The sequence below is a fragment of the Thamnophis sirtalis genome, unplaced genomic scaffold, assembly GCF_051295495.1.
Source record: "Thamnophis sirtalis isolate CommonGarterSnake01/CBP01778 unplaced genomic scaffold, rThaSir2_p1.2 scaffold_1, whole genome shotgun sequence".
NCBI classification, from domain to species: domain Eukaryota; kingdom Metazoa; phylum Chordata; class Lepidosauria; order Squamata; family Natricidae; genus Thamnophis; species Thamnophis sirtalis.
Window position 1 is genome coordinate 96243759 of NW_028261381.1, and position 144179 is coordinate 96387937.

Below are 144179 nucleotides of genomic sequence, written 5' to 3' on the forward strand. Positions count from 1 at the left end.
TCACATTCTTGCACCCTAACTAGTGCCTAGCATATATTCCCTTAGTACAATCTATAATCGCTACTTAGCAAGCAGCAGTAGCAACAAGCATCCTGTTTGTGAACTCAGTAAAAGTTTATTTTCCCAAAGGGCAAAAGTTAAGGGGGAAAATGCTTTGTTTATGAGTAATAAAACTATTACCCCAAAGCTAACTACATTTATTCAAAAAAGGTCCACTTTGCTTCTCACATTCCACTTTTCTACAGATACATATGAATTGTCAGTCCTTTTTGGAATTCTTCTTTGACACTTGATTGGCTACATTATCTGTGCATTCACCAATGTGAACAAATTTACCCAAAGGTAACTTTCTAAGGCTCCCGCTTTAACTGTAGCTATTTGTAAGTAACTGATGCAGCCAAACCTTGTTCACTCTGTAACACATTAACCGGTTGAGTAGTTTCTCCTCCTTGCCCTTCTCCAAATGGCTAAACTCAAGTTCTCAGAAAGTGTGGTTCCCCTCATAGAGATGTCCAAGTTTCTTTTCCCCACCCACTTCCTTTGCACTCCCCACGGATAGAGCTTTCAAAGTATTTCTAGCAGGATCACTAAATTCTGTAACAGCTTTGTTCCCTATGCCATCTGTCTGGTAAACTCGCAATATTTTTTTCTTGCCATGTAAATGTATACATCCGAGCTAGACTGTGTTCTCTGTGTCATATTATATGGATACATATATGTGTCATATATGTAATCTACATATATATAAAATCCAACTACCACTCACTCATCAAGAAAACTCCAGAATGGTAAAGCCTACAAATTTGAAACTTGGCACATGTTCCTCTTGGCTTCTAGGTGCTTGCTAAGAAAGGATTTTTCAAAATGACCATCAGATCATTAGTATTTCTTATACCATAATTAGCATGTTCTGATGCTAAGTTCTACTCCCCCTCCCCACTGGAAAAGAACTCTGTTCCAAATGCCAGTTGCCTCAGATTCCGTTAAATCAGTTCAAACTGGCAAACGTTCCACTGCTTCGCTCTGGAGCGGTCTGGGGCTCCTAACAGTACTAAACGTCGGTACCTCACCAAAATATCTATGCCTTCCAACTATGGAATGGCTTCTGGACTCAAGGCAGCAGGAGCAATGTTCCCTTATGTGTTTCAATCATTGAGCCAATGAATTGTGAACCGAATTTCTCCTGCTTAGCCCAATCACATAGTTTTGTCACGAAGCATGGCTATCCAACAAGTGTTATATATATGCTGGTCTTGTTGTATTCGGGTGTTTTCCCATGCAAGATTGTTACATGGGAAAAGATCCAAATACAACAAGACCAGCATACCTACACCCATGAAAATCTACATTATATATATATATATATATATATATGTATGTATGTATGTATGTATGTATGTATGTATGTATGTATGTATGTATCTATCTATCTATCTATCTATCTATCTATCTATCTATCTATCTGATAGTGAATCTTTTGCAATATATATATATTGCAGATGGTGAATCTTTTGAGAGCTATACGCAATTAAATTTTAATGTATTAGTGTACATTCAAAGTGACAAAGTTTTTCTAAATCTAAGCTATTCCCCTTAGAATTGGCAACGGTGCTTTTTTTAAAGAGGCAACTCGGATTTTTCCCCTTTGAAGCCGTTTCGCTTCTCATCCAAGAAACTTCTTCAGCTCTGATTGGATGGTGGGGAAATAATTGGCAAGAGGCCAAGAGTCAAACCTCCAAGGGCAGCTCACGATAAGGATTCCTTTGGGACCGTTGAAGAGGGAGGGGGGAAGGAAGGAAGGGGAAACGTGGCCTTTCAATTAGTACTGCACACGTGTTGTTTATTTAGGAGAGGGACCTCCGTGTTTGACGGACCTACTTCCCAGCTATGCCCACAGGGGGCTATTGTTTTCTCTTGTCCCTCAGAGCGAGCGAGAGACCGCGGCCAGCTTCGTCTTGCAGCTCTTAGAAGGAGACACGAGCTTGCCGCCAGTGCCCTAAAACCAACCGCCGTCCCCCCAAAGCTAGTCTGGCTTCGCTGAGGGAGGAGGGAGAGTAACCTCCCCTTCGCCTTCCAGGGCGAGACGAAGGCCCCGCCGCGCTGCATTGTGGTCCACGCCGTTGTATCTTGAAGCCGCAGAGGCTGTCGGGAAGCACGGGAGGCGGCGGCCAAACTCCGAGCGGCGGCCGAGGGCCCGGCTGGAAACAAGGCAGTCCCATCGCCTCCTGGAGCTTCTCAAGCCTTCGTTGCAGTGCTCTCCCGGGCCCAGTTCGCCGCCTCCGCTGCCGCCGCCCACCGTTGGGGACTCGGAAGAGCCTTTGGGAGTATCTCCGAATTTAGCTACCTCGGATGGGGATGTGGAGGCAGGAGGCGGAGCTACCTGGGCAGAGAAGGCCGAAGTTGAGAGCGAGAAGCGGAGCGCAAAACTCCTCTCTGGCGCGGCGGGTCCCCTGAGGCCTCCGAAAAGCAGCCTTCGGTACCCAGGAAAGTCTTCCCGGTGAGGGGTGTGTGTGTGGGGGGACGGGGACGAAACTCCGAAGAGGTTCCCTCGGGCTCTTCACCCCGGTCCCCGCAACTTTTTTCTCCGCTTTCTGTGCTCGTTTAACTCTTCCTGCCCCGTGAAAGGTGGCGGTGCGGAGAGCTCCTGCCTCCCCGTGGAAGAACGGAAGGATCATGGTTGGCACCCGCATCCCAAGGACGGTCTTTAGATCTTGGTTCTGCTTTTGAAGCTTTTTCGCAGCAACGTCCCATCCCCACCCCCCAAAAAGAGGAATTATAAATGCACGGGAGAAGACACGGAAACTTAAGAGGCGGAAGAGTGGAGGGTCTTCTAGTGCCTCCGTGAGACCTGTAACAGCTTCTTTTTTTTTTTGGGTTGAAGTAAATGCCTTTGTGACCTAAAGTAAGATTTCTACATCATGCACAATTTGCCGGCCCAAAGACGTTGAGAAAACATTCGGTCTTTTATTCCCCGCACATAACACCTCGCCTTTGCGGGGCGCGGAAAGACTTGTGGACCAGTCTTCGAATAAGGGAGCTTAGTATAACATACCTTGTTTTAACCTTTTGCTTACTGCGGAAAACTAGATGAATTGATCCTCCTGTTGGCTTATCTTTTGTTAGGAAGATTACTTACTGCCTTGTGTGACTACCCAAGGTGGGGATTATTTAATGAATGAACATTGTAGTGAGGGTGGATGGCTGTTCTACCATTTCATATGCTTTTGGAAATCGTTATGCAAACTTGCTGAAAAAAGCTGATATCGTTGGGAAAAATTGATCTCTTTTGACAAATCTCTTTTATCAAACAAGGTAAGTGGATCAATTAAAGCTTGCTTAGTAAACACTTTATGAGATGTGAGGGATAACTAGAATGAAATAACATGTTAGGTCAGTGCTGGTTACATTGTTTGGTTTTAAATGATTAAACTCATTCTCATTTTATTATATAGCTTTTAAAATATGAGAACTCAAATTGGAATGGAGAAAATTGTTTACATTTAGCTCAATAATTACAAACTGTAAAGGGTAAAAAACTTTGAAACAAATTTGGTGGCCTTTAATAAATAGGAGCTGTTTCCCTTTTTTAATAATTCACTTCAGGAAATTCATTAAGGCTTTTTCTAATGATGTACCAAAGAGTTTAAATTTCCATATATCTTAATTCAAGCTTTGAAAATTATAGAATCACAGAAAAGCTTATAACTTATTAATAGCATCCAACATTCGCTTGGGATGCAAGGATTCAGGTTCAAAACTCTTAGTTCAGGGTTTAATGATTTATTTGTGATAACACTTATTTTTTCTTTTGAACTTTTTAAATACAGTATTTCTTAAAAAGTTTCTTCTTATTAATTTATAGCATTCAGTTGCAAAAGGGAACCTATACTGTTTCCGTATTGATATATTTCTTTAAAAGAAATTGTGTGACAATCTCCCCCCCCACCAAAAAGCTCAGAGAAATGGAAGTAGGTAGTAAAAGCTTAAAAATTAATTAAAGCAATTATAAGACTATGATGGTTGATTAATAGTCACATGGACAAACAAGTTTGCTTTATTCCTGTTATGTCTTTTGCTGAATGCATTTTTTTCACATCTATCTGCAATAATGCTACTGATGCATTTTCTGTACTAGCAATTATTAATGCAGATTAGAATGTCTGTACTTACCCATAAACATGCTGGAATCAGATAAAGCTCTATCCTCTTATACTTTTCTTTAGCACTTACTAAGGTAAGTTAGAATTTTAAACAATTATTCATGTCAAGTGAATTTTAGCATGATAAATTATAGGGAAGTTTTATCAAGTTATATGTTGCGCACAGATGTCTGATACTATAAATTTGTACTAAAATTGTGACAGATTCAGATAAATATAATTGGATGCTTGTAGCTAGATAACATTGTAGCATCTTAGTTATGCTAATTAATTTGAATTGGTATTTTTATGGTTTCATAATTAATCTTAACATTAATTTCAAGATGATGTGTGAAGTGATGCCAACCATCAGTGAGGCAGAGATTCCCTCAGGGGGAAGTGGAAACCGTGGTTCAGGTTCTCCCCTTCAGTCGGATGCTGATTCCCATTTTGAGCAATTAATGGTATCCATGTTGGAAGAGCGTGACCGCCTCTTGGACACATTGCGAGAAACTCAAGAGACACTTGCATTGACCCAGGGTAAACTACATGAAGTTGGTCATGAGAGGGATTCTCTACAACGACAGCTTAATACTGCACTTCCTCAGGTATTTATTTAAATGAAACCTTTTAAAAAAAATTTAAAAAATATTAAAATCAATATTTTAGTTTAAATTTTTTCCCCAAACAATTATTGGCAGGAAATAATAAACCACCAAGGAGATTGTGTTCTTCAACAATTAACTTAGAAAAATAAGTGTTCTAGAGAGATTAGTTCTTCTTTTAATGGGATTTCTAGGAATGATGAAGCAAAATATTTAATACGAGTGACAGAGTTTGAAAGGTTGTTTTATTGTCATTCATTACCCATACAATTTAAAAATTCTAGATTTTTTTATTCTGAAGTTGTTGGCAACTAAATCATAAGAGTTATTAAACTGAGACATTTGTTGGGTAATACTGTAGTGAAGAGAAAAAATTACTTGCCATGCAGGAAGATGTAATAAAAATATATAATGATCATGTTTATAACGGTGGGTTTTGTTACAGAGAACCAAACATTAAACCAATGTTTGACAAGAATTGTAGCTTTTTAAAAAGTATAGTAGAATGACAATTCTGGCTAGAAGAAAAATAAAAAGTATTTACATGATTAGCAGGTGTAGCATCCTGCTTTCTGACTGTAGTAGTGCTTTGTCATCATAATATATCCCTTTATAAGGAAAGACATGATATTTCAACTTTAACTTACAATTGTGGATCTAAAAACTAAAAATATGCAGCATATTGTGACTTAGCCACTATAGTCTTGGCTTTTCTCTCTGAAATTTCATGTAAACAGCTTCAATATATTATTTTACTAGTCTGGCTGATTAAAAACTCTGAATAGTAGTGCATACGGTATTTTCTAAGGAAAATGTATACCTCTTAATTAATTAAGGCATCAACCGGTTTTATTTGTATATCCGGTGTAGCATCTTTTTCCATATCATTCTTCTAGCCTCTTATTTTTAAATTCATTTTCAAATCAGCAGTGTCTTGACTGGTAAAACTTGTTCTTCAGCCGTAACATCTTAGTCTATCTATAATGACAGACACTTTTAAAATTAAATCTGGGTCCATTCTTCACAAATATATTTACATGTACCCACTTAAAATATTTTGCTCCATTCTATTGCATTAGTGAAATTTAAGTGTTTTTCTTCTTTAATTGTAATCTTTAGTTTCTTCTAGTTCTTCCTGGTAATCAACTTTCAAAATCCTTTCCTCTCTTCTTTTTAAAGAATTCAAAACAACATCATTTTCTCACTGGAAGAATTTTTATAATTATTTTCAAAATCTTATTTTGAATCCTATCTGGATCTTAATCCTTTTGTAACTTTCCAGAATCAACATACTAATCATCCATTTGCTGTTTATTCAAAAGGGCGAAAAATGAGATCCCTGCATTTAAAACATTTGCTAAAAATTGAAGGAAATTCACCCAGTGCCCTAAAACTTGTTACTGCAAAGATTCCTAATACTTGAAAGCAGTTAAAGCAATTTCCAAAAGTGATTAAGAAATGGGGCTTGGCAAACCTTAGATCCATAAAGGCTGCATTATGGCTGTGAGCTGCTTGAAATCCTCTGCTCCCAGACCCTCAACTCACAAGTTCACCACAAAAACCTCAGTTTCTGCAGTCTGTTCATGAGAAACAGCTGTCTAGGGAACAAGTGGTTGATTTCATGATCTCTGCTTTTTCTGGATAGATTTTTGCTGTCTAGCCACTGATACATGTTGCAATTCTGTCCCAGCTCCTTCAGGGATTTATAGTTCATTACGAATCCTCACCAGAAGTCACCGCAAGATTTTTTTAAAAATAATAATAATTGCAAATTAGTGTCTGGGTTTTGGTTTTTGACTCTGGGTATTGTCCGCTAAAGAAACCCTAAGATCCAAACATAACCTTTGTGAACGTTCCTTGGTGGTTTTGAAGTAAATTTGCAGACAAAAATATTTCTTCTGAGATTAGTATTAGATGAAGTTCAGACCTTAGATAAATAGATTTAGAGTATCTTGTACTTAAGGGTTCCACCCCTCCCCTTCCAAAGAGCATGTTTGTATTTCTTTGTTTTAATGCCAACTACTAGGAAAATGAAGGAATTTGTTTACCCTTCATTCATTCTGGATTTTGTTTTGTAAGAAAATACATACTTCATAATGAAATTACCACTGAGAAAAACATGTAAAATATCTTAAAGGGTGGATTTAGGGGAGGTGTAGTTAAAAATTAATAAAATACTGCTCAGTCACATTCATAAAAATGAAGAATACTTTTAGAGAAACACTTAATAATAGCTTATTTTGAATGCAAACCTAGTTAAGCATATTGGTTTGATAATGTAGTTAATTTGTATTTGAAACACATCCAATTAAAAACTGTCTTGTGAAAATTGAAATTAAGAGATGAATATAGACTTGAGTCATTTTATTTTGGAGTTAGACTTAGAAGACTTAGAAGAAAGAATGCATTTAATCTTGCTATGTCAAGCGAATATTGAAGGCAAGCTAGATACATAGCTACACCAAAGCAAAGGGCAGAATGGACCTAGTAAATGTGGTCAGAAACTGTTTAAGAGACAATATTTGATAATCTAGATTAAATTTGCAGCATTTATTTAAAAGGTAGATACAGTTTTTGAATGTCTAAAAGCATAATGGATATATTGGTAACCAAATCCAAATTAAATTTTAACTTTAAGAGAATAAGAAATATAAACTGCAAGGTTGATGGTTTGATGCTTTTTAAAGGTATAAGTAACTTGTTGTGCTTAGGCACACATTTGAAAGGAGGCAATAGATTCTTTCAGAATGGCTGCCATGATGCATATGACCAAGCCACCTGTTTTTCAGAAGAAAATTACATATTGTTACATATTGCTTTTGCCTATAATTTCTTATGTTATAAGTCTGCTTCAAGTGAGATACCATGGTACATTTGTTCTAATTACTGAGTTCATGGTTTAATCCATATCCAAATAAATTGAATTATGTGAGATTTGGCCATAAAAAAGATTTGTAAGGTTTTCATGATAGCTTAAAATGTTAAGTCATAATATGGCTTGCTAAATTTTAATTTAGGCTGTGGCATGTAGCCACCAAACTAGTTTTTTCAAACCTACCACAAACCTAGTTGAAGAGATCAGAACTTAATGAACCAAATTCAGTTAACCTACATTGTATATTGGAGTTAAAAAAGATACAATGAGTATCTTTACTAGGAAAGATGGTCTTGGAAATGGCATGAAGGGTACTGTTGCAATCTTAAACAGAGCAGAAACTTAATCTAGTAACTTATTGAATATTCATGATATCTATTTGGCTTGCTTTATTAGATGTCTATTCCTTTGTGACTGTCATTTAATAGAAAATGCAAAACAAAACAAACTTTAGAAATCAAATTGCAATTTAATTTCTGCCACTGACATTAAATTTTACAACAGTTGCAAAAATACCAATAGACATGTTTTTAAGAATGATTGGAGGAGCTAATTTACTCAATAGTGCTATTGAGTCTTGTGGTCTAAATGGATAGGAGTGTGTGTTTGTGAGCATAGAACTGGAGATAGCTTGGTCACAGTATTTTCTGTCCTGATAATTTCTTCTTTTGATTACTGTTTATGGGGCTTCCCTTGAAAATAACTTGTAATCTTTCACTAACTCAGAATGCTATAATGATAATTGTAATTTAAACAGCCAAGAAGAAGCATACTATCAATTATTACAACAATTCTGAACAAACTGTTCTATCTGCTCACTTGCCTCTGGGCACTATTTAGTGTCTAGCTTTATATCCTGTAATGATTTAGGATGATAAGTATTTGACAGAGTGCTTCTGCAAGAGCCATTTTTCCTATATCACAGAATTTCTTCTTCTTGGGATCTTTCTGTGGAAAGAACTGTATATTGATTCATGTTGTAGAAGCTTTGTGTTTAGACCAGTGGTTTTCAAGCTTCTTAATGCCGTGACCCTTTAATACAGTTCTTCATATTGTGGTGACCCACAACTATAAAATTATTTTATGTTTTCCGTATGTTTTTTCCAATGGCCTTAGACGACCCTTGTGAAAGGGTCATTTGACCCCAAAGGGGTCCCGACCCTCAGGTTGAGAACCACTGGTTTAGACCTAATACAATGTGCTACACATGCAATTGACCTTGAAGCTTTTGAGAAGCTTCAACTAACATACCCAAAAAACACTCTTAAGTTTCCAACAAGGTTTAGGCAAACCTGATCTATATTCCATTTTTCTCCATAATTTGCACAGATTGTCCTTTCATTTTTGAATTCTTAAATCAAGCAAGAAAGAATAAGTGGTGATTTAGAGCAGCAGTTCTCAACCTTTGCAGCTTGGCAGCCTGACGGGAGGGAGGGGAGGGGAAGTGGGCATGAGCCTCGGGCTGGTGTATGCATGTACATTTGCAACTTGAGTTGTGCGAGCGGGGGGGGGAGTACACATGCATGTGAGTGCAACTCAACTTGCAAGTTGAGTTGCATGTGCACTGGCCCGCCACTCGCTCAAGTCGAGCTGCACGTGCTTGCACACTGGCTTGCTGCTCACACAGCCTGGATCCAAATAGGCCACGCCCCATGGCCCATTAGTGGGCTATGGTCCATGGGTTGGGAACCCCTATTTAGAATCCAATGAATCCAGGACTATTGTAGCGCGGGCCAGGAGAACCTTTATATACCTATAGTCTATAGGTAATATATCTATCACCTGATCCTGTGCTACTATAATTTACTGTACATAGGACTGCTTTAAAGATTATTCGAGAGCACCAGCTAATCCAAGTTGTTGTTACTTTTGCAGGAACCAGGTTTATTAGGTATGGCTACATAATATTGGTTATTAGGGGAGATCGAGTAGACTCAGCCTTTAAGATCTTTGGAATATGTCTAATTTGTGATGCAGTTGAAGGGTGATGTTTTGTAGGCAGTTACTTAGCTGTGGCATTTTTAGCTTGAGTGCCCTTGCTATGGAATGCTTTTAGCATCTTCATCATTGAAAAGTTGTCCCTGTGGTTTCGTTGGTTTGGTGTCTTACTCTTTATAAGATTAGTGGTGTATAAAACCAGTTAATTTAATTGTGCCCTGATTGTTCAACACCCTTTTCAAAGAGTAGAGATTTCTGATGCTTTTTGGCACATGTCAAAATCCGTAAGCTGTCCTAAGTTTTTTATAGCGATTTATCTCAATCTGATTGCTGAGAGTTGTCTCATTTTTATAGTTTCTACTGTTTGTCTTTATTTTCTTGTTTGCAAAAAAAGAAAAAAATGTACATGAAGAGTCATCTTTTAGAAAATTCAATTTATCTTCAATTCAGATCATTATATAATGTATTTAAAATTTTTATATATATTTTTTCATTTACCAAATTATAAAAAGAGAAATGAAAAATTAAGCAGATAATTTAGTAGTTTGAAAACTAAAGACTGCTCCAATCAAGATTGTGGTAGAATGCTTATTCAAATATGAAAAGAGATAATTGCTCAGAAACTTGTATAATTGATAGGTAGAGAATTGATATATAAGTAGAATATTCAGATATTTAACTAATCAATTTTAATTCATTGGTGGAAATGAAACTTATGAAGATACTTCGATGCCGTCCTGAAATTCTTACCGTGTTTCCCCGAAAATAAGAGAGAGTCTTATTTATTTTTTTGACCCACAAAATATGGCCTTGGGCTTATTATAGGGGAGGGCTTATTATTTTCTTGGGCAAGCGAGAAGCAAGGCACATGTTTTATCTTTCCAGCTCCGTCGTGCTCCTCGCCACTGTGTCCAGAGAAGCCGCTAGTTAAAAAAAAAACCTTCTCGTGAGTTCTATCAAACTTCTTGAAGTCGCGAGAAGGGTTTCTTTTTTTTTTTTACCAGGGGCTTTCCTGGACACAATGGCGAGGAACATGACGGACCTGGAAAGGTAAGAGGCGCGCCTTGCGGCCCAACACCAGCCACCTTGCCCCAATGGTAAAGGCAGCCTGCCTGATTCCCTTCCCCGCCACCCCTTAAGTGAGGGGTGGCAGATGGGTGGGGAGAAGCGAGACGTGCCTCTTACCTGTTCAGCCCCGCCATCATTATTGGGGCTTGGTGGGAGGTGTTCTTTTTGCGTGAGAGGGAATGGGGTGCGAAGTGTGTTGCTGGCCTGCCACCTCCCACCCCTCCCCCAATGTAACAGCTGCCTGGCTTCTTCTCTTCCTCGACGTTCCTTTAGCGAGGGGTGGTGTGGGGAGAAGCGAGATGCGTGCGTCCTAGCATGGAATGGGACTGTTCTCGTCCTGCCCTTCGCCCACCTATTTTGCCCCCAGAGTTTCTCCCCCAGTCATCCACCTCTTATCACTTTGCCTCCGCTGTGAGGCACCTGGCTGTTCATCCTTCTCTTCCGTCCCCAGCCCTTCCTCATCACCCTGGCCTTTTGGGCTCAAGAGACAGTCTTGGGCAAGCGAGAGAGGCACGGGGGGGGGGGGAAGTGTTTTGTGTTGAGTTTCCAGTTGCCTCAGGTCCGAGCTAGAAAATCTAATAAATCCTTTGCAATCGGCCACCCCAAAATGTTGGGGAATAGCTAATAAATCCTTTGCAATCCCCCCACCCCAAAATGCTGGGCAAGATTTCTTTCTCCTGAGAGGGCCTATTTCCTATCTTTTATCTTTGCACAGGCTTAAATGTGTATTAAGAGTTCACCATTGTTCTGTGATAAGATTCCCCAACACGTGTCAACCATAGGTATACTTCACATTTTGAAAACACATTCAGGTTCCCTCAAATTGGTATCCTAATTATTCTAAATTACGATAGTCATGTAATCTAACTACATTGTAAAACTCAGGCATATATCCTAACTTAGATTTACATCCTTCCTGACAGTGTTTATGTTGTTTTGTTACCTTTTCCCTTCTGTGTTTGCTTAATTTCCCATTTGGTCCCCTTATTAACAGCACAAAAGGTGTGAGGATTGCCCTGGTATTTGAGATAGAGCATGGTTATGTGCTGATTCCTGGAGGAGATAGGGGTGCCATATAAAGGATTTAGACCTTATCCTAGGAAGAGTGCAAGTGATTGTTAGCATATATTTTTACAGACGCTTAACAATTAAATTATTGCTTTTTATTTATTATTATTCCCTTCAAATGCTATATCTATTGATGGAATAATTTTCTTAGTTTAGCTTTGTTTGGAAGGGAAAAGGGTTATTTCTGTTGAAAAGAAATGAATTTGGGAAATTTGACTAGTTCCTGTGCCTAATAATTGCTTTAACAAGATGGTAATTATTCAGTATTTTGTTACTCTTTCTGATTAGCTCCCTGGGACTATCAGTTCTTGAAATGAGTCAGACAAGTCTATTGTTTTAGGATTATTAGCTATTCCCCAGCATTTTGGGTTGGGGGGAATGCAAAGGATTTATTAGATTTTCTAGCTCGGACCTGAGGCAACTGGAAACTCAACACAAAACACTTTCTCCCTCTGTGCCTCTCTTTTTCTCCCTTCCCTTCCTCCAATTGTCTGGCGGCTAACTGTCTCTTGAGCCCAAAAGGCCGAGGTGAAGAGTATCTCTCCCAAAGGCCCATGAGGAAGGGCTGGGGACGGAAGAGAAGGACGCGAACAGCCAGGTGCCTCACAGCGGGGGCGAAGTGATAAGAGGTGGATGACTGGGGGAGAAACTCTGGGGGCGAAATAGGCGGGTGACGGGCAGGAGAACAGTCCCATTCCATGCTAGGATGCTTCTCCCCCCACCCCTCGCTAAAGGGACGTCGAGGAATGGAAGAAGCCAGGCAGCTGTTACATTGGGGGTGGGGTGGGAGGTGGCAGGCCAGCAACGCACCTCACACCCCATTCCCTCTCACGCAAAAACAACACCTCCCACCAAGCCCCAAAGATAACGGCAGGCCTGGCTGCTTCCTTTCCCCGATGTCCCTTTAGTAAGGGGTAGTAGTGGGGGGAGAAGCGAGACACGTGTCCTAGTTCTACAGGAGACTGACAGCTCTGCTGTGTTCCTTGCCCTTTCATCCTTGTAAAAAAAAAGTCGCGAGTTGAACTCATGAGGGTTTTTTTTACAAGGGGCTTCACTGGATGAATGGGCGAGGAACGCAGCGGGGCTGAACAGGTAAGAGGTGCGCCTTCTTTTCCCCCCCACCTGCCACCCCTCACTAAAGGGGTGGCGGGGAAGTGAACCAGGCAGGCTGACTTTACCATTGGGGCGAGGTGGGCAGTGTTGGGCCGCGAGGCGCGTCTCTTACCTTTCCAGGTTGTTGTGTTCCTCGCTCTTTTGTCCAGTGAATCCCCTTGTAAAAAAACCCTCATGAGTTCAACTTGCGAGGTTTTTTTTTTACAAGGTGCTTTAATGGACGGAAGGGTGAGGAATGCAGCGGACCGGTCAGTCTGGTAGCACTAGGACACACGCCTCGCTTCTCCCCCCCACACACCTGCCACTCCTCGCCAAAGGGGCGGCGGGGAAGGGAACCAGGCAGGCTGCCTTTAACACTGGGGTGGGGTGGGCAGTGTTTTTTTGCGCGAGAGGGAACAGGCAGGAGGGGGTGATTGTATTGCTGGCCTGCCGCTCTTTTTGCGGCGGGCTCTTTGCACGAGAGGGAGCGGGGCGTGAAGCACTTTGCTTGGCCTGCAGTTCTTTTTGCCCTGCAAACTGTACTGATAGGTGGTACAGTGGTAATGGTGGGGACCAGTTGCGCATGGGTTAAATAGTTGGAGGCGGGCTTATTTTCAGGGGAGGGCTTATTATGGCGCATGCTCTGAAAAGCCCGTTTGGGCTTATTAGCAGGGTGTGTCTTATTTTCGGGGGAAACAGTAAATTAGAGGTTTATGTGTTTTTTAGAATTATGAATTGAATATTTAAAATTCAGTAAAATAGGCAGGAAATTTGTTAATTTCTAACACTTAAAACTCCAACTTGTTAACATTTTGAATTCAGTAGAAATCTTTAAAAAACTGCTGTGTCATAGTCTGACCTTTATATCGATTGATTGATTTTTAAAAAATAAGTGTAGAAATATGCAGTCTTAAATAGATTTTGTGTGGTGTGATTCTTGGACTACATGCAGTTTATTAAATCTCAGCACATGGTAAAAATAATTTCTGCTTCAAATGTAGGAAAATTTAATATTTGCACAATGAAATCTGCAATATAGTTTCATAGAAATAAAATCCTATTTTGCCTAATGGAATGTTGTAGTTGAAGAATCAGACATTTTTTCATTGTAATTATGATACATAGTTTGATGTATTCTGATGTGCTTTGGGTACATAATAGTTTAACTATGATATAGTGTCATTCATATGTTTTACATCACACAGGTTGTCTTTGCTTAGCAACTGCCTCATTCAGCATCCGTTGAGTTATGACAGGGCTGAAAAAATAACTTAATGACCAATGCCCTCAATTATAACCTTCATAGCATTCCTCAGTCACACGATTGCCATTACAGTCAGTATGCATATTCTTTACCTGACCTTTTTTTTCCTGCTTTGCAGAACAGAGAGAAGATTGGGAAGGGATTTCAAGAGAATAAGTGGGTACACAATGTGGAATAGACCAAGCTCTTTGTGTAGTGTGCTTGTGACAGCCAACACCACAACATTTCTTTCGATGTGTATTCCCCATTGTGTGCTGACTTACTCTTGTAATTCCTTCCTCTCCAATGTAAATAAAAACATTAATTCCTTCCTTGCTAATTATAACAAGGGAGAATGCATTCCAAACTGTGGGGGAATCATTAGGAGGAAGTAAAACTGGAAGGTGTGAAATTAATTCATTTTGTTACTTTCATACCTGCTATCCCAGTCTCTCAGCTTTCCAAAGTGGGGAAAGTGTGGTAATGTGTTTTCCCACCTAGTGGCCACTTCAGTTATTGGTACAGCTGCTGGTTCCAAGTGTGGTTGCTAAATGAGGACTACCTATAACTTATACACTTCATTTGTGTGCTAGTAGGCTGATAGAAATTGAAATTCAAAACATTTGAAGATACTGTGCTGCTTAGTCTTATATAAAATTTGAATCCTTTTACATATGCAGCAGGATTTATTTGGTTCTCCTCACTCCTTCATCTTGATTGTGCAATACTTCTGGCATCACCTGCTGATCTTGTCTGGCTATAGAAATTAAGTTGGCCTGAATTTATTTGGTCCTTGACTAGAGGACCAGCAAAGGATAACAGGATTGTATGTTACACTAAGACATCTGAAAATATCCCTGAATGAAGCAAAGGTAAGCTACTTCTATACTGTTGCCAAGAATTTTGTCTTATTGTAATCACCACAAATCAGGCTTTTTTTTACCATTATATATTTGCTCTGGAGGTTCCTCTGATATGTAGAGCACAGTTCAGGAGATGGCTAGGGAAAAAGATGCAATTGTTTTACTGGTTGATCTATCTCTTAAACTTTTAATATTAAACATTTTAGAAATAGTAAACTAACATTTGGATTGTAGTATTTGAAATTGTGGCCTTTACATTGCATCATGTAGATGATATTTTGGGGGGGATTACACAGTGAGAAGCGTATGCAAATACTGAGTAAGTTATTAAAAGTTATAATTGGAATTGCATGGTGAATTATAGCTATTTAGTTTGTGAAGAGTGGAATGCATTCTGCAAGGAAGAACATTAAAATAGTAAAATTGTATTCTCAAAATTCCTTCATGTTAAACATAAAACAGGCAGTAGTTTGGCCAATTAGTTGTTCTGCTTTACAATATATTATGTTGTATAATATTGAAAGGAGAGTATAGTAGAAACAGGCAAAATTAAAAATATAGTATAAACATTTTTAGCAACTGATTTGTTTCCAGGGTGTTGGATTTAATATTCTGAATTTTGCTGCGAATTTTAGTTGCTAAAGAGAAAAAAAGAAAATTAAATCATTTTAAATATTAATGTTCATTTTGTATTGGCATACAACATTTAAATGTTTAATTTTCTTTATTTCTGCTTACCCATGTTCTGATGTGCATGACCCCCCTGCGCTCCCCCCCTTATGGCACGTGAGCCAAAAAAGATTCGCCATCGCTGATGTAGGCAATAGAAAACATAAAAGAATAAAAGTCTTCAAGAGTTATTTTTTGAATAAAAAATAATGGAATGCTATTTCAAATATATTTCTAATTTGGCTTTTTAGCAGTAGCAGAATCAAGAAACACATTTAACAACAAAAATCAAAAGGTTATAGAGTAATGCAACTAAGCTCTTTTCTGCTTACTTGGGTCATCATATTGGAATGCAAGGAGACAGAACTGTTAGACTTGACTTAAGAGGCTTTAAGAATTTACTGAAGTGTAGAGGATATAAAATATGGTGTGAAGAGCTCTTTATTTTAATCAGGATATGAAAGAATAGTAAAACGTAAACAGTGATACATACCATCAGTTAAGCATCACAAAAATAATTTCTTATCTTTTTATCCATGCAAAATTAGTTCCAAAGTGACAATATAATAATGTTCATTAGTATGCAGACCATTTGTCAAAATAAGAATTTAGTTCTTACTCTAAGATTCTGATAGTTGTCATTGTTCAGCAATATTTTCATTAATTTACAATATCTTTTATCTTTTAATGTGAGCTGTTAGCAAAATGAGAATTTTAATTTTATAAGAATACAATATCTAAAAGTGTTCTAAAAAGCAATTAATGTTTTTAAGAGTTATTGAAAAAAATTCTTTTTCTCATGTTATAAACTTGTTAAACTAGAATTACTGGATTATTCAATTATTTTAAAACGTTTTTTTCTATTGTGTTTCTCCAAAAATACAACCTGTCCTGAAACTAAAGCCTTGTCACATTTTTCGCGTGGGTAAAAATATAAGCCCACCCACGAAAATAAGCCCCCTGGACAATCCCCCCCCCCTCTGGCCAGGCAGAGCATTGCTAGTGGTATCCTGAAGGCACCAAGCCGCGAGAACAAGGTGGGGGTAAAGGCACTCGCATTGCTTGGTGCTTTTGGGGTACCGTTAGGTTGGACAGCAGTGCTGTGCCCAGCTGAAGAGGGGGGGGTTGCCGGGCAGCTACTCTCTTGCAAGCGGACTCTCGAAGAGCCGGGCACAGCCTCAGGGTCGAATGGCTGTGTTATGCTGTCGCAGCAGCAACACTCACAGGCTCACGATGCCCTTGGCTAACTCTGCAGAGCCAGGGCATCTCCGCTGCTGGCGCCGCCCGCCACTTGGTTTTTTTTTTCCGGCTTTCAAAGCATGGACAGATGCCGCTTTGGGAGCACACTCTATGTTTGTGGGCTGTAGAGCGTACAACCATAGAGCATACTCCCAGAGCGGCATCCATCCTCCGTTGTGGCTTTCAAAGCATGGAGGATGGATGCCACTCTGGGAGTACGCTCTATGGTTGTACGCTACCATAGTGCGTACTTCCAGAGCGGCATCTGTCCTCCGTGCTTTGAAAGGTGAAAAAAAAACCTCAAGCGGCGGGTAGTGCCATCAGCGGAGATGCCCTGGCTCTGCAGAGTTAGCCAAGGGCATCGTGAGTCTGGGAGTTGTGCGAGCAGGGAGCGAAAAAGCTGCTTGTGCAACCCCCTCTCCAGCCATGCAGAGCCCCATTCACTCACCTAGGGGCATTCTGAAGGCACTGAGCCGCGGGAGGCGGAGGGTGGCGAGCAGCCGCTTGTGTTGCTTGGTGCCTTCCAGGTACCGCTAGATCGGTCAGTGGTGCTGTGCCTGGCTGGAAAGGGGGGTTGCCAGGCGGCTGCTCGCGAGCATGGCCACTTCATGGCTGCTTTGTTGCTGCTGCGACAGCACAACACAGCCATTCGACCCTGAGGCTGTGCCCGGTTCTTCGGGAGCCTGGTCACAAGGGAGCAGCTGCCCAGCAATCAAAAAACAATAAGCCCTCCTCTTTAATAAGCCCAACGCCATATTTCGTGGGTCAAAAAAATATAAGACCCTGTCGTATTTTCAGGGAAACACGGTACTTTGCATTACGCATTTTTAAAAAAGGTGATTTAGAGAAATGCTTTTCCTCTTCCTCCTCAAATACTGCAGATAAATGCCTTTTAAAAAGGTAACAGAATATTACACTACTATTGCCAACTTTAAATGCACAAGAACTTTCATATAAAATACTGCTAAATTTTCTTTTTAGATAAATTAGCCTAGGAGGGATGCATTAGAAAAAATAGTAATTGCAGTTGCTGAAAAAGAAGCTATTGCCATATACTGCTTTTAGACATTATTGCATATGGAGACAAAATCCATAAAGGCATTCATTATAAAGTTACACAGCACCATAACAAGTTTGATACTCTAATTCTTGGTTTAAAAAGGGAAATCAAGCTTTCCCTTAATTTAAAGTGGCAGTTACCCATGACTGTCAAAAGATACATGTATCCTTCTCTTGATCAGCTGGTTATCCCCCCCCCTTTTAGTCAAATAGTCAAGTATTTTATAGATATAAATATGATGACAGCAAAATCACCATACATAAGTATAATATTTACAAGATTATAAAAATATTAACTGCTATCCAGGCAATCTGTTTGTTCAGAATTTTTAATCATTACATAAAACACTTAAAATAATAATGAACTTATTATATTTGTATTCTAAACTGTATTAAAACAAACTCTCTTGGGTTTCCCACACATGGTATAAGTAGATTAGTGTATTTCATTCCTAAATAAGGATTAGAGCTTGAATTTCTGGAGGGAGCAGCAGACAGAAAGGAGCTAAACCATTTGTAATCACCTGTTTCTGTATTCCCAGAAAGAGGTGAACATGGAATTGTAATCTATTTTATTTTCCTAGCAATAAAATGTTTTTAAATTTTGACTGGGAACTTCTCACATGTGACAGAATTCATGAACTTAATAAAATTCTCAGGTGTTTGAAGGACTGAAAGGGAAATAGTAAAAAACTGATCTTTCACACGTCCCTAAAATGTTTTCTCTATATTTTTTTCTCAATTGCTCATTGTGGATAATACCTAGGCATGAAAAATTACATGTCATAAGGAAGAAAAATTTACATTGAACCTTACATGGAGGGATAAGAGTGAGCCTTTTGATCCTCACTATCACCTGCTTTACTCAGGTCATGAAACAAACCAAGCAGTGCCGTGTGGATGTTTGTGTGCATGGGCACATATTCATTCTATCATAACGAAACTAATGAAGTCTTATTTATCCATGTTGAAGAAACCGTAAATGTAATAGGCAATTTCTGGCCATTCAGGGAGAGGTGTTGTAGAACAATGATACTACATTAGTTTCACTTGGGTCCAATGTACTAAGAGAAAAGTAAGATTGTTCAGCAAAAATATCTCTATCCTATGCTGCTGTCAGAAACTATGATGTGTCAGAAACTTCAATATTAGATTTTCTGGAATTGGGAGATGGGATTGACTATTTTGAAAATATCTAAAATGGAAATAATTGTTACTGTATAAATCATAGTTGGATTTCCCTTGACAGCTTATTAATTGATTTATTTTGCTCAATTCACCTGACTCCAGATGATCCATAAAGTAAAGAACATAAAAGCAACTGGTAAAAAAAGAATACAGTAAAGTCAATCCAAGAAGAATTACATTAATGAATACTTTCAGTGCCAGTGTCTTTAAAAATACTGTAGTGAAATATTTTGGGCATAATACTATGATAGTGAAGGAATGCAGACTGAAAAGTGACACAAAAATTTGTAAGCATAGAATATAAAGTGTGTGGCTGGAAAATGTGGGAAAGATTGTTTGAACATATAATATTTTCTGGAATTATCCAAACTATATTTAATATTCTGATCAATAGCATTATTTGCTACCCCTTTCTAAATCCCTGAATATGTATATATAGACACTTACAAGCTGTATTCCTATATTCTGAGAATAGTTTGAGATGTGTTTATTTTTGTCTCTAAGGGTAAAGTCAGTTTAATTGAAGAAAAATATGTAAAGCATCTGCAAGTTGTAGACATGCATCTGGTGTAAATCTAAGTAGTACTCTCAGACAGATTACTGTCTCCAATATGGCGTCACAAGACAGTGGGAAGTTTATTTAAACTCATTCATGTAGAAGTAGTATAGTTTTCCAGTAATTTATACCAAGTTTTTGTATTGGGATAATATTTGGATCAGGTACTTCATTTGAGCTTCACAGTGAACCGATGTCTTGCTGACTTTTGCTGGCTAGCAAGACAGCTTTTGTAAGGGGAATTGTGACTGGATACTGGATCCAAGCTGGTGTAATTCTCTGTAACAAAGGAGAATTCCTTGAGATCATGTGACTCCAGATAGCTGCTCCTTGTGAGTAGACTGCAGAAACTGCCTTCACAATCAGCTTATATTTAGAGTGGCTGGAGACAGGTTTACATCAAGCTCATGTTTGCAAAGCAACCTTTACATTAATTTCAACCATGTCTTATATTTTAATCAAATCTTTGATTCTCTTTTAATTTTTTGTATATTGGAGAGATTTAAGGTCCTTCAAACTGGCAAAATTTTACTATGTTCATCGGGTGAGTTTCTACCTCCTTAAAAGATGATGGAGTAAATTTGAGTTAAATATAAATTTTAATTTTAAATTTAAAAATATATGATTGCTTGGACTAGGCAGCAAAATGGTGCTACAAAATGATATGTGGATTTTGGAAAGTTGATAGCAGATTAAGGAGGCTGGGATTTGGAATTATAGTTTTGAATTATTTGGAAGATATTTTTCTAATGGGAAAAAGGAGATTACTCTGATTTGATTTTGTTTTTTATAATGAGATCTTAAACTAGACACTAGAGCCAAAAACTCAGGAAAGGTTTCTAAGATTGACTTGTTTGACCAGAATTAAAAAGATCTGATTGTCCTAATTAGATTTCGGCTGACAAATATTTATTGATGCAGACTTGGTTTTCTTTACCTAAGAAATGAGGTGAAGGGAGAAGTTTTCTTTAGAAATAATGATATACTGCTAAAATAGTTTTTATCTGCTGGTGATAGAGGAAGTTACTTTTTTGCTCTCGCTTTTCTTGTTTCCTTTCTTTTTCCCACTCCCTTTTCTTCCTTTTTCTTGCAGTTTTCTTTACATTTTGTAGTTTGTATTTATTTTTATTCTGTTCATATATAATGCTTAATAAAAGTTATTTTAATAAAGGGAAAATATTTTATCTTGAAAGACTCCTACTTTTTGGAGGAACTTACTGAAATATCAGTAGTTCTAAATTCATTTGTTAAAAGCATTAATGACATGTTTTATGTAGATTTCATAAATGTTAGATACTAGGTTCACTTTTTGCTAAAATTAGCTCTGTAATTACATTTTAATATACTTGCCTAAGTTCATTCTATACATTCTAAGCAAATATTTAGAAGAATATTATCTTACATCATAAATATATTTTATTAGGAAATACTTGTATTTACAGATCTCTTTATTTGTATAAGCATAGCTATTATATTTCGCAGAAAAAATCTGCAGTTACAGTACTTCAAAGTTAAACATCTCAGTTTAAACTGAAAATATGTAAATAGACTTGCATGTATGTTACAGTACTCTGATGACAACCATGGAACTAAAATTACATAATAATAAATGTGAAGTTTATAGACACCTTTGCTTAAGAATGAAAATAGATTGTTATTTTTGTCATCATGAGGATTATGGCTGTTTGGATAAATTGAATATGCATTTTGGGTAGAAGAAAAATTGTATGTTATGCAATACTGTTGCATCTTACTGGATATTGTGACAGTCAAATGAATTACCGGTATGTTTTAGTTAATGTTATTTCTTGTTTAGGTGGTGGCAGTTTAAACTTCTATTTATGCAAAACTAGAATTCATTGAGCCAGATAGATTACTTTCAAAAGTAATTAATAAATTAATTTTACTCAAATATTGTAGAAAACTAGATAAGAGGCTTGTTTCTCTGAAGCTGTTTTTATTCTAAATGTTTTACCCATTTTAAGCCATAAAGCTGGACTTAGTCATAAACCACTCTGTAGTTCTACACAGCGAAAGTAGTAACTAATGATTTAGTTAATATCAAAAAGGTAGCAGGCTAAAAGCATGCAATATTTTGGGGAGAATCTCCTATAAGAGATATCAAGTTTAGTTTTGCTAACTATTTCACAAATGGATTGTTCTGCCTGAGTTCATTTATCATCAAATGTATTTTATCTTGGCTTCAACCATTCATTGGATGAGTGTGATCCAATGAACGGTTGTATCTGATTTTTTTATGGGAAAATTTTCTCATTGACATACAGTTCCTGTTTCCTCTTCAATTTGTGTGAGAAGATGTGTAATTTCTATTTACTAACTTTGTAATTTCTGGCACAATTTGTTCAGAAATCATACCCTGTTTTAAAACAGAAAACGAGCTGAGTCTTGTACAGTAGATAGAACAAGTAATTAAGTTCGAAGATGTAATAAAATTCAAAGTTGTAATATTTGTGTATGCCAGAATGATCCAACATCATATAATAGAATTCAGTTTACATATTTAGAATAATAATATTAGCATTACTATTCTTTATTCTTTAAAAATATAAACCTGTCCTTGAGTTGAGATGGTCTCCAGGTAATAACATAAACAGAACTATGTTGTTTTCTTGACATTTATCAGAAGTGTCTACCTTACTTACTTTCAACTAGGGGATTCCCTGGTGATTTTCATTCAAATATTAGAAATAGAAAGCTTGGATGAAATAGAATGGCTAGGGTTGAATACTGCTCTATAAAGAATAATCATGATTGCTAGAAGTGATATTAAGATATCCTGCATAGTATTTTATTTTAGTATAACTTCAGTCAGTTATCTATAATATATTGCTGTATATAATGCACATTGCAGTAAATGTTTATAATTATTTGCTTATATTTTTCAGGAGTTTGCAGCACTTACTAAAGAGCTTAACATATGCAGAGAGCAACTCCTTGAAAGGGAAGAGGAAATTGCAGAACTGAAAGCAGAAAGAAACAATACAAGAGTCAGTTGATCTTCTGGTATCATTTGTTCGTATTTTGTGCTAGGAATTTATATTGAAATGGAACCTTACATGTAGTTTTTTTTCATAAGTGAATAAAATTATTAGTTTTATTTCTGCTTTAATTTCGGTAACTTCCACCTAGTAAGAAAAACATTTCATGTATCAAGACTGTGTATTTTATCTTGCATAATATTTCTGTAGGATAATTTGTTCCCTTGTTATTAAATATACTTTTCATACATCAAAACTATCTAACTGCAGATTATTAACATAGTCTCTCGGCGATCCTTTAACTGAGGTTTTTTTAAGAGACTCAAAGTTGATCCTTGCAGTCATTATCCTAACCTATTAATCCAGACTTTTGTTACACAATACATATATGAGAAAGGTAAACTCAACTGGCTGTCATTAATTTATACTTCATTGGGTGGATCACTATTTAATGAATGCAAAATCATTCAAAGCAGAGATTAGCAATCCATGTTTTACATGCACTGCCTGATACTCTTGTGAAACCTGAAATCTGTCAAGCACAAAATTTGGTGATAAATCTTTTCAGAACAATTTTTTATCTAAAGGAATTAGAGTTAGAGATATATTTTTGAAAGAAAAGTGTTCAAGATGGTGTATATATAGTCAGATTTTATAACCAATATTTAAATGTCACTGTTTCCTTCTTTTGAAATGGCCCATTTTTAAAAAGAATGTAGGTGAACAAGCTACTTCAGTTTAAAACAATGAGAATGTAGATGTGTACATGATTATAAGTTTCCCTAACAGAGTTTCAATGCGTTTTTGTAAGTTAGTTTTGTAGTAATTTAACCTTTAAATTCCTCCTCCTCAAATATCACTCACTTTAAAGTGATGCAACAAAGTTCTTTTGTTACAAGTAAAGTTTCTGATATGGAGAAATGTCTGCTGTATTTATATGCTCTGTAGAATATTAAAAAATTATGTAGATGTTATTGATACTTTATAAGTATATAAAACCAAATAATGTTTATATTATTATACTTACATTGTTATTGCGTATTTTAATGTGATTTTCCTTCCTAGTTTAAGGTAATTTACAGGTAGCCCCTGGCTTACATCCATGAAGGGCACCCGCAACTTCGGTCATAAGTTGTGATGGTCATAAAGTGGGTCGCCATATGACCAAACCCAATTTTATAACTTTTTTTGTGATCTTTAAGCAACTGCCACAGTCATTAAGCAGACGCCGCAATCATTAAGTTGCTATGGGGTGGGTTTTGTCAGAAATTGGCAATAACATTGCAAATGACCATAAAAACAGGGCAGTTGCTGAGAACCCAAAATGTAATCACATATTGTGTGGACATCAGAACTTCAAAACCATTTCATAAATGCCTTTGGGGTCTGTCAGAACTTTGAACAGTTGCTAAGGGACCAGTCATAAGTCATGGATTACCTGGATAACTTCAGCAACTAAAGTAGAAGCATTCAACATTATCATGTTTTCCATTACATTGATCAAGAAGATAAACATAAACATATTATTATTATTTTCTTTGCATTGCTGAGGTTCAGTGTTAGATGAGCATTTTTATGTACTTTTTTTGCCTTTAAACATCAATAAGAATTAAGGACTGGATAGGATGATACTTGCTTTTTAAAAAATAGAAGAAAATTTGAAAGCTTAGATAGTTTTGAATAATGAATAGAACATTGTGTATATTATGAAAGTGCATTTTTTCTGTAAGTTATGTTCAGCTTCAAAAATGATTAATATATAATAACTGAATGTAACTTGCATAGCTTTACAGAGAAGCAGAAACAAAGTGATAGTTGTGTCTCATTGATAGTGAAATACGTTTGAATATTATTTTCTTCAGTTCAATATATACTGCTTTTTTCTCATGTAATTGCATTCGATTTTCAGTTACTACTAGAACATTTGGAATGCCTTGTCTCCCGGCATGAAAGGTCTTTAAGAATGACCGTAGTAAAAAGACAAGCTCAATCTCCAGCTGGTGTTTCTAGTGAAGTTGAAGTTCTCAAAGCACTAAAGTCTCTATTTGAACATCACAAAGCCCTTGATGAAAAGGTAGAAGATTACCGATGTTTTTTTCTTCATGAAAATATTTATTTATTTTATGGGATTCATTAAGGCTGCCTTGCTCCAAGAAAACTCTAGGCGGTGTACAGTAACTCCCAATATATATGTTAAAAACATACTGTAACTATTATTTTATTAGTGTAAAAATTAATTCTTTCATTTTTTTCATTTAAGAGCAGTCTGGTATTTTATTTTATTTTTAAATGGAGATATAGACTAAACATCTATTGCTTATGTAATTTGTTTTGTTTGTATACAGACCAAAATTCAAAATGGGTGTTGTAAGTTGGTCTAAATCATAAAATGAAGCAAAAATAAATGTTGCCCTTCCATTTCTATTCAGGCAAAAATGATTATTAATGTTGCCTCAGTTCTGGTACATGACATAAATCACAACTAATATAGCAGCATTGGCTTTAATTGAAATTTCTGCTCTCCATGGATGGATTACGGCTTTCATAATACCTCATAATCATTTTCATAATTATTGGCCAGATGACTAGTCTAAAAGGGTACCATATAATCTACCTCATTGTGCCTTTCTGCTGCAGAAACATATTGCCATCAAAAGTAATAGAAAATGCATAATGGCTTATTATTAGGTTTGCTTAATCACTTGATGGCTCCAGTCACAAAAAATGTATTGATAATTTGCGTTGCTTTTCAAATTTATCCCTACTCACCAACATTACTGTTATCAGTTTATTCTTGATAGTTACTGAATAGTTCGGCATCTAATGCTAGCAGAATTGTTTGGTGTTTATATCTTAACTTTAATCTCCTAGGTAAGGGAAAGATTACGAGTAGCACTTGAACGATGCAGCTTGTTGGAGGAAGAACTAGGTACTACACACAAAGAGGTAAGTTATTTCCAGTAAACTACAAATGGATAAAAAAAACTTGTCAGGTTTGCATAAGACCTATCAAGGGAAGCGAAAGGTTACTTGTAACCAGGGGCTGTTTGGCAATTTCTTTGACCTTGAGAAATTTGGCTAGTGATATCATAATGTAGTTTGAAATGGGTGGGACCAAAACTGGGGGTCTTTGGGAAGAGTGTGAGAGAGATTTAATGAGTAAAATTAATACCTTGCTGGAAAATCAAATTCGATAGTAGATATACTCAGTCAGGTGAGCAAAGTCACAGTGAAATAAAAAAGATTTCACTTGTTTATGGAATTAACATTGCAATAACAATACAGTTAGAACTAATAAAAGGAGGATATTCCACAGATTGGGCTTTCTGTGTTGTTCATGTAGCTTGCAAAAAGAAGATACTTTCAGCAGGTCCTTCTAGAATCTAGGTGACCAGACTGGAATGGCATGCCCTGATACTTTCCTGTTTGCAGCTTATGGACTACCAATTATTTTCTCCATTTTACAAAATCTGCAAGCTCCCACTACTACTTTCTTGAACTTTTTCAGAATTCTAAAAATCATTTTTCCAGGTTCATAACTGTGTAGCTATTAATTTTTTATGGAATCTTTTTTCACCAAGAATTGAGTTTTCACTAGCAGATACTTGAAATGTTTTAGCTTACCTTAAAAATCAATTGATCAATCTTGTTTACTAATTAAGTATATGAAAATGGCTGAGTTATTGTTAGTTTTTTTTTGTATCATGTTTTAAAGGTAGGCTTGTTGCTTGATAAATATTTTCTGAAAAGTTTATAGGAATTGATCATAATTCTTTAAAATCAAGGTCATTAATATATCTATCATTGTTATCCATTCATGAATATATTTTGTGAATATTATCACTGCAAATAATATTGGTTAAATGTTCCTTTTTCTATTCGAAATATAGAATGTCAATTAATATAGTATTTTATTTTTTTATTCCAGTTAATGATTTTGAAAGAACAAAACAATCAAAAAAGAACACAAGCTGATGGAATGCCTGATATTAATCATGATCAGGAAAACATACCTAGCACTAATGGGAAGGTATGATAAAAGAATCTTTTCCTTAGCCTTTTTACTCAACTTTTTTGAGAGGATAAAATCTGTTTATGATGCAGCAATTAACTTAATTCTCCAAATCATTCCAATAAAAAAAAAGAGCAAGTAAGCTATTTTAATGTGTTATTTTCTTGATCATTTGATCCAGTATACAATACCATTCTTTGATAGATAATGTTCAAGTAATAAGAGCAATATCATTTTCAGGCAAAAAAAATGTTTTGGGTTGGTTCTTAAATTTCTGAGTGAGAACCAGAACAACACAGTGGAAAAAAAATCCTGAAAAGTAATACGAATTCTTTTGTTCCCATTGGAATCACTGGTTTAGTACAGAGATCCCCAACCCCTGGGCTGTGGCTCAGGCCAGTTCAGAACTAGGCCACACGAGTGGCATGTGAGCATGCATGCGCATGCAGCTCCACTTGTGCAAGCAGCGGGCACTAGTGCAGGCAACTCTGATCACGTGAGTGGCAGGCACTTGGGCACACACTCCACTCACACAAGTGGACCTTCATAAGTGACCGCCGCTTGCATGAATGGAGCTGTGCATGTGAATGCGTATGAGTGTGTGCAGTTCCACTTGTGCGAGTGGAGCTACACAAGCACCTGCAGCTCGTGCAAGTGGAGCTGCAAGTGGCAAGATGGAGCTCTATCACTTGCACGGAACTATCCCCCCTCCCCCTCATGCCAGGCCACCAAGCTGGAAAGGTTGGGGACCTCTGGTTCAGTATGAAAAAATTATATTGCACATGTTTATGCTTTCAGGGTGTTAAAAGTTTTTTTTTTAATTAGCAGTGGCTTTTTCTTCTTCTAAATAGAGATCTTCTAATGGCTCTTTGACTCATGATGAAGATCTTGCTAAAGTAATTGAACTTCAAGATATCATAGAAAAGCAAACTAAAGAACAGTCGCAAATGAAAGAGAGAATCACTGCCCTTTCTAACAGAGTAGCAGAACTGGAAGAAGATCTTGATACAGCTAGAAAAGATCTAATCAAATCTGAAGAAATGAACACAAAATTGCAAAGAGATGTACGAGAGGTAAGAATAGGACTTTAATATGATTTAAATTAATTAATTCACTATTCTGTGTACTTGTTCTTCCCATGAGTTAAACCATGTCTTATAATCTGATGTAAGTACTAGGTTTAGGATATTTCCATCAACTATATCAATAAGTTACCAACCTGAGAACAATTGCTTTTATAGTTGTTGTTTTTATTAAAAACCCTATTGTTCTCGATCTACATGCCATGTGAATCAGTATGATGATCCCACAGAACAATACTAATTCAGCATATTCATATCTAGTGGTATTATTATGTCTTCTAAAATTGGCCAGCTCAGTAATGTTAATTATTGAAGGATTCTAAAAAAAAATGACCTATTATGCTTCCTCTTAAGCAGAATAAGAATGTTGGTACTTGGCAGTGACGTGCGGTGAGGTTTATGGCTGGAGAGGCACAACTCTCCCCCGACACCCCACTGACTAAAGCACTTTCTTTTGCCCGCCTGTGCTCCTGGCAGAGCTCAGGTGGGCTGCCGCGAGCTCAGGCGGGCGAAAGAAAGCTCTTTAGTCAGTGGGGTGTTGGAGGAGAGGAGAGAATGCCTGAGCATTGCATTTATTAAAGAAAAAAGAAAAAAAGGAAATTTGAAGGAAAAGAGGGAATGTGGGGTGGGGGTGGGGACATCAGAAATGGAGAAAGAGAGGAGGAAGAGTGAGCGTGACGCTGCAGCTTTAAACAGAATGACAGAGTTGAAGCCTCTAAAAATGCGCCCTCTACTATGAGGCAGGAGAACTGCGTGCCTCAACTACCTCGGGATTTTTTTAGGCTTTTAATCCTCGCTTAACTCTGCTCAAGTGCCTAAAAAGTCAGACTAGATGAAGTATGCAGTTCTCCTGCCTCGTAGTAGAGGGCGCTTTTTAAGAGGCTTTTTAAAACAGGCAGTCATTCATGGTGTGGCAGCAACTAGCTAGCCTAACCTCAGCACTCGTCTTTTCCTGTTTACATTTTTTTCCTTTTCATGATTGACAGTGGTGAGGCTGTGCTTCCCCTGACTGCACGTCACTGGTACTTGGTACATATGCAAAGTTTAAAATAATATTTTGGGGCTAAAAAAGTCCCCGCATGGAATTTCTGGAGGTTTTCTTTAAATAGCTTATTTCTATTTCTAAATGCAATTATTTTCATTTTTTCCCCTCAAATATCAAAAGTAAATTATATATTTGGAATGTTTGCACTTTTAATGGTGAACGTTTTGAGTATCATTAGCAGTTTGCAGTCTCTTTAAGATATGTAAGATTAAAGAAAGCTGCAGTTCTTACAAATTGACCCCCCCCCCCCAATGGTTCTTTGGATATTCTCTTGGGTTTCTATAATAAAAGCTATTAATTTTTTTAAGACAACCTGTTATACACACAATGGAGGGAGAATATATTTCTGTAATTTTCTGACAATCTTAATTTAGGCAATGGCTCAGAAGGAAGATATGGAAGAAAGAATTACAACTCTTGAAAAACGCTACCTCGCTGCACAACGTGAAGCTACATCTGTGCATGATCTTAATGATAAACTTGAAAATGAAATTGCTAACAAAGATTCATTGCATCGACAGGTAAACTTATTTTTTAAATAACGCTTTAAGCTTTCCATAAATTAATACTAAAAGTTCTGGATCGTGGGCAGGGGAGCTTTCTAATAATTCAAGCTAATTTGATTTGGATAAAATTTATGCATATTTGTTACCAATTTTTAAAGGTTTTGTAGTTATAAGAAGGTTTCATCCTTTCCATGTTTTATATTTTTCCTTCAACAAAAATGCCTCTTCTTCGGTAGTTTTGAGGAGATCTTCAAGGAATGGCTATTCTTGGTGTTTTCAAAATGGAATTAGCAGGCCTTTTAAGCTTGAAAAAGGAAAAAAAAGGTGGTTGCTTGCCATTAGTTGCTGTCACAATCTTAGATGGTTTTGGGATAAAGGAGATAAAGCACCCTCATGGGGAGCAAAATCAGAGCTGGATAACATAGAAGATAATTACAAAGGTTAGGATTTATATGCAGTGAGTGCATTCAATTTAGTGTTTGTCTTTTTATTATGAAATCTGTGTGATATTTTTAGTTAGGATTTGTCTTGTACTCAAGTTTTTATGTCTCTTTTTGCCTAAGTCTGCATTTAGTACAAAAATGTTTTGTTACCGACTATGCTTTCCATAATAGCACTTTCATGTTCATGAAAGGAATTTAAATATTTTGCAGTGGCATCCATAGAACTTTTGCAAAAGTTCAGTTTTACCCAATAAAATTGAATCCCAGTATTCAATTAGGACAGACAAAATGAAGGGTTTTTAAACATAATTTTTAATAAAATAATGTACATTTTGTAATGGTCATATATAAATGTGCTTTTGAATGTTGTGTTGTATATAATTTCGGTGATTAAACAGGACTGTATGATCTCATACATCAATTTGCTCACTTTTTTTGCTAATGGAGAAACTATCAAAATGTCACATAGAATAATGTCTGCAGCTGTTGCTATAAGCAACTTTATTTTTGCTTCTAGAGTGAAGACAAGAATAGGCAGTTACAAGAACGATTGGAACTGGCTGAACAAAAATTGCAGCAAACTCTGAGAAAAGCTGAAACTCTGCCAGAAGTAGAGGCTGAATTGGCTCAGAGAGTAGCTGCACTTACTAAGGTAGGTTGAGTTTTATGATACATATATTTAGAAGAAACAGTTGGTTCTTGATCATTTGGGGTTTCTTGCATTTCATTTTTAACCAGATAATTCAAATTGACTGATCTAGTCTCTATGTTTCTTGCTTTCTAACCCTTTGTATAGCAGTTCATTGTTTTTAATTGCTTTGAAGATGTTGAAATACCCTTTTGTGCCTGATTTGAATACTGTTTTAGAAACTTTTTCCAGTTCTTAGTAGGATAAATTAAGTACTCCAGCAATTTTGTACCCAATATTTAAAAGTAAATTCTTGATGTCACTTCATTTCCTTTTTTTCTTGCTACTATTTTATTCCTTATTTTTATAGCTTGACTGTTTACCTTCTCGGAATTCTTCAACTAAAGATGTTAATCTGTTCGAATATACTTCCCAGTCTAGGAAGGTAGAATTTACACAAAGGACTTAAGTCCTTATTTCTGCTTGCTACTGCTTGTTGTTTTTTTTTAAAAAAAAAAAAACTTCACACATTAAAATGAATGTGAGGAAGATAATAGATTTTTTTTCTGAGATGCATAATGCAAAGGTATCTCTTTTGTCAAGACTTCCTGTTGCTTCAATCATCATAGCAAGATGTTATGGGGTGAGAGAATAAATTGCTCATTTGATGCATGAATTCATCCACTGTGTTTTGCCAGCCTTGGCAGTAATATATCTTGAACATCTTGCAGTGTGTGAACAAAAATAGCAGTCTCATACAGCATGATATGCTTGTTTGCTAATATTTTTCTTCTGATGGATTCTTAGATTTTAATTACCAGTATTATTTAAAATGGCAGGCTGAAGAAAGACACGGAAACATTGAAGAACGATTGAGACAAATGGAAACACAGCTAGAAGAGAAAAATCAAGAACTACTAAGGGTATGTCATTACAATGATGAGATTGTCTCTCTTTTCTCTGACATAAAAAATCAATGATGAATTTCAGGTTGGCAGAGGAAAGCATAATTTACTTATCTACATGAAGTTAAAATAAGGCGGATAAAACTTGTCTAGGAGTATATATGAAATACCAGTAGAAAACAAATTAGGTAGCACTAAAGGGTTAAGTAGGAAAAGAATCAACTGCCTGTAATTAAATATTAATATTAAAATCACACAATAGTTGAACAAATGCCTATTATTTCCAATAATCTGTTATTTCATGTGGATTTTCAAAAGAGTTAACTTAGATGGTAATGATATAAAATTTGCTAGGTATCATGTTTGGAAAAACAAAGAAAAATCCTAGTAGAGAATAATAAAAATCCAGAGTTGAGACAGGTTTATACATTAAGTATGCAAAAGATAATGGTTCTTATTCTTGTTATTTATTTTTTACTGTCCTTTCCTTCTATTCCTCTTATTTAGGCTCGACAAAGAGAGAAGATGAATGAAGAACATAATAAACGTTTATCTGATACAGTTGATAAACTTTTATCTGAATCTAATGAGAGACTTCAGCTTCACCTTAAAGAAAGAATGGCAGCTCTGGAAGATAAAGTAATTTTAAATATGAATGAATATTGCTTCAAGTGCAGTGGATACTTGATAAATTGATAAAACTTTTGTAAAAACTATAAACATATAAAGTTCTGTCTATATCCATCCATGCATCCATCTATTCCCAGCTGTTAATAAATAAAAGTGATGACAATCTAGTGCTACAATCTCTCCTTTCTCATTGGCAACAAAAAGCAATTATATCTACTTACACAATGCACTGAATTAACTGTTGTGCATCTTCCTATCCTGAAACTTAGGATCCGGGGATCAAGAAATAAATAATAATCTATATCATTTTTAAATTAGTAAAAAGCATAGGACCTTGTTTAGCAGAAAGGGTGCAAAGAATATGTATATCAGCTAAAACAAATAGCAGAATTAAGTATTTTGTGATCATAAAAGTAAAATAGAAAAAAAGTATTTTTTAAAAAAAAATACAGACTCAAATCTTAACAGCTCTTTGTATTAACGATCTTTTGCATTGAATTTAATACCAGAATTCCCTTCTCCGTGAAATTGAAAGTACCAAGAAACAAGTGGAGGAGCTTCAAAATGAAAAGGTAAAAATGAAAATAAAAATGTTGTCTTAAGTTGTAATGAAAACAAAAATAAAAATGAGACACTTGTGAAGTTTAATATATTATGCCTTTTTGTTGCAGTCATTTTTGCACTAGCAATAATATTTCACTTTCTATAGTTTTAATCTTTTCGTGCCAAGGATAATTATTTATTTATTAGTTATGTATGCCGCCCACTCTCGGAAGACTCAGGGCGGCTTACAATAAAAAGGGAGGGGGGATATAAAAATAAAACAATTTAAAATTGCAACAACATTCATAACTTAGAATGGAGCTGGATAACAGCCAGGTCTTGGTCGCTTTACGGAAGGCCGGAAGGGGTAGTAAGGGTCCGTATCTCGACGGGGAGATCGTTCCAGAGGGCCGGAGCAGCTACAGAGAAGGACCTCCCCCGGGGGGGTCACCAGCTGACATTGACCGGCAAATAATATAATAATATTATATTATAATATAATAATATAGTAGCCCAAACATAATAGTCCATTAAAATTATGTACAAAATGTGAATTGTTTTGGTTTGTAATTGTAAGTTTTTTAAAAAAAATATATCAAAACTGTAGCTGATTATGGATCTTAACTGATTTGCTTCTCTATTCTTTTTTCAAAACCTATGTTTGATGAACCAGTAAATTATTCATAGTTATACTAGCAATAATGAAAGAATGAAGAGTACTTGGGTGATAACACAATATATTTTAATTTTAATTCAAAAGGCATTCAAATTTAAATTTTAGAATTATCTAAAATATTTAGACATGTTTAAAAAAGTATGCACCTATAACATTAAGTTATGTGAATAATCTTTTTTTTCCTACAGGATCAGTTGGTAGTAAATATTGAAACTATAAGGGCTGAAAATGACCAATTGAGGATCAGACCCCCTGTTCTTCATCATAGGTATAATTATTAGTGAAAATAGTTCTGCATTCAAGATGTGCTAAATTAATTCATTTCACTGTCAACGACTAACTTTAGGACAGTAATTATTAATGCATCTGTTTTCATTTCAGAGGGCCACATTTAGGTAGCGTACCAGATTTTAGATATCCACTGGCACCTTCAGTTATAGCAGACAATCAGACAGATTCCTACAGCACCTCAGTTCTAAGACGTCCACAGAAAGGACGCTTAGCAGCTCTGCGAGATGAGCCTTCAAGGGTAAGTTGGAATTTAAGCAATTAATTTTGAAAATAGTTTAAGCTAGTGTACCATTTTAAATATACTTATTTATTAATTTAACTTCAAGTCACTCTTGTCCCCTATCAACTACATGGAGAAATCTATGCAGTTTTCCAGGTAATGTTTTCAAAAGTAATTTGCCTTTGTTGTCTTCCTAGGGCTAAGAGACTGGCTCAGAATCACTCATTTGGTTTCTTTGCCTGAAGCAGGACTAGGTTTCCCTGCTCCTAGTCTATTGCATTAACCATTAGACTAAACTGGTTCAGTTTATTGAGCCGAAGTGGCATAGTGGTTAGAGTGCAGTACTGCAGGCTATTTCAGCTGACTGTTAGCTACAGTGCGGCAGTTCAAATCTCACCGGCTCAAGGTTGACTCAGCCTTCCATCCTTCCGAGGTGGTTAAATGAGGACCCAGATTGTTGGGGGCCATATGCTGACTCTGTAAACCACTTAGAGAGAGTTATAAAAGCACTATGGAGCAATATATAAGTGCTATTGCTATTGCTATATAAGTCTTCAAAGATTTGCCTGCTTTTTATCTGGTCTAAAACTGTGCTAATACCATTATGTATAGGTGGCTTGGGCTGTGCTATTGTTGCGTTTATTGTTTTATATTGGGGAAGGGTGTTTACCCTGAAATATCTTTATTTTAAAGTAAGCAACATTCCATGTAGCTTGTTTTGCTACATGATTGAGAACTATGTATTTCAGGTTCTGTATTTAAATACCTGCATTTGAAGCAGCTGTTATAAGCAAGTCTTGATGCAGGAGGCAGATAGGAATATGAATTGCAAAATATAACCTTAGCAAAAGGACAGTTGTGCAGAGTTCAATGCATGTATATGTTTATATTCATACATTGATTCATGAACTAAATAAGGCTATTCATTACTTACAATACTTCAGTAACTCAGAATGCATTGTACTAAGTATGCAAAATTAATCTTCATTCAGTCCACCTACAGAAGTAAGATTTATGTGGAATGTTTCCTGTACCCAGCCCCCAGAGTTGGGCAGCTGGTTTTAAATACTTGAATTGGCACTTTGTATGTAGCATTAAACAGATAAGACAGTTGATTTCAGCATTGCTTACTGGGAAACTAGAAACAGAGATATTTTAGTTTACGATGGTTCTCCTCTATCTGCTATTTTGTTTCTTTCATTTATATCCTGCTTTTTCTCCAGGAGCTCAAGGCAGCTTACATAGCACTCTCTCCTACTGTTATTCCACAAGAACAGCCCGGTATGATAGGTTGGGCTGAGACATATAGTGATTGGCCCAAAATCACCCAGTGAGCTTCCATGACTGTGGGTAGAATTGAATCTGATCTCCCAGGTACTAGTCCAACAGCTTCACCAGTGCATCAAAAAGTATTTGCATAGAGAATGGATCTAGACTTACTATTTCACAAGTTAAAACTATTTCCCTTTGTGGAATAGAGTCAGACCCAGCCTTGCTCCTGCTAGATGATAGAAAAGGGTTGGTACTTGCAAATTCCCCATTCCCTCCACAGCACCTCCCACATTGTTTTGAAAAACCAGGCTATTTTTAAGTCTCATAGAATTGGAAGAATTACTAAAATTATCCCCCATTTCTGTTGCTCTTAAGTGAAATTTGATTAGGGAAATCTGGATCCAGCCTGTATGCTGTGTTCACATAAACTGGGATTCTAATGGATCCTGGTTTATTAAGACCAAGTTGTATGTGTAGTTTATTGAGTAAATCATCTAATTCTACTTGGTTCCTTTCTTTATAGCCTGGTTATAAACTAAAGCTTGTGTTGTCTTATGAATTCTGCCTGATAAAGGGGAAAAAACCAGGATTGGGGCAATAGTTGACACACTAGGTGTTTCTTAGCAGGATTAACCAAACGGGAATCAAAGGACAGTTTCCACTGGTATATGATTTATTTTCAGTTAAAGAAAGATACTCTAGAATCCTTTGCTATTAGTCTGTATAGATTTACGACATATACAGAAGTTTTTAAATAAGTCTTATTTATTGTTATTTTGTAATGTTGAAATTATATATTTAATTTCTTGGGTTTTGATCATAAAGTATGTCCAATGAATATAATCTAATAATGTTTGTTTTGCTTTTACTGCATTCTAAATACTGCTGTTGTGATTGATTTCTGCAGCATGTAAGTGAAGTTATACAATCTTTTTTTTTTTTTTAATGGAAGAGATACTTAATATTACAGCTGTAATCATATATATTAAACAGGTTCAGACTCTTAATGAGCAAGATTGGGAACGTGCACAACAAGCAAGTGTGCTGGCAAATGTTGCGCAAGCTTTTGAGAGTGATGCTGATATCTCAGATGGCGAAGAGGACAGAGAAACTATATTCAGCTCAGTTGATCTCTTATCACCTAGTGGTCAGGCAGATGCCCAGACCTTAGCCATGATGCTTCAGGAACAATTGGATGCCATCAATAAAGAAATTAGGTACAGGATTTATTTTTGTCATTGTTTTTCAGTGTTACATTTAAAGTTTACTAATGGCCTTTTATTCACATAAAAGTAGAAGTCTAGCTTCTCTTCATTGGTTTGACCTGTAGGTGCAACTAAAAATATTAAACCCCATTCTATTGAGGGGAGGGGGATTCCAGAAGAGAGTTGCTGTGTGAAAGAAGGCTTGTCTCCTGGGACTTGCCAAATGTAATTCACTGATAAGACATAACTACAGTGTGCCCTCTTTGCCAGATCTGATGGGGTGGGCAGATGTAATTTTTTTTTTTGGGGGGGGGCGCTCAGGTAACCCAGCCCACACCATGAATTTTATTAGAAATATACGAACTAAATTAATATTTTATGGGTTGAAATTGATGAGATGAGTTTTAGCTATCAGTAATTTTTTTTGTGTGTTTTTGCTTACCAATTCATTATACCTAGCATACTGAAAAAAACAGGAAGCTCAAGGCAGTGATCTTTGCAAAGAAACTTATTTTCTGTTGGATAGAATTAGCAAGAAAAGTTTTTAACATGTTTTTCATATCCCCCCAAATAAGGTTGGGGTTTGAGTAATCCTAACTGGTCTTATTGTAAGAATCTGAATCTGAATAAGCCTTTTTAAAGTGATGTGTTATTAAGAAATGGGATATTAGTTGGTTAGGTTTCATTATGATTTGTAATATAGCATATATAAAGAGATACTACAACTTATTTATCCCAACTAATTCTAATTGTCAGTGAATCTTTAAGAAAAGTACTTGCTAAGGTGTATTTTTACTAAGTCAATTTAATTATAAATTATTTTTGATATTAATTGATAAATTTATTTATTTATTTATTTATTTAAATGTATTGGCCGTCTAACTCCAATGGACTAGAGTTTATACAGAATGGAATAATTTCAGTGGTCTTTATTTGAAATTTATGTTTCTATTTTATTCCTACAACTATGTCAAGCAATTCTGCACAGATCCTAAGATTAATCCTGTAATTCAATAATTTCATATTACATGAAAGTATTACTTAACGTAATATAAGAGATATTGATAAATAAATTCAGCATGTAGATTGTAGTTATTTACTTTTGTTTTGTCTCGAGTTTAAATTTGTGTCCTTTCCCAAATTTGCCATTGGGATATAGATACATTTCTTTATATGCCAACTGTTGTACTTGCTGGTTGCAGTGTTGCTTTGGTTAAATGAATTGCATCATTTCTTAATTCTTTAGATTGATCCAAGAAGAAAAGGAAAACACTGAGCAAAGAGCAGAGGAGATAGAAAGTCGTGTTGATAGTGGAAGTTTAGACAATCCTGGTCGATTTCGATCAATGAACTCTATCCCGCATCCCTTTCCTAGTGGAAACCTTTCTGGCTCCTCTCCACCAGGTAGTGGGATTTCTACTCCTCGAAGAATGCCACACAGTCCTGCTCGAGAAGTGGACAGACTAGGAATTATGACATTAGTAAGTATTACCTGTTTCATCTTTTCTCTTTCCTCCCCACTGTAAGAAAATACATCTCTAGTATTTTCCCCATTTTACATGGTGATTATGGCACTGTTCATGAATGGAACTCCTTGGGTTCCCATAGCGATAAATAAAAAACAGCAAACCCCTAGCCATGATTTCCTGTGTTACAAGAAAGTAGTTATGAAGCACTTTTTAAATCATATTTTATGAAAAAGAGCAAAGAAATTATGTGCTTAAATTAAAACCTGATTGTACATACTCGGAGATATATATATATATATCAGTTTATAAGTCAGGTTATGGCCATCTGAACTGCCTTTGTGTCTTGATTATGAAAGGCAAATATTTTTTCATTATGAAATATTAATAGGACTTTAACCTAAGATTTAGCTTATGTTTAGAACTGGTAGCAAATTATATCTAATGAAATGTAATTTATTTTCTTTGACATTACTAGCAGTTTTTCTACAATATATTTGGGTTGGGTTTTTTTTTAATTAAATCTTTTAAGAATTGAGTTCTACAGGTAGGGAGTGATGGAATTTAGCAACTTGAATGGCCACATTAAGTTTTGAATTATAGATTTAGCTATGTTTTGTAAAATGCAATTTGTCCTAAATCCTTTTTCCCTCTTGACAGGGCATGGAAGCTAAGTTAGGTTGAACCTAGTTAGTATAAACAACCCTCGATTTAACCACCACAATTAAGCCTAAGAGTTCAGTTGGTAAGCGAAACAGTTGTTAAGTTAGTTTTGCCCAATTTTACAATCTTTCTGGCCACAGTTTTTGAGTGAATCACTGCCGTTTTAAGTTACTAACACAGTTAAGTGAATTTGGCATTCCCAGTTGACTTTGCTTTTTAAAAGATCTCAAAAGGTAAATCACATGAACCTGGGGCCTACAGCAGTCATAAATATGAGTCGGTTGCCAAGCATCTGAATTTTGATTGCATGACCATGGGGATGCATCAAAGGTTGTAAGTGTGAAAAATGGTGATAAGTCACTTTTTTCAGTGCTGTAATTTTGAATGTTCACTAAATAAACTGTTATAACTGGAGGTCTACCTGTGCTTATATGGAAGGCCTCCAGAATAACAGGAAAGCAATCTCGGGAAGCAATAGGAACCATTTCTTCCTTCTATTTGAAGGAAGTTACATAAAGGTTTCTATGAAGTTACCAAGAGTTAAGCTTGATTTAATGGAAACTTTATAGCTGTTGATTGTCTTGTAAGCAAACTCATAACTTTTCTTGGTTTCTGTATATATGAACTAGAACAGTATCTTTGCTTCAGTTTTTATTCTTACAAGATCCCCAAGAATCCTCATACTTATAAAAATGTATTTTCATTGAAATGTTTAGTTATTAAGGATCTAAGTGTTTTTATGATAAAAATATACTTGTCCTCCTCTAGTTAAAGAATTCTTTCTATTATTTATGAAGATTATCAAGATTGATTATATTTATACTAGTCGGTAACGGAAAAAAACCCCCTACAAATTATAGGCATGCTTTTTAGGACTCGGGCATTTTATGGTTATTATAAATATTTAATCAAAAAACTAAGTACATATTTTACTTCACTTTAATGGTAGAATAATGGTAATGGTAGTATGTTATGCTAATTCTTTTTAAATTACAATTATCTACCAATTTGCTTTATTTTACTTTCTCTTCTTTGCATGCATCTGTCAGCCTAGTGATTTAAGGAAACACCATAGAAAGGTAAACCTTCAACAGCAGACTTATGTTGAATCTAGTATTATACAATTGTTTACATGCAGTGTGTGTATGTGTGAAATACCTTGATCAATATGACCACTGTAGGAATATTATGTGAATTATTTCTATATGTCCATCTTTGCTGTTTGCTTATTCTCCAGATACATACATTCCACTAAGCTTTTCTTCATTCAAAAGCAGAGAGAGAAACTGGATAGTGTACTTATATGCTCTTCAGAGAACAAAATAATTTAAAAGGCACTGTGTAGGCTGAAACCTTAACTGTAGAGTAAGGATTTTCGTACATTCCATTTCTCTGCTTTAGATTCCTTTAAAAGAGCAATGGCAGCATCATGTTATCTAACCTCTGAATCAAAACCAAATCTGAAACCAAATCAGATTTTAGTAAGTATTACTAAAATGAAATGGAATCACTTTGACCTTTACATATAGCTATGTTTGAATTCAATCTAGAGAATGATTGGGTAGTTGAAAGTCTGCATTTCAGATTATAGTACAGTGGTGGCAAACCTCTTTAGCACAGAGTGCCCTAACTGGAAAGTGCGTGCCAGAGCACCGGAAGCCCGATGACCAGCTGGCCAATGCGCCTGCGCGCTTTGCAAACCCAACAACCAGCTGGCTGAGCTGGGGCGACGATGCACATTTCCACAGAGAAGGCTCGTCCTGCCAACTCTGACACACGTGCCATAGGTTTGCCATCAGAGTTATAGTACATTTCACTTTAACTCTTCTTTTTCTGATTTCTTTGGGCTGGCTGTAGAAACATGGTATCTAATTTTGTATCCCTTCTTATTGTATACTCCGTTGAAAATATCTTGTTTTTTAGCTTCAGAAACCTTCAGATCACTTGAATTCCTGAAAGATTAAAAATAAATGTAATAGTGATGCACTCAATGGTGACTGGGAAAAAATCAGTATACACATTTCAACATTATTTCCTTAAAAAGGTCTTACTTCAAATCTCTAAATTTCTGTTTTATGGAAAGTTTTAAGAAAAAGAAATGTGGTAAAACACTCTTTTGAATTCTACCTATTAATTTCAGGAAGTCACTTCAGCTCTTCCAAAAGCAATTTCAAATTTATATAGTTCAATTGCAAGATAGATTGTTCCTTGTACATTATCATGCCTACTTATGATAAAAAAATATAAACACGTCTTATTTGTATAGCTTTGTTGAGTCAGATAATTTATCTAATCACCTATGGAAAGAGCAACTTCTGAAGCAAAGAAATTTGTAATAGTTAAAATTTGCTACTGGTCTGTTTTCACATCTTAATTTAAGATACAAGACATACTTAAGTTGCATTCTTTCTTAGTCTCCAGTTTCTAGAGAAGAAATTAGAGACGACAAGGCTACAATAAAATGTGAGACCTCACCACCATCTTCACCTCGATCACTGCATTTGGATAAATCTTATAAAGGAGCTTTGCATACAATGAGCCAGGAAGATATAAGAGATGTTCGAAAGTAAGTGTTTTGAATAAAGATAGAGATCTGTATCAGAAACAACTTTGTATGAATATATCATTGGTTTCTTTGGCCTCCAACGACCAGTTTACATTGCTGCCTGTATTCTAAATGTTCTCTTTATCACTGGTCTTTTTTTAAAATCTCTTTTGCCCATTTGTGCAAGCTTTTACTTTTGTTGGCAGTTTGTCTTCTAGAATACGCGAGATATTTTTTGAGGCATTGTACCCTCTCGCTCCCAGTATCACTGCTCTTCCCTTTTCTGTATTAACATAATACTTTGTTCTCACATTCTTTGATAAGATAGAAAACATGTGTTTTTTATTTGTGGCAAGTTTCATAATTTCCATGACTTTCAGATATCAAACTAATGCTAAGCACAGTAGTAGGGGGGAACTCCCGTTCAATTGAGCGCTGACTTGGAGCGTTTCTGTTTATTTAAAATTAATCGTAAGATCTAAATTAGTGGTGGGATATGACCTGCTGGAGCACCAGGTACTATTCTGGTACGGTGCTCCTGAGGGCCCTCCCTCCCTCCTTACCTGTATTTGAGCTGATCGGGGATTCCGCGCACGCACACAGAGCGTACGGCCCCTGCGTGACGCTCCGCCCAGCAGCTGTAAGTACAGCTGCTTGGTAAGTACATGCATGCATGTGGTGGACGCCCAGCCCCACTGCACCGTACCAGTTGCAACGGGATCCAGAACCCACCACTGATCTAAATTGATTCTTAATAAAACATTTAAATTTAAGCAGCTTTGGGAACGAATAATTGCAGCATTGCATCCTTTTGTGTTAACTTCCCATTTTGATGGCTTTACCAGTTCAAAAACAGAAGAGGATAATTGTAGAATCATATCTGGAAGTTTTTTGACTATGGAATTTACATCTGAAAGTGGTTATAGTAGTCTTGCTTTGCTAGTAGTCTTATTCCATCTAATTTTCAGTTTTGCTTGATTCACATATTGAAGTTGACACTTTGCAGCTTCGCTGGGGTTTTTTGTGTTAACATAATTCTACTTAATAGCAGTTTAGTAAATAGATTGGGTTTGATTATATTATAAATTAATTAGGGGTCTTTGTTAGCACCAAAACAGTCTAAAAATGTTTTAATAATGACAGTAGCAAACTGCAGAGGAATAGCAAAATATATTTCATAATTTCCCATAGCTATTTAAAATACAATTAACTGGAAGAATCCACAGTAGTAATTATAGTTATTTATATCAATTGATTCTCTCTCTCTCTCTCTCTCTCTCTCTCTCTCTCTCTCTCTCTCTCTCTCTCTCTCTCTCTCTCTCTCTCTCTCTCTCTCTCTCTCTCTCTCTCTCTCTCTCTCTCTCTCTCTCTCTCTCTCTATATATATATATATATATATATATATATATATATATATATATTAGATTTTTAAAATGTTAAAAATGGTAGACATTCAGGCAATGTTATAACCAATTGCTTTCAAATTTATGTGGAAATTTTCTTTTAAAAATCCTATTTTGTTTTTAATAAACATCAAATCAATTTATTTTTAAATTAGTTAAATTAATTAAAAACATATGGTCTTCATTTATACTTCCTTTGCACTCAAACCATTAAATGACTGTGTCATTTAAATATATTTGTATTTATTACTTATTAGCTGAATGATCCTGGAGCAGAGTAGGCATGGGTAATGAATACTTTAGAATTGGCTTAACAATTTCTGTCCTACAGTTCCACAGGCTCTCAAGATGGACAAGTAAGCAATCCCAGTAGCAGTAATAGCAGTCAAGATTCCCTCCACAAAGCCCCTAAAAAGAAGGGGATCAAATCCTCAATTGGCCGCCTGTTTGGTAAGAAAGAAAAAGGTCGATCTGGACAGATGAATAAGGAGCTCTTGGGACAAGGTTGGTATATTACTAACCCAAAATATAAAGTTGAATAAATGCTAGGATTACTATTATACAAAGTACCTATTTGTAATATGTGAAGTAAATAATAATAATCAATTTCTCGCAAAAGACAGTTGTTTTGTAGAGTCTACATTATTCAAATTAGCAGAACCTAATAATAAATAATTATTAGCTATAAATAATACAGTTAACTCTCCTACTGATACTGATAATTATAAAGGCTATTTCTTAGATATGTACCAAAGTCATGGTTCACAGGCAGTTAATAACCATATGATTTTATATGAAAGTACTAATTTTTGTGATATTAGTTTGGGTACAGATCTTTTATGGTCTGAATGTTCCATAACATTTTATACTTGAGCTGCTCTAATTCAAGGGTCCTCTCATATATGCAATACTCACAGCAAAGCTGTCTCCTATATTTGAACATATTTGTACATATTAGGGAAGACTCTTCAAGTGGCCCTGCCAGATCTTTAGGAGGGTACAGTTACTTTAGGTTAAAGGGCTACATTTCATTGAGTGTTCCTAAAATGAAGTATGTATTTGAATTTATTTATTTGAATGCTCCCCAACAATATAGGTAGCATTAATAGTCAACATATGAATTAAATTCATTAATAATATGAATTTTAAAGTCATTAAATAATTAGGATAGCAGTGCATTGATTGCTGGGCAGCAGACATAATGATAGAGATGTGCCATTCCCCTTTGTATGTATATCTAACACTAATTCAGAAACATTAATTCAGAAACATTGGAGAAAATATTTCTCACTGCAATTCTTGTTTCTTACAGTTAGTGCATTAGAAGCAGAAAGTTCAACTCAGGATGGTTTGGGGCTTGGAAAACTTGGAGGACAAGCAGAAAAGAATAGAAAACTGCAGAAAAAGTAAGTTCCAATATATTAAGGAAACTTAGGTTGGAAACTTGTCCTTCATGACTTATTTGACTTTTAAAGGAACAGATGTTACAGTTCTACTCAACTCAGGTAATTTGCAGCTTCCAATGATGTCTAATAAATTTAAGAAGAAGAATGAAAGAAGAAAGATTATAGAGGGCAACAGTGAAGCAAATATATTAATGTATGTTGCTCATTTTCTTAGGCATGAACTTCTTGAAGAAGCTCGGAGGCAGGGTCTGCCTTTTGCTCAGTGGGATGGCCCCACGGTGGTTGTCTGGCTAGAGGTAAGAAATGTTTTCAATTCAACATAATAATGCCTTTAATTTGCAACGTTAAAGTAATTATGTACCTTATTGCAATTTTGTATTTATTTTTCAGTTGTGGGTTGGGATGCCTGCTTGGTATGTGGCTGCTTGCCGTGCAAATGTGAAAAGTGGTGCTATAATGTCAGCCTTGTCTGATACTGAAATACAGCGTGAAATTGGAATCAGTAATCCTTTACATAGGTTAAAACTGAGACTTGCCATACAAGAAATTATGTCACTAACAAGTCCATCGGCTCCTCCTACATCAAGAACGGTAAGAGAACTTGAACATTGCCATAAAGAGATTTATCAGACTTTCTATACATTCACGTTTGTTATTGGGCATAAGCTATTCTCTTGAATAAGAAGATGCTCTTGAGAGAAAAAATAGAGGAGTTATGAGAACATTAAGAAGAAAATGATAAGAAATAAACTTTTTAAATAAATCTGTAATAACTTGTTAGTTTTTCATAAGCTACTTATAATTTAAAAGCTGACATACAATTTCTCTGGTGAACAAGGCCATTGAAGTACTTTGAAAGTGAAGTAGCAGGCAGTCCTCCAACTTAGTTCTAAAGAAAGGATTGCAACCTGGTTTGTCTTTGTAGTAAAAAACATTGTAGTAATGTTTAGGGTATGTTGCAGGGGAGAGAGGTTTGTTTTAAAAACAGTCCTCTGGGATTGGGCGGCCTATAAATTCAATAAATGAAATGAAATGATAATACAGTGAAGGAGTGAAGCTTACTTTTGGCTACTGAGACCAACCAGTGGTTATGGAACTTAGCTTTAAATTTCTACTGACCTGAATCCAGAAGAGTCTGGATTCAGTGGAACTGTGCCTACTGTAGTTTTTCTGTCATGTGTTCACCTTCTTTGCCACAAATCTGTTCCTGAAGATCAATAGGTTTTCTACAATGATGCAGGATGAGATAGGCAGGACAAAAAAAAGTGAGAGAAATTTAACAGAAATTTTAATTTCTCAGGAAATTAAAAGTCTCTTTTCTGCTCATGCAAGACATGTGGATTAGCCAAAATCACCTAGATGCTAAATATTTACATATCAGTACTTTGATAAAGCAATCGGTCCTTTGATAAAGCAATCGATACTTTGATAAAGTTACAGTTCTGTCCAAGTAATATTCTAGTAAGCAAGGGCCACCATTGGTAAATTTCAATTAGATACATTTCATAGTACATTTAGTCTAGTATATTTTGCCCAGTACATTTTAATTTCATTTTATTTGTAATGATCACTGTGTGATTAGCATCAGCAAATTCAATTGGAACTAGATGAAAACTGTAATGTGGATATGCATCCAGATCTGAATTGGAATTTATTCTGGCTGCATATATGCATCTCCCTTCTAGCAATTAAGGGCTAGCATAGCTTTCCCTAATCATATTTCTTCCAAAACTGTTGGACTACAATTTCCTCATTTCCCAGCTAACATTGCTAATAGTTAGACTAACTTGATATTTTGAGAACTGTAATTTGGATGATAGGATTTAAGATGACTGTTCCTCTTATGAAAATAACTATGGATAATGACTGATTTGAAAGAAAATTGGAAAACAATCAATTAAAGAATAATTGGATCTTAAAAGCCAACTTCTCAATTGTAAAGTGATTAATGTAAAATGTCAAATAATGGCTTATTGGTACATAATTAAATCTTGAACTTGCATGTTATACTTACTTTTTGATTTGTAATAAAATATGTTATGTTTGTGTTCTACTACCAGTAATAAAATGTGGTTTGTATTTGTTCTTAAATCCAGGATTACAAATCACAATTTTGTTGTTAGAGTATTATTATAAGATAGAAAATATGGGATGAATGTGCACAAGAAGGCTTGCTAAAGTACTATATCTTATTTTTCCGGATGAGAAAATAGATGTTTGTGGCAAATAACTTAAAAGCAACCGAAGCACTCTCCAAAATCTAATTGAAATACTCAGTGTAAATATCATGTCTGGAAGTCTAATGTAGCAATTGTATTTATTACAATTATATTTAAATATAATTTCGTATGTAATAGAGATAAATGTATTACCTGTGGGGCTTGCTTTTCACATGAGCTTATATTTAATAGTCTTGAAACTTGCTTTTGCCCATGCCTGCTCCTTAAACACACCTGTTGCTTATATATTCTGCAACCTTTCCTCTTTGTTACTGCTTTCCTTTCATTGGATGTGATTGGTTCACTATGGGGTCATTTTAGACTACAGGAAATGTCTGGGTAACGCATGAAGAAATGGAAAATCTTACATCTACACCACAAACGGTTAGTTGTGGAAGTGCTCCTACTTCTTGATTGCTTGAATCATGTACATCTGGAAAAATAGAAATATTAATATAACTAGATTCTTAATTATGATTGATTTTAATAACTAACCCACTTATCAGCCATGCTGTAAAATGTTTTTCCACCAAGGTCATTGTGTAGGTGAGGGGAGAATAGAACATTTGCCTCTGTATATTGTTATTTCAAAGAAGATCAATGCATTAATTTTATATGAGATGCCACTACTTAAAATTTTCTTTGAGTTTTTATATAGAGGCTACTTCTTGTGTGGAAAAATAAAGCAGTATGTGGTTTATCAGTTTTCCTGAAGGTATAAATATATTAAGAGAGATGCATATATGCACAATTTGAGATGCATGGTTCTTTTTATCTTGAAATAGCATGTTGCTTTTTTCATTACTGAAATATGACCACAATCCAGGAGAATAATTTTACACTCAAAAATATTTACTCTTTGGGGATATATAAGTACATGCAGCGATAAATTGTCTATTGAGAATAATTTTATATTCATTTACATGGTTATTTAGTTCCTTTATGCCCTGGATTGTGGTCATTACCTTGTGTTTACTTAACTTACTAAACTTATAAATACTAACATCTGTATGTCCTTTTACTTTTTCTAATTACCTAACGTCAGGAAGATGAGGAAGGAAGCTGGGCTCAGGTTGGAGACTTTTCTTTTACATGTTTAAACTTTAGCTAAAATTTATTAAATCATAAAATCTAATTTTCAGTGCTTATTTATATATTTAACAGAAACACATCTATCAGTTTTTCTTCAGAATAATTCTTACTTAAATATATTCAAAATAATTTTTGAAATTTTGACTTCAGAAATTGACCTTTATTTATTAAATTTGCTTGTTGCCCATCTCGCTGCAAAGTGATTCTGGTTGGCTAACCATATTAAAAACAATAAATTTAAATGTTTATATATGTAAGGTTTATGGGTTTATTGTTTAATGTTGTAAGCCATCCAGAATTGCCTCACATTGAGACATTCTGCCTCCTGATGTTTAACTGACAGGTGTTGATTTTTTTAAAAAAATCTGCAAAAGTTATAAAATTGAATTGAATTGTAAGCTGCCCAGAGTCATTGACTGAGATGGGTGGCTATAGAAATTGAATAAATAAATCAACCAACATGTATTCTTAAGATTGGGAGTTGAGATTATATAAATAGTTAGAATTTTCAGACTCAGAAGACGTTAGGCTTCTTTTAATAATAGCTTCTACTTATTTTTTAATAATATGTACATGTGAGTGGTCCTATACTGTCTACTGTGGCAAATATATGAAATATGAAAAGCTAATGCATATTTCTAGGTAGGAATAGATGCATATTAGAGAATTACTCCTGTTTGATATGATCTCAAAGGATATGGATGAAGATTATATATATTCATCTCCCATGTATACTTCACCTGTTTTTTTAGTGAACACCAGATAAATAAAAAAGATATAAATTTTAAGGTGTGTATTTTGCCATGAATGCAACTTTCTGTGTTGACTTTTGGTAAATGCAGTAAAACTCTTTTGTAAATACAATACAATAGCAGAGTTGGAAGGGACCTTGGAGGTCTTCTAGTCCAACCCCCTGCCTAGGCAGGAAACCCTATACCATTCCAGAAAAATGGCTATCCAACATCTTCTTAAAGACTTGCAGTGTTGGGGCATTCACAACTTCTGGAGGCAAGCTGTTCCACTTATTAATTGTTCTAACTGTCAGGAAATTTCTCCTCAGTTCTAAGTTGCTTCTCTCCTTGATTAGTTTCCACCCATTGCTTCTTGTTCTACCCTCAGGTGCCTTGAAGAATAGTTTGACTCCCTCTTCTTTGTGGCAACTCCTGAGATATTGGAACACTGCTATCATGTCTCCCCTAGTTCTTCTTTTCATTAAACTAGACATACCCAGTTCCTGCAATTGTTCTTCTTATGTTTTAGTCTCCAGTCCCCTAATCATCTTTGTTGCTCTTCTCTGCACTCTTTCTAGAGTCTCCACATCTTTTCTACATCGTGGTGACCAAAACTGAATATATTTCTGATCTGTTGAAGCGTCTAGGTGAACAGAGGAGAAGCAGTCTTTTTCAGTTTTTCCCTCCACTCCCATGAATCATCTAAAATATGCTTTGGAGATTGCTTCCTTAACTACTAGTATGCTAGGAGGTATAGGGGATTAAAAACTAGAACCGTTAACATATTTTATCCTGTTAGAAAAACAAGACTCTGCTTAGAGCAGTTTTTATCAATAGAAAAAAATTCTGGATTCAGCCCCCAATTTATGTATAAAAGCTCCTTATTTCAAATAACCCTTTGCTTTATTTTTTATAGACTTTAGCCTATGGTGATATGAACCACGAATGGATTGGCAATGAATGGCTTCCTAGTTTGGGGCTTCCTCAGTATCGCAGTTATTTTATGGAATGTCTTGTTGATGCTAGAATGCTGGACCATTTAACTAAAAAAGATCTTCGTGGTCAACTTAAAATGGTAGACAGTTTTCACAGGTAAATATATTTAAAATAGTAATTACTAATAAACATTTCAATTGCCGTGCTTAATCTCTCTTTTTTTTAAAATACTTTTAAAGAAATAGCTTCCAGTGTGGCATTATGTGTCTCCGAAGATTAAATTATGATCGGAAAGAACTTGAAAGAAGAAGAGAAGGAAGCCTGAATGAAATTAAAGGTAGACTTTTGCTTTTCTGGCTTTGATACTGTTAATAATTTATTAAATGTTCAAACTTTAGAGCCAAACCACTTTAGCATAACAGTTAAGACGCTTCCCTAGAGAACAGGTGATTGAATTCTGATCTTCTCTTAGGCATAGTAATTGGTTGAGTGACCCTGGACTAATCCTTGTTTTAGTGCCCAACTATTTTCACAGGATGATTGTTTTGGGGGAAGCACTATGTAGAGTATGCTGTCCAGAGTCATAGGAAATAAATCAGAGGTGGTATTCAGCCAGTTCTCTCCAGTTTGGTCGAACTGGTAGCGATGGCTGTGGGGGGCTCTGCCCACTTGCCCCGATGTAATGCGCGAGCAGTGCGCATGCACAGAAGGTAGTGTGCAGATGCGATGTGAGTGAAGTGAGCACGTGCTCACATTTGCGAACCGGTAGGAAAGGTAAGTGAATCCCACCGCTGAAATAAATGTGATAAATATAATAATACAGTTACCTTAATTCAATTGTTTTCCATTGACTAAAAGACTGCATAGTTGTAAATATTCTCAAAGATACTTCTTAGATTTTACGTAGAATTAACATAAGATGCCTACCTTCTTATTGATCTTATGTTCAATTTTTTTAACCAAGCAATAGCATTATATAATTTCTTTGTTCTTAAGATGTTTATATTAAGCAGATTGACAGACAATAAACTAAAAAGTAATTCAGGCATATTAATGGTGTCTAATACATCCTGAACAATGAAACTTGTCTTCCTCAGCTTACCAGTTTTCAGAAAGCTTTTTATGTAGCAATCAGTGCAGCTCAGGTGTAGAGTCAGAAAGAGGATTAATACATCCATGGAGTTCCTATATTTTAAATAACCTTGCCTTCCCTTATGCTTTATTTAGTGGCTTCATTCATCTAGTCTACAAAGCTAGGATTTTATTCCTGCACATAATAATAATCCACAATAGCTGGCTTCACACATTATGCTAAGCTCAAACAAGGCTTAGCATGATTGATGAACCATGATTTAATATATGTAAAATGAGCACAAGCTGAACCCTTTAAAAAATTAGTCTACAAAAACTATTAGCAGTACTGTAGTGCAGTTAATAAAACTTGGAGAATGTATCAGTTATAACTGTTTTTGTCATCTTATTAAAATGCAAGTAAGTCTATAAGAAATACTGGTAAAACATTAAAATAACTATAATGTACTAACACCAAAACATTTAAGTGAATTCATTCCTTAAGTATTTTTACTCCTATTTGAACTACAAATTCTGTAAAATAAATTATATACCTTATGAGCAGAAAGTCCAAATGTATAAAACTATTTTTTCTGAGCTTTGATATTCAGTAGAACAATAACCCATCTATCCATTTAGCCATTCTCCCTCCCACCTCTCCCTGTAAACGTTGGGCTTTCATTCACATTACTGGTAAAACCTATTAAGATTGTTCCACTGGAAGAAAGAAAAGAGCTAGTTTTGCCATCTCTTCCCTCTATAACTTCATGTGGTTCTGCAAATTTGCTTTGGGGGTTCAGGAAAGTTTATGCAACAATGTGGGAGTACCAGAAGGGGAAATCAGTGAAGACAGCTGGAGATTCCACTGAATCTTGTATCATTGAATAGTATAGAAAGCTGAATCCATCCATTAATCTTTGGCAAGTACAAATGATCAATTATTTTATGACTTAAATATTTATTTATTTTTATATAGATGTCCTTGTTTGGAGCAATGAGAGGATGATTCACTGGGTGGTATCAATTGGCCTTAAAGAATATGCAAATAACCTTATAGAAAGTGGAGTTCATGGTGCACTTCTGGCCTTAGATGAAACTTTTGATCACAATGCATTAGCTCTTTCTTTACAAATACCCACTCAGAATACGCAGGTAATTATAATAATATCACTTGATATGTTTTTATTCATAAGGCATTTTGGAACTTTATAAGATTTAATGTGAAGCAATGAGAATTTTTTTGATTAACTATTTAACTTTTCATACTATAATATGACATGCCTGAACTTTACTTTTATTATTAGAAGATTATTAGAAGAGCTGAGGTGGCGCAGTTAAATGCAGCACTGCAGGCTACTTCAGCTGACTGCAGTTCTGCAGTTTGGCTGTTCAAATCTCAGGGTTGACTCAGCCTTCCATCCTTCCGAGGTGGGTAAAATGAGGACCCAGATTGTTGTTGGGGGCAATGAAGCGGTATATAAGTCTAACTGCTATTGCTATTGCTACTGTGTTTTATCTGAAAGCTGTGACAGTCAGAAAGCAAAGCAGATTCACTGATGGTAACAATTTTAAATCATAAAACTATTTAAATATGTAAATAGTTGTAAATCGTAGAATTGCAAACAGACATTTTGGTTATCATGGTCAATACCTGCTCAATGCAGAAACCCCAACTAAATAATCTAATTACATATCTGGTTAATTTCTGCTTCTATCCAGTGAAGGGAAGTTTACTAACTTTTGGCTAATTGGTTGCACTTGTCAACAGTAATTGTTAGATATTTTTCCAGTTTGCAATTTAAACCCATTTTGAGTTTGGCATTCTGAAAAGAGAGAAAACAAGTCTTGACTTTTTATATTCTTTCTTTTATATACTTTGAAGTATTTTAAAAACGATGAAAATCCAGGAAAATGCTATTTTGTTTGGACATTAAATCATATACATTTTGTAAATCTAAATTCTGAAAGTGTAGCTCAAATGTTTGAAATATTTTTAAGTTTTGTAATTATTTTTAATTTAGGCTCGTGCTGTCTTGGAGAGGGAATTTAATAATCTTCTTGTGATGGGTACGGACAGAAAGTTTGAAGAGGTAAGATTAATTTTATGAGTCTATCCAGCCTATTATTATTTATATGGGCAGCCAAAATAATCTGCATCAAATCCTTCTTTACAGAAAGATTTTGAAGTATGTGACACCCTATTCACTGCAGAAAGACATACTACCGGTAATAAAGTTTTCATATAACTAATGGTCCATTTTTGTTCTTTCTGCTATTATAGCGCCCAAAATTAATGCTACATACAAATTGCAGGCAAAATGACTCATTGTGATCAAACATAACTTGTTTCCTTTATTTTAAAGAAGTTTTTATATAATATCCTTTCTTCACTACATGTTCAATATCACTTTATCTTCAAGATTTTCCATTGTTCTGTTATTTCTATAAATACATTCAAATTTTCATTTCATTAGCTACAAACAGATTTCAATTCTGAGCAAATTTTTTGAGAGAAGAAAAGAAGCAGCAGTAGTTCCTCAAGATTTCATACTGTCTATCTCATGCTGCTTTGACTAAACACCAATTTATCAAACTCTGGGGTCATGCTTTTGATTCAGCCATAAAACTGTATCAGTTCTATAATCTAAGAAAGTGAGGCTACTGGAAAAATGTCACACAAGTGGTATAAAATAGAAATTGATATGAAGATCCAAGTAAAACTCTTCTTCAAACTTAATCTATGACAATCCTGGTAGCAACATTTACTTTGTATTTTTTTTACCACCCTAATGTCCACATCTTCCGTAGTTGAGCTACTTACAAAGGTTGAGGAATGAGTAGAAATCTCAAATAATAGCAGTAACCAGTTTTGCAGATAAAATCAGTCACAATATCATGATTGTTGATCCCATAATTTTTAAAAGAAGCAAAGGCAGAACACTTCATTATCCCATCTGTGAGATTGTAAGTGCTGGTATGCCACCCATAGAGATCAAGTTTGGTAGCAAAAAACAGAAAACTGATTTAGCATACGATCTGGTAATTCTATTTTTGGTTACTGTTTATGAGACTAGATAAGAAAATAATGGTTCACTTAAGTACTAAGATATAGAGCAATAAATCACAGATCTGCGACTAAAAAGCTGTTTGATTATTTTCATCTAATTTCCATGTATTTTGGTGTGCTGAAAATAAGTAAAATATTGAAAAAACTCCTAAACATCATGATTTGCGACAACATGCAAAAGTGCCTTCAAATTTATCATTTTTTAAAAAAAAATTGGTATTTTTTTATATTATGGGTTTTTAATCAAATTTAAAGTCCAGATTACTATTAATTAATTAACATGTGCATTTAAGATATAAAATGCCAAAAAAACCTTAAAGGGTTTGTCTGAGTTATGTAAAAAAATATAGCGCTGTAAATCTCATGGTCAGCAACATATACATAAGCTAAGCAAGTTTTAAGTCTGTACTTCTAACGATAGAAGGGGTTAATCTTTCCAGAAGAATCCAGTGGGAGGGAGACACAGGGCAGATAGCAGCATCTCCGGTCAATGCAGGGGGCGTGGCCAGCACTGTGACGTCTTGTGTACAGACACAGAGCTGCTCTCTCCAGCATGCCACAGTTGTGCACGAATCATCAGGTTCTTGGTTCTAGGCTGTTCACACTTTTTCATCGCAATTCATGTTAGCTCGTCATTCTTCAACCGTTATGTTATGGCTCCACGAAAGTGTATTAATACGCCAGACAGTTTCTGTTTCATCTGTGGTGAATATACAGTGTTGAAGCAACAGCAGAATATTACAGACTTTGTGAAAAAAGTATACTTTGCATACTTTGGACTAAAAATTGGAGATCAAGATAAAGTTTGGGTGCCTCATAAAGTGTGCAAACGGTGTGTTGAGGACCTCCGAAACTGGTTCAAGGGTAAGAAAAAATCTTTCCATTACGGGATTCCTATGGTATGGCGAGAGCAAAAGAGCCATAATGATGACTGTTACTTTTGTTCACCTGATGTGAAAGGATTTAATTCCAAATGGAAGCATTCCATTTCATACCCCAATCTTCACTCAGCAATTCGTCCCATCCCCCATGACACAGATATACCAGTACCAAAGCCCCTTGCTACCTTGGAAGAGATACCTACTCCCGATGAAGGTGAAGTCATACCTGAACCAGATGACGAATCAAGTTCTGACTTTGAAGATGATTCAAGACCAAAATTGTTTTCTCAGGAGGAGATGAATGATTTGGTAAGAGACTTGAATCTTCCCAAAGATGCCACTGAGTTACTCACATCAAGGTTGAAAAGCAGGAATTTATTGTTGTCAGGAGTGTCATCTTCATGGTTCAGACATCGTGAAAAGGAGTTCGTTCCTTACTTCACCCAGGAAGACGTTTGTTTATTACATTGATGTTGAAGGTCTGATGGGTCAATTTAAAATCCAATATGATTCAGAACAAGGGCGTCTTTTTATACATTCTTCAAAAAGAAGTCTCAAAGCAGTTTTACTCCACAACGCTTTTTCCGCTTTCATACCTGTAGGTCATTCCGTACACTTGAAGGAAACCTACGAAAACTTGGAATTGGTTCTTCGTAAACTTAAATAGGAAGACCATGGTTGGCAAGTGTGTGGGGTCTTGAAGGTCTTATGCATGCTGCTTGGGCAACAAGCTGGGTATACTAAATATCCTTGTTTTCTGTGTCTATGGGACAGTCGAGACCGACAAAATCACTGGATCAAGAAGAATTGGCAGCCGAGAGTGCTAACAGTCAGTGAAAAAAATGTCCTCCAAGAAATTTTGGTACCTTCCCATAAAGTTCTTCTACCACCTCTCCACATAAAATTGGGATTGATGAAGCAACCTCACTTCCAAGAGATGGAGAATGCTTCAAATACTTGGTCACCAAGTTTCCATGCCTGTTGGAGGCAAAATTGAAGGAAGGTGTGTTCGTTGGACCAGACATTAGAAGGCTTATAGTTGATCAAGAGTTTGTCAATACCATGAGGGATCCTCAAAAAGAAGGGTGGATTGCATTTAAAGAAGTCAAACAGAAATTTTTAGGCAATAACAAAGATCCTCACTACAAAAAGATCGTTGGAAGAATGCTGAAAGCATTTCAAGCTTTAGGTTGCCTGATGAGTTTGAAAGTGCATTTCCTCCAGTCCCACCTTGACTACTTTCCTGAAAATTTGGGAGCTGTGAGTGAGGAATAAGGTGAACGATTCCACCAAGACATTAAAGAGATGGAAAGGAGGTACCAGGGAAAATGGAGCATTACAATGATGGCAGACTCCTGTTGGATGCTTCAGAGAGACATTACAGATGCTACTCACAAGCGTAAATGCACCAAGAGGAGCCTCACAAGGAAGAAGAATCGAGTTTAGTGTGTGTAGATGAGCTCATTTCAGTTCAAAAAAGGATTTTCATGAAAAAATTGTAATAAAACTTTAATTTTATAAGTCTATTTCCATTTATTTTGAGGTTGTCAGGAAACGTGATGTCCTATGACAAAATGGAGGTCATTTTCGGATTCAGTGCACCAAAAAACATAAAGTACGTGGAATAACCAAAACAGCTCTCAATTTTTTTTTGCAGACCTGTGTTATTATCTTTATAAAAAGAAAGAGGAATATTATTAGGATTTTGGGGCGGGGGGGAATCTGACTGTAAATTCTTGTAAAAAGGTCAGTAAAATGTAAATGTATATTTCAAGGATATAGCTATGGTACCTGTCATAATCACCTGTATTGTATTGCAGAAATTTTGTAGTGTCATGCTCATTTTCTAGTATGATTTTTTTCATCCTGCTTGTTAATTTGACAGGATGATGATAAAAGCTTTAGACGTGCACCTTCATGGAGAAAGAAGTTCAGACCAAAGGATATAAGGGGTTTAGCTGCTGGATCAGCAGAGACCCTCCCTGCAAATTTTAGAGTTACCACTTCAATGTCTTCACCTTCTATGCAACCAAAGAAGATGCAGATGGATGGTAAAATATTAATTATTTAAGCATGTTTTCTATTTCTGAATTAATTTGTAAGGGAACTGAAAAGCATTTGTTTTGTGTAGAAAACTCACTCTGCATGACTTACTGGATTGCTTTAATTTCTCAGTGAATGATTGTGGTATTTGTATTTTGTGCTCCATTAGTATTAATAACTGGCTATCCATGTATTCTGTTTAATGAAATCTTCTATTATTTAAAAATCCCTTTTACAAAATAAAAAGTTAAAAAAATCAAAATGTTTATCAGCTTACTGCTGCATTCAGATAACTTCAATGTATCTTTTCAGGGAAATGCTAAAATATAATTTGGTATTTATTTATTGAAAGTATTTATAGTCCATCATTATTCAAAATACCTTGTGTCATTTATTAAAGAGAAAGATAATATGGTACAGGCAGTCCTTGAATTATGACCTCAGTTGGCACTGGAATTTTGATAGCTAAGTGATGTGCTTGTCAAGATAATCATCACATGATCAGATCCAATTATACAACCATTTTATGATTAAGTGGATCATTGTTGTCATTAAGCAAATCGCACAGTTGTTAAGTGAATTCAGCTTCGCCAATTGATTTTGAAGCTGGCTGGGAAGGTTGCAAATCACGATCTTGTGATCCCAAGATACTGCAACTGTTGTAAATGTGATCTGGTTGTTAAGCACCAAATTGTGATCACATGACCGGGGAGGTGGTACGACAGTCATAATTTCATGGATGGGTTGTAACTCACTTTTTCTCCTGTGCGCTGCTTGGAGAGTCCAAGCATGGGTTAAATTCAGTCTATTCGCCCAAAGACTGAGTTGAAATTCTTAGCTAAGTCTCCTCTCCTCATTGAGGTCCAGTTCAAAAACTCAGTCCAGCCCAGTTGGACACATTTTGGGGAGCTCCTGAGTACTTGTGCGAATAGATTGGGACTCTCCATTAGTTAGCTTATCTTTTTATTTTTGTCATTTCCTGAGAAGTAATGTTAGGAAAATCTTCGCGCCGTTTTAAAAAAAAATCGCTGATGAGGCTTTCGGATTTCCAGGCTCCTCATCGCTGCAGAGCCTGCGATCGTCGGGGCGTTTGTCCAGTGGCTGCTGGCGAACGCTGGGGAAGGTAGGAGGCTTCCTTTTCCCCCAGCTCTCTTAACTAACTGCGGCTGCCGAAGTCCTCGGCAGAGGCTCTAGTTTATGCCTGACAGCTTCCTGAGCGTCCGAGAAGCGTGGTGGCCATTTTGAAAGCGCTTTTCATGTGCTGAAGAGCCAAGGTGGCGCAGTGGTTAAATGCAGCACTGCAGGCTACTGCTAGATCAGCAGGTCAGCGGTTCAAATCTCACCGGCTCAGGGTTGACTCAGCCTTCCATCCTTCCGAGGTGGGTAAAATGAGGACCCAGATTGTTGGGGGCAATATGCTGACTCTCTGTAAACCACTTAGAGAGGCCTGAAAGGCCTATGAAGCGGTATATAAGTCTACTGCTATTGCTATTGCTATTGCTTTTTGCTGCAGGCCGTTTGGAATTGCCGCGCTTTTCCTCCCAGCCTGCAGATTGCCACAAGGGAGTTTCTGGCCTTCATTTGGGGCTCTGGCAAGGCCTCCTCCCTCTGGAACATCTCTATTGTGGCCTAGAAGAGTTTTGGCCACCTGGTCATGCTCCTGTCCCATGGACATATCTGTGCAGCGCACAGCAGCTCCCAGCTCGCGCCAGTGCCAGTCTACTGCCTGCAGAGTCTCCCTGAAGGGCTGTGAGAGTCTGTCTTCATTCCGGTTGAAGATCATCATGGCTGAAAGCGGCAAGACGGCGCCAGAGAAACATCCTGCCTCCTCGCCAAAATGCAGTAAGCCAGACCCTCCTGTGGTGGAACCGGGCAGTAAGGGTACCAAGGGAAAGGGGATCTCTAATCCCAGAGGTGGCAAGGCCTTATCCAAAGCTGAGGCCCGCAGACATAAAGCCCTAGAGAAGATTTTTGAAATGGCCCAAAGGCTATCCTTATCTTCTGGGCAACCTTCCCGTGATCCAAGTCCCTTACCTCAGGAGCAGGATCCTCCATCCCAGCCCCCTCCACCAAGGGCCATATCCCCTTCATTGGAGGATGAGGAATCCCAGGCTCCCTCTCCTGCAGCCTCTCTGGGTTATCCGGATTCTTCCTCAATGATTGAGGAATACTGTACCTTTGAGTCTGCCATGGTGGAGGAAGACCCTGATCCCTTAGACAGGGCGAGGGCAAGTAGGCTCCAGCGTCCTGAAGACCAGGGACCCAATCTGTCTGTTGAAATGCAGAGGGTTATTGAGCAGGCCTTGAGAGGGGCATTGCTTCTGGAATGACTAGAAAGAAGCAGGCTGCCAGAAGCTCTTCTGCCAAGTCTATTCCCAAGCCTGGCCAGAGTGGACAAACTCAGGGACCTCTTTCCTAAGGCACCCCCATTGCCACAGAGGAGTCTGTATTAGAGGAGGATAACATTGGGGAACAGGAGTTCTTAGAAGATGAGACTCCTAACCCTAATAAACCTGCTTTCACTGGATTATTCAGGCCTTCCCTCTTTAAAGCAATATTGCACAAGGCGGAGGCCTCCACTCAGGAATGTACCCCTGTTCAGGGAACTCCATCCCCCTCTGGGACCCAGGATCATAAACAGGGACTCTTCAAAGAGACTACTCCTGTGCAGGACTTGGTTCCTGTGCCTGAGCTGTTCGTGAATGTGATCCAGCGCCAGTGGGCACAGCCTGGATCACTAATCAACCCTAGTGGGGCTACAAACACCTCTATTCTGTAGAGAATAATTTGGAAGATATCTTGAAGCTTCCACAGGTGAGGGTTCCAGTTATATATCTCGCTTCCAATTCCGTCCTTCCGGATATCCTCCTTGAGAGGCTCAAGGCCGAAGACAAAAAGGTTGAGAAAGCATGTCACAAGATCCACCAGGCGGTCGCCTGGTCCATTAAGGCTTCTACAGCGGTTTTGTTTTTTACTAGAGCCTCACTGCTTTGGCTGAGGCAGTTGAGAGTGAACCCCCCTCAGAGGATTCCAGATGGATGCATGACCTTAACAAAATTATAGCAGCTATGGAGTATTCAGCTGATGCTTCACTCAATGCTGCAAAATTTGCATTCCAGGCTCTAGCTGCAAATATAACTTCACGACGTCTGTTGTGGCTTCATCACTGGCAGGCGGATATGAAGTCAAAATGGAAGCTTGCTTCTGCTCCCTTTAAGGGAGGACAATTGTTTGGTGACACATTAGACAAATTCCTAATTGAGACCAAGGATAAATGGAAGGTGCTTCCATCTACTCCCCGGAAGGCTGACAGGAAGAGCAATTCCTTTTTTCGGAACAGTCCTTTCAGTGGAATGACAACTCGGGTGCAGGTCCCTCCTATAAGAGATCCTACCCCCAGGGCAATGAGCATAGCCATGACAGGTCATCTTTCAAAGATAAGGGTTGACAGCAGCAGTCTTTCCAACGCCCCTTTCATGGCAGTTCAAACAACCGCTCCTACTGTAGGTCCAAGTGACCACTAATGGGATCCTCCCATAGGTGGCTGTTTCCAACTTTATGCCACCTAGTGGGAGTTGATCACAATGGGCGCCTGGGTTTTCAACACGATCCGGCAGGACCTGACCTTGGAATTCCTATCCCGTCCCCTGCAAACCTTCATCTGCTGTCCAGTTCCCTCCTCCCTCCCCAAAAGACAATGCATGCAGGTGGAGATCTTACATATCCTCCAGATAAATGCCATAGAGCCAGTTCCCGTAGAGCAGGAAAAAAGGGGATTCTACTCCATTGTTTTCCTTGTCCCCAAAAGCTCCAAGGGGGTGGGGGGCCATTTTGGACCTCAAAAATCTAAATCGGGATCTAGCCTACAAGCGTTTCAAGATGCAATCCTTACAGACCATCCTGAGTTGCATCAGGTGAGGGAACAGGTTGACCTCCATCGACCTGAAGGAGGCTTATCTGCACATTCCAATATGCAGATCCCACAGGAAGTTTCTCAGGTTCCATTACGATGGCAAGCACTACCAATACAGAGCTCAGATTTTCATCAGCACTGAGACTTTCATGAAGATATTGGCAGTTGTAGCAGCCCATCTTCGCTCACGCCCAATACGTCTCCTCTGTTACCTGGACGACATCTTGATTCAATCAGCGTCCACCAACCAAGTGCTCAGAGACATTCAAGTCACATCTCCACCTTACAGAAACACGGGTTCTCAGTGAACTGAGAAAAGAGTCAGCTGACTCCTACGCTCTGCATCCTACATCTAGGAGCACTCATAGACTCCGACCATTGTCAAGTGTTCCTGTCACCGGACCACAGACGAAACATCATCAGCCGTGCACGGGAAGCGAGAGTGAACCAGTTTGCATCCATTGTGTCCCTATCACAACTCCTGGGACTCATGATCTCATGCATAAACATCATTCCCTGGGCACGGCTTCATGCGAGAGAGCTGCAATGGTTCCTCCTGCCCATCAAACGAGCAAAAACCAGCAACTCTCCCAGACGGGTCAGACTGCTTCCAAAGGTCAGACAGTCCCTCCGGTGGTGGGAATCTAGTGCAGTGATGAGAGGTTGCCTCTTCCAGGAGCCAAAATGTTTGGTATTTACAACAGACGCAAAACTACAGGGATGGGGCACCCACTTCCAGGAGCAGGTGACTCAGGGCAAGTGGTCACTCAGAGAGGCAGCCCACAGCACAAACTGGCTAGAATTAAGGGCTGTCTGACTAGCCTTGTGCCACTTTCGAAGGGACATTGTGGGTTGCCATGTTTTAGTGCTCACCGACAATATAGCAACCAAAGCCCACATCAACTGCCAGGGGGGCGGGCACCAAGTCCAGGGCCCTGATGGCAGAGGCGGAGGCCTTGGGACGGTGGGCGGAACACCATCTGACCTCCCTGCAGGCAGACCACATCTCGGGAGTGGACAATGTGAGAGCGGACTGGATAAGTTGGACGACCATCGAAAATGCAGAGTGGCATCTTCACACAGCGATCTTCCATCAACTGACCATCAAGTTCGGACTGCCGGTGTCTATCTGTTCGCCAGTCCAGCCAACTCATAACTCCCGAGATTTTTGTCAATATATGCCACCCAGCAAGCGGAGGGAACAAACGCTTTGAGATGCCACTGGCCCAGAGGCCTTTTGTACGTTTTCCCGCCACTGCCCCTCATCCCATAGCTGGTTCAGAAAATCTTGTTGGAGGAAGCAGAGGTTCTCCTGATAGCACCTCACTGGCCCAGGAGATCGTGGTATGCGGACCTTGTCAGTCTCTCCATTCACAGACCATGGAAGATACCTCAGGAGCTATTCTCCCTCACCCAGGGTGCCATAGCACATCTGGATCTCATCTGGCACTTGAGGGGGACCTCCTGAGGAAAGACAATCTATCTGACAAAGTCATTTGTACCATCCAGGCATCCCGATGTCCATCTACTACTTGGATTTATGACGCCACATGGGCGGCATTTGATGCCTGGTGTAGGACACTAGGTATAGTACCCACTTCGGCATCCATACCACAACTGCTGGACTACTTGCAGGCAGGATTGGATAACAGCCTGTCTCCCAACACCCTCCACCGACAAGTGGCAGCACTTTCTACCATTCTTGCTAGACATTCAGCTGTTTCCTTAGGGCAGCACCCTCAGGTCAGGAGTTTCCTCAAGGGGTCCTCCAATTTGTGCCCTCCTAAGGTACACAGGTTCCCCACCTGGGACCTCCTGCTTGTTCTGAGGGCCCTGACCAAGACACAATTTGAACCTATACGTTCCATCAGTCTTTGTCACCTAACTCTGAAGACAGCCTTTCTTATAGCAATTACATCAGCAAGGAGGGTGTTAGAGTTATCTGCTCTTTTCATCCGGGAGGACTTATGTGTTTTACACGCCAACCGGGTCACCCTCCGGCTAGATCTGGCTTTTTTTGCCAAAGATTAACTCTATTCCATAGATCGCAGGAAGTTGTACTTCCCAACTTCTGCCCTCAGCATCCCAAGGAATGAACTTGGCACAAGCTTGACGTTCGGAGAACGGTTCGCTGCTACATCAAGAGAACAAAGGAGTTTCGTCGCTCCGAATCCCTTCTCTTTTCAACCGGGTTCCATGGGACACAAGGTGTCACCGTCCACCATCGGTCAGTTGTTGAGGGCTTGTATCAAACTGGCCTACCAGCACCAGGGCAAGACAGTACCACCTAGACTCATCGTTCATTCCACATGGAGTGCGGCCACCACAGCTGCGTGGGCGAAACAAGCTCCTGTGGAAGAAATCTGCAGAGCGGTTACCGGGTCGTCTCCGACTCTGTTCATTAAGCATTACTGTATTGACCCCTACGCTGCAGCAGAGGCGTCCTTTGGGAGGAGAGTGTTGCAGAGGGTAGTTGTTACTCCGCGCACCCTGGACGATCATGTTGCCCTCCCTGGGACTTCATAGCTTGGGTATGTCCCATGCTTGGACTCTCCAAGCAGCGCACAGGAGGATGACTGTTGACTTACCTGAACAGTCATTCTTTGGGTATGGTGGGAGAGTCCAACCCCACCCTGGGGTTTTCTTCATCCCTCATTTATCAGGCGTCTCAGGCTGCTCGGAGCGTGTGGGCTATGGAGACGTCCAAAGACGTCAAGATCACAATCCATCATAGACTATGCCTTCGTTTTTGAACTGAACCTCAATGAGGAGAGGAGGCGTGGCTAAGAATTTCAACTGAGTCCTTGGGTGAATAGACTGAATTTAACCCATGCTTGGAATCTCCTGCAGCGCCCAGAGAACGACTGTTCAGGTAAGCCAACGGTCATTACAAGTCCATCATAACTTTGAACCATCATTAAACTTTCCTAAATGGAGGATTATTGTACAAAGAAGTAATTTTAAAAAAAATATTACTACTGGCATGGTCAGTCTGTGGGCACTATATCTTCAATGAGGAAGTAAAAATGTCATCTGACACTGAAAGATAGATATCAGTGTCCAGAGGTAGGGTTGTTCAGCCATGACAGACAAAAGTCCTTCTAGCACAACACTCTTCATACCCTTGAGATGCTGAGGACAGGCCTCAAAATTTGGACAAGTACATAGTCCTTCAGGTATCAGTCTAAATTATGAAGGGCCTTAACATTACAGCAACCTTGAACTCCAGCCAATAAAATAAAAGTACTCAGTGCAATTCTTTTAAGACCAGTATTATATGACCTCTTCTGGATAACAGCCTTGTTATACTGTCCTCTATATTAACTGCAGCTTTTGAATTATAAAGCAAGGACAGACCAACAGAGAGCAGATTGTAATAATGCAAATGGGAGAAAAGTATGGGCCATTTGTTTCTAGCATTCAGCAGCATGTTAAAATGTTATTTTAAAATTCCAATCTATAGTTTTCCTCTTAGTGCTAGCCCTATTTTGTTCATCTTTATTTTACTTCTATTATCTTGCTTTTTGATTCCCATCTTGATAATTTACAGTTTTCATTCCCCCCCCAACTACCTGAGGTTATTTAGCTTCAAATTAAAAAGTTGTACCTTTCAGTCAGTCATTAACTTTTAAAGAGTGAAAATTTCAAAATATATTTAATTATTTTCTATAGATCCTGATGTCCAGTTCATTAGGGCAAAGCATTAAAAAAAAGATTATACACACACATTGATATTGTTCTCAAGTTCAAGTTTTCTAATACTAAAGAAATCAAAGAATTCTGAAGACATAAAAAGTCTATATGAAATAAAAATGAATAGTAAATGATTTAAAACCTCTAATACATATCTTATTCAATGTGTTGTTAACATTCCAGAGACTGCTTTTTACTGGCAGTAATTAAATGTTTATTGGTTGATGTGGGGCTACAAAATGTGCCTGGTAATTTGAACATTTTAAGTATTTATCTCCAGCATTTGTCTACTAGGATCAGAACTGTAAGCTTTATTTTTTACATATAAAAATATTTTATATATAAAAATAAATACTGTAGTGTCTTGTACTAGAACTATAAGATTTCAAAAAGGAGTATTTCCCAGCCTGGAGATTTCTAGGATCATACTCAAAACCATGTGTTATGCCTTTTAGCTTTTGTTTTTTACACTATGATGAGAAATTAAGTTATTTTAGCCTGCTCAGATGAATGGGGATGATATATAAATCAGTCAGTAAAAACTCATTTAATAATCATGTATTCAGTATGTTTAAAACTTACCTGCTATATTATGAAGTGATTTCAAATATATACCGAAGCTTGGAAAAGCAAAAACATAACCAGGAATGCTTCATTCTGTGTAGTTAACCTTTTGTAACTTTCTTGTGTAATACTAACCGCATGCTATATTCTGCATGTTTTCTTGATTGTTGTTGAAATAGGCAATGTATCAGCAACACAAAGATTGGATTCTGCTACAATAAGAACTTATTCATGTTAAAGACTTTCATTGGTAAGTAGAAGTGACACACTGATGAACAATATGCATTTATTTTATTCGAAATTTTATTCCAATGACATATTGAAGATTAGTGCAACTGATATTCATTGTGTAATATCCCAAGTTATGAATTTATAAACCAGTTTGCAGATTACATGAACCAGTAATCCTGACATAGAATCATAAGATTGAAAAGGACCTTGGCAGTCCATCTCACAAAAATGGCTGTCCAATCTTTTCTTGAAAACCTCAGTGCTAGAGACTCATGACTAAGGAGGCAAGCCATTCCATAACTTAATAGCTCTCACAGGAGCTATTAAGGATATGCCTCCTTATTTCAAGGTTGAATCAATCTCTCTAAAGTTTCCATCCTCCTTGGTTCTTGTTTTACCCTCTGGTGCTACAGAAAATAAATCCAAACCCTCTACCTCATCACATCCCTTTTTGCCCAGCCTTGCCTATGGAAATTAAATATTTTGCTTACTCATATTTTTTGCAACATAATCAGCTTATGTTGTGCTTAATATAACTGCAAAATTTAGCTCTTGAAAAAGAAAAGGTAAGGTGGTGGCTCTATCAACTTCTTTCCCAAAGTATTCTAAATAAATACTCCAGTGAAGGAGTTAGGAGACCTGCAGCAGAAAGAAGGGAAAAGAATAGAAATTATTGCTCTGAGCTCTTCAGAGGAAGCTTCTCGTGCTCCATGAGTAGAAGTGGTTTTATTCTCAGAGCAAACCTGATTCATTATATTTATATGTAAATTACAACAAATATATATGGGCTATAAATTGTATTGTTTATTAAAAATTCTGTGTTAGAGAAATATTATTAACAAGTAGATCAGTAATAAAACATCTTTTTGGTGCAGCTAAATATACTTGCTACTTCTAAATATATTTGGTAGAGGTAGCAAGTATAGGAAGGTAGCCTTATACATAGTTTTATTGTGTATGCTTTTGTTATGAAGATATTCTAATCCAAGCAATGAATTGTCAAATTTCCATGGAATATTCTCCGATCATCCTAAACTTAAAAGAATATAATGTATAACCATTCCTGTAGCTTGTAAGTGTTATCAGATCTAAGTAAAACCTTTCATATTGCTAGTTATCATGGGAATGGATATGGGATTAAATTTGGCAAATAATCAGATTGTGGGAGTTTTTTACTCTTCTCTTGATTGAAATATGGTAGATGAAGGTTATTATTTTCTTTCATACTTGCTCTTCCTTGTTGCATTATGACAGTTTCTAATGTTCTGAAATTAATGTTTATTTTACTTTCAGTTTATCCCCACTATTTCTACAGATGAGCTGAACCATTTTGAACTCAATGACCATATTTTGGAAACAGCTGAAATCTTTAATCTGTTAATACTTGTTAAATGAACACTTTGAAATATTTTATTACAGGGTTTTTAATTAGCGAGTGAATTTGTGAGTACTATAAAAAGTATTTTAGATTAAATGTTTCTTATACCTATGTGGGTGTATGTGTGTCCCATTACTTAATTTTCTATTAGAATTGTCTGTCAATCAAGTTATTACTTTATGTTAATTTTAGTATTTTCATCTGAATGTACTGTAATGCTTGTATGTATCTGTCCCTATAAGAAAAATAGGGCTTTATTGTAAATTATAGAGTTATTGTAATTACCAGTAATGAGTTTAATAAAGTGAAGGTGAAAATTTTTTACAATCTTTGTAAAGACATCATGACACCAAGCAGTATATATATATTGCTGTTTGAAAAATGCTAGCTAACTCTAAAAATTGAAATAATTCCTTTTTTTCAGAGAGGCATATGTTTATTAACAAAACAGGCATGGTACCTGATTCCATTTCCGTTAGAAGCCGTACCTTTTAAACTTAACATTTGATTATTTAGTGTGTATTCTTATTTAAGGCTTTTGTTTAGTATAATTTGCTTTACATTCATAAATGTGGGAATTTCTAGAACATTATGAAACATATGAGACCTAACAAGGTCATTTGTAACTACTTTTTGTGGCTGTATTTGTACAGTCTATGTTCATTGATTGAGCATAAGTAAGCCATAAATGGAAATATTTTCTGTTAAGCAAGAATAGCTACTAAGAGTACTTGACAGGCAACACAGAGTGCTCCCTTCCTGTGTTTTGATGTGAAAATGTTTGTGAAAAGATATTGATGCAGTTCTTTTAATGGACCAATCATTATGCACTGCTGCCAAATGACAAAGATGCTAAGAGCATAATACACGGAGGCATGTAGTAGTGCAACTATTAAAAAGGCCTTACTTTTCTTATGTCATCTTTTGGATATATTTATAAGCTTGTTTTAAAATCCAGACAAACTTTTTAGTTGTTAATAGTTTTAGTCATTGCAAACAGTATAAGTAGAAAATGCATCATTCATTTTTAAATAGTATCTTACAAAGCCAGCAAGGAGGAGATTCAGATCATGGTGCATTATTTATTATGCAATAATATACATGGCATGTCTTTTTTTTTCTGTTTTTGGTTTGGCTCTTTTTAAATTGTACAACTTGAATTCATTGTTACTATTTTTTCTATTAACCTTATATGTACTTTGAATAATGTAACAAATTATGTACAGTCTAAGTACTTTGAACTATTTTTATCACAGTATTATTTATTGCTTTCTTTCAATAAATTTCTGAAGCATTTTTTCCACTGCCAATAAAATGCTATTATCTTGTGATGATTATATGCATTAATTCTACCAGATCTGGGCTCCACAAATCCAAATAACTATCAGATAACAGCAATGAAATGCAGAAGACTCTTTTTTTTTTTACTGCTCAATACTTGTACCTGATATGCATGCATTTTTAATCTGAATTTTAGATATTAAGACTAAGGAATTTAATCTTCGGCATGATCATGCTGAAGCTACCGAATTTTTTAGAGTATAAGACGCACCTTTTTTCCTCAAAAAAGGGGCTGAAAATCTGGGTCCGTCTTACACACTAAATACATCATTTTTTCCCTCCCGAAGCTCTGTCCCCCTTCACCAAAATGGCCGTGCATACCCTTAGGAAGTCTTTCAGAGAACTCCTGGGGGCTGGGAAGGGCAGAAATGAGCAGAAAATGGGCCATTTTATGCCCCCTCCCAGCAGCACGCTGTAAGCGTACATAAGGCTATGCATGCATATATTTTTTTACAAAAATGGGCCCGTTTTGTGAAAAACTGGCTGTTTTTTGCTCTTTTTTGCCTCTTAGCCCCCAGGAGCACTCTGCAATCTCCCCCAAGGCTATTCATGCCTTTTATTTGAAAAAAAAAAAGGTCTGTTTTTGCGAAAAACGGGCCATTTTGGGGAGGTTTGCAGAGTGCAAAAACTTTTTTTTCCTTTTCCGAAAGCTCTTTAGTTAGAGTGATTGATGAGAATTACATTGATCAAGTGCTGTGCCAGCAGAAACAAATCTTAGGTGCTGCAGGTTGTCAGCGATTTCCTTCTCCAGCACATGGATAAATACACCTGGAAACACCTACCTACCTACCTACCTACCTACCTACTCTCTCTCCTTACCTACCTACTGTATTTCTATCCCTCTACCTACCTACTCTCCCTCCCTACCTACTGTATTTCTCTCTATCCCTCTACCTACCTACTTTCTCTACCTACCTACCTACCTACTGTATTTCTCTCTCTTTCTCTATCTACCTACCTACTTTTTTAAAATTTGCCTCTTCAAAACCTTGGTTTTGTATACTCCAAAAAATACGGTATATATAAAATGATCAAACAGATTCCCTTTATGGTAACATCTTTTCTATTATCATTGTGGAATTTTGCTTTCACACAACCCTAATCTCTCTTTTTGGCATAATACCAAGTAGAATAGTCGATCTGTGCAAAATGCTTTGTGAGCTACATAAAATGTTGTTTTACTTTTATGCTGCCTTTCTTTCTGACCCAAAGCAATGCACAGAAGTACAATAAACAATATTCAATAAAACAATTCAGAAAAATTACCTGTTATAAAACAAATCAATAAAACAATAAAGGTAACTGTGCAGCAGTTTAAAATATAGTACATTGTAAATGCCAATATAGTTATTCACATTTACCCAGACAGTAAAAGTCGCAATGGTCTTAATAGACATGAAGACATACACAGATTTTAGAGAATAGCTAATTGTACAGTTTGATCTTAACTCTAAAGGTTTATGCCAAGTTTAAGCCTATCTAGCTGTGCAAATGAAGACTTGGGGAATTGTTTTTAGCTTCTTTTGATCATCCAATCAGATAGTAAATAAGAAGTGGTTGTGCCTGGAACAAATTTTTAATAGGCAGGAAGCCTGCCTGTCTGCCTGTGAATTTTGTGAAATTCATTAGAGAACAGTTCTATTCTACATTTGCACAATTTCATTTTGCATTACCTTACATAGGCCTACCATGACATTTAATTTGTTAGCATGAGAGGCTACTTTTAATATTGTTGGACTTCAAGTTAGATTTCTAGCCACAAAATATATGCTGCATCAGAAGTTAGACAGTCTAAATCAGTTCCTACCATTACAAACCTGATATAGATAGCTGTTAATCTCATCAACTCTTGTTACTAGTGTCTTTGGCAGCAACACATAAACTACTGTGTTATAAGTTGGCAGTTTGGGAGTTAATGGTTCCTTGCACAGTGGAGCCAGGAAATTCCTAGTACCCCATGAGTCTTTACACCACAAGAATACTGGCAATACTACACCACATCTGACTCATTAGGCAGGCAGCAATGGATGAGGGAGGGGTAAAAAATGAATCCAGGAGAACTTCCTACAGCATATAGGACAATTTCCCTTGGGGCCCTTATTCTGCTAGCAAACCCTTATATTACTCCATGTAGCTTAGTAGTAACACAGCGAATATCTACATATGGAGAAAGATATTTGGAAATTTCACACCTGGCTATGACATCACATGCTAGAAGCTGAATGCTCATAAAGAGGAACACCATGACTCATTATCTGAGGATGGGAACCCCCATATGCAACATCGCAGTCCTTTCAAAGACACAGAGTTTATGTCACACCTGACCCCCATCTCTAGGTAGTGGTTCCACAAGCTGGGCATTTTCCAATCACCTTGTGCTTCTAACAAGTGGCAACAGTTTAGTTACTGTCAGATCATAGGCACCTTCTGAATCATATGGACTGATTTTATGCTCCTGTAACGTATTGGTAAGGGGTGGGAAACAAAGATGTGAGAGACCAAAAATAACTCTATTCCTATTGTCAGCCTTGTGAAGTTGTCCAGACAAGCAGCACACCCAGAACTACTAGCTCTATTTTATTGTAAAATTATATTAACAGAATATAGTCTGAAATCTAAAAGTACATCTCCTCCACTTACTTTTACAGTATAAGAAACTAGAGGAGGTCCCTAGTTTGTCATGGTCCTATTCCTTCTGTGGAGACAATTACCTCTTCTCTGACCATTGTTTGGTATGCATGCTTCACAAGCTCATTCCTGCATACCATTATATCCTTCAGCTATCCCAATTTCCGTGTTATACATGTATATTTGTGGTTTTGAGTCAGTATTATTGAACAATACCTTATCTGATATCAGGATTAATTGGTTTTCACAACTTGGTAAGAATGAAAGGCAGAGATTGATCTCTCATCTCAGCCATGGGCTGTGAGATACCTGTGTCAAAGAACTGTGGACAATGGAAGAAGGAAGAAAGGGGGAGGGACGCTGCAGCAGTTTCTCAACTTCAGCAATTTTAAAATGGAATGATTTCTGAAAGCAATTTGTTCCAGTGATTGTTCTGTCAGAAATTTCTTGACAGTGGAATAGCAATAGCAATAGCAATAGCAGTAGACTTATATACCGCTTCATAGGCCTTTCAGGCCTCTCTAAGCGGTTTACAGAGAGTCAGCATATTGCCCCCAACAATCTGGGTCCTCATTTTACCCACCTCGGAAGGATGGAAGGCTGAGTCAACCCTGAGCCGGTGAGATTTGAACCGCTGACCTGCTGATCTAGCAGTAGCCTGCAGTGCTGCATTTAACCACTGCGCCACCTTGGCTCTATGGAATGACTTTCCTCTAGACACTGTGGGTGTCCCAACACTGGAGATTTTTAAGAAGAGATTGGACAATCCTTTATCTGAAATGGTGTAGGGTTTCCTGCATGAGCTACAAGATCTGCTTGACTAGAACATCTCCAAGGTCCCCTCCAACTGTTATTCTTTTACTCTAATTTCAACTTCTAGAGTTCCCCAGCCAGCATGGCTAGAAACCCTTGGCTACAGCTGAAACAGGAGCAAGCACTTTTCTAGAATTTGTATACTGCCTCTTCCTGAAAGTCTGAGTAAATAACAATTATAATGCTTTATAAAGATATGTGTGATTGTTAGCATTTAGAATAATTGTGTAAATATTCATAAAGGATTATGAAATTTACATTGTTAGAAAAATGATATATATAAAACATTTTATATTTTAGGATTTTTATATTTTGATTTTTCTCATCCATATTGTTTTAGTATGTGCTTTACATGTAGAACTTGACTTACAACCACAATGGGGGATAGAATTTTTGCATAAGTTGTGGAGGTCAAGTTGGACCTGATTATGTGATTGTATTTCAGTTGGTCACTAAATGAAAAAAGGTTTCACATCACTGCAACCAGTCATATAACCATGAGGCGTGAAAGGGGCACAGTGGCTCACCTGTTAAAGATGACCAGTGTGTCAGCAAAAAGCTGACAGTTCGAGTCCCGAATGCTGCACGATGGGATGAGTTCCCATTACTTGCCCAACTCCTGCCACCTAGCAATTTGAAAGCATGCACATGCAAGTAGATAAACAGGCACTGCTTCTGTGGGAAAGTAACAGCATCTCATGCCCCTCAGCATATAGTCATGCTGGCCCACTGACCATGGAAATTTCTTCAGACAATACTGGCACACAGAGACGACTGGACAGAGGAAACCTTTACTTTTAACCATGAGGGTGGTGCAATACTTATAAGAGTGAGTACAGGTTGTAAGTCACTTTTTCTGAGGCTGTTGTAACGTTGGATCATTGTTAAATGAATTGATGTATGTCGAGGACTACCTATATATTTAGGAATTGTTGGAAGAAATGTCCTCCTGGGTTCAGTTCCAAGTGGGGAAAAAGACACTGAAAACATGGAGACTGCTTGGAAAGATAGTTTAATGGTGGACAAGACCACATGGTTTGAGGTGGGAGGGGGGAGAAAGGTGATCACATGCTTCAAGATGTTGGGTGAAGAAGAAAAAGGGCCAAGATGCTGAGAGTCCCTGGGTTTTATGCCCTCTGTTGAGCCCCACCTTGAGTTTCCTGTTCCTGTGTAAGAAATGTATTCTGATTGGCTGTCAGATTCCCAAGAGGGGGTGGGGTGGGGTGGGGGTTCTTAGCTAACTTTGTAGGCTGTCCTGAGACCCAAGCCTGTTTGCCTTACTGGTTGATGCAATCCTCCCAGGTGCCATGTGGTAAGATGGGTAGAAGACTAATCCTACCTTTGTTATATAGAATGGCCCATTGACAATGGGGTGGGAGAGGAAGCTGCAAGGAACTACTTTGTCTTTAAAAACATGTTTCTCCTTTTTCTTATCCAGGGAAATATAATATTCTTTCTTTTTAATATATCCTAGGATATTTCACCTTCTAGTAGAGGGGTGGGTATTAACTTCCTACAGAATATTTAAATTTGTAATTTAGTATATGTTTTATGTTTTATTTAATTTTTAACAGTGGTTTTAGTATAGTTGTATGTTGTGTTTATATTTTTATATTTGTAGTTTTGAGCAGAGTCACATTTGATAGGCAGCTATACAAGTGTGATAAATATATACATTATATTATATATATAATGTATATCACTCTTCCTCAGCCCACCTCAATGCACGGTGTTGTGGGTAAAATAAGAGAAAGAATGAGTTTTAGGTATGTGCACTGCCTTGAATGATTTATAAAGATAAATGCGGGATAAAAATAAATGCCACATGCCAAATCCTATCAGTCTTAGAATCAAATCACATTACTTTTTTTAGAATTTTCAGTGTATTTTTTTGCTGAAATCATATTTTTGAGTCCTAATTGCTTAAAACTGTAAATTAAGGCTAATTAAATTAACATTTGACAAATCTAACCATTTTATTCATGGTTTTCTTTAATATCAGAATATTTTCTTTAATATTAGTGACTTCTAATAGGGGAGCCCCTTAATTAATTTTCTAATATTAAAAATAATTAATTGTCAAGGCACAATTTCAAACACTTTCTTTTCTTTTTCAAATGTGTGATGAATGCGGGTTACCTTTAAATCAAAGTTATATTTATCTAAAAAAACAACCCCCCACATCAGAAACATTTCTGCGCATGCTCGGCATAATCCATCACGGCGCTCCGCTCTTCCAGAAACTTGGCGCGGAAAGTGGGAGATTCGCTAGCTGGGCACCGGCCAAAGTAGTCGCTCTCCCGCTTCGGCCTGTTCCTGCTGAACGTCTTCCTCAAGACGGAGCTTCCCGAGCCGCTAAGCCTGCGGATAGGCAGAAACGCGCCGGCAAGAAGCCGCTACTGACGGGAACGACCCGACCTCCCTTCCCCTCCAGCCCCCTCCTCAGCTCATGCTTTGTATCCCTCCCTACAGACACGCACGCGCGCGCAATCCCCGCCCGGGTTCGCTCAGCGCGCGCGCTCCGCCAAGCCAACCCGGTGTTGAAGGTTGAGAGATCAGTTGAAGGAATAATTTTTGACCTTTCTGGCTTTGCGTTTGCGGGGTTTTTTTTGTGGTGGTGGTGGCTACTTTTAAAGTGTAGGGACTACAAAACTTTTGAACGTCCGGGAACAGTGTTGGTCATTCGCAAAGGTTCTGCACGAGGTGCTCTAACTCTCCGGCCAGAGGTGCGCCTTAGGGGAGCGGGGGGGGGGGGGGGAGGGAGAGATGCCCTTTGAAGGAGACCAGCCTGTGGAAGAGTCGTCGGAAGTCGAAGCCAATCTCCCCCCACCCCACCCCGCGTGCTGTTTATAATTATTAATTATATTGGGGGGCGCAGGCGCGCTGCTTTTTTCCAGGCTTCTTCAAAATGCGCGGGGGAGGCGAACCAGAGGCTCCGCTAAGCCAGCCTGCAGACAGGGCCGGCCGCGTTTGCAGACAGGAGCGAGGCGCGCCGAAGAATCCCCGGGCATCTTATGTTTTTTTTTTTAAAGGGCACGGACGGATGCGGAGGTCTTTTCGCCTCCCACAAGCCCGCGCTGAAAGTAGCAAGCCAAGCCCCGACGGGTCGCTGCGGCCATCTCCCACCTGATGACGCGCCATGCTGAAAAACAGGAAACGGGATCTTGGGAGAGGCGGAAATTGCAGTGCTCAGCAGAGCTCGGAAGGGCCAGCAGGCTGAGACGAGGAGCGGGCGTCGCGTCGGCAAGGAAGGCGCCTGAGTAGCGGGGAAGTGGGCTGGCCGCAAAGTAAGTGACAGGAACCCGGGTCCTTGCCGGGGGCTCCTCGGGGGGGAAAAGAGGGCAGCGTGGACCGGCCGGCTCTTTCTTAGCGGCTTTCTCTTTGCCCGGCGGGGATGGATAGCGCGGCCGGGATTGGTGCTCTTTGAAAGAAAGAATCAAAGGGAAGAAAGAGAAACCCCAGGCAGGGGAAAGAATAAGCCCGGCCTGGCGAGGGATTCTGGCGTGGATTTCGGTTGCCACTCCACGATCAGGATCTGGGCAGAGGCGGCGCTGATGCAGAGCCCAAGGTGGGGCCGCCCCTGCGATTTTTGGCTTTTAGATTTTGCAGACTCCTCTCTTGGTCAAGAAGGTTGGTCGCGGGGCTGGGGGTGCCGTTTGACATGCTGGCGGCTGCCTGGCTTTCTTTGCTTCGAGGGCTCTTTGTTCTCCGGCGGCGAGGCCGATGATCCAAAAAAAAGGGGGTGGGTGGGTGTCGAACCCTTCTTCCCTCCCTTGCCCGGTCAGGAGGATGCGATCCGGCCGATTCCTGGCTCGCTCCTTGCCACCTCCTTTGCTTGCTTGAATGCAGGAGGAGAGGACAGTTCCTCTTTCGCCGTCTTTTACCAGCTCGATGTGGTAGGGTGGGTAAGGCAGGAGAAGCGGGTCCGGGTCTGCAGGCGCGTGACTAATGCTTCCCTGGCTGGATCTGCGGGTAAAGGAATGGGTTGGCTTCCTTCCTAAAAAATAACAAACCTCTTGGAAACACAGTTAGGCAGGACACCCTTTTAAAAGCTGAAAATTGTTGAAGTGAAAAATCCCCCCTCTCTCTCAAGTAAAACCGGTTTTAATACGGATCCAAGTTCTAAGTAGGGGCAATAATTTTATTAGGACAACTCAAAAGTCCTGAAAGGATGGTTGTTTTCAAGGTATTATTTATCTGTTGTGCCATTTTAGATTAGGAGAGGATCTTACTGGGAGCCAAGATGCTCCTTTGTGATTTTAAGTAGGGCTTCCGTGTATGTATTCACACACACACACACACCACAAAAAAAATTGCAAGAAGTGGGGTGGTAAATCATGGAGGCCAGCTGATCAATTAAATGTGATCACTGTTCATTAGTACGGAGATTGACATATGTCAAATCCACATTGATAGTTCTGGATGTTTTGATGCTTCTGTGGACATAAATGCAGAAGTAGATTTGGTACCAGAATTGATTTTTGGAATGGAATTTTGGGGATGGAATATTCATTGCTTGTGATTCAGTAAGTCACAAAATCTTACTCACCGGCTACTGGCAAGGAGATATTTGATTCATCCAGTCTGAGAACCCTATAGCAGTAGATTGGCCAGCCTTTAAATATCTATGGGGTTTGCATTTAATCTATACATAGATTTATTTTCAAGATCAGAGTAATTAATCTTGATTTCTTAGGATTTTAGTGCAAAGTGTACATTGATTTATTTTCAAGATCAAAGTAATCTTGGTTTTTTAGGATTTTTACTGCAAAGTATGTATCTGCAAAAATTGAACTCAAATTTCTGTGTTTCATTTAAGATACACTGCCTAGTAGTCTTGGCTGCTTTTAACAGTTCTTTCCTCCCATCATCCCTTTCTACTCTTCTAGCAGGAATTGCACCTAGACTACAGAGGGTTGTGACCTTCATGTATGTTTTCTTGATTTGCCATTTGCTTTCTCCACACTGACCTCATGACCAAACTGAATTTATAAAAGTCCTGCAGCAATGTACATTTCTTTTACTTGCCCTGGTGCGCCTCTGTTTTTCAGTTTTGAAGACTGTGTCATATTCTTGCTAAACAATTACTATATAGAAGGCAGACTACATTTCAAAACTATGATCAGAAATGAGATTGTGAAATGTACGTTTTTATAGGAGAAAACCAGGCTGAGCTAGAAGGCCTTGGGTTAATAGAAAAACAGAATAACAGAATTGGAAGGGACCTTGGAAGTATTTTAATCCAACACGCTGCACAAGCAGGAAACCCTATCCCATTTCAGACAAATGATTGTCCAATCTCTTTTTAAAAACCTGCAATGTTGGAGCACCCACAATTTCTGAAGGCAAGTAATTCCACTGTTGAATTGTTCTAACTGTCAGGAAATTTCTCCTTAGTTCTAGGTTCTGTCGTGATTAGTTTCCATCCATTGCTGCTTCTTTTGCCTTCGGTTTTATGGCAGTCCCTTAGATACTGAAACACTCTATCATGTCGTTCCCAGTCCTTTTTATTAAATGTGTCATCGGTTTGGAGTCTTTGTGTTGTTGCCACAAGAGACTCCAGCCTCTCTCGAATTCTGTTGACCCTCATCTAGCACCAATTTAAGTTTCACTGTTGGTTAGCTAGATTCTTCTATTTAGGTAGCAATAATAAACTCTTCTGTGCTTTGAACTTAACAAATGTGCATAGTTATTTGCATTTGAAATTTTGGACAGTTTGGATTGTTGGTAGCACTGGCCACACTGAAAAGGGAAGGTACCGAGAGAAGGTGCTTGTAAGAGAGGATGAGGGGACAACAAAAGTTTTGAGCTTGGACAGCCCAATTTTTTGTTCAGTTTGTATCTGGCTTTGTTTAGGAGCCCAGGCTCACAACAGTGGAGGCTCCTGTCCTCCCATTCTTCCCTTCCACGATCCCTCTGAAGTGAGTTGGGTTAAGAGAGAGGAGTAGCTGGTCTAATATTACCCAGCGAGTATCTATGGTTGAACATAGAATCCTTGGTTTCTACAATTAACCCACACATTTGGGTTAATTGTAGTGAATTGAGATTACTTCTGAAATGGTCACACTGCCTAGATTTGGGGAAATTTTCTTAAGTAATTTAGGTCAGTATATTTAGTTTTATCTGCTTCTGTTTGCATACCAGGCTGCTTTAAAAACACAAAACCAGTTGCAGCTTAGCCATAACAATCAGTGCATACCTCAGACTCAAATGATTAACTCAAATGATACAGAAGAGATTTCCTGTAATACTTGCAGTAACATGTCACGCTGACCATTATGAAAATGAGTTTACTGAGAAAGATTAAATTTCTCTTGGAATCCTCTCCTTAAATATGGGGATTCCTGTACAAATACTCCTTATCTTATATTACAGATCTGTTAGGAATTATAACTGCTAGATAACTTGAATTAATTTGCTTATGCTATTTCTTTCTTTCCCCAAATATAACTCTACAAATCACAGAGCTATTTTCCTTTCTTTGTGGAGTTCTCTAGTGGTTTCTGAGCTTGGTTCAGTGATCTGCCCTGTCAGTGTTGTGTTCCTCTTGGAAGGTCCTTGATTAGGCTGTTTTTTACTGTTTGATTGTCTAAGTTGATAGTTCCTTGATTGGGATATTTACTGCTTGATTGTTGGTCTAGTATTACTCATAGTAATAGTAGCAGCACTTGAGTTGTCTGAGCTTTCCATCCCCCCCCCCCTTCCCCAAATTGCTATGTCACTGGTGACTTGTATGACATGGAAAAATTCTGCCCAGCCTGCTGTATAGTAGATGGAAAGAAATTAACTGGAAAAACTAAGAGTAGAGTAAAGAAAATGTAAGCCTTTGCACTGCTAACCACTTTGGAAGAACTATTGTTGGAGCAGAAACTTCAGCCTTTCTTCAGTATGAAACAACCCTAGAATGGAACAGAAGCTGAAAATACTTACTATTCAGCCCCTCTGATTTTGGGTTGGATCTCTGAAGGCTACATTTTAATTTGCTACAACTTAATGTTACTTTTCCCCCCCTTTGAAATAAACTGCAGAGAATTCACTGGGATTTTCTCTTGGATATATACAGGAAAGGCCACAATCTTATTTCTGTTGATTATATTTGCGAGATAATATTTTGATGTCATAAATCAACTTTGTGGGATTTTGGTGCATCTTCAGTTATCTTTGAGTAGAAACATTGTACTAGTGTCCTTGTTAAAGCTTTGCTTAATATAGCATGATAGCTTCCGTTGTAATGGAAGTTCATTAATATAAAATATGCAGAATATCTGACCTAATGACTTTTTTTAGACCTGTAATGGTAGAAATGAAAAGTTGTCCAGCAGTAAATATTCAGAAGTGAATTAGCTAAACAAGAAGGGTCTATAAAGTGTTTTTTTCAGATAAATATCTTTATATTTACAATGTGCTTTTCAAAAATGAGTGAATTGCATAAATATTGATATTCCTTGAAGTGCTGGCAGGAATTATGTTTAGAAGTTGAGCTAGAGGAAACTATATCCTCTTTCCAAAATTAATAGGAGAATTTTCTTGTAATAATTTGGCATCGATTAACTCTATCAAAGCTAGCATTATTGATTGCATCTAACCACTGAAATACATTGTGATTCTGTGGAACTAAAAGCCATTTTATGGTGGTAAATGTGTGATTTAAAAAAAAAGCCTTGAACCTTTATTTAATATTGTTTATACATGTTCTGTTACAGATGTGGAAAGCATCGGCAGGCCATAGCATCAGCCTGAGCCAGGATGATGGTGCTGATGATTGGGAGACAGATCCTGACTTTGTGGTACAATTTTGAACTAAATTTAAGAGTTATCTTTAAAAATTCACTTTTACAATTGAAAGTGGGAAAATCAAATGAACTTATTAACTCACAAGTTAGGAACTGTTGGGAGGATATGTGTGTGTGTGTCTAAGGATGTGGGAATTCTGCTTTAGATTTCCTTAAATATGAGTGTGTCCACAACATTAAGTCCTTGGTCTAATGAAGTGACCAAATTCAGTAGTGGCAGGGAAATAGAATGATGGATCTTGCTTAAAACCTGGGTTCAACTGTTGTAATAAAAACCTCTTTTTCAATGTACTTTACAGAATGATGTAAGTGAAAAAGAACAGCGCTGGGGTGCTAAAACTGTCCAAGGATCTGGTCACCAGGAACATATCAAGTAAAATGATTTTTAAAAAAAATATATGCCATGATATTTGCTGATTTCCATTGGTAGTTTTAGGTATAATTTCTAGAATAATTGGTGAGCAAGGACAGCTATGAGTTTGTGGAGTGGTAGCCCCAGTGCATTTCATAGGTCTGGTTAGGGAGTACAGTTCTAGAGCAGTAGTGCTCTAGAGGTTAGACCTCTGAATTTGGGCTTGATGATGGCCAAGAATTGTTGAATATAGAGTTAGCAATAAGTACAGGAACAGTCAGTACTGTCATGTCTATGTCTTAGCTTTGGAATAAGTCCTGACAGAAAACTTGCTTTATCTACGGAAGAAATACATGTCCTGAAACCTATTCATGACAGATGGTTAATGACTGAACTCGATTACATGAATATCAGTTCAGCCTGCCCCTATATTTGCCATAGATATTGCTCAACTGTTATAATTATCCTATTTATACTGTCATTGTTACAGTTTTTACTTAGTTGCGAGTTCTTGAATGAGAGAAAAAGCACTTCTATGAAGGCTGTGCAAAATAATCCACTCCAGAAATAAAACATTGGGCGCTATAGAATCTTTCGTTCTTCTGAACGATGCCAACACAGCTGTTCCCTTGGTGATCTTGCCGGGTTTTTTTGGAAATAAATCCAGCCCCAAAATATTGGTACATTACCTCAGGAATGTCTGAATTGCAGTGGCCCAGAGCAGTGTTTCTTAACTTCAGCAATTTTAAGATGTGTGTCTGGGAATTCTGGGAGGTGAAGTCCACTCATCTTAAAGTTTCTGAGGTAGAGAAACTTAGCCATTTTCAGGTGTGCAAACTTCAAATCCCAGAATGCTTCCATTAGCACAGCCATTGATGAGAATTCTGGGAGTTTGAGTCAGCACACCTGGAAGTGGTCAGGAAACACTTCTCTAGAGGAAGAATTGAAGATCAATGTAATAGAAGTTAAAGATGTTTTCAGGTAATTAATCACTTTTGAATGTCAGCCTAAAAATTATGAAAGCATTCATAATTGTTTCTCCATAAAGTTCAGGAATATGACAAGTTAATAAACCTGTTTTTCCACTCTACTTATTTCAAAATGTATTTTGGGAAAAAAAATTGTACCAGTTATCTAATTCTAACAATATATGAGAAACACAGTTTTTTAAATGTTTTAACTGTCACAGTATCTCTATTTTAGTTAAGAAAAACTCCTTGGAATAATATAGCTGCATTTCATATTCCTGGGAATTGGAAGAAAGCCAAAATGTTTGTGGATTTTTAAAAAATCAGTGGCTTGAAATCCTTTTCTGAGCATCTCTGTCATCATTGACAAATATGATGAGTCTGCAAAGGAAGTAATTTATTATTAGATTTATTAGGTACGAATAGTAGAACAGAGGTCTCCTTTACATATTTCAAGTTAATAATATATCTAGAATTGTGTCATGTGTCAACTTTCCAATCATCCTGCTTGCATATGAATGATTTAAATTCATGTGCGAGCAGGATGATTTAAAGGTTGAATTAAAGTTTAAAAACAAAACTTAAAAAATCTAAGAGAAACACAATAAAATTAGACATAGGAAAAATCTCAATAAAGTCAAGTCTGTTTAAAGAATATAAGTTTCAATTAAGCTATGAAATATTACTTTTCCTGTGGGATATTATCATTATTGCTTTTCCTTTATGGATTGTTCAATTATTGTAACCAAGAATGGGATGTCGGAATAAGGCAAAGTTATACCCAGTTAACATTTTCCTTCTGGTTGTGAGGTGGCAACTATTTGTGCTTGCTTTCTTCAGAGTCCCATGGATTTCTGGGAGCATATAGGATACATATAAGAGACCAGATAATTGTGTGTTTTGGATATAAGAATTAGGATTATTCTTATGATACTATTTGTTTGTTTGTTTGCTTCCCTTCCAAAGCATTCATCAACTTCGAGAAAATGTATTCCAAGAGCACCGGTCCCTCAAGGAGAAAGAGCTTGAATCAGGACCCCAAGCTTCGCATGGCTATGGAGGGAAGTTTGGCGTGGAACAGGACCGCATGGACAAAGTAAATTTCAAGGAATTGGCTTGGTTGCTACTCTTAGAGAGATTGGCTATGTTGAATTCAGTTACTGTCCTACTTTTTGAGACCTAATACCTGTGCTTTCTTTTCATTCCAATCTTGATGGAGAAAGTTGACCCAACTTAACTTGACAATCTAGCCATCTCTCAAGATTATCATTAAATATTGGGAAGAGGAACATATTTGTTTCTTCTCATGCTTATTTTTGCAGATTCCTGGGAACCTTTTGCAGTACAGAGTTCATGCTACCTTTTAAAGCTATGACTCATTTAACAAAACCATTATAATCTGAACTGTAAGAAGTGAATCCACCCTAAATGAAAATGAGGCAATTCGCATTGAAGCTTAGTGCCGTAATGTAAACACAGCTTTTGAGTAAATGCTATAATGATTTTTCTTTTGATTTAATGCATTCTCCTCAAGCAAGTTTTGAGAAAGGAAGGCCTTGGGAATTCATTTTGTGTATTTTTGCTTTTTTCATATAGATTTTTATCCCATCATTTTTTCCCCACATAAAGCCCAAGGGAGTGAATATACCAACACTCCTCCCTCCTCCTATTTTCCCCACAAAAACAATCTTGTGAGGTGAGTTGGGCTCTGAGAGAGTAACTGGCCCAAAGCCCAGCTGGTGTTTTTTCATGCCAATTTATACTCTTTTCTATAACAGTTCATGACACGACTGGCGATAATACATAAACAATATAATTCAACCACAAAAAGAAAAGAGCCAGTTTGATGATGGGATTAAGGCACCAAACTAGAAACAGACATTATGAGTTCTAGTCCTGCCTTGAGCACAAAGACAACTGGGTGACTTTGGACCAGTCACTCATGTTTATCACTAGGAAGAAGAAGGCTATGACAAATCACTTCTAAAAATCTTGCCAAGAAAACTGTAGGGACTTGTCCAGGAAGTAGGCTAGGAGGTAGCATTGACTGAAAGGCATACACACAGAGACAAATACATGCAGAGCATCAAGGCTTCATTATACATCATACTAAAGTAAAATACATTTTGGCTTTTGCTAAAGGCGATGAGTGAACTCAGCTAGCACAGCTGGCCATTTTAGCCTCCCAAATCAGACTGAGCTGTAAGAAGCTACTTCTATCAGATAGTTCTCTGATAAACACATATTAACACTGAACACACTCACTATAGAAGGTACTTTGTTAGATTGCCCATGATGGGTTATTAAAATTATTGGAGATAAAATTCTGCATGAATTCAAGCAGAAACAGACTTTGGGGGATTCACCATTTAATTCAAGTCAAGTGAATGGAATATCTGGAACACAGTGCTCTTGGGCAGTTTTTCCAGGGGGATATAGTGATCAAAAGCTGCTGGAAGTTTAGAATTCTATATAATGTTTTAAATAAAGTTTTATTTAAATTAAATGATAGAAGTTGCAAACAGTGTGTTTCAAATTCATTTGGAAGCATGCTACTTCCAAGAGATTTAAAATAATCTTTTAAAAAAAGTTTAATACTTGGATGTTTCCAAATTGGATTCTATCCATAGCAGTGCATACTTTTGGCCATACCTCATGGCCTGCACTGAATGGTCACTGATTATCTCCTTAAGGAAAATTGTGATGCCGCTGGGAAAATAACACTGAACTCTTGCTTCATCATGGTATCAGAGAAAAAAGAATACAAAATTCATTCTGAATGTGAAATTTGAGGAAGCATCAAAGTAAAAATGCAGAGAGTTGATAAAATAGGCTGTATTTCTTAGCATGAAGTTTGAAAATGCCTGCGTGTTTTTAATCTGATACGCATATTGATCCCAGCCAGGTGAAATGTAATGTCATTGTATCTAAGTCAAATGTAATCTTCTCCAGCTATGCTGGGAATATAATTCCAAAAATGGCTATGGTGGTTAAGAATTCTGTGAGATACTTTTGACATAGCTGAAAGGCACCCATTTCCATAGTTAATATTGTTATATTAAAAAATAAAGATGGGAAATCATAGAATATATGCTTCAAATGTTGCTGAATCATCATAAATAGTATATATAGTTAGCCTTGTTTTGTCTCTCTTTCTGCCCCATAGCGACAGGAATATGCAGGCCAAATGTGTAGGAAGTTGTTAAAAGTTTGATAGAGACTTTAGGAAATGAAGTGGGTGTGGTGTGGCTTTCTATAAATATGAGTGTTCGTAGATGGCAAAATCAGCCGGCTGCATTTGGAGTTTCCCAGATGCTCATTGGTAAAATGATGTGCCAGCAAACTTGGCACCTTTAGTGATGTTAATGGCAATTAAGAAATACTTCTTTCTCCCAGCCTCCATCATCTTTAGTCAGTCTGAGTTGGTAGGTGGAGATTTGGAGATCCTCCACCCTATCCAACTTTAAACAAATCACAAAAACCTGGCTTTGGATTAGCGTGTGATCGGACTCCAGTAAGAAAGGAGATGGAGTGAATGTTGTTTGGATTTGCACATTCCAGGTGACGGCTCCTTTTTTAATATGGTATTTTTTTTATTGCAAAGTTACTCTGAATTATTTTTGTGTGGTGTGGCCCAGAAATTGTTAAATGAACAAATGCTCAAACTGTTTTGCTATTGGAGCCAGTTTAAATGCTGCATTGACTCTAAAACCTGGAATGCATTGTAGGTAAAAGAGACTAGTTATTGCGGTTATGGAGGTAGAAAATTTACCTCCTTGACATTGTCTTGCTTATAGTCGTTCTGAATATGCATTTATATACCTATTTTCCTTGTGGGAGAAAGGAGAGAAGAGTGCTTAGATCAAGTCCTGGTATGAAGGGTTTAATGAACCCTGAAATGTAGGCCCTGAGATAGGCAACAAGATTTCTCATTTCTGTAGGGCCAGCATGTGGTCTGGATGGCAGGCTGCCTGCTGTCCCAATCATCTGAGTAGAACATTGCTTGTTAGGATTTCTTTGTAAACAGCTATCCTCAGTGTGCAGCTGCCAGATGCCCGAATCGTTTCATTTGAGTGAAATTGAAAGGAAGGCTTCAGCCTGCTGCAACACATGCATGTGCACCAGTCATACGTGACTGAGGCTAATTTAGGATGACGGTTCAAGTCCAGTCATTATGAATAACTTAATAAAGGCTCTCTTCTTTTTTCCCCTTTCAGTCAGCCGTTGGACATGAATATCAATCCAAGCTTTCTAAGCATTGCTCCCAGGTGGATTCGGTTAAAGGCTTTGGTGGCAAGTTTGGCGTCCAGGTTGACAGGGTTGACCAGGTAACAGACCTTCTGTGCTTTTAGCATTGTGCTAAATCAGTGTTTCTCAACCTTGGCGACTTTAAGTCCTGTGGACTTCAACTCCCAGAATCCCCCAGCCAGCACAGCTGGCTGGGGAATTCTGAGAGTTGAAGTCCACAGGACTTAAAGTCACCAAGGTTGAGAAACACTGTGCTAAATCATTGTGCTAACATTGTGCTATCTCTGTGGGTTGTTACGTTTTTTATATTGCATGTTTTTCCGTGACCCGTCAAAAGCGCGGACGGCAAAAGCGCGATCGACAAAATCGCGCCTTTGACGTCATCACAGCGCGACGAAAAAGATCGAAAAATTCAAATAAAAATTAATAAAAATTAAATTAAAGCAAGCCGATTCGCATAAAGGTAAGGGTTAGGGTTAGGGTTAGGGTTAGGTTAAGGGTTAGGGTTAGCTTTAGAGCGTTAGCGTTAGCGTTAGGGTTAGGATAAGGGTTAGCGTTAGGTTTTTCGTTACTTTAACGGTTAGGTTTTGGGTTAGGTTTAGGGTTAGGTTAAGAGTTAGGTTTAGGGTTAGGTTTAGGGTTAGGTTTGGGGGGCTTAGGGTAAGGTTTTCGCTTTATTTTTACAATTTTTCGATCTTTTTCGTCGCGCTGTGATGACGTCACAGCGCGCTTTTGTCGAGCGCGATTTTGTCCTACGCGCTTTTGTGGTGGAACCTGTTTTTCAGCTTTGCTTGAATAGCTTTTACAGCAGTTCCTTTTCTGAAAAAGGGTTCTGATGCTTTATTCCAGTTTATAGTGTTTATGTTTGCACAAAATAAAGGAAAGAGAGCAGCAAGAAATTTACCAACTAATCATCTTAAAGCATGATTATAAAATATACTGAACTGTATATTAAAGACTTGAAAGTATATGAAAGACCTGTGATAGTTGTATTGCAAGCTGAACCAAGAATGTATAAATATTTTGTTTATTTTATTTATTTCTCCATTATATCTATATCTTTATAGTACAGTGACCTTTTTTTTGTGGGGCGGGGCGGAATGGCTGAGTTGTAGTAGAACAGTGTACTTCCCACTGCTGGCTGGGGAATTCTGGGAGTTGAAGTCCACAGGACTTAAAGTCGCCAAGGTTGAGAAACACTGTATTAGAAGATTTAAATGTGTAACATGTGTTATACAGGAATTCTGATATCCTGACAAAGAATTTATGAAATATTTTTTTCATAAATCCTTTTTAATGCTTATATATTGATTAGAAACACTGATTGGTAGCTATCACTTTTAAAATGGATTGGACAACTGAGTTGGCAATGGGGCCTAGAGGTGCCGGGGCATGGATTGGGGTCCCAAACAGCATCTTCTCATCCAAGCTACAATAATATGATGATGTAAAAATGGCAGAAAACTCAATTAAATGCCGGCCCCATTTGAAAATGGGGAAGGCCTGAACCATTATGTAAGATTGTCCCAAAATATAGCTAACTCCTGAAAAGATAACAGTTCTAACTTTTATAAATGAGAACTTTTTGTTGCATTATTTTTCTCTTGCAGTCTGCTGTGGGATTTGAATACCAAGGAAAAACAGAGAAACATGCTTCTCAGAAAGGTAATTCACACGTAGAAATAATTTGTTCAAAGCATATAAAAGATTTAACAAAATCTGCTTTGGAGTTATTTTACTTAAATACATGTACATAATCCACAGGTAGAATAAAAAATTACCGCAACACACTGAATAAAATACTTTATCATTAATTTCTCTCTTACCAGTTAATTGCTGCAGGTATTAATAAAGCCTAGTAAAGCACATCCCAATTTTCAGCAAAATAACTTCAAGGAAAAACTTCCTAACAGTGAGGATAATTAACCAATGGAACAGCTTGCCTTCAAAAATTGTAGATGCTTCATTACTGGAGGTTTTTAAGAAAAAAATTGGACAGACAGCGCTGAAGTGGTATAGGGTCTCCTGCTTGAGCAGGGGGTTGGACTAGAACACCGCCAAGGTCCCTTCCAGCTCAATTCTGATTCATTGATGACACTTATATGGATGCTTAATGTGTGAGCCTATAGAATGATAGAGCAACAGCAGCTCCATGGCTAAATAAAGTAAGCATTCCAGAATGATATCCTTTTGGAATTAATGTTAGGATTGATGACAGTGATACTTAGCATCATAAAACACTGCTTCCCTCATTTTGAAAAGTAGAGCACTAAGGCAGGAAGTGATAAAATAGCAGAAATTGTGTTGAGTTGTATTTGTTATTGGTAATGTAGATCACAATCCAGATTGCTGACACAAATGTAAAGACCTTTAATGCTGGCAGAAATTCTGAAGGCATCCTAAATACCCTTTGGAGAGTCTCTAAATTCTAGGACACTTTACCTATAGTGCATAGTGGTGCTATCAAATAATGGGATTCAGTGAGAGATGTGCAGTATTTATCAGTGAACTTGATCATAACTCTAGTCTACCAGCAAGGATACCCATTCTTTTGTTCTGCTGCTCCTACAGTAATTTCTGATACATGGTGTATTTTGTTCTCTTCTCAGACTACTCAAGTGGATTTGGTGGGAAGTACGGTGTGCAGGCTGACAGAGTAGACAAGAGTGCCATGGGATTTGATTACCAAGGAAAAACAGAGAAACATGAATCCCAGAAAGGTTTGTTGCTAAATCAATACCATAGCAAGGTCCTAAATAATTCCTTCCCTTTACAAGAAATCTTCTTGTTTTTATAGCTTCATTATCACTTCATTTTTGAGAAATTAGTTGATGTGGAGAATATTTCTAGCTCTCTTTTTTCTGCCTGTGTGGATGCTTATGTAATAGAAGACCTTAAAATACAGTGAGTTCAGTGTGCATGCATGCGCAAACATAATCACCCCCACAGTCCATTTCAAGAGCCAAGGTGGCGCAGTGGTTAAATGCAGCACTGCAGGCTACTGCTAGATCAGCAGGTCAGCGGTTCAAATCTCACCGGCTCAGGGTTGACTCAGCCTTCCATCCTTCCGAGGTGGGTAAAATGAGGACCCAGATTGTTGGGGGCAATATGCTGACTCTCTGTAAACCGCTTAGAGAGGCCTGAAAGGCCTATGAAGCGGTATATAAGTCTACTGCTATTTACTCTAACAACCTATCATTGGATCTAGTCCTGATGTAACCCTAGCTTGGGAAATAATCATCCCATCTAGTGGGTTTAGGGATACTCCTTTCTAATGTATTCTGCTTTTGTTTGACAAAAATAATGGGAATTAACACTGTTATGGATGTTATCTATAACAGAATTTACTGGAAGAATCAAAAGAGAAAATGCTATACAGTTAGAATTAAAAATATCCATGTTCTGCCTCTACAGGAAGTACCATATTTTTTACACTATAAGACACACTCCCCCGCCCCAAATGGCTGGAAATGTCTGTGTGTCTTATAGACCGAATATTGTGGTTGGGGAGGGCGGGTTGGAGTCTCCAGCAGGGAATGCTGGAGCCTTCGCTGCTGAGCAGCTGATCGGCGGTTGGATTGGCTTCCCGGAATGCCACCAATCAGCTGTTCTAGATGTCGATAGGCAATCCCCCGCTACCTAGAACACCTGGGTGGTGTTCCAGGAGGCCGATCCAACCACCAATCAGCTGCTTGGCAGCGAAGGCTCCAGAGTTTCCTGGCAACGGGGGCAGCAGCTCAGCTCAGTTGACTGGTGGTGGGCACAATGGAGCGGAGGCCTGACGAGCCACGTGCTGGAGTTGCGATAACGTGCTGAAGCTGACCAGGCTGTTTACTGGAAGGACTCTAGCCAGATTAATACCAGATGGATGCTGGGGGGCAGATGCAGATTTTTTTTATTGTTTTCCTCCTCTAAAGCTAATGTGCATCTTTTTGATCTGGTGTGTCTTATAGTGCGAAAAATTCTTTCAAACTTTATTTTTATCCTAGAAAGAGCATTGAGTCATAAAAAAAATCATTGAATCCAATGAGATTTGATGTCTAAACATGTTCAGATTTGCACTGAAATAAAGGCGGAGTTGAAGTTACTAATTCTCTCTTCTCTAAACGAAATAAGGTCTTCCTAACAGATCTGAAACTATATTGTATTAGTTTACTGCTTCCTTTCAAATTTTGTCTGCATTTCTGTAAAAAAAAAAAGTGGGAGTTTGATAGGAATTTGAATAATTTTTGCAAGCATCTTGTTCACTTTCTGTTCTTGTGTATGGGGAAAGTTGTGATTCAAAGTACATTTTATACAGCATAGATCAGTGATGGCTAACCTTTTTTGTACCTGTGTGCCAGAAATGGCACACAAAACCATCCCGTGAGGAACGCGTGGCCTCGCTGTCCTTCGCTTGTGCAAGATCACCGAAACCTGGAAGAGCAGCGTTCCATCATGCATGTGCACACCGGCACCCAGATTTCTGGTTGCGGGCATGGGCCCGACAAACAGCTGGCTGTGGTGCATGCGTGCAACTGAAACCCGTTTGAGTGCTGGCGCGCACATGCGCACTGAAACGCTGCTCTTCTGGATTTCGGTGATCCCACGTGTGTGAAGGCCAGCAGTTGTCTCCAGGACATGGACAGTATGCATTTATTGAAGTCTGGTTCTCAATTTTTCTGCCGAAAATGATTTTCATTGCTTTATGATATTTACATTAATTTCGAATTAAGCTGAATTGGTAGCTCATATGCATTCATGTATTTTCTGCATGCTTTTTAAAACATTTTTATGGCAAAATTCAAAAAAATGCATCACTTTAAAAAAGTTATTGTGTTCCAGCCTTTTTTACTTTCCTTTAGTTATTTGTTTGTTAAAGTTAGTTTAAACATTAAAGGAAGCATAATTTGAATCCTGTGAGGTAGTTTGGGCTGAAAGATAGTGATTTTCCTGAAGTCACTCAGACAATTTATATGACTGAGGGTAGGCTTAAGCACAGATCTCCCCATTTCCACAGACAGAATAGTACTTATTTTTTTCCAAATAGCATTTTCCCCACAAAATAAATGCTGTATCTTGTTCTGGATTCTGTTCTTTTCAAGCAATATCATTGGAGCTTGCTGCCAGAAATGGGTAGTCTTTTTGCAAACTTATTTGAAGGAATGACAAACCTCTCTGTCATAGTGGAACAGGTTTCATAGGTATCATAGAATAGGTTCTTTGTACTTAACTAAAGTTTACTTGGAACATGTATTGTTGACTTACCTCTGGCATTGAACTGATCCTAGGCACATCAGTACCCTTCCTTATGTGACAGCCAGTTTACAAGACCATATTCACAGTTTACAAAAACATGTTCATACCCCCTGCTTGGATCTTCTAGTTTTACTGTATGTGCATTTACTGCTACATTGAAAGCATAGTTAGCCATAGTTAAGGGAAACCCAAGTTCTGGGTTAACCGGTCTTTAAAATGAACTTGCTTTAGCTCATTTTTCTCCATCTCATCCTCAGAGTCTCATCTCTTGATGACTCAGCTGAACCCGCAACTCTTTCCATTTAAAAAAGAAAAACCAAACCATTGGCTAAATGATTATAGGTTTTTATTGGACTTTTTATCCATGCCAAAAGTCAATAAAAGTGTACTGAATCAAGTAGCTATAAATGTCCAATGTCTTTAGTTTGTACTATTATGAATGACTTCATTTTTTTTACTCTCGTCTCCAGATTATTCTAAAGGTTTTGGTGGTAAATATGGTGTGGACAAAGAGAAAGTGGATAAAAGTGCTGTTGGCTTTGAATACCAGGGCAAAACTGAAAAACATGAATCACAGAAAGGTTTTTACTTTATTTTACTCCACGAAATTGTTTATGAGTTGACCTTCTTTAAACCTGAAATTGTAATCTATATGCATGAACCAAGGCTTTTAAGTCTTAAACCTACAAACTATTTTATGAAAATCCTTTCCTTCCTTTTTTCTGTCGTAAAAATGTATTTAAGAGATTATTTGTTACTATAATCTGACTCTCCATTTAAAAAAAAGTCTTCAAAATGACTTGGAACAATAAAATCTAGTCAGTTTCTTCAATAGGGCTTGTAGGATAATAAAAATAAGGCAGAACTTTTCAGCTAACTTTATGATGGATCAGAGCCTTCATTTATTATGCATAGTTCAGACTGATATTTTACTATCTAGAAGAAAAAGTGAGACTATATATTTCATAATTTGATGTAGCAAATTACCTGCTGGTTTTTGACATCCAGCATAAACAACAGCCACTAACAAGTTTGGCTGCTATGATTTACAAGAATATGCTTTGGATTACTGATTTAAATTAAACAATTAACTGCATTTAGACATCATACTAACCCAGAGCTTGTTAAATAAGCCAGAGTCAGTCTTGCAAAGTCACCATGGTTTGTTTAGATAATTCTTGGGGTGGTTTTTTTTAGTCTCTCTCCCTTTTTATTTGTATCTGCCTTGAACTTCTGTAATTAGACAGACTTGAACAGGACACAAAAATCCAGCTGAGCCAGGAAATCACAAGCAAACCAAGTGCCTGGCTTGCATATTAGGTTCAATTTTGATTCAAATTATTAGGCTATTAATGGACTGTAGTTTCAGGTTATAGTTTTCTTTCTAAAACACCCAATGGTTTATTCATTGATTCCATTCACTCATCCTGTTCATGCCAAGCTACTTTACATATGGCTTAGCTTTATATGTAAACCAAACAATTACTTTGTAAATACGCTTTAATTATACTTTTGAATATGTGGTCTTTTGTTATTTTACATTGTGCACCATTGTTTGCTTGGAAAACAAAAGAGGGTTGATTATATGATCTAATTACTCATAAGCCTTTCAAAGGCAACATTGTAGATTGAAATTGCAAAATTGCTAGGTGAGCACATGAATGCTTAGGATTACAACCTTGGCATATTTTTTTAGTATTTTCTTTGTTTCTCTCTTGTTTCTAAATGTTATCCATATATCTTTTTATTTATTTGAGTTTTGTCCCACCTTTATTACTTTACTCAAGGTGGCAAACATATATAATACTCCTTCCCACTCCTGTTTTCCCCACAACAACAACAATCTTGTGAGGTGGGTTGGGCTGGTCAGTTAGTGATTGATCCAAAGGTTTTGGATTTCTTGCTATTTTCTTTTGGGTTAAAACAACAACAACAAAACACTTAAAATGACTTCTTAGACAATGGTCAGATCCAAATAACATCTTGTAATGTTTCCTTTACACAGACTATACGAAAGGTTTCGGTGGAAAGTTTGGCATACAGACTGACAGACAAGATAAATGTGCACTTGGCTGGGATCACCAGGAAAAAGTACAGTTGCACGAATCTCAAAAAGGTACATTTATTGATAAGCTTTGCATGCACTGTTGGGCATAACATTTGAAAGTTAAAAATAGAGATAGGTAAATAAATATGGCTAATTGCTACTGCATGCAATTGCTTTTGTTCATAGCTGCTAACTTTAGTTTTCCTGGAATTCTAGAGTGGGCAGGGGTGGGGAGATGGGTTGTAATCAGAAAGGGGAAATTTAATCTTAATTTGTTAAAACAGGAGAGGAGAGCTATTGAGTTGTTGAATTATCCCTCCCAACCTTTATTTAAAGATATGAAAATAGGGCTTCCCTACTCATTTGGCAGTGAGTGGGTCAGTGGCTAAGACACTGAGCTTGTCAATCAGAAAGGTCAGCAGTTCGGCGGTTTGAATCCTTAGCGTCGTGTAACAGAGTGAGCTGCCGTTACTTGTCCCAACTTCTGCTAACCTAGCAGTTTGAAAGCATGCAAAAATTCAAGTGGAAAAATAGGAACCACCTTTGGTGGGAAGGTAACGGGGTTCCGTGCGCCTTCGGCATTTAGTCATGCTGGCCACATGACCATGAAGACGTCTTCGGACAACACTGGCTCTTCAGCTTTGAAACGGAGATGAGCACCGCCCCCTAGAGTTGGGAACGACTAGCACATATGTGCAAGAAGAACCTTTACCTTTACCTTACTCATTTGACAATTCAGTAGTATCTAAAAAAGGCTAAAGCAGTAGGAACTGAGTGAGTCTATTTTGCACAAAATGCAACTTGTTCATGAGCAGCTGTTTACAGGTATGTTGAAAGTTATGATGGTCCTGAAAAATGTGATTTAATGATTGTTCCTTGCACTTACAATTGCCACAGTATCCCTGTGGTCGCATGATCCAAATTTAGGTATTTGACAACCAATATGTATTTACATCTTGATGTACATCGTGATCCCTACTTGCAGCCTTCCTAGCTGGCTTCAGACAAGCAAAACCAATGGCGGAAGCTGCATTCACTTAATTAAGTGAGTTAAGTGACCACAGGGTCTCACTTAACAACCACAGCAGAAAGGCCATACATTAGGTGCAACTCACTTAATGACTGCCCCACTTAGCGACATAATTTCCAGTACCAATTATGTTTGTAATTACCTAATACAGTACAGACAATTTAATCTGGCAGGGATTGTGTGTATTTTATATTTGCACTGAATCATGATTAAAAGTGAGTAGCCTGAAATAAGAAACTATAATTTGTTAGTGTATCTGACATACTACATTGGTTAAATGTGTGTTTGTGTCTGTGTGTTATATTCCACACCTGAATATAAATGCAGAATTTACATTCAGGTTCGTAATGGTTGTATATTGGGTGGGAAGGTAACCATTTTGTGTCTGACTGCATGCTTCTTAACGTTTTGAAGGGAACTGTTGAACTTCAGATGATGGTAAAGTGGGGTGGGGAATAATTGCATGTCTGATACATCCCTCTTTCAAAATGTGCTTCTGGAAAATGAGCATATGAGAGAAACCCCATCTCCTGCTATGTTGGATGTGTGAGTGTTATATGTATACTCAATAGCAAGAAACACTTCAATTTGGAATTACTGTAAGCTTCAGCATGAAACTATACAGTCTAAAAAAAATTTAAGCTGTTTCTCAAAATTTAACATCTCTTTTTAGACAAAACCTTCCCCTACCCGTTTCCACAACTGTTTTTAACAAGCTTTTTAGCTCATGTATGTTGCGCCTAAACACGTTCCTCTTTTCCCCATCCCCTTCCTTCCCTTGGTGTCCCCCCTCCCCCTTGTCCTCATATTCTGAATTTCTCAGATTATAAGAGTGGTTTCGGAGGGAAATTTGGTGTTCAAACCGAAAGGCAGGACCCATCAGCTCTGGGCTTTGACTACAAGGAGAAACTAGCGAAGCACGAGTCGCAACAAGGCAGAGTTTCCGCTTCTAACTCTTGAACCCAGTGCCATCATTTCTAATCCAGACCTAAGCTGCTCATTTCAAAGTCCCATACAATGCATGGCAACTTTAATTTCTTCTTCATTTGCATATACATCAGGGAAATAATTAAGTGACCTTCAGTTACTTTAATAATCCTGTACATCCTGAATGATAGCGCATCACCCCATCTGCTTGGTGTACATTCCAGCAAACTTTGGGGTGCTCAACACAGCCCTTCCTTCCTTTCCATAAACCTTTGGCTCCTATATCTTTAGTACACAAGTCCAGATTTATTTACTAATTACAGGAAATTATTATAAAAATGGTTTCAAAAAGAAAGTACAAAATCTCTTTGCCAAAGTTAGTCCTGAAGTTGATGATATAGCTATATATTATATGATAATGATTGTAGAATGATTGTAACTTTTTTCCATTAGAAATATACCTGAGCTGGCAGCTAGATAAGAACTTTCTATTTGAGTAATAACTTGCTTCATGCAGTGTGTTCGTTAACATGAGCGCATCTGGAATTATTATATCATTAACATTTTAGGTAAATAAACTTAATTCCAGTTTTTCATGTTTCTCTCACAAAAACGTGTATTTATGTAATATATATATATGTGCATTGCGTCTGTTTGTAAAATAAGTCAAAGTAAGCAGGAGATTTAAAAAAAACCTTTAATACTTGATTCATCCTTGTGCTTTTTAACATGTTTGTCCAGCATTTAAATGTATTCTTGTTGGCAATCTTTAAAAACATAACATGGCCATTGTTTTTAAATCTTTAAGGCAGTCACAATTCTTGTTTTTTTTAAGTAAACAGCACATAATGCCTTGAAATAGTGGCCTTCACAAAGAGGCAGAATGTCTGACTTCAATCTCTCCTTTAACAATGTGACGATTGCTCAAGGCTGCACAGTGGATGTGGCCTGAGGCAGGTGTCTTGAGGGAGAGCACCTCTTTCTTTGCTCGGATCTGATTTCATTTCAGCCAATGGATGAGGAAGCATGCTTTAGCCTGTTGTCACTTGCATACCTACCAATGCTTTGAGGCCCTCGGAATACGTACTTTTCCTTTTGCATCTACTTATTTTGTATTTTGGCTTGCCTGCAGTCACTGTACTTTGTGCATGAACATCCTTTCGGTAGCCATTGAGAGAAAAGCATTTACAATCAATTGTTTTTGTTCTGTTTTCAGATTATTCTAAAGGATTTGGTGGAAAGTATGGTGTCCAGAAAGATCGGATGGACAAGGTATTGAATTAAATGAGCGATGGGGTTAGCCTTCTCCACTAATACTGAAAATCATTCCACTATCGTAAAGAGTACTTTCTCTGAAGACATTCTTGTCTTGTTAAGGAGAGCTCTGCAGCCTACAGAAAAGATTGCAAAGAAGTGATTCAGACCTCACATAGTGCCAACTCCTCTCTACTCTTCAATAAACCACACAGGTTTTTTTAAAAAAGTTCCTGTGTTCAAAACTGGAAAAAAAAGGACATGGCTGCTTTAATGAACCAAATCATTATAGCAGCCTATATGCAAGAGCCGAGGTGGCGCAGTGGGTAGAGTGCAGTACTGCAGGCTACTTCAGCTGACTGTTATCTGCAGTTCAGCGGTTCAAATCTCACCAGGCTCAAGGTTGACTCAGCCTTCCATCCTTCCGAGGTGGGTAAAATGAGTACCCAGACTGTTGGGGGCAATATGCTGACTCTGTAAACTGCTTAGATATATACCGCTTATGAAACGGTATATAAGTCTAACTGCTATAACTGCTATTGCTATTTAATGCAGATCACAAAGCAGCAAATCTTTTAGGTACATGTGCAAGAATGAAAAAAGATGGGCTGCTTTAATGACTAGCAAGTTGCTTTGGTTTGCATGAATTCTGAACCCTTGCATGTCATTTTTGAAGCATGCACATCCCACTTATACATATTATTAAGATTTTGCTTTATAGCAGAAACCTGGACACTTTAGTGCACATATGAAAAGAAAAAGGAACTATTGGCTACCAGGAATCATAGAATAACAAAATCTGAATTTGCCACAGAGTGCTACCCCTGTTCAAAGCACAAATGCAGTTAAAACATTTCCAATGGTATGTAGGAGTGTATGTATACATGTGTGGGGCAAGATAATATGTGGATGGAAACTAATCAAGGACAGAAACAACCTTGAACTAATGAGAAATTTCCTAACAGTGAGAACAATTAACCAGTGGAACGGCTTGCCTTCAAAAGTGGGTGCTTTCTCACTGGAGGCTTTTAAGAAGAGACTGAACAGCCACTTGTCTGGAATGGTATAGGGGAGTGATGGCTAACCTTTTTGTCTTGGGTGCCCAAAATGCAAGTGTACGTGTGCGATAGCGGGTGCACATGCTGGCACCCATAATACAAAGCACGCCCCCCCCCCATGCACATGTGCACACAACACACACACGTGCCACACTGCCGTTGTGCTGCTCGCCACCAAGCTGAGCTTGGTATTTCCTCTGGGGGGGGCGCGGGAGGCTGAAAATCAGCTGGCCAAGGTGCGCATGCACGCTGGAGCTGACATAGAGCAATGGCTCACGTGAGATGGCTCCACGTGCCACCTGTGGCACGCGTGCCAGAGGTTTCCCATCATGGGTATAGGGGCTCTTCCTAGAGCAGGGGATTGGATTAGAAAACCTCCAAGATCCTTTCTAACTCCGTTAATCTGATTTGTGTGTGTGCAGTATGTACATATTATAGTTCTAGTACAGCTTTCCCAGTTAAGAGGAAGGTTTGAATATGCACCTCTTTCTGTCTTGCATAAATTCATTTCATAAAGTTTGAGAAGAACTTGTGTATCTGAGTTACCTATAATGTAATAGTAACTGCTGTGGTTTGTCTAAGAAATTTATTTTTGTTCCTTTATGTCAGTGTTTCTCACCCTTAGTAATTTTAAGATGTATGAACTTCAATTTTTAAAACTCTCCAACTAGCAAGTAAGTTGGAGGTCCATACATCTTAAAGTTGCCAATGTTGAGGAACTGTGCTTTATATGAACTGGTTTCCATTTCCTTGTATTGATAGAATGCATCATCTTTCGAAGATATTGAGAAATTGTCTTCAACATACCAGAAGACCAAACCAGTAGAAGCTGGTAAGATCCCTCTTTTCATGGTTTTTTAATTACTGTATTTTTCAGAGTATTAGATGCACTTCCCCCCCCTCCCTCCCCCAAGAAGTGGGTGGAAAAGTCTTCATGTCTTATACAGCGAATATTGCGGCAGAGGGGGAGGGGAGTTGGTGCAGTGCCAATCAGCTGAACTAGAAGGGGCCGTGGTGGCCTTGGCGAACAGACGTCAGCGGATGGGCCCCAGTGGACAGGCCAGATGAATACTGGATGGATGCTGGGGGGCAGAGGCAGATATTTTTTCTTGTTTTCCTCCCCAAAAGCTAGGTCTGTCTTATAGTCTGGAACATCTAATACTCCGCAAAATACGGTATATAGTTGTGTTTCCTTTAACATCTTAAAAATCTCAGGACTCTATCAGCAAAGAGCTGCTAACAAGTCTTGAAAGGTCTAGCTTTTAAAATGTGGGTGAAAAAAACAAAAGCCAAGTAGCCATCTAATATACTGTATTTTGCGGAGTGTAAGACGTACCCCCCCCCAAAAAAAACCAGCGTGGAAATATTGGTGCATCTTATACACTGAATACATCCCATGTTTGTGAAAAATGGGCTGTTTTTCGCAAAAAAACTGTGTTTTTGCCTTCCCCCACCCCCAGAAGCACTCTGCAGGCTTCAGCAGGGCTGGGGGAAGGGGAAAATGCCCCCATTTTGGTGAAAAGTGGATGGAAAACGGGAGCGTTTTTGCCTTGCCCCAACCCTGCTGAAGCCTGCAGAGTGCTCCTGGGGCCGGGGAAGACAAAAACTTTTTTTCTTTCTTACCTCTTCAAAATCTTGGTGCGTCTTATAGTCCGAAAAATACAGTAATTGTTTTCTGCCTACAATCTCTAATTGTAGGGGCTATTATTGAAACCGAATATGTCAACCTATCTTTGGTCATATATTTGAAGCTACCTTTCATTTCTAATTTAAATCAGTAAGTAGACAACCCGTGACCCTTTGAGGGTATCATTTCAGAAATACTTCCTTATCTAAACAAAGAAAACAAAATGACCATGGCAAAAAAAATCAGTAGGGTAGGAGTGACTTCGACTTCCTATTTGGCTTCCCTCATTGAATTTCCTTGTGAGGCAATGAGCATCAGAAATCTCCCCCCAGCAGGCAGGGGAGGGGAGGGGAGGGGAGGGGAGGGAAGTGAGAGGTTGGACAAGTGACCAGGAAGTTGTCATTGAAAATGAGGATCACGTGACTGGAAAAGCATCATGGTGGTACTGAAGCAGCAGCACCCTGGCAGTAGCTCTGAAGCAGCCACAATTTCTCCAAGTTTGAGAATAATGGGTCCCAGGAGTCTGCAGAATAGCCTCTTTGAAATACCTTTGTTGACAAAGTTTCACCCAATTGAAGGTTGCAAAGTATCCAACAGACACAGGCGCTTTAGTAGTATGTAGATGGGTTCAGTTTAAGCTTTCAGCCGATGCATGTTTTGTGGCAGATGTTTCTCTCGGGAAGTTGAATGAGTTACTCTCCTTAGCCGCACCTTGTGATCTTTTATTTGTAGTCTGACCAGTACACTAAATAATTAGTCTGGATTTTGAGAGCAAATGATTGGGAATTGTTTCTGAAGTTTTGTGGGGTGGGAAAATGACTTAACGGATAATCATTTTCATATTGTGAACCATTACAGCAAATGCCAAAACAAGCAACATCAGAGCTAACTTTGAAAATCTAGCTAAGGATAAAGAACAAGAAGACAGAAGAAAGGCAGAAATTGAAAGAGCTCAAAGGATGGCCAAGGACAAGGAGGAACAAGAAGAGGCTAGGAGGATAATCGAAGTTGGTGAAATTCATACTTTTGTCTTTCTCACAATCCCTTCCGCTCTCCCCATCTCCTCCTGACTTTAGTTGCACCATTACAAGTGTAGATTCTGACTGAGAGTAAAATCAAGATCAGTATATATGTGTCAGCTTTCTTTAAAAGCTTCTTTATGTAACTAAGTAGTAATTATTCTAAGACTCTTAAATTATGGATTGTAAAAGAGTTACGAGAATACAGGTAGTCGTTGAATCATTTGTTTAGTGACCATTTGAAGTTACAGTGGCACACCTACAATCATTGCAGCATCCCCAGAGTCACGTGATCAAATTCAGTTGCTCAGCAACTGGCATATATATGACCGCTACAGTGCCTCGGGGTGGGGTGGGGGGGTGTTGTCATGTGATCACTATTTGGAACCTTCCCAGCTGGCTTTTGATAAGCAAAGTCCATGGGGGAAACCAGATTCGCTTAATAGCCACATGATTCACTTAACAACTGTAGTAATTCACTTAACAGCTGTTGTAAAAAAAGTTGTAAAATGGGGCAAATCTCACTTAACAGCTGCCTTGCTTAGCAACAAGAATGGACTCAATTGTGGTTGTAAGTCAAGGATTACCTGTGGGTGTTTTCTAAGGAGCCACACAACTTGACACCTGCTGCAGTATAAATCATATAAAATATAAGAAATTGTCACACTATGGCAGAGCCTTTGTTGATTTTCATACCTACAGCGAGACTTGAACTCACGGTCTCTGGTTTCTAGCCTGGTATCTTAACCACTAGACCAGTGGTAGTCAACCTGGTCCCTACCACCCACTAGTGGGCGTTCCAGCTTTCATGATGGGCGGTATGGGTTTGCTGTAACTCTGCTTTTACTTTATAAATAAAGTAAAGTCACTTCCTTACTTTATAAATCACCATTAATATGGAACCGGTGGGCGGTTAGAAAATTTTACTACTAACAGGGATACAAAATTGGGCGGTAGGTATAAAAAGGTTGACTACCTCTGCACTAGACCAAACTGACAATTATATTTAAAATTACATTTTTATATTATTGTCGCTAAGATATATGCTAATATAATATTATATATAGGATCATTAGCCAGGACTTTTGTATTATTGTACTCCTGTTGAATTCTATTAAGCTATTGACCTCAACAAGTGTCCTAAGACTACATTTCACTGGTAAATTTAAAGCAAAAGTTAGGAGAAGTATTAGCTGCATTTGGTAAAATATAGTTGCCAGGACATGCATTCCTGGTAACATTCTGAGGTAGATTTGCCATACAATATGCAGAGTCTGCTGGAAAAGATGTATTAAATTTATTGAAGGCGGATGAATGCTATCTTCTCTATAGTAATTTTAGTTCTTGAAAAATAAGATAGCTTATTGTATAAAACGTATTTTTATTGTATAAAAATTGGCACTTTTATTTATTTATGTGCTGAGCTGCAGGAAAAAAAAGTCATTTCAATCAAAGAAATAGAAAAGCAACCTGGTAGTTCCATGTATGGTTTTAATTAAGAAATATTTTAGATTATTGCTCATCAGTTGCGACCTTTTTAGAATGCATTTAAGACATGACATTTAAAGATAACCCATGGGAAATTGCAAGCGGCCTTTCCTAGCATGGGCTGTCTTGCGCCACCCACAGTGTTTCTTTATGAGACATTAATGTGTAAAAAGAAATTGTCTGCTGTATAATACGTGCACCTTGTGTAATACAATGCACAAGTACTCTAATGGCTTAATTTACCTCACACAATCCCTGATAAAGATGGAAAATAATAAATCTCTGAGGTCAACAAGGCAGGAGGAAGATTTATAGACTTGATTCATAAAATGTTTACATGAGTTTATATGTTGTATTTATAGTCTGCCTTCCCACCCAACAGTTGTGTCTGTGGGCAGTTTATCAGTATTTAAATATGTGGTGTTCCATGGACATGTGTTAAAATACAGGTAGTCCTTGACTTATGACCATAACAGGGTTTCAATTGCTAAACAATAGGGTTCCTTATCAAGTGACCAGACCTGGTTTTACTACAATTTTTACCACATTCATTAATCACTGCTGTTAAGTAACTGACGTGGTCATTAAGTGAATCACATGTTATGAAGTCCTCAGAGAAAGGCTGTGATGGAGGAAGAGACACATGAGCTATCTCATTCCAAGTGACAGAATCGGGATGGAAAACCCAATAATGGCATCTCATGAGCAACCTAGGCACCTGTAAGAAACCCTGAGGGTGTCATTGTACAAATAATACAAATTACAATTACCCTCTTCCCCTCATTCCCACGTGCATAATTATAGCTCTCAAGATGGTATCCCTGCCTCAGATATTTCTCCTCCCAGTTGTAGTCCTGTGATGAAGAACTGAAAATCACTTGAATCAGTACCCCCGGGTAGTCTTAATCCAAGGTAGCACTTCAGTGGTGGGTTCCGGATTCCCTTCCAACCGGTACGGTTGGAACGGCCCCGGAGTCATCCACATGCACGTGTGTGGTGCGCGCATGCGTTGTAGCATCAAATGACACTTCTGCAAGCCTCCACAACACTCCAGCTACTCGGCGGAGTGTTGTGCAGGGGTCATATGCAGAAACGCCAAAAGCTTAAAGCACAGGTAAGGAGCGCGGGCGGGTGGGCCCTCCGGAGCACCATACTGGAATGGTACCTGGTGCTCCGGGCAGGATCCGGTACACCCGTACCGGGGCGTACCGCCTGCAACCCACCATTGTAACACTTCCTGCATATTAGTTGCCTTCAGTTTTAGTCTTCTGCACCATGAATGTGTATCCTCAAATAACTATGATTAAGATGGTTTTTCATAATCTTTACCTTAAAAAAACATTTTTGTGGCTATTGATATATGTTTAAGCTACCTAATAGTTTTTGAAAATCATACTTTCTTTTTTCATTTTTTGAAAAGGAAAAAGCCAAATGCAAGAAACAGAATCCTCCTGAACCTCTAGCTCCACAACCAGTGGAAGAAAAAGTGCCATCGGATGCAATCTACGAGGTTGGTTTGGTTGTTTCAATGTCAGAGTCCTTTTTCCAATGCATTTTGTGTAGCATATTCATGACATTCATATCCTTCTTCCAGTAAAATAATAAATAAAACAGGTAAATCCATTTAACAGGTTGCCCTATATCTTGAGTTGGAAAAGCTACAATTTTTAGATTAATTTAACTATATAAACCAATCAAACACCTATCTATATCAGGCTTGACTAGTTATACATAATAATGTGCTAGAGAAATCCTTAATGTAGGTGGGGTAAGGTAGGGCAACAGCCTTTCCTGAACCCTCAAATGTGCTGCCAATGGGGTTGGCTGCTCCTGCAGAGAATGCACAAGCCATCTTTGTTTGTTTGTTTATTACACTATACTATAGACTGCCGCTTTCTATGGACTCAAAAGTATGTTCCAGAAAACAAGGCATAATTGCTAACTAAATATTTGCTAGGCAGTCCAATCATGTTTTCCCTTCAAGCACTCTGCAGCCCAGTCCTCTTTTGAATACTTTCCTAAAGATTGAAGGCAGACCCAGAGAAATCATGTTGTTGTTCCCCCCCCCCCCCAAATCCATTCACATAGGGTTAGGGGCTCTTGGCACATTTTACTGTGTCTGAGGGACCCAGTTGGAGACCTCATAAATTGCCCTAAAAGTTTTCTGCTTGAATTTCCAAGATGTGTCCAAAATGGCCAAACTAATTTTTAATGTGTTAGAAGGGGAAGAACTATGGAAAGCAATCTCTGTGTCAAATTACTTTTAACGTTAATAAATGTTGCATTCCAGATGAAATTAGATGTAGTTTTTTGCCCCAGCCTACCCACCATGTTTGAGAATAGTGCATGGGGCCCTATTATTCTGTGGTGTTTTTGCTTAATGGATCACAGTGGATAATGTTGATAATCCAATATTTTGAAGAATGGTGAATTGCCAGGTGAAATATCACCAGAAGTGTAATTATAATTCACTTCAACAGCAATGATAACTTAACAGCAACAGGGAACTTCTTGATAAATTTTTGATAATTGATATCTTGCATAATGGTTGCTTTTATTTGTGTAGGATGCTGCTTCCTTCGAATCTGATTATAAAAGTTCCAATGCAAGTCTTCCAAATGTACAGGAGCCAGAACAGGACAGCAAAGCTGAAGAATCTGACTATCAAGAAGCAGTTAGTCAGAGAGAGCCGGCCTATGAATCGGGGACCGTGTACGAAGAGGCTGCAGTAGGAAATCAGTATCAAGCAGGTTAAACAGCTTCTCTTTTCATGTCTGAATCTTTGGGTAATTCCATGTTGTCTAAGACTAAATGGCTAAGACGCTGAGCTTGTCGATCAGAAAGGTCAGCAGCTCAGCGGTTCAACTCCCTAGCGCTGTGTAATGGAGTGAGCTCCCGTTACTTGTCCTAGCTTCTGCCAACCTAGCAGTTCGAAATGATGTAAAAATGCAAGTAGAAAAATAGGAACTGCCTTTGATGGGAAGGTAACAGCATTCCATGCGCCTTCAGCGTTTAGTCATGCCAGCCACATGACCACGGAGACGTCTTCAGACAGCGTTGGCTCTTCGGCTTTGAAACGGAGATGAGTACTGCCCTCTAGAGTCAGGAAGGACTAGCACATATGTGTGAGGGGAACCTCTACCTTTATGTTGCTCAAGGATATGATCACACAAGTCTGGCCAGTATAAGGAAAACTCAGCATGCTGCCTTAAATTGATTGGCGGTTAGGGGCAAGATAGAAATGTTAAGAAGCAACATAGGCCGAAAATGAGAAAAAACTTATTTACTGTCACATTTTTCACTTGGTTGCAGGGCTCAATATAGGTGAATCAATGCTAGTTAACAACACAAATAAATATTTGAGAGGAAGTCACTTCAAGGAGCATGTAACTTAAACGAGTAATTTGCGAGGGGCTACTTAACTAGCAGTTCCCAATGGGTGCAGTAAAAATGCAAATATTATATTGATGACTCAGCATTCAGTCTAATTGTACCAATAAGGAGACACCTTTATAAATGCCAGAACCGTGTACAAAGTAGATGATTTGAAAGTCCTGTAGTGAAATTTATCTTTTTTTTTTAGATGAAACTGCTTATGAATATGAAAATGACCTTGGAATAACAGCTATAGCCCTATATGATTATCAGGCTGGTAAGTAACACAATAACTTTATAGTTCTGGTTCAAAACATATTTAGGCTCGGATTTCTACAGAATTGCCGGTATTTGTTCGTTGGGCTAGAGGTCCATACTCTTCCAAATAACCTTTTCTGGATTTTCTGGGAAAAATAATAATTTGGGATGTGCTACATATATCCTCCTGAGCTACTTGCTAATTAGAACCAAAAAAAGTCTGTTTAATTGCTATGTTCATGTCCCTTCATCATGCTTTCATTAAGAGCTGTTTCTATAGAATTTTTCTATAGGTAACCCCAACTTACAATTAGCAACCATTCAAAGTTAAAACATCATTGAGAAAAGTGACCTGCAACCAATCTCACACGTACGACTGTTGTAGCATCCTCACCTGATCCAAATTTGGCAACCAGCATGTATGATGATTGCAGTGTCTTGAGGGTCATACACGCATCATTTGTGACCTTCCCAGCCAACTATTTCTTCTTTTAAAAAAAAAAAAAAGGTTTTTTTAATTGAACACACATTAGAACATTGGACACAGTGTAACCGTCCTAGCAATGTCTTTGCCATACATACTAAAATATAAAGTTAAATATTATAACCAACATGCTTATTTACAATTGGACTATTCAGTATTTACAAATATAAGGATATCGTATTTCCATCCCTGTTGCTTTGTTCTTGTCTTATACGTTTTCACTGTTATAATTTCATATATAATTCTAATCTCCATTCTATAAATCTTAGTCATTGTTTATTTTGGGTCTTTCCTTTTTTGTTCCAACCATTGATAAAATTTATCCCAGGTCTTATAATATTCTGATTCATCTTTGTTCTTCAATTTCTATGTCAATCTATCCATTTGAGCACAAACCAGAATTTTCCTAATTACTTCCTCTTGTGGAATTTCCCTGCTTTTCCAGTTTGGGGCAAAGACCATTCGTAATAATATGTATGATTAAGTAGATTAGCCCCTTGTTATGTTTATTGTTTGTGATTCCCAAGAGAAATAGTTCTGGTTTGAAGTTGATTTCCTCTTCAGCCAACTTCTTACAAGCAAAGTCAGTGGTTGTGGGAAGCAGGAGTTGCCTAATGACTATACGGATCACTAAACTGCAGTGACTTGCTGAACAATCATGTCAAAGAAAAAAGACAGGCGTGATTTAACAACAGTCTTGCTTAGCAATGTAAATACTGGCACCCAATTATGGTTGTAGGCTGAGGACAACCTATGTAGAATGAGGTGCAGTGCGGGCTCTACTAGAAGCTGCTATCTAGGTAGAAAGTCTCTAGCAGGCCTGATGTGTTAATTCAGAAGCTCTGCCTGTGCATTACCTGCAGAGAAGACTACTCTGAGTTAGGAGGAGGAGCCACTGTTGCAAGTTTTGAGCAAGAGCTATTCTCACTTTTCTCATTGTGGGTTTTCTGCTGATCCTATCAGATTACCTGTGAATGTCAAAAATGCTTTTTAAACTATAACATACCTGGAAGGAGGTGGTAAGCTCTGACTTTCGGGTGCTGGAAAAAACCCAGAATTTTAAAATGTTTCTGGTCTATTTCTCAGCACCTCCAACCTGTGAAACACAAATGTATATTTTGCTTGAAAACATGATTTTCCTTTTGAGCCAAGGCTGTGCAGTTTTTTGGTGGGCTGTTCTGTAGTGCCCACAGAAAGGGGTGAAGCCAGTGGCTACTCCCAAACTCGGGAATTCCTTCCTGATAAAGGCAAGGCTTGCTTGGTGGGATTTGTTCTCTTGTCCACAACCAAAAGACATATTTCTTAATTCAGAAAGGCCTGGGCTACTGCCTTGATCTCTTGATAGATTAGTTTTCTGTCTGGTGGAGATGATTTCCTTTTATTCAGGTGTTTCTGGGTTTCAATTGTTCAGCTTCAAAATGATTCTGTTCACGCCTTTGTTATTTGATGGTTCGTTCTATGGGTGGGAGTTGAAAAGTAGGGTGCGGGTATAGAAAAACAAAATCAGCTGATCTAAACCCGAGTTTCAAAGTCCTTCTGCTAAACCTTCTAACCTTTCTGTTTTTTTCCACAGCTGGGGATGATGAGATTTCCTTTGATCCAGATGATATCATTACCAATATTGAAATGATAGATGATGGTTGGTGGAGAGGAGTCTGCAAAGGCAGATATGGGCTTTTCCCAGCTAATTATGTGGAGCTGAGACAATAGAAACGGATGTTTACCATTTATGCCTTAATACCATGATCATTCATCTGACTTATTACACTACAAATCATGTGGGGCTTTTTTTGTTGGGGGGGGTGCAAGAGAAGAGAGTGAAGGGATCTATTCATACTCCTTTTATATTTAAAATACTTTGCTGATGCTTTTATAAATGTTTTATGGGTCCAGAAATTGCTAATATATTGTGACTCTATGTTGCCCTGCAGCCTATCATACTTTTTAATGCATTTTGAAAAAGAGGTTTCCTTGATTCCTTTGTCAAATTGGTGATGGTGATTTTTTCCCCCCCTCTAGAGTTTTTAGTTCTCTCTGACAGTAATACATGTTACAAATTATATTCATGTGTTCTCGTACTGAACATGGTCAGTTTTCCAGCTCCCATCTGTCATATCTAGGTCACATTTCGACTTACTGGGAACATGGCAGGTATGGATAGAGGAAAATGCTAGCTGGCTTGCAGTTAGAGGCAAAACATTCATGGGAAGTTATTCTCTATTTAATCTCAGAAAGGACCCAGTATAGAAGGCTAGGCTTATTTTTCATTCATATTCTTGGGAAGTGCACAGTCCAGTCAAAAGCTCTGTTACGCAACTTTAGTTGAACTTTTTCAGAAGTTCTGATAAGGAACTGATGCAAGCCTCACCTGGCTTTGTGATGTTAAGTTTTGTTTATGCTGCTCTTTCTCTCATGCACCTAGAACACTGTGAAATTTTTGGTCTTGGAGATTTAAATGTTTCCATTACATGCCCTCTCTAGCTCTTTCAGCCTGTCACCTCGATGATAAAACAGGCGGGATATGCAGCACTAATTTCAGTTTGTATGATTTGCAAAGAGGACAATGGGATGAGATGACTTCCTCTATAGTAAATCTGATTTTTGGGGGGCTATATTTCACTAAAGGAATATTGCTCTTACGAGTACATTAAAGCTTTGGAGGAAATTGCTATTTTTAAACAATGTCGACGACTCATTTTAGATATTCAGCTCTTGACTGCCAGTAACACTCAAGCAAACTGTAAAGATCTCTCTGTCTTTTGCCAAATGTAATGCTGAATTTTTGCTGTAACTTCTGTAAAGTAAATTGAGAATTAATTACTGATTTTAACCACATAAGCACCCCTACCAAAGACAGCATACAGTATATGTGTCTTCAGTGTTTCTTGTTCATTTCTGTTTGGGAAGAGAAATTCAGGGATAAATCGGTCAAGGAAAGAAGTGAATGAAAAAAAGATTAGCAATTAAGTTCAATAAGATGTATATAAAAATATTTCTATTGAATGGCAACATGCAGTGTATCTAAAGAAATATGGAATGTAGAGAGAAGTGATCTTGCATGGGATTGGCTACTTGGACAATCTCTTAAGAAGAATGTATGTAATGTTTATTTTCTATTATCTTCCCCACCGGTTCCTTGCTTTCTCATAATTACATTGATAATAGTATGTTAAGTGGGCATGGATTTTTTATGCAGTTTTAGCTTATTCAGTTTGCATAGAACAGCAACTAGGATATATGATTCCTTTTTTTCTTTTTCTTTTTGTAAATTAAATATTCAAATAAACTTTTGGAACCATTTCTCCAGGATATTTTTGTGTCTAAACTATTCTAAGCCACAAACTGAATGTTAACGTATTGCCTTCTGCTGGGTGAAATGCCTTCCAGCATCTTATCTTCAGTTACTGAAGCAGAGTCCCAGTGGGAAAAACATGACAAGGATATTCTTGCCCTGGTTTTTAAATTATCTGTCACCGAAAGGAGCATCTTCTTCCACCAATTATTCCACGGCAGTACCATTTCCACAAAAATAAAATCACCCCAGATAATAAACCCAATTGGGCTTTTGAGCGCATGCGCTAAAATAAGCCCTCCCTGAAAATATTGCAACATAGCAGGAGCCTTGAAGTGACCACACTCACCACCTCCTGCACCTAAAAAATAAGACCTCCCCAAAAATAAGGCCAGATGCTTATTTCAGGGGTCAAAAGAAAATAAGACACTGTCTTATTTTCAGCAAAACATGGTAGTTGATTCAATAGTCCTGCGAATTGGGGACAAATATAAAGTGGAAGCCAGCCCCTCTTTTGTAATTTGTGGAACAGTCCCAAAGAGAGAAGAGTTGGAAGACTGGTTTCTTCAAAATGCCAGTTGTTTTAATGTGTTCTGAAAATAGGAGTTTCTTGGATAGCAAAAGGGGGGAAATTGTTCATTGAATGCAGGTAGTCTTTGTCTTACAATCACTTATTTAATGACTGTTCGGGGTTATAACAACACTCAGAAAAGTGACTTGCAACCAGTTCTCACTTATGACAGTTGCAGCATCCACACAGTGACATGATCAGATTTCGAGTGCTTTGCAAGCAGCATGTATTTATGATGGTTGCAATGTTCCAGGATCCTAGGAATGTCATTTGCAACCTTCCTAGTGCGCTTTTGACAAGCAAAGTGAATGGGAGAAGCCAGATTTGCTTGATTGCATGATTTCACTTTAACTGTAGTGCTTCACTTAACAATCATGGCAAACAAGTTGTGAAATAGGGCATGACTCCCATAACAACTGCCTTGCTGGGCAACAGAAATATTGGATTCAATTGTATTACATCAAGGAGTGTAGTTGTCTATACATTAGAAAGCAAACCAGTTGAGTATGAAATAACACCCTGAATCATTGACTTGAGAATGGGCAGCTATAGAAATCGAATGAATATCTAAACAAGACCAGCCACATGGCACTCCGTGCCATACATCAAAAATCTTTTGAAGTTGTGGAACGCTTCTAAGATCTGCAAGTGGGCATCACACTGCCCAGAGACTACTGTACAAGAACAAATTATGCATTGTAAAGATCACTTGGAGGTGGGAGATACTTCAAATCCCTGCATGGATTGCCTCTGTGACACTAGGACAGACAGGGAGGAAGATAACCATCAGCTTGCAAGAACACAAGTGAGCTGTCAGGAGGACATCTGAACTCTGGTAGCCTCTCACTGCAATGAACAAGGACACATTTAATTGTGCAGCTACTAAGATTGTTGGACAAACAGGCACAAAAACAGCCAGGGAAGTGATTGAAGCCTGGGAAACTGGCCGCCTTGTCAATCAACAGAAGTGCTGATTTATCACCAGCCTATCAAGTACTTAGAAGGCGAGGGCTGTGCACCTCAAGCAAAAGACAGCCAATGATTTAAAAGCTAGCCAGCCATCAACACACCCCAATCAACATCTAAAAAGTCACAACGTGCACTATAAATACCACACATAGACAGCACACGCTCTGCTAGAGAGAATTTGCCTGAAGATGGGCTCCAACAGAAGTCCAAAACATCAGACAAAACCTCTGGCCCCGGTGACCGACCCAAATTGGATCCTAAATAACTAAATGCACACAAAATGGGCTTTTCTCTGTTCATCAATAAGCACATCCTGAAGTTTCTCTCAACTGCCTGGAGCAGAGAAGATTTACATAAAACCATAAAATAGGAGATGATTCTTTCCCATTTTAATTAGATGTTGATAGGATAGAATTACAACCAAAGAAATGTTTTGTGTTCCTACTATAAAAAATAAAATTACAGGGCTTTTCATGCTTCAGCTTCTTTCAGTGGGAGATGCCATCCAAAATATGCAATCTAAAACCTAACTGGTTTTGTTGCTTGCATTCTCTGTCTTATTGTAGGGATTTGATCCATAATTTGAAAGTATCATTGTTATATAGATTCGATGGCTCATGCATGGAATTTAATCAACTGTGTTATGTCTGTCACAGTTCCAGTTGGAATCAGAAACTTTGGAAATCAGAATTATACACTGTAAAATGCTAGTGATCTTTGAAGCAAGGTGCTGCTTCTGGGCTACTAAAAGGGAATGGCTTGGACAATTTTCAAGGTAAATGGTAAAAAATGAAGATCCTTGCTAGTTTTTTTCTCACCAAGGATTCTAAGGAAATGCTTGGTTGATAATTGTAGCCACAATCTCTTGGATTATGTCCTTATTTCTAAAGGTAAACATAGACACACTAATTAGATTATTTTGTCTTTGTGTTGGCCTTCTAGGAAGAACAAAACTATTAATCCCCACGATATACTCCAAAGAGCATACAATTCCAAAATACTTACCTTATGCCACTTAAAATTATGAACTAAGATGAAGAAACTAACAATTCTCAAAAATAATTGAAGGAACTCCCTCTGGTGTTTGAGTTCTGCTACAATCGCTTGTTCATCTGGACAAATAGAATACAATCATGAACATTTCAGTATTCTGAAAATAAACAAGGGCGTGTCTTGTTTGCAGTTTTCTGCATCAGGTACATTGGAATAACTTTTTAAAAGTGCAAACAATTGAAAAAGATTTCTCTGCTGACTTGTACGCTGATTCATACCACTGGTCCCTAAACCATACATTGTGCTGGCTTGCTTCATCTGACAATACCCTTTTGGGTTCATGAAAAATGTTCACTTCATTAATTCCACAAAAAATGTGTTCCTTTCCTCCTGCTAAGCAAGGATGCGGTTTTAGGTTGAAGGTAAGGCTTGGCGTTCTTATTTGCGAATTTTTTATCATCCTGAACAGAATCTCACTGTTAGGTTTCAGTGTTCCAGCAAAGAACCAAAGTCCTGCAAAGCTGAAATATGTGGATATTTACATATAACTTCCATCTATTTAATATCTCACAAGCCTGCTTATTGCTTATTTTGATAAGCAAATTACAAATTAAAATATTTGTCTTGACATATCTATTCATTCACCAATTTAGAATAGAATAGAATAACAGAGTTGGAAAGGACCTTGGAGGTCTTCTAGTCCAACCTCCTACCTAGGCAGGAAACCTTACACCACTTCAGACAAATAGTTATCCTACATCTTAAAAACTTCCAGTGTTGCAGCATTCACAACTTCTGGAGGCAAGTTTCCACTGATTAATTGTTCCGTCAGGAAATTTTTCCTTAGTTCTAAGTTGCTTCTCTCCTTGTTAGTTTCCACCCATTGCTTCTTGTTCTACCCTCAGGTGCTTTGGAGAAATTTGATTCCCTCTTCTTTGGAGAAATTTGATTCCCTCTTCTTTGTGGCAACCCCTGAGATATTGGAACACTGCTATCATGTCACCCCTAGTCCTTTTCATTTCGTTGTTTTATCAAGTCCCTTAATCTTCTGTGTTGCTCTTCTCTGCACTCTTTCTAGACTCTCCACATCTTTTTTTACATCATAGCAACCAAAATTGGATGCAGTATTCCAAGTGTGGTCTTACCAAGGCATTATAAAATGGTATTAACACTTATTGTAATCTTGAATCTATCCCTGTTTATGCAGCCTAGAAGTGTGTTGGCTTTTTTGGCAGCTGCAGCACACTGCTGGCTCATATTTAAGTGGTTGTCCATTAGGATTCCAAGATCCCACTCACAGTCACCACTATTGAGCAAAGTACCACATATACTGTACCAGTGCATTTTGTTTTTCTTGCCTAAATGTAGAACCTTACATTTTTCACCATTGAATTTCATTTTGTTAGATAGTGCCCAATGTTCTAGTCTGTCAAGATTTTTCTATATCTTAAGCCTGTCTTCCAGAGCGTTGCCTGTTCCTGCTAGCTTGGTGTCGTCTGCAGATTTGATGAGTTCCCATCTATCCCCTCATCCACATCATTGATGAAGATGTTGAAGAGTACTGGGCCTAAAACAGAGCCATGGGATACCTCACAGCATACCTCCTTCCATGTAGATGCAGTTCCATTAAGGACTACACGTTGTGTGTGGTTGGTCAGCCAATTATGAATCCATCTGGTGATGATGCTGTCTAACCCATATTTTTCTATTTTATCACATACTAGGTTATGGCCTACTTTGTAAATGCCCTACTGAAGTCCAAGTAAATTACATTCACAGCATTCCTCTGGTCCACTAATTTTGTCACTTTGTCAAAGAGTGCAATAAGATTAGTCTGGCATGATCTGTTTTTGACAAACCCATGTTGGCTTTTGGTTATTACTTTGTTTGCTTCTAGGTGTTCATTGATTTGTTACTTGATTATCTTTTCCACAATCTTCCCTGGTACTGAGGTCAAAGTGATGGGTCTGTAGTTTCCTGGATCTATTTTTTTTCCTTTTTTGAAGATGGGAACCACATCAGCTCTTTTCCAGTCCTCTGGCAGTTCCCCGGCACTCCAGGATCTCTGAAAGATGTAGTTCAGTGGTTCTGAGATCACATATGCCAGTTCCTTCAGAACCTTGAGGTGTAATCAATCTGGTCCTGGTGATTTGGACTCTTCTAGGGTAGACAGGTGCTCACTTACCATTTCTTCCCTATTTTACTCCAGATTTAAGCTGGAGATTTATAATAATATGCTCAACTTGCCAATGCAGGTAGTTCTCAACTTACAAGAGTTTGTTGTGTGACCTTTCAAAGTTACAATGGCACTGAAAAAACTGACTTGGCTGTTTGTCACACAACCTTTGCAGCATCCTTATGGTCACGTGATCAAAATTCAGATGCTTGGCAACTGGTTCATATTTATGATGGTGTCCCAGGGTCATGTGACCACTTTTTGTGACCTTCTACCAAGCAAAGTCAATGGGGAAGCTAGATTCACTTAACAGTCGTGTTATTAACAACTGCAGTGATTCACTTAACAACTTTGGCAAGAAAGGCCGTAAAATGGGGCAAAACTCACTTAACAAGCCACTCTCTTAACAACAGAAATTGGGCTCAATTTGCAAATCAAGGTCATAAATCAAGGACTACCTGTAATTTTTAAGTCCTACCATACATTCTACTTCCCTAACATTAGGGTTGTACCATTACTTAACCTCATTAAGTATATGTTAAAAAATAGTAAGAAAAATAACTAAATAAAATAGAAAAAGGTTTCTAAGGAAACACAGTACCTTTATATACATTGTATCAGAATACATTCTTCATCTAATGCAATTAAGAGTGAGTATAATTAATTAAGGCAGCATTTTTCAAACTTGGTACCTTTAAGATGCTGGTTGGGGAATTCTGGGAGTTGAAATTTACTCATTTCAAAATTACCAAATTTAAAAAACAATGATCTCTGGCTTGGCATATGACAGACAAACTATTGCATTTCTATTATCAAAGTACATAAATTAGGCTAGGCACACTGCAGGGTGGTAAATATAATTTATTAATGTGAACACCTACAAATTTATTGAATTTAAAATGCTTTGATGATTCATCAAATCATTGTTTTAATACTGAAAAGAATTGAATCGAACTTTTTCCAAACATGAAACAATCTGGACCTTTTTCTAAAGATGTTCACTGATAGAATCCTTTGATAAAAAGAACAAGGTGCTATTACTATGATGCACTGATGCTAAATTGGCCCTTTGAATTTAAAAGTACATTTTTGTTACATTATTTCTTACAGTTCAGTTCAAAATACTAGAGAGTTACACCGGGTACTTTGGTTTGTTTTTCCTGTTATATCCATATACAACTTAAGGCACCACTTCTGAGAACCATCTTGACGTAAGCCTTGTCCTCTTGAAAGAGAAGAACTAGAAGAAACAATTCATTTAAATCAGGTTTATTTCAGGAAAGTTATTAAATTTGAAGAACACATAGTCCTGATGGTTTTGGAATAGGGAAGCTGTGGATATGTAAAAAAAAAAAACCAAACCAGTGAAAGTATATCTCTAGCTATATAAAGATAACAATACCGCTCAGTGGTAAGGATAAGTGAATTAAATTAAACATTAACAAGAAAGAAAATATGCAGATCTTGTCTGATATTCCAGTTATTCAAATGTATTGAAAATTACTTGGAAAGGATGTTAAATTCAAAATAAATCAAAGCTCCTCTGTTCATGGAAAGTGGTACAACTAAAGGGTCTCCTGACAGGATCATTTAGCACATAAACTGTTTAGAGCCGGAGAAAAGATTGGATAATTGTAAAAAATAAATATGCTTTTACAGTGGGAAAGAAATTTGAAGCCTTGCTTAGGTATTAACAGAACCTAAATTGCCTACAAACCAGATGTGTAACTTACTTTCATTACAAAATTCTAGCAGCAAGTACAGTCTTAACAACAACATCACTTTCATGCAGATAAGTAAGCCCATCTGTCAAAAGATAATTGCAAAGAAGGGGCAGAGGGATTAGGCCCATTCAACCTTGGAGAAATATATTATGCTTGCATGCGGAGAGGCAGCTGATCAAGTTGGTTAATTTTGATAGCTTTCAGGCAATGCTTTCTTTCTCAAACTAGAGAATATGACTATCAGAGGGAGCCATCTTTGGTGGTGATACATTGGTAGTATTATTATTAGTTAGGCTTATAAATGAAATACATTTTAAATAAATAAAAATTCTGGATCCAGGTCTCCCCCCCCCACCTTTTAACCTTTTATTTCAATCAATGTTTCACCAGTTCACTATATTAATGGTCACTTGAAATGACGATAATCCTTTCAGAAGTTCAGAATCCTGCTGCTGAAAATTTTTCTGATAAAACAAGAAAACAAATCAGTCCAAGATATATAAATGTTTTCTATCGTACACTTTATAATGCATTTCTCATTCTGGAATAGGAATTCATTCTGGATCAATTTCAGAGAACTTTAATTCTAAATTCCATGGAAATCACAGACAAGGTTTTAAAAAAAGGAAGTTTAAACAGTTTAATGTTAAGTGGAAAGTTTGGCAACTCTTTTTAGAAATAAAAAAATCAGACTGGATTTGCTCTTTGTAATCAGAATCACAACCTTAGTGCAATATGATATTTATTTCTTACAGTAATTTTGGTTGCCATACAAGAATAGTAAGGATTAGGGAAAGTGCAAGTTACAGGAGCTTGATTTGTTTTAATCAGTTGGAAATTAGAGGAATTAAAGCACAAAAAATTACAGCAACATAGATAACGTGAACATAGTTGTTTCACAAACCATAGCAAAAACATTACTGTCTAAAAAAAGAAAAAAAGATGTAATGAGAAAATTATCATTATTTTAGGCTCATACACAGAGTCATCGCCAGATCAACTGGATAATGCTTATTTGTAAAGGAACTCAGAAAAAATCACTTTTATTAACTTAGGTACCACAAAGAGCTAGCTTCTGTGATATGTAAATTCTGTAAATCAACAGTCACATCTAGTCATTTTATAATATATGAATCAAAACTAGACACCTAGGGAAAGGAGTCTGTGCAGTTATACACAATTTACATCTTGTGTGATTTTGGTATTGTATACACAAATATTACAGAAACTAAGCATGTAAATGCAATTTATTAAATTACAGTATATAAACAAAAGTTGTTCCTAAAACCTGGAATATCATAACAAGATTATCTTTAATCACTGTATTTTGCACCATCAAAGTAGCATAACATTAAAAGGGCCAATCTGCTCCTGACATTTTCAGTATTGATCAAAATGCCAGCTAGGAGATAATACTGCATCCTTTACTATTGCTTTCTATTATAAAGCCATCAAACAAAGCTAAAGACTATTTCAGCTTGCCAAAGGTGTTTTTTCTTGATATAAAGCAATTCCTTACAGGCCCTATTACTCTAGCTCATACAACATCATTTAAAAAATAAATCATTTCATTAGCTCTTTGATGTTTAAAATCTTCTCTAATAATTATATCGTACTCACTATTTAAGTGCCTGAAAAGATACATGGGCAAGAGACCCCTTTTAAGAAAGGGGGTACCATCACCAATAGTTTGTTAACAAACATTATATATTAAACAGTAAAATATTATGATTAACAGCAGCTTAAAAGTAATTTCCCCCTTTTTTCTCTTGTATCACTTGTCCTAATGCATTTTCTGGCACATTATAGAGGTAACACCAACTGCACTCAAAGAAATAAAAAGGAGCATGGTATTATGGTTTATTTACTGATTTCTGCATTATCACCAAATGGAAGACAATGATGTCAAAATCATCTTACTTTACACTCTGCCCCTGCCCCCAACAAAAGAAAAATTGTGTTGCTATCAAATATGCGAATATTGTCCTCTAGATACAATGTTGTATCAATATTTCAAAGTTTTTGCACTAAAACTTGATTTTAATTACAAATCCATTTGGAGTATGCAAATGTGGAAAGAAATCTGAAAAGGGTCTAAGTGACAATAACTTAAACAACCAGTTTTGATAGCGGAAGGAAGGAGGGACTGACTATTTTTTTCTTTTTAATAATTACCCAAGTATTGTTGATTGTTACCATGTTTGAGGAGACACATCATCTGGAGAAGTTTTAGCAAAGATAGAAAATATAACACAGCTCTGCTGGTTCAGATGCATCCAAATGATATTGATTTAAAAAGGTCAAGACTTAATACTTATTCCACAGAAATAGTAGTAAACCACAAAAGTTTTTTTTTAATTTCTAGCACTGAAGTGGCACAAAGGCTGCCCAGTAGACCAGCCACTTATATTCTTAAAATATTGTGCTTATAAACTATCTGTACAGCTATTTAAACTTTCAGTAAAGAAAGGTATTGAAATTGCTGAACTTCATGTACTAATCCTAGGGCTGTTGCGGGCCCCAAATTAGACATTCAGTTATGAGAAAATAAAATTATAATTAGAGATAGGCTGGGACATATTAAAAAATGAACTGAGATGCCTTCCAATTAAATTATTAAGCAACCTCACATGTACAGGCTAAATTATTCATGACACTGTGAACCAACAACATTGTTAATGTGGATTATTTATGGTGGGAAGAGAGTATTCTAAATTTCATAGAAGCCACCAAATCTGAAAATATACATGTCTGCCAAAAGACCATGCTTTTAAAAATCCACTCAATTTTTTTTTGGAAACAGTTCTGAATGTGATTTTCTCTCAACCTTCTCTTGTTTTTAATTTGCAAGCTAAGTGGGTTCTCCTAAAACACAGCAGTTTGTATGGAAAGGAAGCACAGAACAATCCTGTAGTTTAATGTTAAGCAAAACATTATTATTAGGACAAAACCCTTGATCTCAATTTTTTAAGAAAAATTGTCCCTTGCATATATAATAGGTACCTACTGTTTTTATAAAACTACTTCTGTAACATGTACTGTTATTGATATTTTCATTTCATATTTCTTATAGATGCCAGGCAACATTTTCCTAATACAATAAAGCACTAAAGATTTAAATCCATTTCCATAAGTAAACAAGTTTGTGCCACGCAGATTCATCAACAGCTGGTTTTCTTAAGCAGGAAAGAATAAGCAGGTCAAAGATCCAAAGACCTTCTTGAAGGTGAAGAAGCCACCTCTATGCAGTTACTGTTGACTGCAGCTTGTGCATTGATTTGTGCATCCACATACAAAATTGCAGAAGGAAAATTCACTATTCTTTCTATGATACTAGGGGGATCACAATGGTAATAAAATCCACTATCACACGTGATCACTTTGATCCAGCAAAAGTAACCTTTATGTAAAACACAGTTCTTTAAAAACTAGAACTTAACTCTTTTTGGGAAGCCAAACATCACTCCCCCCCCAAAAAAAACCCCACACTTGCTGATGCGCTTGTAAAAAGAGAAGACATCTAATCCTGATACCTGTTTCCATCTCAAAGAAAAGTCTTATGCAATATTGTCCAAACAACTCAATTCTATATGAGAGAAATTAAACAGGTTTGACGAATGATTGGTATTTTGAAAATATAACCCTGAATTACTTACCTATTATCCCAGTCAATCACAAAGAAATGTGGGAAAGATCTTAATCGAACTACCATCTTTCTATGCACAGATATCTTCAATTCCAATTTCTTACAAATATTTTTACTTTTATTTTAGGCAGCTAAGATCTCTTACATAGCTTTCACACATTATACTGCATTATAAATAAAAAATAAAAAGCATGCCTAATAACTATCCGGCAAATTTGGAAAGGCACTAAACATAAATGGAAAAATAAAATCTTAAAAGTCAAATAACAGAATTACACTGGATGACAAAAACTAATTTCACTTCCAAAGAAATCAACATAATAATTAGCCAAAAACATCTGACATTTTTAAAAACATTCTGGCAATGCTTTGAATGTATAGAAATTTTTCAAAAATCAGTAAATACATCATGAAAAAAGTGAATGTTAGCAGAAAAATTAAATGGCAGAACTAACCAAGAATCAGTTTAGAAAAACTGAAAGAAGAAATTGTCTGACCACAACAATGGGACTGAGTCCAACAATCATATGAAATATTAGTCATATGAAAGCAGATTGTAAAAAGAGCTGGACAATACACGTTCTAGTACATGGAGAAATACCTGTGGGTTTTAATCAAAAAGAGGTGACACGTTATTTTTAAAGCAGAAGGGCATTTCTAACAGAAAAACCAATCCATAGATTGAAAAAGGAGTAGTTGTGTGTGTACCAGCAATTAAAGTATAAACGTTTGAGATAATATCAATATGGTTGGAGCTTACAAATTTGGTTTTTTTTAAAGTTCACAATTATTTCCATTCTTCTCTCTTATTTCCCCATCCATTCTTAAAATATTTGGTCCCATTAATGTGGATTGACATGGAATTGATTTTGGACATAGGTTTGCAATCTAATGGATGCTTTTTAATTTGGTGCTACTCTTGGGGAGCCAAGGCATTTGGGGTGTTTTGATACCAGCCTATCTCTATTTATAACAAAGGTTTGTGAGGCAAGACCAACCATTCTTATCTGTCCAATAGTTGTTTCAAGGCTCTTTCTATGTTCATTCTGTGACCAACCCTAGTCACTCCAAGGTCTATCAAATCTTCCTTCTGAAGGTTTGGTAAGTGAGTGCCATCTATTTCATTATCCATAAAGGTCTCTTTATGTTCACCTAAGTTTAAACTTTCCAACCAATCTGCCACATCTGGTTTAGTCCACAGGTGGACAGGTTTAGTTGTAAAAGGCTTATTTGAGATTGGCTGTTGCAATATTGAGGGAGAAGGAGACCTGCTGCGCCCTGTATTCAAAGCAAAGAGGTCTCCAGAAGGAGGCTGGCTGGGTAGGCTATAAACATCAGAAGGAGTCGGAGAAGGAGATGCAGCTGGAACAGCAGCAGTCAGAGGAGCAGGCAGGATGTCTTTACTTATCTCTGTTGGTGAAACCACTGGGCTTGGAGCATGTCTGACTCCTGATGTCCTGCTATCATAGTCTGGGACTCTGCTCTGAAGTGTGATGGGCTGGCTAGTTCCAGGCCGAACGGTAAAAGTGATGGTTGAACTCCGAGTACCTGAGACTGTGCTCATGACCTCTGTGCTCCTGAAATAAAAATGATTGAAAAACTTTTTTTAAAGTCATTACTCTCCTTATACTATTTCATATTAAAAGTAATATACTCACATTATAAGTACATACAACTTTATAAAAACAACAGTATCAATTTCATGAACTTCTAAAAGTTTTAAAAACTAAAGGCTATTATCTTAAATATACTATTAACATCCTCAGTTGTCTGGCCATTAAATGCTTGTCAAACAGAATCAGGCGTTTAGAGCATGGGTGTCACTTGCTGCGCCACGTTGCCATCACATGATGTTTCATGATGTTTTTCTCATTTGCAGAGCTGGGGTGGGTGTGGCATGTGCACGACGCATCTGGCCCACAGGACACCAGTTTGACACCCCTGGTTTAGAGGTTCTTCAGAAACCGAACAATATGACACAATCACCTAAATTAAATGTCACTTTTGTTATTCTAATGTAATTTTTGTTTACTGCACATGTGTCATAGGAAGGAACTTGCAATATATATAAGAGATTACAGTAAGATACAAATTAAGTAATTATAAAAGATATGCCACAAGTTTTGTAAAACAGACAGAATAGCAGTAAATTTATATATAGCTTGAAATATTGCAGAAAAGCATTGGCATGTTTTTAGAAAGAAAATTCTAATATTTAATACCAGTTGAACATTCTGGATATGAAGCAGAGAAAACAGCTGAGTTTGAAACCTTAAGTTAGTAAAACATGCACCATAGGTGATTTGAAGGAAATTTAAAAATTGCTTTGAAAGAGGTTGAGAAGAGGTCTAAATCAAAAGCCTCTAACAGGGCAAATGGAAACTTTTTTTTAAAAAAAAATGATATAATTTGAGATGACACTGAAGTGAAGGAATTTCCTAAAGACTATTTTTAAAATGTACATGGGAATGCTACATACTTTGAACAGTAATTCAAATATACCTAGAAATGTTAACATCCAAGAAAAACACCAATTAAAAGGAACACATAAATATTATAAGAATACTGGGAAATGGTAAGATATAATTGGCATAACCAAAGGGATCTAAAAATATATCATTTTCTTGTGGAAGAACTAGCATCTTGTTTAATATTTAACAGAATGCTGTTACTAAAATTTAACAAAATGTAGTTCTGCTCTCCATTTAAAGGGAAAGATAACAAGATTGAATGCAAAAACAACAGTGGGATTAAGTGGTTAGCTGTCTCTAGGAAGGTGCTTGGCAAAATTCTCACTAAAAGGACACCAGAGGCAAAAATGAGAAAAATCTGGGAAGTTCAAGGGAGATTTATGTTGGGCTGCATATTTAATTCAACAATCATTGAGAACATGTATTGCATATTTCCTGAGTATGATATGTGAATAGGTTTGAACCATGAAATAGTTGGAAATGAACACTGATGAATACAATGAGACCAGGAGACAATGGAAGTAAAGCTTGCATGAAAATAAGCTTAGCAAGTGATCCAACACTGATTAGGGAGCAAGTAAGGAGATGTGATGCCCAACTGGCTGCATTTATAAATAAATGTAAAAGATGGCTTGTAGTGATGCATTGCTTGTATTATGTAAATATAAATAAACCCAATGATGCAGCAAGGAAAAGAGATAAAATAATTACAAATTATTATAAACAAAACTATAGCAAGAAAATATAAATATTTTTAATAAATATTTATATTTTATAAAATTTTAAATTTATATAAATTAATTTTTTTATAAAATATAAATAGTCCTCACCTTGTTTAAGGACTACCCAAAGTTACAACGGTGCTGAAAAAATAACTTGATGATTGATCTTGCACTGATCACTATCACAGAATCCCTGTGATCACATGATCAAATTTTGGGCACTTTGCAACTGACAGTGTTTGCAACCATCATAGTAGATTGTGATCATGTGATCACCATTTGCTATAAGTGAATCTGAATCTTTGGTCAAATGTTTAATAAAGATGAAAAACTGTATTTATTTATTTGATTTCTACAGTCACAGCCACCCATCTCAACATGACTTTGGGCGGTGTACATCATGAAACATAAAAATAAATTAAAAGCACTTAAAACAATACGAAATAAATATTATATGGTCATGGAATTAATACAACCAATAACTGTGAGAGGAATTTAGGAATCCTAGTAGACAATCACTTAAATATGAGTTAGCAGTGTGCAACAGCAGCCAAAAAAGCCAATGTAATCCTACGTTGCATTAACAAAAGGATAGAATCAAGGTCACATGAAGTGTTATTACTACTTTATAAAGCCTTAGTAAGACCATACTTAGAATGCTGCATCCAGTTTTGGTTACCACATTATTAAAAACATGTTTAGACTTTGGAAAGAATGCAGAAAAAAGCAACAACGATGATTAGAGGGGCTAGAGACTGAAACATACAAAGAATGGTTAAAGGAATTGGGATGTCTAGTCTAATGAAAAGAAGGACTAGGGATGATATGATAGAGGTGTTCCAATAAAGAAGAGGATGTCAACCTATGATCCAAAGCATTAGATGGCAAGACAAGAAACAATGGATGGAAAATAATCAAGGAGAGAAGCAACCTAGAACGTAGGAGAAATTTCCTAACAGTGAGGATAATTAACAATTGGAACAGCTTGCCTTCAGTAATTGTGGGTGCTCCATCACTGGAGGCTTTTAAGAAGAGACTGGACAGTCACTTGCCTGGAATGGTACAGGGTCTCCTACTTGAGCAGGAAGTTGGACTAGAAATCATCCAATATCCCTTCTAACTTTCTTATTCTGCTACCTACTCAGATAACTAAAAATTTTAAACCATAGAGCCGTGATGGCGAACCTATGGCACGTGTGCCAGAAGTGGCACACAGAACCATCTCTCTAGGAACGCCAGCCATCTCCTGTTGCTCTTCTGGTTTCCGGCATGCACATGCACGCCAGCCAGCAAGTCTCTGCACATGCAGGAGCGCTGGAAACTGGAAGAACAGTTCCCAAGCATGCATGCGTGCACTGGGAAGCTGAACTTCCAGTTTCCAGTGTGCACATGTGTGTTGGTCACCTGGTCTTCTGGTTTCTGACACGCATGCACATGTGAAGACCAGCGCACCAGAAACTGGAAGCTCAGTTTCTTGGCACACGTACACACACTCCCGTTTTGGCACTCGGTGCCGAAAAGGTTTGCCAACACTGCCATAGATATTTCTGAGTAGCTTATGAGCCTTATAATCATTAGAGTGAAATGCTGAGTAAATAGAATCTCAACCGCAACACAGAAGCAGCATCTGAGTAGTTATAGTCATTTGCTATAATTTGTTCCTCTGAGATGAGACATTTTTGTCAGCTGCAATAATATTTCATATTAATTAAATGGATTCATTAACATAGATTCTGACAGATTTTACTGTTATTTTTCTCAAGTGCAAAAAGCAGATTTGTAAATAGGGAAGGATGTAAACCAGAAGCCATCTTCAGTATCAGCCAAAGACATACATTAGAATAGTCTAGAAGAAAGTAACAGAATTGAAAGGGACCTTGGAGGTCTTCTAGTTCAACCCTCTGCTCAGGCAGGAAACCCTATACCATTTCAGACAAATGGTTATTCAATCTCTACTTAAAAACTTCCAGTGTTGGATCATTCATAACATCTGGAGGCAAGTTGTTCCACTGATTAATTGTTCTGTCAGGAAATTTCTCCTGAGTTCTAGTTTGTTTTTTCCACTATGTGATACAGTTTTTTTTAAGGTTTGCTGGACTCTCTTCTAAGAAAGTCTTTTAAGAGCCCTAGTGGTGCAGTGGTTAGAATCCAGTACTGCAGGCTACTTCTGCTGACTGCTGGCTGCCTGCAATTTGGCAGTTCGAATCTCACCAGGCTCAAGGTTGACTTACCTGTCCATCTTTCCGAGGTTGGTAAAATGAGGACCCAGATTGTTCGGGGGAAATATGCTAACTCTGTAAATTACTTCGAGAGGGCTGTAAAGCACTAAGAAGCAGTACATACGTCTAAGTGCTATTGCTATTACTACAGTAGCAAATAAACCCAGCCACAAGGATCAGGCAAATAATTCCATGGGCATGTAGACAGTTTGTACATCAAGGAGACTGTTCCTCTCAAATGTTCAGTGATGCTGCTTGGAAGTCTTTCCAAGTTTTCTCTGATCTAGCAACACCAAGCCATGAAGGAATGCCACCCTTGCTGCTTTAAACATTGGATGTGAAATGTTGCTTTATGAAACACCTGTCAGAATCATTCATGCCAGAAGCTGTAAGAAGACTATAAAGCTATGTCAAAATACCAATAATTCTTTCCCAGATCATTATCAATTTAAAAGCAAATTCCATCTAAATTCTCACATGAAACTTCCATTAAGTGCAATGAAAGATGTGAAAACCTGTGAACTTTATTCACTAAATCAAGCTATTGGAAATGAAATGATTAAGGAAGAGAAAAACAGCAAGAACAGGATTATCAGACAGCAGATGGCATACTAAGTGCAATCAATGTCACTTAAATTGAGGTCTTTTCTTTCTTTTTCCAGGCAAGAGATTTAATTACCAATGGAATTACCTTCTGAGAAGACTACAGCTGCAGTCCTTTGCAACAAATTCAAAATAAATTCCAGTGAATCACAGTGATGCCCACTAACAGTCTATGAGATTATCTAGAAATGAGTTCTATCTATAAAATGCAAACTTATTCTAAATTTTATTTATATTAACAATATGTACTGGAGACAAATTCCTTGTGTGTTGAATCACACTTGTCGAAATAAATTTCAATTCAATTCAGTTCAATTTAATATAGTTGCACAATCTGCATCTGCACTAAGGTAGATTAGCATTCACTACACCGATACAATATCGGTTATGATTATTACATCAATAATAATAGTTATAGCATCAAGTTTTGGTTTTTAATAGATAATTCCAGTGAACTTTTTGACTTCATCACTGTGACTTCTCCTTGGTGCTATAAGCTGGGATACCAATTGCCCCAAAATCTATGGCTAGATCTGCTTTCTAATTCTTCACATTGCTCTTAGTGTAGTTACACTATCTCATACCCCAAAAGCCTCGTGGGAGAATTAAACACTTGCCACCCATAGCCACCCACATTCTACACCTAGAAAAAACTGAGAACTGTTCTCAGGTAGTTCTAGCCAACATCTTTAATTAGCAGGAAAGTGAGCAGAAGATCTGCCTGACATGGTCAACTCTGGGTACTTATCACTTGTTGCTTAGATTTATATACTGCTTCACAGTACTTTACAGCCCTCTCCAAGAGGTTTACAGAGTCAGCCTATAGCCCCCCCCCAAATTTGGGTATTCATTTTACTGACTTCAGAAAGATGGAAGGCTGAGTCAACCTTGAGTTGGTGAGGATTGAACTGCCGAACTGTTAGCACCCAGCAGTCAGCAGAATTAGCCTGCAGTACTGCATACTAACCACTGTGCCACCAGACTCGTAATATTAAATATTCCTAGCTACTTGCTTTTTAAGTTTTAAATGTCAAGGGAAATTTTACTTATAAAATGGGCTTTATTTATTTAACAAGTTTATATGGCCACCCAACTCACACACAGGTGAGTGTGAGTAGTTAAGAATACCGGTAGCAACTGATACTCATGGTCTTTCAGAGATTTTATTCAGAAGAGAATATTAAACATGCCATGTATTAACTGCTATCTTCTGCTATTTATCTCTTCATGCAAATTACCTTTCTAGTGGACACACTAGCTAGGAATTGAGAACCTGTAATCTCAATAAATCTGTCATGTACCAGTTTTGGAAGAGCTCTATTCCCATTAACTGCATGGCTTTCAGTTCTCTTGTCAACGATCTCTCTGCTCTTTTGTCATCCTTAAACAGTTAATTTCCTTTCTGCTATTCCGTACATTCCTCCTATTCCTTTGATTCAAATTGCTTTCATTTCTCCAGTGCTATATATACAGCATGTATACCTCACTCAATATTTCTTAAAACCCATTTTCATCACAGGTTCCTATTATTTACATAGAAAACTATATGTCAAAAATTATCGATGGCATTGGGTTGCTTTCAGCAAAGGCATATAAAAAGAACATTAAAATGTAACAAATGAAATAGAAACACTAAAACAGAAATATTAAAAGGAAAAATATGAATTTGAGTTCCTTTCTAAACTGTAAAGAAGAGAGGGCTTGGTTCAACCCTAGTGATATGCATTCCACAAAGTGAGCCCTACGCCATCTTAACAGCTTGCTCAGTTAATGGTTGATGTCAAATATAACTGAGGCAAGATAGTCAAAATAGTGTCCTATCACTGGTCAAAGAATGCAGTGAAGATAGTAGAAGACTAGGCAAACTTCTAATCGTAAGATTATTCACTATTTAGTTAATTATTTGTTAGATATGTGGCTGCCAAGGTGGAAAGAGTTACTAGAATGCAAGCAATATAAAAATATGTTTAAGAAAGTATATTTCAAAATGTTTCAGCACAGGCAGCAAACACTAACGCTGTTTTATCTTGGGATAAGACTATGCCACCAGGTAAGCCATTAATCAGGTAAGTGTTAAAGAACTGTCCTTGCCACCAAAGTTTTAGTGACTGTCCAGCATCAGCACTGGATAGCTATACTCCACCAGGGTGCAAATTTGTCCCTAAAAGTAGACTGTCATCCTAGTCATGTGTTTTGAATAACTTTTAATTTGTCTGTGAATCAGATAGCTGTGTCTGAAGATTTTATCAGGTTTTAGATATTTCATTAGCTTGTTCCAGATAGATATAACTTTTGTACATTAAAAGCATTACAAGCTTATATATTACAGTTTAGTTTGGTAGATATATGTGACTCAAATTCTTTGCAGCAAACATATACCCCTCCCCCCCCAACTTCATGCCATATTTCTTCCTGACTTGATTATTTTTTATATATAAATATTTAGTTGAAGGGATAGATAAAAGCTGTATTAGCTCTACTGCAATAATTGTTCATGTGGTAGAAATGTTGTCAATTACTTTAAGAAAAGCAATTGTAATTATTCAAGATGACATTTAGATACATCATTATTAAAATAACCATTTTTATAAAACAGATGAACAGAAACACTAAGGCACTTTTCAGTACATATAAAACAACCTACACAATAATTATACAAGGATTTATGTCAGTTAAACAGGAACTCAAATCCCTTTCTATAGTTAGTATTGAATATATACTAAACTGTATAAAGCAGAGAATTCAGAATGAGAAGGATGTAGTAAATTATTGGCTTCTTGATTGAAACAGCAAAAGATGTTATTATCATTATCAAGGATGTTCGGGATAAAGTAAACAATGATTATGTTTTAATAAATCACCAATATTTTGATTTTTTTAACATTATACTTAATATACTAGCAACTAAGAAATTATTATCTTTATACAATATTTCCCAATGTGGCTTAAACACATGAATGTGAACTTGAAAATTTATGAAAAAGAAAAAAAACTGAAATATCACATTGGCATAAATATTCAGACCTTTTGCAACAACACTTGAAATTTAGCTCAGGTGCCTCCCATTTCTCTTGATCATTGCTGCTATGTTTCTACACCTTGATTGGAGTCAACCTGTGGTAAATTAAATTGATTGGACATGATTTGAAAGGGCACACACCTTCCTATAGAAGGCCTCACAGCTGACAATGCATACTGTAGCAGAGCAAAAGCCATGAGGTCAAAGCTTGTCATGTCATATCTCAAAAAACTTGAGGCTCTAATTCACAGGTGTCAAACTCACAGCATCACGTTGCTGTCATGTGACGTATTACGACTTTTTTTCCCCTTTCACAGAGCTGGGGTGGCTGTGGCCTGCACGTGACACATCTGACCTGTGGTCCGGCAGTTTGACACCTCTGCTCTAATTGCTGCCAAAGGTGCTTTAACAAAGTACTGAAGGGTTTGAAGCCAATGTGATATTTCAGTTCTTTTCTTTTTAATGTTTACAGACATTTCTAAAATTACATTTTCACTTTGTCATTATGAGGTACTGAGTGGAGATAAATGAGGAAAAAAATGAATTTCAAGAACTGTAGAATCAGGCTGTAGCATAACAAATTTGAAGCAAAGAGGGTTTGAATACTTTCTGAATGCACCGTATCTATGTTCATAAGGGAAAGGCTAGCTTATGCATTTAATGTTTCAATAGATATGAATGGAAAAAGAGAGCATATTGGAATTATTATATTTACATATAATCTAGTACAATTACATCTCAGTGTGCAGCAAAAGCAAGATAAGTTCAAACTGGCAAGCAATAGAAATGTTTTAAAAACTTGGGAGTTGCATTTACCTTGTACTAAGACTGGCAACTTTTGTCCCTGGAGGGGACTCCAATCCTTCTCCTGGCTTTGAGGATTTTTCTCTGTTCATTTGCTGCAGTATTGAGTTCAGTTCACTAATAACATTTGCCTTTGGGCCTGAGAGAGCTGGGCTTTTGATTTCTGTGACATCACCCCAGAGCTTAGAGGTCCTTTGCTGTACAACTGTAGCCATACTGGGCTGTGCGCTGATTGGAGGAGGAGGCGGGGCTGGAGGAGGAATAACAAAACTATCCACAGTTTCTTCAATAAGCGTGTCTTTATAAAGTGCATTGCTTTTGTGGATTATGGGCTTCATTTTTGGCTTAGGAGGTACTGGGGGTTTGTCCACCAGAAATGTTTGCCCATCTGCATAGACTGTACAAGTATCCAAGTTCTCACCACCTTCAGAGGACAAGGTAGAGATGCTGGACACAGTTGAGATAGTGCTGGTTGTCTCTAGTTGATGGTCACTACTACTTCGACTGTCCACCTCTTCAATCCCAGAGTCAGGGACATTATCAAAGTTTTCAGGGGGTGGCAAAAATGAGGGAGGCAAACAGTTTGAAAGACCCCCCGATTTCTTACCGTCTAATGAATCTGAGGGCTGGAGAGGGTTAAATGAAGCAAGCGGAGTTCCGTTTTTTCTCTGTTTGACCAAGTCTGTTAAGGCCGAGATAGAGGCTGGGACTGAGTTGTCATCAGGAATATCAAAACTGTTAGCAAACTCTAAAGGAGGGGGTAATGGCTCAGTAAAGATAAAGTCTTCATCAAGATCAACTGAAGCTAAAGGGGGAGGAGGAATACGGAATGGCAAAATGATTGGATCATCGATGGAGCTAACAGCTACAATTGTTTTGCAGGCCGGGGATGGTGGTGGAAGCAGTCCGGGGTCATCCAATCCACTTTCTTCTGCTTCTGTCTCTTCCTGCATCTCTGACGGAGGCTTTTCAACGTTCACCTCCACCTCGGCACTTTTCTCTTCTTTTTCAGGGTTATCGCTGGCTTGTGCTATGTCCACCGTATGAACCATGAGCAGACCGGCTGACTTTTGTTGCGAGGTATCCACAATATTGATTAGCATGTTCTTTTTCTCCTCAGACCTTCTTTCTTTTGCTGCATCCGTCTCATATTTATTCTCCGTCTCCTGGCGCCTTAGCAGGCCACGTGTATTTTGCCTAGCAATGGTAGCTGTTGCTGGGAATGGAGCTTCAGTGTTGGGCTTCATCTTTGTATCGATGTAAAGAGGTTTGTTAAGATCTGCTTTGCTGGAGTCTCCTTTCCCTGGAATCGGCTGGCTTTGCTCTTTCATGGCTCTGTCCCTGGCACAGAGGGCAAGGGCTAAAGGGGAATTGGGGTCCAGTATTTTCCCTGTCAGGGGATGAACATAATTATCTAAACCAGCATTTGAGGTTGTCAATGCACTGTTTTCAGAACTCGTTGTGGTTTGGACTGAAGAGTTTGGTGTCCTTGTGTCGTTTTGGTTATTTGATTCGCTGCCATTGAAAATATTTTCAGTCTCTCTAGGTGCTGGGATAGGAGATGGCGACACAAGTTGCCGGAAGCCCTCTTCGTTGCCAAAGAGCCCCTCATCGCTAAACTTAGACTGTCTCATACGTGGAGTTGGAGGGGTTAATCCAACATCCTCATCTCCCAAATCGGTGGAAAGGAAAGCTGGAGAATTGCGCCTGGCTTCTAATCTTTTCTCCCGATCCCTCACTGCTCCAGCAATGGCAGCTGCAAAGGGGCTACTGACCGTCAAGTTGTCTTCGGGTCGCAGCTGTCCTGGTTGCTCTGAAGCCTGGGGGTCGATTTCCATGCTGCTTCCTTGACTGCTTTTCCCACTGCTGCTGGTAGATGGCTCTTTCACAATAATGGTTGGAATAGGAATGGAGCAAGTTTTTTCTGGGCTGTCCTCAACATTAGACTGTTTCACTAGCATTCCCTTCCGTCGGGCTGGTTTGGCTGGAATATACATCGCTTTGCTGGCTATTTTTCCAACTTCTGAGTAAGGATTCTCTGGCATTTGACCTCTCTTGTTTCTGAAGTTGGCCTGAGTTGCGGCATTTCTGCTGTATAAGTCCTCAGAATCTAGAGAATAACGGTCCATTTCTCTCCGGTAATATAAGCCTTTGCCTCTGATCACAGTCCCCATGTTTTCAGATCTACCTGAAATAGCTATCTTTGAACCTGGATTCTGATTAAAAGCAGGCTTAATTGTGCCATACATTCTAGATACTGGAGATTTGGGAGAGTTGTAAAGAGAAGGAGAAGGAGGTGGTGGTGATGGAGGTAAAGACTGTGGTGGAGGGGGAATATCTTCTGAAGTATCTGGCATTGATAGACTTCTAGTAAATTTGAGCATGGGAGGAGCCAAAAATTGCCGCTCTTCTTCTGTTACCCCTTTAAAAAAAGACATAATATTTAAATTGTCATTTCTTTTCAATCCAACATAATCATATATAAAATAAATGTAATATTATTTATACTGTTCATCATATACTTTTATAATATGTCTATTGTAGTATTTCCCTGTACTAGAACTTGATACAGGGACTTTTAATTTATCTTTTATGTACTGAACCTTGTAAATTCCTGCAGACAGTTGTTCTTTTTCTAAAGCATGCATAAAAAGAGATCATGCAAAATTAAAAAGAAAATGAAGCACTTAAAAAAACATGTATTTATGCACTGCAGCCATTAAGGAACAGGTTGCTCTGCATGAAAGAAAACAAAATAATTCATAATGCATGACAAAAAGCATAATTTAGAGGAACTGTGAAATGTTTATCCAAATATTATAAGGACCGATGCATTAAGGCTGCTAAATGATGAATGAGATTCTTAATTTCATGCTGGAAACTTAGAAGTTAACTATTAATCAGAAAAAGAAGTTGCATAGGATTGCATAACATTTTTCAGCAAAACACCAAAAACTAGTTCTTTCATTGTATTAACTAAAGTTCTAATCATCACAATCCATTATGATATTTTAAAAAAATATTAGTTCCAGCTAATAATCAGTCAGGGTTAAAGACAAACATAATACTGAGCCAAGGTGGCGCAGTGGTTAAATGCAGCACTGCAGGCTACTGCTAGATCAGCAGGTCAGCGGTTCAAATCTCACCGGCTCAGGGTTGACTCAGCCTTCCATCCTTCCGAGGTGGGTAAAATGAGGACCCAGATTGTTGGGGGCAATATGCTGACTCTCTGTAAACCGCTTAGAGAGGCCTGAAAGGCCTATGAAGCGGTATATAAGTCCACTGCTATTGCTATTGCTATAATAATAAATTGATATTCTCATGTAACTGATGTGCATATAATATCTTACCTATTGATTTTTGTCTTCTTACTGTACCTCGTGGCACACCCAGAAATGGGCCTTGAGGACTTCCGGGTACTGTTGGTGGCATCACAGCAATCCCTTGTCTTTCATACATAGACTAGAAAAAAATGTTAAAAAGTTTAAAATACAATATTTAGAGTTGTGCTTTGACATTTAGCATTTATTTTACACAAAACCATCTATATTTCTTCTTTGTTTTGCTTTGTTGAGTCCATCATCTCCCCATCCTGCTGACCTATTATGTGAGTGAGTAGTTGAATTTTCCCCAATGGCTAGATTGTCCTCATGCTATTCTTTAGTTGCTGAATGAGGTCACGGACAAAGTGTCAGTGAGGAAAAGCTGATCATGCAAAGCCTTGCTACTTAGGCGCCAAAAATTTCATCCTTCTGGAATGTTCTACCCTTGTATAAACCTTTATGGTGCATAGAAGGAAAAATAAACAATAATTTCTTTCAATCCATGTATGAAGAGCCAAATCACTTTTTTTTAATTCAGAAAAAAAGTGAGGAACAAATTCCCTCCGATTCTTCTTTCATAGTGAAACACACTGTGCAAAGAGGCAATAATCTTTAGATGTCTGAAGAAGGAAAAGCTACTTGAATTCACAGGTCTGCGACTAAAAAGCTGTTTGATTATTTTCATCTAATTTCCATGCATTTTGGTGTGCTGAAAATAAATAAAATATTGAAAAAACTCCTAGATGTCATGATTTGCCACAACATGCAAAGTTGTCTTCAAATTTATCATTTTTTAAAATTTTTGGTATTTTTTTATATTATGGGTTTTTAACCAAATTTAAAGTCCAAATTACTATTAATTAATTAATGTGCATTTAAGATATAAAATGCCAAAAAAACCTTAAAGGGTTTGTCCGAGTTATGTAAAAAAAATATAGCACTGTAAATCTGATGGTCAGCAACATATACATAAGCTAAGCAAGTTTTAAGTCTGTGCTTCTAATGGTAGAAGGGGTTAATCTTTCCTGAAGAATCCAGTGGGAGGGAGACACAGGGCAGATAGCAACATCTCCGGTCAGTGCAAGGGGCGTGGCCACCAATGTGACATCTTGCGTACAGACTCAGAGCTGTTCTCTCCTGCATGCCACATTTGTGCATGAATCATCATCAGGTTCTTGGTTCTAGGCTGTTCACACTTTTTCATCGCAATTCATGTTAACTCGTCATTCTTCAACCATTACGTTATGGCTCCGTGGAAGTGTATTAATTCGCCAGACAGTTTCTGTTTCATCTGTGGCGAATATACAGTGTTGAAGCAACAGAAGAATATTACAGACTTTGTGAAAAAAAGTATACTTTGCATACTTTGGACTAAAAATTGGAGATCAAGATAAAGTTTGGGCGCCTCATAAAGTGTGCAAACGGTGTGTTGAGGACCTCCGAAACTGGTTCAAAGGTAAGAAAAAATCTTTCCGTTATGGGATTCCTATGGTATGGCAAGAGCAAAAGAACCATAGTGATGACTTGTTCATGAGATGTGAAAGGGTTTCATTCCAAATGGAAGCATTCCATTTCATATCCCAATCTTCACTTAGCAAGTCATCCCATCCCGCATGGCACAGATATACCAGTACTGAAGTCCCCTGCTACCTTGGAAGAGATACCTAACTCCGATGAAGGTGAAGTCATACCTGAACCAGATGACGAATCAAGTTCTGTCTTTGAAGATGATACAAGACCAAAATTGTTTTCTCAGGAGGAGATGAATGATTTGGTAAGAGACTTGAATCTTCCCAAAGATGCCACTGAGTTACTCACATCAAGGCTGAAAAGCAGGAATTTATTGTTGTCAGGAGTGTCATCTTCATGGTTCAGACATCGTGAAAAGGAGTTTGTTCCTTACTTCGTCCAGGAAGACAAGTTGGTTTATTGCATCGATGTCGAAGGTCTGATGGGTCAATTTAAAATCCAATATGATTCAGAGCAATGGCGTCTTTTTATAGATTCTTCAAAAAGAAGTCTCAAAGCAGTTTTACTCCACAACAGTTTTTACGCTTCCATACCTGTAGGTCATTCCGTAGTCTTGAAGAAAACCTACGAGAACTTGGAATTGGTTCTTTGTAAACTTAAATATGAATGCCATGGTTGGCAAGTGTGTGGGGACTTGAAGGTCTTGTGCATGCTGCTCGGGCAACAAGCTGGGTATACCAAATATCCTTGTTTTCTGTGTCTATGGGACAGTCGAGACTGACAAAGTCACTGGACCAAGAAGAGTTGGCAGCCGGGTGTTAACCATCGGTGAAAAAAATGTCCTTGATTCCACCAAGACATTAAAGAGATGGAAAGGAGATACCAGGAAAAATGGAGCATTACAATGATGGCAGACCACTGTTGGATGCTTCAGAGAGACATTCCAGATGCTACTTACAAGCATAAATGCAGCAAGAGAAGCCTCACAAGGAAGAAGAATCGAGTTTAGTGTGTATAGGTGAGCTCATTTCAGTTCAAAAAAGGATTTTCATGAAAATATTGTAATAAAACTTTAATTTTATAAGTCTATTTCCATTTATTTTGAGGTATTGCCTTATTTTACATAGTTACCTAAATTGTCAGGAAACGTGATGTCCTATGACAAAATAGAGGTCATTTTCGGATTCAGTGCACCAAAAAACATAAAGATTACTTGGAATAACCAAAACAGCCCTTGAATATTTTTTTTTGCAGACCTGTGTTATGAATGGTTTTATCTAGTAATTCCCATTTTGCAGGGGAGTGGGGAAGGAAAAAGTAATTGCTCTACTGTCAACTTAATGGGAACTTTGAATGTTTTGCCTTCTAAAAAGATGCAGAAACTAAGATAGAACACAGGAAGATCTTTATAGATGTTTAGCCCTGCTGTATGTTAACTTGGTAAGTTGTCTTGTCATCTGTGTACATGAGGTTATCGGAGTACTGAAATGTGTGAGTCATTAATTGCCATAAGAGCTTGGTGCTTTTTAAGCAATTTGAAAAATCTGAGCCATGGTCTCTTTGTTTCTTGTTTTTAGCCCTCTGCTGCCACTTGTAGCAGGAAGACATCTAGAAGAAACTCATTCCCTATGAGAGGACGAAGAAAAAAAGTGGTAGAGTACAGGATGCAATCTTGTATCTCACCCCCTTAGGTGTTTATCATTCTCTCCCTTTTGCAAAGCATTTCCTATTCTATTTGGCTAGCAGAATAACAGAACAACAGAGTTGGAAGGAACCTTGGAGGTCTTCTAGTCCAACCTCCTGCTCAAGCAGGAAAGCCTTTATCATTTCAGACAAATGATTGTCCACTCTTTTCTTAAAAACTTCCAGCGTTGCAGCACCTGCAACCTCTGGAGGCAACTCATTCCACTGATTAAATTATTTTCCATCCCCCAAAATTTAATATCATCTGAAGATTAGGATGGATTCCAGTCTAATTAGACTAGATTCAGAAACAGGATGTTAATGCTTTTTTGTTTTCTACTATGTCAGAAACGAAAGACTTCTCGCTGATTCTGAATAACTTTCTGTATTTGAGAAATTTTCAGGGGAATTTAAAATTCATAGGTACTCATATTTTAGTAATGCAAAACAGGATCTACTTAGGCACAGTTATGAATAGTAGAAGAACTGTAAGTGCCGAAAGAATTGGACACTGTCCTCCTGAACTTTCTCTATAGCTTTTTGATCAGCCATATAATCATTGTCATACAGCAATATTTTGCTGATAATACCTACAGATATCTTCGGAAACAACACTACAAACAGCACAATTATGCCACAGTTATCCTACCAATATTAGTATTGTTGAATCTGCACACATTTTTAGTTTGAAGTCACCTTGTCTGATCAATGCTACATAGAAATCATGATGGAAATACATTTCATGGGTTTCTGGCAGTTTTACCCTGTGTCCCTAGAACAGTTGACTTTTGGGGTTTTAATCTGAAGGTTTTGTGGCTGTCCTCTTGTCCAGACACAAAACTCATTTTTTGCCTTAGAGGCAATGTATCTGATATAATATATGTGAAGAAAGTGCAAAAATACCCTGGAGAGGAAGAAAAAATAGGCCTTAAGTCCTTGTACACACATGCCAAAGAAAGGACCAACACTGTGGCTAATAGCAAGTATTGTGTCATAAGAAAAAAAAAGGTCAAAGTGAATAGAAATAGTAGAAGAAGAAGAGGAGAAAGAAAAGGGAGAGGAAGATATGAATCACATTAAACACCAGCAAATTATTCAAACAAAAATAGGGAACTACCAGAAGTGACTTCAAAATTACTCAAGAAATCAAAGTGAACCTCCCACCCATCTGTTAATGGAATGTTTTTATTCTCTTTGGTTCCTGTTGCTGTGATAGCCAAGGCTTAGTGAAGCCAAACAATTCTGTGGAAACTCAAGTTCATCATAATTATATTATAAAAGCCATTCCTAAAGGATGTTATCATACTAATTATTACTGAGATCCAAGATAGTGACAAGTGATAATGAGATGGGATTACCAAAAATAGCAACTTCTATTTTCCTCATGCCAAATCTAAATGCTCTTTTGCTTTATTAATCTATTCCTCTCTAAATGCACTTTGAATCTACATATTTATACTAAAAGCTGCAAAGAGAATTCAGGTAATTTTCTGTGGCTCTTTCTAGAAGCCAAATCCTGCCACAACAGTCAAATTAAACATCACATTTAGTAATAGAATGCTACCCACTTAGTATTTATTGAAATGTAGGAACCTATGATGGGCCCAGAATCCTTGTACTTAATTTTAAGGTAGTAAAATGGACATAACTGAATGCTATCCATTATAAGAGTTTAGATTTAATTCTCAACAACACCACAAAACCCTTGTACATGCTGATGTTGTAAACCTGAGTGGTTTGCCAATCTGGCATCAGCTCTTGGCCTTAAAATTATTTCTTTGCAACCTGAGACTAAGTTCATTATGGAACTCATACTTTCTACCATGTTTCCCCAAAAACAAGACAGGGTCTTATTTTCTTTTGAACCTTGAAATAAGCACTTGGCCTTATTTTCAGGGAGGTCTTATTATTTTTGAAGCGGTGAGTGTGCTCACTGGCTGCTGCTGCGTGGCAATATTTTCGGGGGAGGGCTTATTTTAGCACAAACACTCAAAAGCCCAATTGGGTTTATTATCCAGGGAGGTCTTGTTTTGGGAGAAACAAGACTAGTCACCCATAGTTCAGATGGATAATTAATTTTTTTGGCAGTGTACATAACTAGAAATGTATTGCAAAATAAGTCATGTATTATTGTATAGTTTCTTTCATTCAAATAATGAATACCACTGAACTGAAAGTATAAAATATAGAAATATTTTTTTAAAAAGATAATGAAAGGATATGTATGCCCCTTAAAATTATTGCTGCTGTTTAGTTGGCATATTCTTTATCATAATATTGTATAAAATATGGTGAATTTAAGAGAGATAAACTTAGGTGCGGAGTGCATATTCAGTAGTCATTATAGAATCCCCAGAATAATTAAACCAGAACACTTTTTCCTGTCAGGAATTTGGAAAAAAATCCTTACTTAATCAAAGCCCCTGTAATTTAAAGGAAATTTATTATAGATACCACTCACATTCATATCGGTAGCTGAGGGAAAACATCTACTAGAAGGTCGCTGTTTAATCGTTGCTACTCTGGAGTCCACAACTGCATTTTCTGGAATTCTTGATGGCTTGGAAACTGGCACTATTTCATCAGCTTTATCTGTAACACAGAAATATATGCTAAAATAAATTTAGCTTCTCTAAAGACTGAAAAAATTAAATGTTGCAATGTAAAATATAATTTAACTTTTTTAAAGATGCAAAGAAAAGGGGGATTTTGGCATTTTAACAAGGCAGTGCTTGAACATTGTAAGTCGTGCAAGCCGAGCAATTTTATTGCTGCTGCATAACATGCATGCTTTAGTTTTAAGCCTGCATGCATTTAATGTTTACTTAGTGTGACTTGAAAAACAATCCTCTTCTTCAAACCTTCAAAATGTGAAGGGAAAATATCTATATAGAAATGGAAAGAAAACCTTTAGAAATCGTATAGCTGCAGAGAACTGTTCCACACAGTAGCCGTGAGAATGTTACTGAATTTTTAAACATAAGTAGGCATTTTGAGTGCCCTATATATTACTGCTTTACTATCAAATACTGAGTTTAGGCTATTTGGAACTTCTGTAGTAAGTATTAATATTCTGAATATTAAAATGATTTTATTTAGGTTCAATGAGTGGGCTTTGAAAGTTTCAATGAGAATTTTCCTATGAGCCTGACAATTAAGTCTCTCACAATGAATTCTCATAACCATACTGCTATTTATGAACCATTTTATTTCAGCCTGAAATACAACTGTGCATTTGTCCATCAGGAAGCAGTCATGCGAGAATAACCATAGAATCAGATTCAATTACTGAATCTGACAACAAATCTTTAAAGTGTGTGCTGAGTACTGCTATCAAATTATAAATTTTAGACCATGACAGCAGTCATGGTATGATGACTTCATAATGGACAAAAGGTGGAAAAACTGATCTGGGCTGGAGAAAAGAACAGAGAGACCATAATAGACAAAATTGTCATGAATCTTGGCCTTCAGTTTTAAATGCAAAATAGATCTCAACCGCATAAATTTTATCTACCTTTTTTGCAATATGGCAAATTTGGATCTTGTTGTATTGTCAAGGTACACCTAATTATAAACATATATCAAAACAAAGGGAACTGCTGTGAGAGTTATTTTTAAAGATACAAGAAAAAAAGCTTAAATCAAGAGTTAGACTGCAGTTGAAATACAGCATTACAGTTGTGTGAAACCATTCCTTTACAGTAATAATAAAACCAAGCCTCTTTACAGACTAGGATTCAACCTATACTAATAATATTTTTCTTTGCAATACCTTTTATATTAACATTCACAGTTTGATTAAATTACAAGCACCATTTATGGACATTCATTTTGAAAAAATTCTAGGAAATGGTAATAAAATTTAACACACAACTCTTCTTAACCTAGGAGTTATATACACAGAAAATATGTAGACTTAAAAAGTTCAATAACAGCTAGAAAAAACTTTATAGCTTATCAAATTTCTTCTATCTCATTAGCAAAATGAATTTAAAATGTATGTTTTCCTGACCATTCTTCTTTCTTTGAGTGAAAATTAGAATAACTGCACTACAAATTACTTTGTGGGAAAGAAAAAACGGCACCTTAATGCTTAAAACAGCTCTCTTAATTTTTTTAATGGCTGTTTCACCCATGCAAAGTACCGGCATTATCATAGTGTTCCCAATGTTTGCATACAAATTCACTCCCTAAACATTTGGATTAGAGTAGAATAAGCAAAATAGATTTTAATGTACAATTTCTAGTTAAGTGCAGAAATGCATCCCAGTTTAGGATCTTATGAATATGCAATTGCACGGTGCCTGTATATGTGAATATTATTTACTTCCCTCCAATGGTTGGAATCTGTGAGCATTTTTGCATATAATATCAATGGTATTTCACTATGCCCTAATACTGAAATGAATAAGGAAGATCTTGTGCTAGTTAAGTTTGGTGTGTGCATTATAGTCCTTATGCCCATAGGACTAACTGGATCAAATCTACGATATTTTAATGAAGTTATCTTAGCACTGGATAACTGCTCTGGAAAAGGAGCCTCTTAAGTTATTGATGGTTCTGTCAATGTTATTATAACATTGACAGAACCATTAGCAAATATCATGCCGGTAACTACATCTTGTAGTTCTTGTTTACTTCCTTCAAGCAAGATTAAAAGATACATTTGCATTCAATTTAGCAGTAATCTAAACTGTGTTTTTTAAAACTAGGATAAGCCCCTTGGATATGAAGTAAAACATATTATCTACTGACTTCATTTTAAACATTTGGGTATGCTGGCATATCCACCACCAAGAACTTCAAGAAGGAAGATTTCATGTTATGTCTCTCCAACCCTAGCAGCGATCCATAAAATACTCTAGAGATCAAGTTAGAATTATTTTGAAAATTGAAATTATCTGTCACTTAAAGCCTGTAAATTATCTGTAAATGCCACAAAACAATTCATTGTTTTTAGAACTAAACAGACAGATAATAGTCAGATAATGAGTGCTACAGGAAAACAATGAAGAGTCTTTGACGGACACTAGAAAAAGCATGGATATAATCACTGCAAAATTATGAGAACCATGCTACTGATTTTGCAAGACTGGAGTGAAAGTCTGACCAAAGGAATAGATTTGACTACAACAAAAGTTTGCAAATATTTTCTAATACATTCATGTATTACAGCCACACATTATATTATTGGCATCTATCTTTGATCTATCGTTGATTTTACAGTCTCTTTTCTCAATTTATTTTCCCTTGACCAACAATTTAGCTCATTCAGGGGTGTATTATGCACCTTTCCAATTGTAGATAAGAATATCTGGAACTTAAATTGGAATGGGACAAGTAAATTGGCTTCCAGATAGTATGAAAAAAAGGGCCTGGATACTTTGGCTGAGTAGAAACTCCAACAGCAGTTCTGATAGCATTGCTAGGTGCTAAATAGCTTGCAACTGTGTGCTTCTTTGTTTTTTTTAAAAGTCACCATAGTAAAGTAATACAGGTAGTCCTCGACTTATGACCACAATTGAGACCCAAATTTATGATGCTAAGTAAGACATTTGTTAAATGAGTTTTGCCCCATTTTACGACTTTTCTTGCCACAGTTTTTAAGTGAATCATTGCAGTGGTTAAATTAGTGACATGGCTGTTAAGTGAACCTGGCTTCCCCCATTGACTTTGCTTGTCCGAAGGTCTCAAAAATGATCATGTGACTCTGGGACACTGTAACCATCATAAATATGAGTCAGTTGCCAAGTCAGTTGAATTTTGATCACGTGACTGTGGGGATGCTGCAACGGTCGTAAGTGTGAAAAAGGTCATAAGACCCTTTTTTCAGTGGTGTTGGAACTTTGAACCATCAGTAAACGAACTGTTGTAAATCGAGGACTACCTGTACAATGGGATGAAATAAATCCCTAAAAGAAAGTGTTAAATTTAGAAAGTTCATTCTTTCAAATAAAAAATATGCTGTTTCTTTGAAGAAATTGAAAAATAATTACAATTTGCAATCATACTTCATTGGTATTGTAAAATTTGCATAATTTTCACTTTTTTTAACATAATTTGAATTGACTCCAGTCTCAGATTTTACCACACTTTTAAAGTGACATAAGGCAAATAAAAATATATAACATATTGCATAGCTATGTTGAAATAGTCTTCTAGGCGTTTCTGAAATTTTATGTCATTTCCCATTAAGACCTGTGTATTTTGTCTCTGTGTCAGACTTTAAAAGCTAAAACTTCAAATATTTGTCAAAGTGGACCTTTTATCACACTATTGATATAATGCCATTTTTGCAAGAAAGTATGTTCCTGTATCAGTGAGAATGAGTCTTACATGCTTCAGTTTAAAAGAGTTTATTTACGAAAGTTTCTGTTAACATGTTAAACAAACAAAAATAAATAAAAACAGGCACAGATGGGGCGCAAGTCATACAGGTGTGAAAAGCCACACCTGCCAAGTAGGATGCATTTGAGTACATGGCCAAGACAGAACACCCTTGGAAGTGTCCTCTTCATCTGAGAGCTACTGGCTCTAGGGTCTCTCAGGACAAGGGTTTGACTCAAAAGTTGCGCCTGCAAAGTGCCTGCAGTCAGAAGGTTAGCTCACACCAGCTGCATTTCATCATTAGCTAAGTCATTTAGCAAAAAGCAGCCACAAGCATTTCTTTCACTTGGGAACACACACGGCTGGTTTGTACTGCAGCAAAATGCTTCCTGACTTATTTCCCTTCAGACTCAAAACGAAAGGGAGCAGAGAGGGGACCATTGATATATGCACACAGAACATTGATATATGCACAAACTTGGTTTTACTTATGGGTTTGACAATATATTCTGGTGACTCTAAGAAAGTCAATTTAAACACTGAGGTTCAAAAGGTCAATTATTCAGGGCCTGTACACAGTGGTATCGCTCAATGATCAATTTGCTCCCAAAAAGGGGATCTTTAAACTATAATCTAGGATACCACCTTGAGAACCATCTTGTATTCTTCATCTATATAAGAGAGGATTTGGAGTTCCATAATATTAACCAGCCCAGTCCCAACCATATTAACCGGTTTTTCTGCCCTTACTTATTCATCTGCCTGGGGTTCCCTGGCCTGAAGGGAGAGGAGAGAGATTTTTAATACAACACATCCATTATGATACTGAGCTATTTTTCAGACATTGTGGCACAGTACTCAACAGCATGTCATGACTTACATTCTGACGAGGTCTGGCTGTAACGAGAGTGACAACTTTTAACTTGTATAATTCAATATCTATGATCTTATCAAATATAGTTTCTCCTACAAATACTGTTCATTGTTGAAAGGGTGTAAGCACATATTCCTTTTCCTATTATTAAATATTCAAACTCAGAGGATAACCATGTTACCCACAAAAGACCCTGACAAGTAAAGAAATGTCTGAAAATGTCATTCCTGTGCCTAAAAAAGTTTGCTGGCACATTTTTGTATAAGTCACAAATGCTGCAATTGAGTTCTGGCATGTTGTAAACTGCATAATCAAGCCAAGATAGACTTGGCTATGGGCTAGAGATTAATCTGGTCAGACCCACAGAGGATAAGAATGATCATGATCCAAAAAGGCACTTACAGGTTAACCTCAGGCCAGCATGCCAGAAACACCAGGCAAGAGACTAGTCAAACACAGTTTCTAAGGTGGGGATTGTCAATATCCACATACTTACCAAGAACTTCAGTATGCTTGTTCAGAAGGAAGGGGATCATGGAAAAAGAAAACTCAAAAAACAGCTGTGTCCAGAAATGATTTGTATTTGTAAGAAAAGCAATGAATGTCTGGCACAGTGTAAAAAAATGTTCTCATGAAGCTAAAGTGAAAGAACAGAAGCAAATGTTCTTCAAATACCAGCAGCACACATTGTTAACAATGCAAATAGAAACTACAAAATGTTAGACTAATCTAGTCAGCCAGAATATAACGTTAGCCAAATGTAAAAATGGTCAAGTTTTGCCATTCATGGCCGTATGGCTAAGAATTAAAAGGACAGGCACATTTAAAAAAACCTTTTAAAAATACTATCCCTCATGTGATCATTTATTTCTTCTGCCCTCCCCCTTTTGCCTGACGCATGGGCATGGGCAAAGATGCCCTCTCGGTTATGGCTCTCTGCATTCGGCCACTGCGACGAGGCACTGTGGCTTGTGGTGTTTCTTGAGAGTCATTAACCCCTTCATCTCGTGGTAAGTACACAGTGGACATTGCCACTGCATCCTCACCAGTCCACGTTGAGGCACTGGTTAACTCAACATGAGGGGTGGCTCTTTGGGAGATACGAGTTTCAAGGACCTGTGTCCTTGGTTGTTTGAGGAAAGTTAAAATCTCAGACAGGTAGTTATGAATGGCTCTTGTGGATGTTGCCACAATGCCTAGCTGCAATTCCATCCGGCCCATGGACTGTGACATGAGACCCATGGACTGTGCATGCTCTCTCTTTATGTTCTCCAGCAGCTGCACAATCCTACTGTTGGTTTCCATCAATAGCTTTTCCCCCTCTGTCAGCTGGGTTTGCCCTCTCCAACCCTGATCCCTAGAGACAGCCTGAACACCATGGCGATCTTCATTCATTTCAATATTCCCCTCCTCAAGAGAGTCACTTTCATATTGAGTTCTACTGAGAGAGTGATCGCCAGGAGATTGCATGTCCATTGTACACCGTGGAGTCCGCTCTGGTGTTGGAAATCCCTCAAAATCTTCCCCAACATTGCTGGGTGTTTCAGATGATGACAGTGGCCATGGCCAACTCTCTGTAGTTCTGGCTGGTGAATCTTCATCTGAAGCAGGCACTGAGGACTCTTGTTCTTCTGCAGGTGTAGATGGTGAGCTTCCTCTCTGGTGCCTGGGTTGCCCCGAAGATCCAGGAACCTCCCCATCTTGTTCCCCAGTGACATCTGGCAATCAAATAGAGGAGCAACAACCACTGTATCTGAGGCCAGGAAGATGGAGGAATCTACATACATTGGACAACACACAAAAAGAAGCCAGTTGGGAAACCAGAGTGTTTGTGTTAGGGCTGTCTAAAATGTAGAGACTGAAAAGTGCAGGGAGTGCTGAAATTATTAAAATATCAAAAAATGCACACTGTCCTGCACCCATAACACATACAACTAAGCTGGATCCCAAGGCACAACTTTCAATACACTTTTTTGGGATTGTGACATAAATGTCTGTGAACCTATCAAAAAGCTCACCTATGCACTGTAGTGATGTCACAGTCAGAAATCTCTGGGATGAACTTTGGGTCAATTGTCCAAGCGACCTGAGCTTCCTGTGGTGTCAGATGAGCTCCACCACTGGATTGTATGGCAGCCATTGAAGCACTGGTTGCTATCTTCTCTTTTGTCCGTCGTTTCATCTCAGCCCTAAATCCCTTCCAGAGTTATTGTCACAAAATCAGTGTGACCATTAATCAAATTTATCCTGTGAACAATGTCTCTTAGCCTCTCATTGTCTGCATACATTTACTTCCATTCTGCTATTTGTAATAGAAGGTAGTTATACTGTGGGCATTGTTCATCAGGATAGTTTTTCTTTCTTTGAAAGTATTATTTGATTTGTGCTTCTCCTGATTCCTCACTTGAGTAATTTTGTAAAGAAAATATTAAACATTTTTCCCCAAAGAAAGTTTAAATATTAAATCAAGACCATATAAGTGGAACCCTTACAAATGATGTCATTCAAATGTATTCTTGAAAACTTGCAAATAGTTATAAAATGCATGCAATTCCTAGACAGACTATTATAATCTGCACAGTAGTTCTTTAGAGACTAGCAAAGAATGAGAAAATATCTTGTTTTGGAAAAATAAAGTAAGCCTTCTGCCTCAGGGACAATTCAGCCATTTACAATTTTCTGAGAAGTCCGCTAGAATGATCATAATAATCACTGCTTTAAATTATCACACTTTCCACTTTTAAGAAGAGTTGTGTGTGAATATAAATTTTATTAGCTTCTTCTTCTGATCATTCCTAGTGAACTTTGAAGTTGGTGCTAAACAATTTGCACCAATTTGTATGATTTTTCAAATGTTTGAATTTTGTTAGGTGTAACTCCTGCTCATTGAAACACACCACATGCTGCTCTTATCAACTTTATCTGGAGTTATGTGTTTGCGCTAGAGGGGCATGGGCGTATGTATGTCTCATATTAAAAAAGGATGAATTTATATATTATTCTTCAAAAAATTCCCTTGTCAATTTCAAATAAGGAAAGGATTCCTGTTATGATTATGGGCAATTTCCAAATGTTATTGTAATTTACCACCCAAGATCTTATATTTGTGTAAAGGACATTGTGTACTTCATGATACTAGTAAAATGAAGATTTAATCTCAACAATAAATGTTACTGTAAAAACTAATTATTTCTCCATCTTGAAATTAAAATATTCATATTTGGTTTGTGTTTGTGTAGACTGTCCAGTTGCATGTTTTATGAAAATTGAGGATGAAGTTATGTTTATATAAGAAGGATGAGAAGACACTGATGAAAATGGAAGAGGTGAGGATGCCTAGTGGCATGTAAACCTTGGAGGTTCCATTGCATGGAATTTTTTTAAAAGGCCCTTTGTGGGTAAATTTGGTATAATATCTGCTGCTTTTTCATTTTTATCCTCACCTTTGCTTCACTAGTACAGCATCAGCCATGACCACGGACTCCAATTTTTCTCAGAGAAATAGGCCACAAGTTCATGCATTAAAAAATTAGGATTCTTTTAATCAAATGAGCAAATTAGTTAAAAAAAATTGTCTCTGCTCAGACCACTTTGGTCTACTATATTACTACTATTTTAATCATTCATAATGTTTGAGATTTAAAGAAACCTGTTTTAAAAGAGTTGTACTAGATGATTTCCTATCTTTTAAATGTTGTGCTTTCAACACAACTTTACCATATGCATAATGTAAGTATAAAGTACTACTGGATCATGTTGAAAATAACATTCTGCTAATGATAAAACTGTCAAATGAGACATTAAAATATTCTCTGGATGTTTGGAATAGTTTGGAGGCAAAGTTGTCCCTTACAATGAGGAAATTGGCAATCGTTCCAAAGAAAGCATTTCATTATTAATCTCTTTTTTTTGGTTTATATATTGTCAGGCATTCTTCATATTTTTGGTTTTGTTTGGTAGGTTTTGTGAACCTATCCAAAA

The 144179-nt window shown here is 37.5% G+C and overlaps 3 protein-coding genes across 23 annotated transcripts in view; 2 read left to right on the forward strand and 1 right to left on the reverse strand.

The window, feature by feature from the left end:
• Window positions 1–2168: 2168 nt before the first annotated feature.
• Window positions 2169–66690, forward strand: PPFIA1 (PPFI scaffold protein A1). 10 transcript variants are annotated; one of them, XM_087719303.1, is made up of 32 exons: window positions 2169–3312; window positions 4484–4747; window positions 22509–22610; window positions 24511–24675; window positions 25473–25547; window positions 26530–26631; window positions 27465–27686; window positions 29115–29261; window positions 30207–30341; window positions 30688–30762; window positions 31157–31240; window positions 31730–31861; window positions 32362–32424; window positions 33260–33339; window positions 33453–33600; window positions 35848–36071; window positions 37306–37540; window positions 39238–39267; window positions 40603–40754; window positions 42468–42640; window positions 43449–43542; window positions 43757–43838; window positions 43933–44133; window positions 46083–46145; window positions 46807–46833; window positions 48501–48676; window positions 48760–48857; window positions 50568–50743; window positions 51613–51681; window positions 55425–55590; window positions 63932–64002; window positions 65277–66690. In XM_087719303.1, the coding sequence occupies exons 2-31, from the start codon at window positions 4484–4486 to the stop codon at window positions 63988–63990; spliced, it is 3819 nt and encodes a 1272-aa protein (XP_087575429.1). In that variant the 5' UTR covers window positions 2169–3312; the 3' UTR covers window positions 63991–64002; window positions 65277–66690. The 10 variants fall into 10 exon arrangements, with proteins under 10 accessions (XP_087575429.1, XP_087575447.1, XP_087575438.1 ...); XM_087719321.1 differs by lacking the exon at window positions 30688–30762 and adding an exon at window positions 51770–51817; XM_087719312.1 differs by lacking the exon at window positions 46807–46833.
• Window positions 66691–73171: 6481 nt separating this feature from the next.
• Window positions 73172–106609, forward strand: CTTN (cortactin). Of its 4 annotated transcripts, none has more exons than XM_087719386.1 (17): window positions 73172–73430; window positions 77847–77930; window positions 78236–78309; window positions 80223–80352; window positions 83474–83584; window positions 85115–85169; window positions 86114–86224; window positions 89213–89323; window positions 90748–90858; window positions 92643–92753; window positions 93963–94018; window positions 95821–95890; window positions 97544–97692; window positions 100613–100702; window positions 101759–101942; window positions 102776–102844; window positions 104883–106609. In XM_087719386.1, exons 2-17 carry the CDS (start codon window positions 77847–77849, stop codon window positions 105017–105019), a joined length of 1653 nt encoding a protein of 550 aa, XP_087575512.1. In that variant the 5' UTR covers window positions 73172–73430; the 3' UTR covers window positions 105020–106609. The 4 variants fall into 4 exon arrangements, with proteins under 4 accessions (XP_087575512.1, XP_087575518.1, XP_087575505.1 ...); XM_087719392.1 differs by lacking the exon at window positions 73172–73430 and adding an exon at window positions 73693–73711; XM_087719379.1 differs by lacking the exon at window positions 73172–73430 and adding an exon at window positions 75347–75488.
• Window positions 106610–113759: 7150 nt separating this feature from the next.
• SHANK2 (SH3 and multiple ankyrin repeat domains 2) overlaps window positions 113760–144179 on the reverse strand; it is a 332468-nt gene continuing 302048 nt past the window's right edge. For all 9 annotated transcript variants that reach the window (XM_087719473.1, XM_087719456.1, XM_087719465.1 and 6 more), the window contains 4 exons: window positions 135456–135586; window positions 129869–129980; window positions 126531–128940; window positions 113760–118257 (listed from right to left, as the gene is read on the reverse strand). In XM_087719473.1, coding sequence (XP_087575599.1) covers window positions 117684–118257; window positions 126531–128940; window positions 129869–129980; window positions 135456–135586 — 3227 coding nt within the window. In that variant the 3' untranslated portion in view covers window positions 113760–117683. The remainder of the gene's footprint in view (window positions 118258–126530; window positions 128941–129868; window positions 129981–135455; window positions 135587–144179) is intronic.

Bases quoted from the DNA above. Each gene is read 5' to 3' on its own strand.
- PPFIA1 (XM_087719303.1), top strand. From the start codon at position 4,484: ATGATGTGTGAAGTGATGCCAACCATCAGTGAGGCAGAGATTCCCTCA. The intron at 43,839-43,932 runs GTAAGAAATGTT...TTTATTTTTCAG, and splicing joins CGGTGGTTGTCTGGCTAGAG to TTGTGGGTTGGGATGCCTGC. The intron at 44,134-46,082 runs GTAAGAGAACTT...GGGTCATTTTAG, and splicing joins CTCCTCCTACATCAAGAACG to ACTACAGGAAATGTCTGGGT.
- CTTN (XM_087719379.1), top strand. From the start codon at position 75,462: ATGTTGGAGCACCCACAATTTCTGAAG. The intron at 101,943-102,775 runs GTTAAACAGCTT...TTTTTTTTTTAG, and splicing joins AGGAAATCAGTATCAAGCAG to ATGAAACTGCTTATGAATAT. The intron at 102,845-104,882 runs GTAAGTAACACA...TTTTTTCCACAG, and splicing joins CCTATATGATTATCAGGCTG to CTGGGGATGATGAGATTTCC.